General features: G+C 44.9%; 2 protein-coding genes and 1 long non-coding RNA gene across 8 annotated transcripts; 2 read left to right on the forward strand and 1 right to left on the reverse strand.

The window, feature by feature from the left end:
* Window positions 1–4,906: 4,906 nt before the first annotated feature.
* LOC116578105 (multidrug and toxin extrusion protein 1-like) lies at window positions 4,907–40,532 on the forward strand. 3 transcript variants are annotated; one of them, XM_032322057.1, is made up of 17 exons: window positions 4,907–5,318; window positions 10,835–10,936; window positions 11,606–11,674; window positions 12,550–12,698; window positions 13,561–13,603; window positions 15,132–15,176; window positions 18,236–18,333; window positions 18,652–18,749; window positions 18,858–18,971; window positions 19,056–19,123; window positions 23,402–23,510; window positions 23,634–23,709; window positions 27,324–27,393; window positions 27,877–28,030; window positions 36,500–36,594; window positions 37,305–37,374; window positions 39,933–40,532. In XM_032322057.1, exons 1-17 carry the CDS (start codon window positions 5,070–5,072, stop codon window positions 40,154–40,156), a joined length of 1,833 nt encoding a protein of 610 aa, XP_032177948.1. In that variant the 5' UTR covers window positions 4,907–5,069; the 3' UTR covers window positions 40,157–40,532. The 3 variants fall into 3 exon arrangements, with proteins under 3 accessions (XP_032177948.1, XP_032177949.1, XP_032177950.1); XM_032322058.1 differs by having other exon boundaries at window positions 27,877–28,009; XM_032322059.1 differs by lacking the exons at window positions 27,324–27,393; window positions 27,877–28,030; window positions 36,500–36,594; window positions 37,305–37,374; window positions 39,933–40,532 and adding an exon at window positions 25,417–26,610.
* On the reverse strand, window positions 30,435–42,123 carry LOC116578107. Its single transcript, XR_004280739.1, has 4 exons — window positions 41,863–42,123; window positions 38,556–38,758; window positions 35,583–35,715; window positions 30,435–30,668 (listed from the first exon to the last, which is right to left on the reverse strand). It is a non-coding gene; the product is annotated as an uncharacterized LOC116578107 (long non-coding RNA).
* Window positions 42,075–109,072, forward strand: LOC116578106 (multidrug and toxin extrusion protein 2-like). Of its 4 annotated transcripts, none has more exons than XM_032322060.1 (17): window positions 42,075–42,437; window positions 42,584–42,685; window positions 49,548–49,616; window positions 52,700–52,848; window positions 53,619–53,661; window positions 54,456–54,500; window positions 56,029–56,126; window positions 58,294–58,391; window positions 80,987–81,100; window positions 82,619–82,686; window positions 91,145–91,253; window positions 91,826–91,901; window positions 99,585–99,654; window positions 100,981–101,113; window positions 106,553–106,647; window positions 108,076–108,130; window positions 108,424–109,072. In XM_032322060.1, exons 1-17 carry the CDS (start codon window positions 42,237–42,239, stop codon window positions 108,660–108,662), a joined length of 1,764 nt encoding a protein of 587 aa, XP_032177951.1. In that variant the 5' UTR covers window positions 42,075–42,236; the 3' UTR covers window positions 108,663–109,072. The 4 variants fall into 4 exon arrangements, 3 of the variants coding, with proteins under 3 accessions (XP_032177951.1, XP_032177953.1, XP_032177952.1); XM_032322062.1 differs by having other exon boundaries at window positions 108,892–109,072; XM_032322061.1 differs by lacking the exon at window positions 49,548–49,616.
* The last annotated feature ends 28,460 nt before the right edge of the window (window positions 109,073–137,532 follow it).

Below are 137,532 nucleotides of genomic sequence, written 5' to 3' on the forward strand. Positions count from 1 at the left end.
CCCTGGGTGTTGCCTTTTGCCTGGCAAAGGGACTTTGTGGGCAGGCTTAATTTAAAGATCCTGCATGCAAAGATCACCCTGTATTATCAAATAGGGCCAATATAATATCAAAGCTCCTGACAAGAGGAGAGCAAAAGGGTCAAAATCAGAAAAAGGCAATGTGGTGCTGAAGCAGAGGTTGGAGCAATGAACTTCAAAGATGGAGGAAAGGAGGGGCGCCTGGGTGGCTCAGTGGGTTAAAATCTCTGCCTTCGGCTCAGGTCATGGTCCCCAGGTCCTGGGATTGAGCCCCACATCGAGCTCTCTGCTTGGCGGGGAGCCTGTTTCCCCCCACCTCTCTCTGCCTGCTTGTGATCTCTGTCTGTCGAGTAAATAAATAAAATCTTAAAAAAAAAATATGGAGGAAGGAGCCATGAGCCAAGAGGTATGGGCAGTCTAGAAATGCTGGAAAAAGCAAGAAGATGGATTTCCCCCTAGAGCCTCCCCCAGCATCGCAGCCCCGCTCACATCTTGCTCTTACCCCACGAAACCCATTTCAGACTTATGACCGCTGCAAAATAAAGTTTTTGAAAGGGGACTCCACCAATCTCCATGTTGACCTCAACATTCTAACTGATTAAGTTCTTCTTTCCAGCTTATCTCTTACCTCAGGCAAAAGACCCGGTGGGCAAGTCACCTGGGCTAGGAACCGAACTATCCACCCAGTCAAGCCATCAGGCAAAAGACCCGGTGGGCAAGTCACCGGGGCTGGGAACCGAACTATCCACCCAGTCAAGCCATCAACAACAGCCCTGAGCCAGCGGAACACCTTCCGCAGGTGACTGACTCCAAGACAATGATGGACCAGATCTTCACTGCCCATCTGTGGGGACCCACCGACCTTCTTCCCTTAGGTAAACCTGGAATTATTTCCGGCACTTTGGAGACAGTCTCTGAAACTGTTCACTGTCTTCCCCAGTGCTGGCCTCGCTGAAGTAAATTCGTCTGTTTCACCACCACTGTCTCTCTGCCTTTGGATTTTGTCAGCAGTAAGTGGCTGAACCTGGCCTAGGAACCCCCAGAGTCTGGTGCTCTCTAACCCTCGGACCCCACCTGCATTTTCTTGTTTCAAAGTCACTAAGTTTGCGGTCATCTGTTACAGCCGTAATCCATGAACATTTATCACTGGCCAAAACCGATTCAAGAAGAGGTAGAAAATCGGAATACACCAGCAACCTCGTAAGAAATAGCAACTTGCTCCCTTTTCCTTTTTTTCTTATGTTCAAACAAAATATAGCCCCTAAAAGGATCAGCCAGTTGTCTAGATGAATGCCTTCAAACCTTCGAAGAACGGATAATTATTTTAATTAATTAATCAATTTATTTGACAGAAAGAAAGCGTGGGTACAGGCAGGGGGAGCGGCAGGTAGAGGGAGAGGGAGAAGCAGGCTCCCTGCACACGGGGCTCTATCCTAGGATCCTGGGATCATGACCTGAGCTGAAAAGGCAGACACTTACAAAGACGGGAATACAGATACAAAAAAGTGGGGAGGTTGTGGGTTTCGGTGAGAAGACCAGAGGTTAAGTTCCGTTTTCATTCCATCACATCAAAGGTACTATGCTTGCTTAAATAGCATCATCTCCCCCAAAGGCCTGTCTACTTGGACTTTCAGAATGAGACCTTAGGGACACCTGGGTGACTCAGTTAAGCATCTGCCTTCAGCTCAGATCATGATCCCAGGGTCTTGGGATCAAGTTCTGCACCAAGATCCTTGCTCAGCGGGGAGCCTGCTTCTCCCTCTGCCTGCTGCTCCCTCTGCTTTTGCTCTCTGACAAATAAATAAATAAAATCTTAAAAAAAGAAAGAATATGATCTTATTTGAAAAGAGGGTCTTGCAGCTGTGATGAAGTTAAGATGAGGTCGTAATTAGAATGAGTCCTGATCCCATGACTGGTGTCCTTACAAGAAAACAGAGACATAGAGGTAGACACACAGAAAATGTCATGTGGTGACGGAGAGAGAGATTGGAATTATGTTGTCACAAAGCAAAGAATGCTAAAGATTGCAGGCAGCCCCCAGAAGCTAGGAGGGAAGCGTGGAAGAGATTCTCCCTCAAGCCCCCAAGAGGGAATCAACTTTGCCGAGTCGTTGATTTTATTTTATTTTAAAATTTATTTATTTATTTGAAAAAGAGAGGATGTGGGGAGAGGGGCAGAAGGAGAGAGAATCTCGCGGATTCTGTGCTGAGCATGGAACCTGACATGGGACTGGATCTTGGGATCCTGAAGTCAAGAGTAGAATGTTTAACGGATTGAGGCACCCAGGTACCCCTAAGTCCTTCTGCCACTAAGTTTGTGATAACCTATCACAGCAACCATAGGGACCTAGGACAGTTGCATCTATCAATATGATTTTGGCAATGACCTTAATCATCTGGCTGAGACAGCATTTGCCAGTTTTCTCCACTCTGAAGTTACGATTTTCCCCCCTTTGCATACTGCGCTCTTTGGAAGGAAGTCACTGTACATAGCCCCTCTGAAGAGGGGATTCTGTTCTACATCACAAGGTACTACTACTTTGAGATCACAAGGTACTACTACTTTGAGATTTCTTCTTCCAATATATATGGTGTTACCAATTTATTTTATTTATTTTAAGATTTTATTTATTTATTTGACAGAGAGAAAGGTCACAGGTAGGCAGAGAGGCAGACGGGGGCGGGGGGGGGGGGAAGCAGGCTCCCTGCTGAGCAGAGAGCCCGATGCCGGGTTCGATCCCAGGACCTTGAGATCATGACCTGAGCCGAAAGCAGAGGCTTAACCCACTGAGCCACCCAGGCGCCCCTGGTGTTACCAATTTAAAAGACTGATATCTGTTAAGAACGTGCATGTAGCAACTTGTTAAACCTTGTTACTTACTCTGTTAGCTTTCTTTCCCATTTGGATTTTTTTATTTATTTGGATTGTGTGTAATTGTAATTGCAAGATCTTACTTCTTTTTCCTAATATTTATATATTGCATTTGTTATATGTATAATTGCATTGGCCAGAACTCCAGAAGGCTGTTCAAGTCAAGAATAGCAATGATTGGAGATCTAGTGCCCAGCCTAGGGCTTTTGTCTGGTGGGGACTCACACCTCCTCCTCCACTCCCTACATGAAATTCTGGTGGGTCTATTAGCAGTTACAGTGGTGACATTTGGAAGCTTTTGGGTTTGTAAGTGGACAGCTAAGAGAGAATTCTTGAGATGTTTTTGGTGCAAAAAGGTGATTGCATTATAGCATGGGGACAGGACCCGTGGACAGAAAAGAGTGGCACTGGTTTTGTGAAGTGTTAAAAAATACTTTTTAATTAATGGGGCTGAGGAATAGCATAAGTTTCTAAGGAATTGGAAAGCAAGGCTTTCGGGACCTTGAAGGGCTAGCTGCTAGCTGCTAAGATAAAGTCACTTTTAGTCTTTAATAAAACAGAAACCTTAAGGCAGGAAGGCAGCCATGAATTCCTTGAGGAAGGTCACACTCTGTAAATTTCAGGTATTTATCAGTGGGATGCAAGCTGGAAGGAGATTTAATTTAAGCTACATTTGTCTTGCCTTTGTTTCCCTCATCAATAGCACCCAGGCCTTTTGGGACAGAGCTGAGTGCAGGGTGCCCTCCAGGAAACATTCCACCCTATTCCCCTGCCCAGGATGATTGTTTCAAAGTGAGCAAGAAACCTACATATGAAACCTACAAACATAAGTTTCCTCTCTGTTTTTTTTGTCTGTTTCCATCTAGAAAAGGGAGGGTCTTATTACCTGGTTTAGGAGGTGGGAAAGAAAGGGATGAGTGTTGCTGAAGGTCACCCTGCCCCCTCCAGGCAAAGAAAGGTTGCCTACAGAGAAAAATATGAAACTGGGGAGAGAATAAAAAAACGAGGGGAGGATGAGGAGAGTGGAAGGGGGCGCGAGGGAGAACACTTAAGATCTTACTTTAAAATCCCGGAGTCCAAACTTTCTAGTTATGTGAGCCCCCAAAGTTGAATCACTTATTACAACCAAAGGCATTTCGACTATTCGGGAAATCATCCTGTCATAGGGACTAACTTCTGCTAGGCAATTACTGTTTAGCAGGCTGAAAACCAAGGGGTCCACCTTCACAAGCTTACTGAGTCCTCACCCAAACCAGTGATGGACAGGCCATTTCAGTTTTACAAAGGAGGGAACTGAGGCTTTGGGAGGCAAGCAAGTTGCTCTGCTCTACGGGTGGCAGGTGTCTCCTGAGTCGGAGTTTGTTAACGCTCACAAACTTTTGTTCCCCCACTTCAGGCTGATGGGTAAATAAACAAAGAGGCCGGAGGTACCCGCATAGTTCTATTTGGAAAACGTGGGCTTGTTGCTTTATTTTAGTAGATACTAAGTTTTTCAATACAGTTGGTGGGCGAGGAGGAGTACGCATGTCCCAAACGCAGCCTCAAAAAGCGCGTGTTGAAGCGCACTGCGCTGAGCGAGTCCCACCAAAGCTCAGGTGTCCGAGATGCAGGCGAGCGCCCAGCCCGCGCCCCTGAGCGCCCAGCCCGCGCCCCTGGCCGACCGCCCGGGCGAAGTGAGAACTCCAGGCTCTTCTTTGCCACACGTGTCACAACCTGAAGCCCTCGGCGCAAGGCCCAAGACACGGGGAAACCGTGGCGTCCGAGGCTTGGAGGCTCCAGGCGCCCAGAACGCTTTCCGTCTGGTCCCAGACCTTGTGCAACCTCTTGGGTTCCCAGTCCGGGAGTACGTGGGCCTCTGCGAGACCCGCGGGCGTCCACGCTCGTGCGGAGATGCAAGGGATGCGCCCAAGGTCGCGGCCGGACAGGCGGCACGCCCGGCTGGGCCCTGGGCTGCTAGCGGACTCGCAATGCTAGGCAGGCGGCCCGGGGCGGGGACTGGGGCGGGGGCGGCCCTGAGTCCTCCCAGAGGCCGCCTCTGCGCTCCCCAAACACAGAGCGCAGAGGTGGCCCTGTGCTCTTTCAGAGGCCGCCTCTGCGCTCCTCAAACGCAGAGCGCAGAGGTGGTCCTGTGCCCTTTCACAGGCCCCTTCTGCGCTCCCCAAAGGCAGAGCGCCAGGCGCATGGAGGCTGTAGAGGAGCCCGGGCCGGGAGGCCAGGGGGCCGATCTGGGAGGTCAGGGGCCCGGGCCGGGAGGTCAGGGGGCCGGGCCGGGAGGCCAGGGACTCGGGCCCGGAGGTCAGGGGGCCGGCCCCGAGAGCCCCGGGCCGGGAGGCCAGGAGGCCGACCCCGAGAGCCCCGGGCCGCGCTGCCCGCTGCTGTCCGGCTTCCGAGAGGAGCTACGAGCGCTCCTGCTTCTGGCGGGCCCCGCGGTGAGTAAGGCGGCGTCGGTGGGAGGTCGGCGACGCGCGTGTGGTCCCGGGTGACCGGGGAGTGGGGGTAGGGAGTGAGTGAGCTGGCGGCCGGCGGGCGGGCGCTGGGGGACGCGGTGTCCAGAGAGAGCGCGGCGGGCCCGCGTTCGGGTGCCGCGTGCGTCCCGGGCGGCGCTCTGCACCCTCGCCGGGGTGGACCGCCGGGCGCTGCTGGCACACTTGGCACAGCGCGCGCCGCTGGCACCCGCCGGGACGTGGGGAGCCCCCAGGTAGCGGGCACCTGCTCGCCTCCAGGCTCTCCCGGGCGCATTCTCGGGGTGCGGATTCCATTAAGCAAACAAGTTCGTGGAACCGTTTGACATTGTTTGAGAACTAGCTGTCGAGTTGGGACTTCAGGTAGCTAAATTCACCCAAGACAGGGTAATTAAATTAGCCATTTAGTAATTAGTGATTAAACTACATTAGTAATTTAGTAATTAAGCTAAATTATCCTCCGTGAGGCAGGGAGGAAGGGGGTGAAATTGTCTGTCCTGGATCAAGATCTCAAAAACCTTCAGAGTTACTCAGACTCTGCAGAAGGAAACCAGAGGCATCCTTTTCTGCCCCATACTCTCCTCCCCTTAGTGAGTTTATTTTTTTAAAAATTCTTTATGTGGCTCTCTTTGAGGTTGAGGTTTCTTCCCATCATTAGGTTAGGGGTTTTTCTGCATTATCTAGTTGAAAGTTATGTGGGTTTTAAAAACCACAAGAAATAGAATCCTGTCCCTGTTTTCCTGACCGTTTGAGTGGTTTTCGAGTCAGCGGAGTGTGTCATTTCATTGGACAAGAAGAGTCCGTTGTGGTTTTAAGGGATAAGTTTTGGGCTGCTGCATAGATATTACGAACCCGTGAAGGTTAAGATGGGCTGGTGCGTGTTCCTGGCGCGTTGGCACCGCTATTGGTGGGATTGTGTGATACCTGCTGTGCTGTTCTGGGACCAAGAGAAATGCCAGGGAGAAAGCCAGAAAATGAAAATCCATCCACCAAAAAGGTGTTTGTGAAGCTCTCTTGCAAAATGGAAAGAATGCATGGTGTGGAATCTCCATTCTCCATACCTGGGGACCAGTTCCCTGCTTTGATCTCAGAAGGCAGGTTAAGAAACAGCTGTGTGACCTTGAGTAATTCCCTGTCCCTACACTGTTATAGCCTCTGCTTTTCCATCCATAAACTGAGGCTCATAATCCGTGCCCAGATTTCTCTCACAGAGCCGCTGTGAGAAAGTTCTTTCCATAAGACTGTTACTGATGTAGTAAAACAACAAACACCACAAGGCAGCTTCCTGAGACCCCGCCTCTCCCGGGACCAGTCCTTTGTCTCTGCAGGTCTCCGAAGTAACCTGGTCCCCCTTGATGCAGGAGACCTTCTAGGTCTCCAAGGATGGGCACCAGCCTGACATGCTTGGTCCTTTAATGTCGTGCGTATACAGCGTAAAGATGTATGGGACTGTGTTAGTTATGAATGTAATTAATATTTGTCCTTGTAGGAAAAAAAACTAGAAGACCCAGGCAACCGAAGGACAAACACCACTGAGATAATTTGGGAATGCATTTTCCTTCCAGTCCTTTGAGAGTGGGTTTGTATGTGATGGCTTTACGAGTGAGGTCCTAGAGTTCTGGCATCTGGTCAGTTTCTTGTGAATTATATATGGAGCTCCTCTTGGTCTTTCTACAGCTCAGTTTCCATCTGCTGTGAGTGTTCTATTTCCTGAGGGGCTTGAAGGGAGAGGAGATAGTTGCCTCCTTCTCCTGTGCTAAGTGTCCCATACTCTGCTTTCCAAGGATCTACCATCAATTAGGTGGGATTCCTGGTCTGAATTTCCTGTCTTTGATTTTGTCTCTGCCACTCACGATCTGCTTTCCAGGCCTCTAGTGTGAACATGGACCCTTGAGGATCTGAGATAGGCTTCAGGCTCAGGTGTTCGGACTTCCCTTACCCCTCTCCCATTGCGCTTTTGGTGAGGCCTGTAGAGAGAATATTCCTAACACAAGGGAGAGTGGTGCATATCAGAACACATGTCACTGTGTTTTAATTGTCGTGCAGAAAACGTATATTTGTGTGAGAGAGAGACGTAGCTGGTAGTACCTAGGCTTGGGCATTTCAGTCATGCTTCCTTCTGGTGGTTAGGATTGTATCTTTTTTTTTTTTTTTTAAAGATTCTATTTATTTGACAGACAGAGATCACAAGTAGGCAGAGAAAGCAGGCAGAGAAAGAGAGGGGGAAGCAGGCTCCCTGCGGAGCAGAGAACCCGATGCGGGGCTTGATCCCAGGACCCTGAGATCATGACCTGAGCAGAAGGCAGAGGCTTTAACCCACTGAACCACCCCCCCCCCTTTATAAAGTGTTTTACCTTTATCGCGAGACTAGGTCAGAGTCCTGAAAATAATCCCAGAGAGGGATGGCACTCTGTCCAGGAGCATGGGCTGTGCGCTGCATTGCCAAGGATGGAAATGGAGTGGAATAGCTTGGGTCCAAACCAAGAGAGTTCGTTTCCATCTGTGTGCAGAAAGGACTGCCTGAGAGGGAGCTGGAGAGCCTTCTAGGGCTGCAGGGCAGGAGGACCAGAGCCAGCCCCACAGGGTGAGGGGCGGCTGGGTGGACGGGCCAGACTAAACACAAGGCATGCAGGCTAATGGCTTGATTTCTATCCTAGAGGCAGTGGGGAAAGTCCTTGGTGACAGACGTAGGGCTCAGCAGAAGCAAGCTGCCTGCCACAGGCACAAGATGATCTAGGCTTAGGTGATAACAGTCTCCAAGAACGAGAGGCATTTCAAAGGCTGATGGGCGTGGGGGCAGGTGGGCGGGGGACGCCAGGGGATCCTCACCTCCCCTCTGCCATCCATGCTCCATGCCCGGACCACGGCAGCCTCCCTCTGCCCTCTGCCTTTAGCTAGGCGCCCTAAATGCTCCACGTGGAGCCAGCCACCAAAGTCCTCTTCAGAGGGGATGTGCATGTGAGCTTGTCACCCTCTTTTGTTGGTCTCGTGAGGTCCTGTGGGGTTTGGCTCCTGTCAGGAGTTTGTCTGGTTCCTGGTGGTCCTTCCCCTCAGCCTTGTCTCAGACCCCACACCTTCCTGCTGCTCTGTTTCCTCTGCCTGGAACATTCTGCCTGGATGGACAGCCCACCTTCTCCTGCCTGTTCACCATTCAGGTGTCTGTGGAACTTCATTTCTTCCAGAACCTTCTCTGACTCCCAGGTTGTGCTCTTGGAGCTCCTGTCATCTTTGCAGTGCCTATCTCCTGGGTAACTGGCCGTGTTATCTCATGTTGAGCCTCTTCCCCTGTGCTGGGGGGGTCCCACGAGGGTAGGAATGGAGTGACAGCATTCCTTGTGCTTCTGTCCATGTCCCCAGTGCTTGGCGTGTGGTTTGTGCTCCAAAGATGTTGACCCTTGTTGACCATCCGTAAGTCAAGTGACTTGGGTCCCAGTTGTCCCTCTGTGATGAACCTCTGTGTGCTTTGGGGCTGCCTGGGTTTTCTCCTGTGTCTGTGATGAGGCTGTACCCCATGACCTTGCAGCTCCTTCCAATGTTAACCTTTCAATACCAGGAGTGAGCTTTCAGGCATCCACGGGAGGGGGCAAAACCAGGGCTTCTGGCATGGTGCTCACATAGCGAGCACACTGGGCAGGCTTCTAGCCATTGCCTCTCTGGCATCCGGCCCTGGGGAGCTCCTTTCCAAAGCCTGCAGGTGGCAAGACTTTTGGTTATACTGCCAGGGTAAAAACACGAGCGGGGCCTCAGTGGTGGGAAGAAACAGAGGCACGATCTCAGTCTGATGATTTCATTTGTGCATTTGACTACAGCTAGCCCCTGACAGTGAGGCTGTTGCTGAGACATCCATCCGTGAGCCACACGGGGGGAACAGAATTGCCTAATTCCTCAGGCACAGCAGCAGGTCCCATGATGGGTCTCATCCTTGACTGGGTGTGTGGATGCGGTGGGCGTGGGGGTGTTGAAAGGTAGATCCCACAGCCCCAAAGATGTCTGGGATGTCTCTTGAGCTAGGGCGGGGCATCGATGGGCTGAGCAATGTCCCCAGGGGCCCCTCCTGTACGGGAACCACAGTGCGATGGCCAAGAGCCCACCCAAAGAGCTTGAAACCAGGATTTGAGAACAGGGACTCCCGGCTAGCGAGCAGAGGCGTCTGTTTCCCTTGAAGGAGTCAGGAATTAAAGGGATTCTCATCCCACAATTTCCAGAACCCGCTGATCTTCCGGTTGAAGAACCCCATTCTTTTAAAGGTTTTATTTATTTATTTGACAGGCAGAGATCACAAGTAGGCAGAGAGGCAGGCAGAGAGAGAGGGGGAAGCAGGCTCCCCGCTGAACAGAGAGCCTGATGCGGGTCTTGATCCCAGGACTCTGGGATCATGACCATAGCCGAAGACAGAGCCATTAACCCACTGAGCCACCTAGGCGCCCTTCTTGCTGTCTTTTTTTTTTTTTTTTTAAAGGAAAATGAGTGGTTTTTTTTTTTTTAAGATTTTATTTATGTATTTGACAGAGAGAGCTCACAAGCAGGCAGAGAGGCAGGCAGAGAGAGGAGGAGGCAGGCTCCCCGCTGAGCAGAGAGCCCGATGTGGGGCTCGATCCCAGGACCCTGGGATCATGACCTGAGCAGAAGGCAGAGGCTTTAACCCACTGAGCCACCCAGGCGCCCTTTCTTGCTGACTTTTGAAGGTTGTATTCCCTCTAGGCCTCCTTGGGAATTTGAGATAATGAGGGGGTTATCCCAGAAGGCAGCCTCTGAGAATTCTCTGAGAATTTCAGAGAAAATAGGTCTGTGATCTCCGGCCTGAGAATCGAAAGTGTGAAAAATCAACTCAGAAAACGGGGAAGTTCTCAAAGATGTGATACTGATCATAACTGCAAATAAACTCTTTAATATCCTTAAAGAAAGCTACCAGAAGTTACACATTTGCCTGTGAAAGTTGGCAGAGGCTCACTGATGGCAGAATTTCTTTACTTTTTTTTTTTTTTTTTAAGATTTTATTCATTTGACAGAGATCACAAGTAGGCAGAGAGGTAGGCAGAGGGAGAGAGGAGGAAGCAGGCTGCCTGCTGAGCACAGCCCCTGATGCGGGGCTCGATCCCAGGACCTTGAGATCATGACCTGAGCCAAAGGCAGAGGCTTTAACTCACTGAGCTACTCAGGAGCCCCTACTTTTTTTTTTTTAAGTTTTATTTATTTACTTGAGAGCAAGTGAGCGCTAGTGGGAGGGACAAAGGGAGAGAGAGAATCTCGAGCAGATTATACTAAGCACAGAGCCTGACTCAGGACTCCATCTCACGACCCTGAGATCACAACCTGAGCCGAAACCAAGAACAGGATGCTTAACCAGCTGCACCACCCAGCCACCCCGTTTCTTTACTTCTGACTAGAGTTGATTTTGGGGGGGCACCCCGCCAGCGCCTCATGCCCTTCTCCCACTGTGATGTTTGGGACTCACCTGCGGCTCCTTTTCTGTCTCTTCCAAGTTCTTGGCGCAGTTGATGGTGTTTCTGATCAGTTTCATAAGCTCCGTGTTCTGTGGCCACCTGGGGAAGCTGGAGCTGGACGCGGTCACCCTTGCGATCGCGGTATGTATGGGACTTCCTAACACGCCTTTCTGAAAGCTGTCCTTATGGGTTTCTTCTTGCTGCTTCCCATCCTTTAATGGCTTAAACCAGCACAGTTCATTATCTTATGGTCCTGGAGGTCAGATGTCTCAAATGGGCTTTGCTGGGCTACAAACAAGGTGTTGACTGGGCTGTCCCCTTTTTTCTGTTTGCAACTCTAATTCTCCTTTGCCATGTAACTTCACATTTTCCCAGGATCCGGGGGTTAAGACCGGACATCTCTGGAGGGCTGTTGTTCATTCTCCCAGATCAGTGAATTTGTAATTCATGGAGCTCTGGCTCCTGTCCTCGCTTCCTATCTCCATGATACAGAACTGGAAGGTGAAATCCTGGTGTCCAAACCTAAAATTGGGAGGAGCCCCAAATTGAGGATCAAAATGCCCCGGACTTACAGAAGGAAAGGGCTTGGTAATAACCTCTGGCTGAGACTTTTTCTTCTCTCTCCAAACTTGTGCCGGTCCTTTAGTGGGCCCAGGGTGTTTGTGCAAGGGCTCCAGGGGAGGGACAGGGCTGGGTCGGCTGACTTGGGAGGGTTGCCCGAGGCACACAGCAGCCTCTGATCTGGGCGGACAGAGAAATCACCTTCCTGCCTCCCTTTTACCCTGCATGGACATCTTCGTTTCTTTCCAGGTTATCAATGTCGCTGGTGTCTCCGTGGGCTTTGGCTTATCTTCTGCTTGTGACACTCTCATGTCCCAGGTAAACGGAAACCACAGGTGACCCTGCAAGTGACTCTTGACACGTGGTGGGAGGGCCCCACTGGCAGGAAGAAGGGTTTCGTGCACAGAGGGAGGGACTCCCAGACAGCAAGTCCTCCATTCTGCTTTCCACTGCCTGCTTTCTTGGAAATGTGGCCAGGTGTTTGCGGGCTTGGGAGCCGTATTTATCCTTTGACCGCATAGGGGACACTTTGTATAAGTCCCAGTACTTCCCATATCCCTGAGTTTGACACTGTCCCACGCTTCTCAAACTTGAGTGCCCACCTGAGCTATCTGGGAGTGGTGGGCGGGGGCTTCCCACCAGTGGCCTGCTGGTAAATGATGAATGTCCAGGTCTTGGGCGGGAGGAGGGAAATGTCCTGACCTGCATGGTTTGCTCGTTGCAGTGGCAGGAGGAGCTACTTTCTCTGGAGCCGGTCTCAGGCTGCCACATAGACGTCACTGAACGTGGGCCTGGGAGAGACATGCACAGTTTGGCTTCTGGAAACCCATGGAAGCTCAGAGTTTCTGCTCTGAGCTTGGGGATAGGCAGCAGGATACTGCATCTCTAAGAGGTTTCCAGCTGACCAGTAGGTCATTAGGATCTCATGGGGATCTTTCAAGAATGACTGCTCTCTGCGGCCCCACCTTGCAGGTGTTAAATCCTGACTTGTCTTTGGTGGGACCATGGCATCGGGGTTTTCAGAAGGCCCTCCAGGTCATTCCAAAGGGCAGCCAAGTCTGAGACCACGAAACTCTAAGTGTGGCAAAGTCTTAGGACCATCTTTATGGATCCCAATTGCAGGCCTTTGCGGGGCCAGGGGTGTGGGGGGTACCCTTCCTCTGCTAACGGGTTTGTTTTGACTGCGCCCCTAGACATACGGGAGCCAGAATCTGAAGCACGTCGGGGTCATCCTGCAAAGGGGGACCCTGGTGCTCCTTCTCTGCTGCTTCCCCTGCTGGGCCCTCTTCCTCAACACCCAGCAGATCCTGCTGCTCTTCCGGCAGGACCCGACTGTGTCCAGGTCAGGCGGGCCCGCTCTGTGGTGGGGTTGGGTCCCTCTGGGCAGAAAAATGGACCTGTCCTAGTTTAGCCTCTGGGAATTACAGAGACCACACACTGAGAAGGGGAGGTCTAAGGATTCCCCCAGCTGGCTTCCACCAGGCCGTGTTGCTGTCCACACCTGGCACCCAGGGTCTACACTGGTCCTTACTTGAGTTGACTTCAGGGTAAAAAGTTGGGAGCGAAACAAGACTTGCAAACATTCTCCACTTGACATAGTAGTTTGTGGCATTTGTTCATGGTTTTGTGGTTCTTGACCTTGGCTGATATTGCAAGTCACCTGGGTGTTTGAAAAACCCACCCATACCTGGTCCCCCTCCCCTTCTTAGCATTCTGTTTTAACCAGCCTTGGGGGGGGCAGTGTGAGCATCAGTGTCTTTAAAAGTTCCCCTAGAGTATTCTAATCTGCTGCCAAGTTTGAGGTCTGCTGGTTTAGTTCAAATAAGTTCTTGTCCTCGACCAGTGGCTGTGAACCTGGGGACGTTTGGCAATGTTGGGAGGTACTTCTGGTTGTCAGAACTGGTATGGGGAGAAGCCAGAGAGAATATAAAACCTCTTTCAAAGCACAGTAGAGAATTCTCTGGCCATTGTACTGAGTTTGAAAAACCCTTTCCTAGGCTTAAAGATTTGGAAGAACCAAGAGAGGTCATCTGGGATCTAAGCTGATAAGGTCTATGTGTCCATTTCCACATTCTTGCTAGCACGATAAACCCATTAATTCAGGAAGAGCCAAGAATGGGAAAGGCGGTGTTAGTTAGCTTAGCCTCCCTACCCTGGCCTTGGAATGGAGACCTCTGCCACCTTTTTCTCTTTTCGTCATATAGGCTTACCCAGGACTACGTCATGACCTTCATTCCAGCTCTTCCTGTAAGTCCAAGGGTTACAAGGCCCCCTTCTTGAGGTTCACTGGTAGAAGGCAGCTGGGACACCTGGGAGCTCAATGTGTTGGGTCAGTCTGGGTCAGTCTTAGGGGATTTGCACACATGACTTTGGCTCCTTCAAGAAGCATGGCTTTAATTATGCCCCTGAAAGACACAGACGTCTGTCCTTCAAGAAACACCTGGGTCGGGGGCGCCTGGGTGGCTCAGTGGGTTAAGCCGCTGCCTTCGGCTCAAGTCATGATCTCAGGGTCCTGGGATCGAGTCCCGCATCGGGCTCTCTGCTCAGCAGGGAGCCTGCTTCCCTCTCTCTCTCTCTGCCTGCCTCTCCATCTACTTGTGATTTCTCTCTGTCAAATAAATAAATAAAATCTTAAAAAAAAAAAAAAAAGAAACACCTGGTCAAAGCAAGTCCAAGGGGCCCTATCCTGAACTCTTAGAGCTGGAGGGATCTTTCGGAATCATCCACGGAAAGGAGTACAGTCTTTTTTTTTTTTTTTGGTGTGGTGGTAAATTCTTCCCTGTGTTGAGCCCTCAGGGCCTGCCTCCGAACTTCGAGGTTTGTTTCCCCTCACGGTATGTGATCACATAGACCCCTCAGTGTGCGACCTTGGACACAATAACGTGTGGTCTGTGACAGAGTTCCTTTTATTCAGCTGGGTGGTAAGCCTGTCTTTGGTTTGTGTGTGGTCATAAAACAGAACACAGACTGGCTGGCTCTAACAACAGACATTGATTTTTCTCACACTGGTGGAAGTGGGCAAGTCCAAAGTCAAGGTGTGGCCAGGTTGGTGTTCTCGGAGACCTCCCTCCGTGGCTTTCAGACAGCCTCCTTCTTGCTGCCTCTTCTCACAGGTGTTCCCCTGAGCAGGGGCAGCCCTGGGGCCCACCTAGTGGCCTCATTTTAACTTACATATTTATTTATTTTACTTCTTTTTTTTCACTTTTTAAAGATTTTCTGTTTACTCATGAGGGACAGAGAAATAGAGAGAAGGGGGGAGGCAGAAGCAGAGGGAGAAGCAGGCTTCCCACTGAGCAGGGAACCCGATGCGGGACTCAATCCCAGGACCCTGGGATCATGACCTGAGCCGAAGGCAGAGGCTTAACCCACTGAGCCACCCAGGCGCCCCTGTGGTCTTGAATTTATCCTGAAATCTTTAATGCTTAATATTCTTTAACTGTTCCCCAAATAGGGCTGTTGTCTCGTCTACATGAGAGGGGTACCTTTCCTAGAGTTTGCCCAGGGGTCTCCTTGACAGCCTACCACCCCCAGAAGAAGTGCCATGCACTCAAGGGAACCAGTCTCCCAGACCTAGGGTCTTTTGGATTGTTTCCATCCATGAGAGATGTTTGGAACACCCTGGGCCCAGACACCTTGGCTGCCACCCCCATCCCCTCCTGTCACGGCGTGTCTCTGTGGCTCCATGTGGGAGCCGGGGGCAGCCAAACTGTGGCTCCCACCTCACACCTGCGTGGCAAGGCCAAAATGTTAACCTTCATCTCTTTTTCTCTCGCAGGCAACCTTTCTTTATATGTTACAAGTGAAATATTTACTCAACCAGGTAATACAGACTCTTTGCTCTCCTTGGTGGGGGAGCTCATGGGAGTTCATGCAGTTGGGGAGGGGTTGCCCTAAAATACTCAGGAACCCTCGAAGTCCGTTTCCCTGTGTTGAAGGTGCAGGACTTTGGTGTGGAGAGGTTTATGAGGTGAAATCAAGGAAAGTATACGTTATTGTTGGCTCTGGAAAAAATCTTATCCGATTCCCCCTTGGAAATACTGTCATTGACAGGATAGGGTTAGCACTGGAGCTGTCTTTGGCTCCCTAGAAGTGACGGTGTGTGGCTGTGCGGCCTGTAGAGGGCGCCTGTTGGGCTCCAGTGTTTCAGCTCCAATCTGTCCAAAGGGCCCCACAACTCCTCGGTGGGGCATGAAGGCCCACCTTGTAATTATACCTCATGTTGGTCAGACCTCCACATGACTAGCAGCAACAGTCAAAGACCCGGGCCGGGACGTATGGATTTGCGACGCCTGGGTATGAGGGACCATGGACTTGATTCCAGATGGTCCAGGTAAATGAGGGTACCTGGCAGTGGGTCATGGCCATGGAAGCAGGCTCTCCAGGATGCATGGAGGGGCCAAAGCAGGGAAGAGAGAAGGGAGGTGGTTTTCCAGCTGTTAAGTGTTCTTAAACGTAAGATCTCCCCTGTGAAGGAAACATTTCAAATCTTCATTAGTGTCTGTAAAGAGGCAGAAGACTCCATGTCTGGTGTCAGCCTGTAACCTTGTCCGAACCCACGTAGAGGCCTCAGCCTGCTCAGGACCTCCTTTGTATCCGATGGTCTCCCAGCAAATGCGGGGGCTTCTGACGACAGGCTCAGTTTGGTCCAGTGAGAAGACTGGGAGTGACGACCCCTCTCTCCGATCCTTGGAGGGACAGGGAGAGACCTAGAAGGAGGAGCCCAGAGCCGAGAAAGGCCAGGAGGCATTTACTGGGCTTTGGAGAGCACGCAGGGCTCCCAAGGCATCCGAGTCACTGAGGGGTTGGAGTGCCGAGACCACGACCACGGTAGAGGGACACAGTGGAGGACAGAGCCAGGGAGGTGGGTTGGCCTGGGCTCAGCGCATGGGGCTCTGTGTTTGTTCCCTGCTGAGGATATTTCAGTTGGTGGAAACCAGTGGATTGGTGGAGGAGGAGAGGGGAGTTACAGACATGGTCCAGACAAAAGATGCCGTGGGTCTCTAACAAGAAGGCATGTCCTGTGGAACCAACGGAAGTCCTATGTTGGGATATTTCCTATAAGATGAAATGACTCTTGGCTAAAGGGACCGGCAGGAGAGCCAAGAGTTGGGTGTAACCCAGCTTCCATCCTGGGGCAAAGCAGCTGGGCTGGGGACAATGTTAACAGTGTTGGGGAGGCTGGGAAGAGCCCTAGATGAAACCAGGAGGCTGCTTAGACTTTCAGTGGGGAGGGTTAGAGAAGGTGACCCCGCCAGCTTCCGCTGACCACCTGCGGGAAGCTGTCTCTTGGACGTTTTCGGTTTCCATCTGTGTGTCCACTGCTCCCACATTTCCAGCTCGAGCCACCAGTCTTGCCCGCTGCACTTGGGAGGCCTTTGCACATAGTGCCCTTGACCTTCTCATCCCCCAGGCCTGCCTCTCCACTTGCCTGCCTTCCCTCCTAGTTAGCGGCCTCCAACATCTTTTCTTCGGGTAACCTGGCCTCATGTGGCACTCCATCCTTTCCTTCACTCTCACAGCCCATGAGGGACGGTCCTGTAGGTCCTGCCTCTCCCCTCCTTACCCCCCGCCCCCCACTTCAGTTCCTCTCTTCTCCTCCTTCTTCCTTTTGTGATAACTGCAGGGGCCTCTTACCAAACCTCCCTGCTGCCACTCCTTCCCTGGGCCAACCCCATCCTATACTGCTTCCTTTACTTTCTACCTGAAAGGTAGGTGAGGTTACCTGCCTCCTTTGCTAAAAACTAAGCAGGTCACCTGATAAAAGTTGGTGACCCATAGTAGTGGTTGGCCACGATCCTTGCCTTGGTCCCCGAGCCCGGGACTACTGAGACCACTAGAGACAAACACGCAGCAGGACAGAGTCGTGGCAGCCATAGCGGAGGTCAGAGAAGTGTGGTTCTCACTCAACAGAGGGAAAAGAGAGCTATGATTCTGAAGAGTAGAGTTCAGGAGCAATCCAAGGGAAGCCATGTTTTGGTGGGCTCCGAGCAAAGCAGGAAAGGGTCTGCCCTGCCAAGTGGACCTAACTAAGACCTCTCTTCCTTGGGGAGCTCAGCTGCAGATGGCCGTGTCCAGAAACCCATGAGAAGCCAGCCCCCACTGAGATGGAAATCGGGGCTTCTTTTTGTGTGTTTGAGAGTGACTTCAATCCCCCAGGCACCTGAGGGATCTTTGAGGTCTACTGAGATGACTTCAAACAGCCAAATGTCCTGTGCTCTGGGATTTTTAGAGAGCCAGGTTTCTCAGAGAAAAAGCATTCAGAGAAGGGGCCAAGGTGACCTGTTTGCAGCTGGAGAAACAGCACCTCCTGTCATGGTCACCGCTGGCTTCCTGGTGTCCGAGGTTCTGTCCCGATGCTTGGCGGCTGGGTCGGTACGTCCCCAGCCTGTGTGTGTCGTTTTCCCCTTCTGCTGGAAGTCTTCGATTGAGATGCCGGATAGCCTGGAATTTTCTGCCCTGTACTTGCAAGCAGAGCAGGTGTGATGGAGTGCTTCCCACATTCTAGGTTTGGGAGGTCATCCTAGGTTTTCTTACATCATCGAACTGCCATTTGGTCAAGAAAGCGCTGAGCTCTCACGCACCATCCAGTGCTGAACGTGACTTGTTTATACTCCGTCCCTGTCAGTCCTTGCACTCTGGAAGGCCAACCGATTTGTCTCCCGGCCTCGTTTTCACCTGCCTGCCTGCCAGTGGCCAGAGCTCCGTGTTTCCTGGCCCTGGAAGAAGGGTATAGGAGGCAGGCAGGTAGGAACAGTGAGGATGGGCATCCAGTTACGTCCTTGGGGCATGCCTGTAGCAGCCCTCCGTGCCTGTGTGTTTGGGGACGAAGTGGCAGTCCCGCTCCTTGGTCTCCAGCGTGGGGTGTGGTCTCTCTTTCAGGGAATCGTAGTACCCCAGGTCCTAACCGGAGTAGCAGCCAACCTTGTCAATGCCCTCCTCAACTATCTCTTTCTTCATCAGCTGCATTTTGGGGTGATGTGAGTGCAACTGATTCTTGGGACGGGGGAAGGAATGACCTTGGGATGGGGGGAAGGAGTGACCTGGGGACTGGGGGAAGGAATGACCTTGGGACGGGGAAGGAATGTCCGTGTGGCTTTTCCAGGGCAGGATGGTGGGAGGGGTGGAAACCTAGACCTGGTCAACGTGTCTTTGTGTGGTCCCCTCCCTGGGCCACTCTGGAATACATTCTCCGGACAGTGAGGCTGCCCCAGAAAGAAGACACATTCAGGGCATACATAGGGGTCTCAGCAGCATGGAGGACGGGCACCTCCCCTCACTGGGACTGTTCTTTCCAGGGGGTCGGCACTGGCAAATACCATTTCCCAGTTCACCCTGGCACTCCTCCTTTTCTTCTACATCCTTGGGAGGAACCTGCACCAAGCTACCTGGGGAGGTAAAGACCGCCGTTTGCGTTCCAGGTTGGACACGGGTTTTGTCTTGGGTTGAGGTCTGGCCCAGCCACCTGTGTGTCATTAATAGGTCTATGTCCCCACTGTTACAGGGTGGTCCCGTGAGTGTTTGGAGGACTGGGCCTCCTTTTTCAGCCTGGCCATCCCCGGGATGCTCATGCTGTGCATGGAGTGGTGGGCCTACGAGATCGGGAGCTTACTGAGCGGTCAGTGTGGGGGCAGGTGGTGATGGCCGGCGTGAACGTGGGGTCCTCTCTGGAAGTGTGGTGTCAGCTGCTTCTCTCCACCAGGTATCCTCGGCATGGTAGAGCTGGGAGCCCAGTCTGTCCTGTATGAACTGACCGTCATTTTGTACATGGTGAGTGTCTGGGAGCTGGGCGTGGGGAGAGGTGCTAGATGTTTCCCTTGAACAAAGAGTCTGAAGAACAAGTATTATTACTCCTCCCATGAGTAATTTTTGTTTTTTTACTTATTCATTCATTCATTCATTCATTTGACAGGGAAAGACCTAGTGAGAGAGGGAACACAAGCAGGGGGAGTGGGAGAGGGAGAAGCAGGCTTCTTGCCGACCACGGAGCCTGATGCAGCGCTTGATCCCAAGACCCCGGGATCATGACCTGAGCCAAAGGCAGACGCGTAACGACTGAGCCACTCAGGCGCCCCACAGTAATTTATAGACTGATTCAGGAAAATAAAATTTCATCCCAGAGCCTGGGAGGGTCCATTTGGAATGATGGGGTCTTCCTTGGGAGCTATGGAAAGTTGGGAAGAATGAGATGCTCAGGGCTGGTCAGGCACGTCCTTTATTACCACACTTGCCAAACATGATGTATGTTTTCCATTTGTCACTATTCAAATGCCCAGGGTGGGGTACAGGTGGGGGCCTGAAGGACGATGGCGCTAGGTGCGTGGCAAGAAGAGCCTAGCTCCTGTGGGTCCCCGAGCTCCCCTGCTGCCTGGGTCTGAGGTTTCAGACCCCTCATGGGTTAGACCCTAAAGACATGAAAGCAGGGTCTCCAACAGATAAACCACGCCAAAGCCCCCAGCAGCATTGTTCACAATAGCCAAAAGGTGGCACCAACCCAACTGTCCATCAAGAGATGGACAGAGAGGGGCGCCTGGGTGGCTCAGTGGGTTAAAGCCTCTGCCTTCGGCTGGGGCCGGGATCCCAGGGTCCTGGAATCGAGCCCCGCATCGGGCTTTCTGCTCTGCGGGGAGCCTGCTTCCCCCTCTCTCTCTGCCTGCCTCTCTGCCTACTTGTGATCTCTATCTGTCAAATAAGTAAATAAAATCTTAAAAAAAAAAAAAAGAGATGGACAGAGAAGCACACTGTGGTCTGTCCGTACAATGGACTATTACTCAGCCTTGGAAAGGAAATATCTTCATGTGCTAGAGACGAATCCCAGTTATTAGAGGCTTTCCTTTGACTTTGTTTTAAAAAAGATTTTGTTTTAAAATTGAAAACAGCAACTAGAAATTCTGGAGGGTTTTCTTCTCTAGCCCAGTCCCTTAGAAAGGGAGAATTATAATGTGGAAGGGACTGGAGACAGCACACTAATGCTTAGCACCCCCACCCCCCGCCCCACCTTGGGTCTGGTTATGTTTAAGAATTATGTAAAATATATATTTACTTTTTTAAAAAAAAGATGTATCTGTTTGAGAGAGAGAGAGCACGCGTGCGCACACGCACGCACGCACTTGAGGGGGAGGGGCAGAGGGAGAGGAAGAGACACTCTTTTTTTTTTTTTTAAAGATTTTATTTATTTATTTGACAGACAGATCACAAGTAGGCAGAGAGGCAGACAGAGAGAGAGGAGGAAGCAGGCTCCTTGCTGAGCAGAGAGTCCGATGTGGGGCTCGATCCCAGGACCCTGGGATCATGACCTGAGCTGAAGGCAGAGGCTTTAACCCACTGAGCCACCCAGGTGCCCCAGGAAGAGACACTCTTAAGCAGACTCCCCACTGAGCATGGAGCAGGACTCGGGGCTTGATCTCACGACCTTGAGATCAGACCTGAGCTGAAACCAAGAGTCGGATGCCTAACTGACTATGCCACCCAGATGCCCCCATATCTCCCATTTTTTTTTAAAGAATAAATCTCCCAAGGAACTCTGATTTTTGTTTTTCTTTTATTCTATGTTTGGCGGAATTTCTAAACCTGTATTCACCACTTCAACTCTTGATATTTTATTTATATTTTTAAATTTTAGTAAGTTCTGTAAGTATATCCAAATCAAAATGCATACCGATGTCTCCTTACATGTATAATTTTTAAACCCATTTCTTACTGCAGAATTAAATATTCCATGCTTTAGGACAAAGTATCTTTACATCTTACCTTAAAATAAATTCCTAAAAGTGAAACTTAATTACAGTTTTATGTCTTTTGCATATATTGCCATATGCTTTCCAAAGCTTACAAGAATTTACACTTGTATTTCTCTAATCGAAACAAGAGTTTGTATCCTTTACTCCTGTTCCCCAGCTGTTTACATTTTGGCCTGTTTCCTCACTTTATTGATCAATCTATGTATCTACCCATCACCTCCACAACCTGTATTCCAATACCACCCATTGTTCTGATAATGTCCTTTAAAACTACTTTTCTTCTGGAACTAAAGTGTTATGCTTTTCTAAAAAAATGAATGAACTTGAGAAAGAGCGTTTGATCGGGGAGGAGAGGGGGAGAGGGAGAAGCAGACTCCCTGCTGAGTAGTGAGCCTGGTGTGGGATTTGATCCCAGCTTCCTGGGATCATGACCTGAGCCGAAGGCAGATGCTTAACCCACTGAGTCACCCAATTGCTCCCTCTTTAAAAAAAAAAAAAAAAAGTACTTATTTGAGAGTGTGCAGATGTGGGTGCAAAGACAAGTGAAAGTGGGGAGGTAGATACAGAGGGAGAGAATGTTGCAGACTCCTCACTGAGCGTAGAGCCCAATGCTCTATCCCATGACCCAAGATGACGACCCTGAGACTGTGATCTCACCCAAAACCGAGAGTCGGAGCTCAACTGACTGAGCCCCCCGCTCAACTGACTGAGCCCCCCAGGTGCCCCTAAAAGGTTAGGCTTCCTTAATCTTTAATCTAGAGCAGATCCCCAGCCTTCCTTTGTCTTTCTCGACCTTGACCTTTTGAAGAACAGAGGCACTTTATACAGACTTCCCCTCAATGCGTGGAGGTGACACTTCCTTGTGAATGGTTTCCGATTCTGCATTTTTGGCAGGAATACAACAGAAGTATTGCTGTGTGCTTCTTGCGTGTTCTGTCCGGTGACCTGGATTTGTTCCACGATGGGTGATACTAACTCATTTCGTGGTTAAGGTATTGTCGGCTCTTTCCCTTGGTAGTTAATACATGATCAGTGGGAGAGCTGTGTGTCTGCTCCCACTAGTGAGTTTCCGGTGTGTACTCAGTCTCGCAGGTCTCCTGTGTTCCTCACTCTGAGATTTCTGCCATCCTACCCCTCGGTCAGTCTGCACAGGAGGCAAAATTCATGTTCTAATGGTTGATGACTTTTTTTTTTTTTTAACCTAATCCTGCTTTCACCAGGGGTAAAATTGTAGGTATTAGTAATGACTAATTTTTATTGAAGAGCTACTACACGTGAGGCCTTGTCCTAAGCAGCTAGCATATATGGACTCCTCCCATCCCCACAGTAACCCTACAAGCTAGGCTCTGTTACAGGATCCCATTCACAGCAAACAACTGAGGGCAAGAGAGGGTGAGTAACTCACTCGGGGTTGCCCAGCAGATAAATGTCTGCATCAGGACTTGAACCCAGGCAGCGTGGCTTCAGAAATACCCGTTCCTTGGGGCTCCTGGGTGGCTCAGTGGGTTAAAGCCTCTGACTTCGGCTCGGGTCATGATCCCAGGGTCCTGGGATCGAGCCCTACATCGGGCTCTCTGCTCAGCAGGGAGTCTGCTTCCTTCTCTCTCTCTGCCTGCCTCTCCGCCTACTTGTGATCTCTGTCAAATAAATAAATAAAATCTTAAAAAAAAAAAAAAAAAGGAAATACCCATTCCTAACCACTGTGGCATCCTGGCCTTCCTGGGTCTGCTTTAACACCACTCTTAATCCTGTCCTTCCCCCCCACAAAAGGGTAGCCTGCTCTCAGCTTGGTATGCGTCTTTCTGTTTTCTTAAGTTCCTTTTCACCTAAGATTTGGGGGAAGGTGGAAGGGCACCTGTTTAGGATTCTGTTTTCTAAACTTTTTTTTTTTTAAGACTTTATTTATTTATTAGAGAGAGTGAGCGAGATAGAGCACCAGTGGGGGTAGGAGCAGACTCCCTGCTGAGCAGCGAGCCCCATGTGGAACTCAATGACAGGACTCCGGGATCACGACCTGAGCAGAAGGCAGCCGCTTAGCCCACTGAGCCACTCAGTTGCCCCTGTCTTCTAAACTTGATCCGTTGTTGGTCTCTCAGACTTAGCTTGGGCTCCTGGCGGTCCCGCCTCCCACATGAGGAAGGAGGAACATAAGCCTCCATTGCATACTTTAAAAGCCCCGTAAGTGACACCTCTGTCCTGGAGAAGGTTCACAGTTGGGCTCAGAATGGACTCTGGAGGCAGGGCTGCCTCTCTGCTCCTTGCTTGCTCTTTTCCTTGTCATTACTGTATGTTTCCTTTTGTATTTCAGATACCTTCAGGCTTCAGTGTGGCTGCCAGCGTCCGGGTGGGGAACGCACTGGGCGCGGGAAACATCCAGCAAGCCAAGAAGTCATCGGCTGTCTCCCTGCTGGTCACAGGTGCTTAGAGTCTCCCATCAGTGACTCTCCTGAACACGGGTCTTTGCACGGGAAGCCCAGCTGCCCGGTTCCCGACAGCCTTCCCTTCTCACTGCGCTGTCTCTCTACCATTTTTACCTCCAGGACTCTTTGCTGTAACTTTCTGTGTCCTGATGTTAAGCTGTAAGGATCTCGTGGGGTATATTTTCACTACCGACCGGTGAGTGTGGAGGTTTTCTTGAAATGTGAAATCTGCAGTAAAAAAATGGTTGGGTAGATGCCTTCCTGGGAAAGCTGCCTCGCAGAGGGTCTCTGAGCCATTTGCAAGATCAGAAACCCGCTGCCGTTTACCTGGGAAGAATGGGTCCACTCTGGGAGCTAATTTATCATCCAGAATCTGCTGATAGAGGCTGCTGGTGTTTCGGATGTGCATGTATTTTGTTTTATTTATTTATTTTTAAAGATTTTATTTATTTATTTGACACAGAGAGATCACAAGTAGGCAGAGAGGCAGGCAGAGAGAGGGGGAAGCAGGCTCCCTGCTAAGCAGAGAGCCTGACATGGGGCTCTATCCCAGGACCCTGAGATCGTGACCTGGGCTGAAGGCAGAGGCTAAACCCACAGAGCCACTCAGGTGTCCCGATATGCGTGTATTTTTTTTTTTTAAAGATTTTATTTATTTATTTGACAGAGAGAAATCACAAGTAGATGGAGAGGCAGGCAGAGAGAGAGAGAGGGAAGCAGGCTCTCTGCCGAGCAGAGAGCCCGATGCGGGACCCGATCCCAGGGCCCTGAGATCATGACCTGAGCCGAAGGCAGCGGCTTAAACCACTGAGCCACCCAGGCACCCCGATATGCGTGTATTTTATAGATTTTATTTATTTATTTGAGAGAGAGAGAGATCACACAGGGAGAGGGAGAGGGAGAAGCAGACTCGTTGCTGAGCAGGGAGCCTGATGTGGGGCTTGATCTCAGGACCTGAGATTATGACCTGAGGTGAAGGCAGATGCTTAACAGACTGAGTCATTCAGGCGCCCCAGAATATGTATGTATTTTAAAGAAGGAAACTCCTTTTGGGTCCCATCGATTACATTTCCAGTTAAATATTCTGTTCCCAGGGACATGCATCATTTTGGTATCTCAGAATCTGCCCAAGTGCCTGGTCTGGACGAGTTGGGTCATATACTCGTCAGTTCAAATTGAAGTTAAAATCCCCCTAATGAATCATCTCAAAAAAAGTCACATTTTCAGACTGATCACTGAGAATTCTTGCAATGAATGGATTGGCTCTGTGGTTTTTGGGTTCTGTTGGGTTGGTTGTGGTGTGTTTTGACTACATGGATATATGGGAAGGATAATTCTGATTTAGGATTTTTTTTAACATTTTATTTATATATTTGAGAGAGAATTAGAGAGATCACGAGTGCAGGTGGATGGTAAGGGAGAAGCAGGCTCCCAGCTGAGCAGGGAGCCCAATTCGGGGTTTGATCCCAGGACCCTAGGATCATGTCCTGAGCCAAAGGCAGATGCTTAACTTACTGAGCCCCTCAGGAACCCCTGATTTGGGATTCTTTCATCAGCAATTACAAAATGCAAAATTGACTTTTCCTTCATGGATTTAAAAAGCAGCTGGTGGACAGGCCTGCTGTTCCCAGTTCATTCTTTGGGTATTTGTCTGTTGACTTTTTTTTAAAATTTTAAGATATATTTATTTATTTGAGAGAGAGAGAACGAGCGGGAAGGGCAGAGGGAGAGGGAGTGAGACTCTCAAAAAGACTTCACGCTCAGCACGGAGTCCCAACACAGAGCTCGACCTCACAACTCTGAGATCATGACCGGAGCCAAAACAAGAATCGGACTCTTAATTGACTGAGCCATCCAGGCGCCCCTGTCTTTTGCCTTCTGGTCTTGGGTTGTCCTCTTTCAGCCTCAGCCATTTCGCTGTGGGGAAATACAGTGTTTAAGTGTGCCTCACTTGAGAGTGAATGGAAAGGCAACCAGAAATCATTCTTGTGATCTTATAAGGGAATCAGAATTAACATCCTCAGATGTGTATCTGTGCTGATGGTTTCAGTAGGCACAGGGCAGACCTTGGATCCTGAGTCTGTCCACTTGTGGAAGCCGTGCAGGGCAGGCAAAAGCATGGAAAACAAAAGGCCCACAAACCATAGCCTTGATGATATTACGAGACAGAGAAAACTCAGAAAATCAAATTACTTACGAGCTGGCGGGGATCAGCGGGAACTGGCCGCATCGGTGACATAGACTTTTAACAACAATATGGACATTTAACCTAACCAAAGAGGAAAAAGGGAGAGAGCTCGATTCAAAGTAAGAAAGGAGGAAATTACTAAAAGAACTATAATTTTTTTAAACCATGAGAGACTAGTTTGCATGACTTTTGCAAGTAAACTAAAAAAAAAATCTGGAAGGAATAAATAACGTTCTAGGAAAATAAGTTACCAAAACATACCTTGGAAAACATAGAAGGGCTAACTGGACCGATTTCCTTAGAAGAATTAAGAAAAATTTATTTGAAAAATCTCAAAAAAGCGCTAATCCTTGGATGTTCCAAAGGAGAATTTTATAGAACCTTCAAAATGTAACTCCAATGCTGTCGAACTGTTTCAGAGACCAGAAAAAGGAAAATTTCCACACTCTGTTTAGGACTAAGCAAAAGTAGAATATCAGTACCAAAATCTGACAGAGTTTGTACAAGAGAAAAAGAAAGTTGTAGACAAAATCTCACTTATTAACTTCTGTCTTATAATCCAGAAAAATATATTGTGGACCACATTCAGCAGCACATAAAAGATAATACATTTGGTAGACTGTGGAAGTGAATATAATCTATCAGGTAGATAAATCAAGTTGGGGAACACCGTGTAGAGAATGCTAGAACACGAAATGATGGAGGCTAGAGGGGGAAGATAAGAGTGTGCATTTGTATCTGGACAGGGACAAACAAGGACAGTACCAAGGACTGTTGCCTCATCTTGGGGGAGGTGGTGGTAATGGGTGGGCTGGGAACAGAGCGGAAGTAAGATTTTTCTCGATATCCTTTTCATATTGTTTGATTCCTCTTAACTGTTGCATATTCAGAAAATAAAACTCAATTTGAAGAAAAGAACTGTGTTTCTGTCCTTTTTTTGGAGGGGGAGGGGAGCGATTGTCACGGTCTGTGCTGGATTTCTTGTTTGTTTGTTTAATTCATTCAACAAATATTTATTGCTAGACAATATTCTAGGCTTATCTGTTAATCACTTGAAAGTATTACAGATTTATTTTTGCCTCCCCGGGTCAGGGGCAACATTTTCTAGTTTCTCCTTAATTGTGGGCATTAAAATTAAAGTCTCTAGGTGTAGAGGTTAGGGACGATTTCTAGGAACTGTGGATAATTCCGTAAACTGTACCCATAGCCTTTATAATTTGCCTACCTTGGTTCCACATGGAGAAACTTAACCACTCCATGTGGTTTCTCCAGACACATGGAGAGATATTCCCTTTATTTTTTTTAATCATGTTAAAAGAAGGATGGCACTATAAACCAAATTTTATTTCTTTGTGGGGCCAGTGGAGTACCAAATCATTGAACTGTCTGCCTTGGCTGACTGGACTAGATATTTCTTCTACAAGTCATGCGATGCATCGACTTGGGTTGGTTTCCGCTGTGGGCCAAGAAACAGAAGGATTGTCCCAAATTGGGTGTTGGCTGGAATGCACAAGCCAGTTCAGTTGTATGTGGAAGCCAAGTGCTCTCACCTGAATCAAGTAGTCTGGTTTTTCCCACGTGTCTGTCTCCTTCGATCACCACGTGCTTTCTTTTCCTAACAGAGAAATCATTGCTCTAGTGGCTAAGGTGATTCCGATCTCTGCTGTTTCCCATCTATTTGAAGCTCTGGCTGTAAGTATTCTTCAATATTCCCTTTATTTTTTTTAAAAGATTTTACTTATTTATATTTGAGAGAGCAAGCTCACCAGTGGGGGGTGGGCAGTGGCAGAGAGAAAGAGAGCGAGAGAAGAAGACCCCCCGCTGAGCAGAGAGCCCAATGAAGGACTCAATCCCAGGACCCTGGGATCATGCCCTGAGCCAAAGGCAGACGCTTAACCGACTAAGCCATCCACGTCCTGCGATAGTCCTTTAAGCAACTTTATGATCTAAATGTTCCTTCTGTTGGTGGTAAATTTAAGCAGAAAAGAGCGGCTGGGGTTGGGGGGCAGGTAGGTGATACTGAATATTTTTAGCGTATTCACTTGACAAAGAAACTGGTCCATGATGATGGATTTTTAAGTCTGAGTCTTTTGGGGATGAGGCGTGCTCGGGGATGGCTAGTCTTTCCGAAGACTTTGGGGAACGTTCTCACCAACGGATGGTTTCTGCCTACAGTGCACAGGTGGAGGCATTCTTCGGGGGAGCGGTAACCAGAAGGCTGGGGCCATTGTCAACACCATTGGGTATTATTTGATTGGTCTCCCCATCGGGATTTCGCTGATGTTTGCAGCCAGAATGGGAGTGGTTGGTAAGCCTTCACCACGGGCAGGTGGGTCTCTCACTCACGGGCCCCGGAAATGACCTCTGGAACTGTAGCTTTTTTGGGAGACTTGGCTTTGGAAGTTCATGCCCCTCCTACCCCGCTGGGCCCTTTTCCACACTGACGTACTTGAGTGGAGCCGGGTGACCTTTCTGCCTCCTCTCCCTGTCCTGTGTCATCAAGTTCTCACTTCTTCCAAGCTGGTGACAGCAGGAGGGCTGAAAAAGCATTCAGAAGTGTACCTTTGGTGGCCCCAGTCCTGTCCTTTGGTGACAGTCCTTTTATGGTGGGACCCTGAGGGTGAGCTGAAGCCATTATAAATCGGCCCTATTGGAGTTGTGTGGTGTGAGGCAGGAGAAGCCAGGGATCAGCCCTGCTGTGATTCTTAATAGAACTCCTGACAACATACGTGGTATGGTGGGTGTATACGTTCTAGATCATGCCCGCTATGGCTTAGCCCATGCGGGACCTGGATCTGCGCTCTGGAGGTCACCTTCATGGCCATTCTGCACCTTCCATCTCCTGCCTTAAACCGTGTGTCTTCCAGGCATCCCCCACCCCCAAAGGGTATGGGTGGGATGTGTGTAAACATCACAGAAAGCAGGGGACTCTAATCACCTTACCACCTGGGGAGAAAAGAACTTAGTCCACAGGGTCTGGAATGACCAGAGCTGACCTTTAAAAGAGTAGGGAAACAGAAAACTGCTCAGCTTTGATTTCTAAAATAATAATTTGGAATACATTGGCAGTTTATAGAAGATTCTGTTAAAACCCGGACACATTATCTTTGGGTGAAATAGTGAGAGACTTATTTACCCATCAGTACTTGGCAGGCCCCGAGTGGTGAGAAGTCATCCTGATATCTTGAGTGACCTCCCCATCCCATTACACTGCCTGCTGTTCTCAAGGTCAATAATATTTTAATAAAAAATAGGGGAGATGTTCCAAGATTGGAGTTGCCAATGCAAAGTTCACTGGACTTTCATCGTGGTGCCAAAAATGGCTTAGCTGAGTTTCTGGCATTACTCGTATTTTGGATTTGCTGGTGGCAAAGCTAAGGGCAATATTGGAAAAACCTTCTTAAAAGTACGGATCTAACAAAACAAAAATAAGAAAATAAATTTAAGAGAAATAAAAACACAGATCTACCCGTGTTTCCAGTGCTGGACGAGGCTCACTTGCTCATTTGACAAAAGCCTACCTAGTATGTGCAGAGTCAAGGGAGAAGACTCACTTAAGGGAAGTGCTGTGGTAGAAAATTCCAGTTACAAAGTTTGTTGCTGGAATGTGTAGCATGGTGGCTATAGTTAGTAATACTGTATTGCACGTTTGAAGGTTACAGAGGGAGGTCTCAAAAGTTCTCATCCTCAGAAAAAGAACTTTCTAACTATGTGTGGAGAAAGGTACTGAGATTTATTGTGATCGTTCTGTGATATATACGAATATTGAATCATGATGTCACACTCTTGAAACTAATTGTTATATCTCAATTTAAGAAATGTTGGGAGCTCTGGGCAGGTGAGTGCTCTGTGAGGAGACTGTAGTTAGTCCCTGCCACTTGCCTCTTCCAGAAAATAAAAAAAGTATAAAACTAACTCAGATTTCAAATACCGTGTCACCATTGGTAGGATATGCAATGGCGAGCATCACACCAGTTACCCTTAATACCCTCACAGGCAGCTCCCGCAAATCAGGAAGTCCCCATCTTGATCCCCTGGGGAGGCTTTTCAAATACATACATTCCTGGGGGATTCTGACACACACCTTATTTTGGGCTTCCTACCTTGAATCCAATCAATCTTTTAAATGGTATATAATGAATTTCCTGGAAATGTAACCCATCACTTTCAAATTAGGTAGAGATATCTGGTTATTTTCTGTTTAGGGTGATTAGAGTAAGCTGGTAGTTTTTATGGATCGGGAACACTGGATTTGAACGAGAAAGCATATATGTATATGCATATATATATATATATATTTTTAAAGATTTTGTTTCTTTATTTGACAGAGATCACAAGTAGGCAGAGAGGTAGGCAGAGAGAGAGAGGAGGAAGCAGGCTCCCTGCCTAGCAGAGAGCCCAAATGCGGGGCTTGATCCCAGGATCCTGGGACCATGACCTGAGCCGAAGGCAGAGGCTTTAACCCACTGAGCCACCCAGGTGCCCCTGTATTTGCTTTTATTAGTCCATTATAGGAATGGCAGGTGGCTATCAACTTTACTCTTCTAAATATTGGGCTGATCACTCCTGAAACATGTGACATGGGTGTGACTGCTGGTATCAAGGAGCAGATCTGTAAACTATGCACCAAGTCTGGCCACCGGAACCTGTAAACCCTGTCTAGCCACCTCTCCCTTATTGAGATCTGGAAGGCTGTGGAGATAAACCTAGACGAGCCAAATGGGAAAAGCAAAGGTTGTTTATTCTGAGCTTGCCCCAGCAGGGGACTTGACCACCATCACTAGTTTTGGCAGAGACCCCAAGGCAGGCCGAGGAGTGAGAGAGCTTCATGGTGGAGAACAGGAAAGTGTCAGGTGGACCCTGATGGACGCCGGTGGCCTGGGAAAGATGTGGGCTAACCGAAGTGGGGGGTCCTGTGTGGCTGATCAGGCGGGATGCAGCTTTGGTTTTCTCTGCTTGGCCCTAAGCTGGAAGCAGAGACAGAAATGGAAGAAGCTGTCAGTTACTGATGGCATCCTGGCCATTTGGGGTCAACAGTTATGGAAGTTATTGTTGAGCTCGGTGCAGTAATCCTAGAGATAGAAGTCTAGCTTCCCGTGAGACTGATGGTAGCAGGCTCACTTTTGGGATGCTTATCGTAGATGGGGGGTTTCCTGGATATGTTGCTACAGGTTGGGGGGTCATAGTTCTCTGATACATGGTGTGGCCATTGTCTGTGTATTCAGTGCCTCAGTCTCTTTTCAAGGAAAACTAGAAACTCAGGGAATTCAGGGAAGGCTGGAGAGCCAGATCTTTACCACTTGGGATTATAAAGTCATCTCATGGTCCACTGTATTGCAAGATCTTCTCGAGCCCCTTGATGGTGTCCATCATGGTGGTCACCCCCTAGGAGAATGGCTGCACAGAAACATTCCAGACTTGGGAGAAAATGCAGCCAGCCAGACTCACAAGCCCTGATAGGGTCCCTTCCAACAAGGTTCAGGAGCAGTTTCCCTCTGCTGTCTCTTCCAGTAGATGAAATCTCCTAGCTAAAGATGATGAAGAAGTTATTTAGGAAGATGTGGGAAAGGCAGGGTTAAGCGTCGGCAGTAGGACCCTGGTGAGATTTGGCATGTAGCCAGTCAGTCTGGTCAGTCTGGTCAGTCTGGTCAGTCTGGTCAGTCTGGTGTTGGCTGAAATCCCTAGACATAGGCCTTCCAGTTCTGAATTCATAGGGGCAGCTGATGTGTCCCTGCGAGTGGTGACTGTCTGTTGTATATGGTGTGCAAAGACTATAGGGAGTACCTTTGGCCAAGGGAGCTCAAGTGTTGCTCAAAGTTTTGCTAATTTCAGTTCAAGGAGGATATTAGTCTTTTCTCCTTTTCCAGGACTTTTCCCACCCATGGTGGGTGAGGAGGACAGGATCGTTTTTGAATGGGGGCAATATCTTACAGAGTTTCTTTATATGGTTCCCGTAGTGGGTGTGTCTCAGTCACTTGATAAAAAACTTGGAATGTCTCAGGTTGGAAACAAAAAAATCAAGCATCTTTTTAGTGATGGTGAGGTTGGAGCTTTTCAGCAAGGACATGCTTCAGTCTATCCTAGAATGAGACACCGTTTTAGTAATTTAGTAATAAAATAAGTTTTATTACTAAATTTATTTAAGATTTTATTTATTTATTTGTGACAGAGATAGCAAGAAAGGGAGCACAAACACGGGGGGAAGTTGAAGAGAGAGAAGCAGGCTCTGTGCTGAGCAGGGAGCCCAATGTGGGACTCGATTCCAGGACCCCAGGATCATGACCTGATCCGATGGCAGACGTCTAACCGACTGATCTACCCAGGCATCTCTTAATGTTGATGTTTTATGATGGCCTCTTTGAACCCTCCAGAGACTGATCTTCTGGGGCCTCAGATAGGACCAGAACCTGGTTAAAGTCGCTTTTTGGCATCAATGATATGGGAACGTTTCCTACAGCGCCCACATATTCTTGTCTGACCGGGGCCACGGCTTTAGAACAGCCTCCTGTCTGGGTAATAGGAGTGTATTTAAAAGCTTGTCAGGGTGCCTCAGTGGTACAGTTGCTTAAGCTCCCAACTCTTGGTCTTGGTTCTTGTTCTCAGGGTTGTGAGATCGAGCCCCACGTCTGACTCTGCACTCAATGCGGAGCTCACTTGGGCTTCTCTCTCCCTCTCCCTCTGTCCCTCCTGCTCATGTTTCTCTCTCTCAAATAAATAAATCTAAAAAAAAAAAGTTCCTTAATTTGCTGTCCATCTGTGATGGGGGTTCCAGCACAAGAGAGCAATCCGTTCTGTTTCCCAAGCACCCCCAAACCAGCGGCTGCTTTTCCAAAGGTGTGAATGGGCTGCCCGCACAGATGTTCCCTCTCTGGTCTATGGCGGCTTTAGGAAGCACAACGGGGTCCGTTGTCTGGGCTGATTGCAGGGGGAGGACTGTGGTCCGAAGGAGAGCTCACACTAGGGCTAGCACATCCTGGCCAATAACCTCCAGCTCCCGAGCAAAGGTACGACTCACCAGCGAATAACATTAGGTCAGAGTCGTCAAGAGGGCTCTCGGATAAAGCTGAGTGAGGTACAGAGAGTTCCCTGGCACAGGGAAGACAGCCACCAGGCTCCCCTTCGGGGAGTTTCGGAGAGTGACAGGACTCTCAGGCCGTTGGGGTGAAGAGTAGTGGGAGAGGAGGGGACACGCAGCAACAGAATCTTGGAAGATTCTGTTAATCCACTGGCTGAAGAATGCTGTGTGTTCCCAGCAGTGGGATCTGGGGTGGGATTTGGGGGGTAGCCTAGAACTCGGTCATCAGAAGTTTTTGATGCATAGAGAACCTGTTGCCTGAACCTGAGAGGTTGAGTTAAAACCCCAGGGGCTTATCCAGATGGCTCAGGAGCAAACCGACAAAATGGGGTTTTGGGTAGTTAGGGATGCCTGGGCTTGAAGGAGGTGGTTGAGGAGTCTTCGTCAGATTCCAGAAACCTGGGGCCTCCTGAGCAGAGGGTCTATCCCTATCGACTTCGTCAGTTCATAAAGACGGATTGCGATCTCAAGGAAATTTGACACTCGTTGTCTACAATATCCAGCTAAGCCTAGAAATCCCAGACTGAGGTCAGACCCTAAATGAGCTGTGTTCTGGCAAAATCGTGACTTTGCTTTTGAAACGAGGTCCCTTTTGTGCCAAGGCTATGAACCAGAAAACAGGATTTGTAAGACGGGCTTCCTCATTTTCTGCACAAGGCAGGAGCTCTGGTGCTAAATGTAGGAGATCGGGATCACAAGGGAAATTTAGATGTTTACGGTTCTTGATGGAGATGCTAAGAAAAATAGGAGGGGGCCTGACTTTCAGACCCACTGTTGTCCTCTGCAGCGAAAGCAAAGAGTTGTTGGCTGTCCCCGTGTAGGGGCAGCTGCACAAGGCAGACCAAAGACCCGCCTTGTTGTAGCAAGTGGCTTCAGGCAGAATTGATGTCAGGACGGTATTGGGTTAAGTATTAGCCGCAAGTGAGGGATCACAATTTTGTTGATGACCCTGAGTCTTGCGTAAATCAACAGCCTCATTCATTTGATTTTTTTTTTTTTTTTTAGATTTTGTTTATCTATTTATTTGACAGAGAGGTCACAAGTTGGCAGAGCGGCAGGCAGAGAGGAGAGAGGGAAGCAGGCTCCCTGCTGAGCAGAGAGCCCGATGTGGGACTAGATCCCAGGACCCTGAAATCATGACCTGAGCCGAAGGCAGTCGCTTAACCAACAGAGCCACCCAGGTGCCCAATTTTTTTTTTTAGTGGCAGCTACAAGGGCCCATCTGGGGAATGAGAAGACTTCTGGCTAAGACTTTCAGCTCTGGGTTTGATTACCTTTGTTAGCCTTGAAGGGATGCTGAGGAAGGTTAGGGAGAATTTGGTAGGAGCGATCTGAACTTTTATGCATCTTGCTGCAATTACTTGGCTCTGTCAGTAGGATATCAAGGCCGTGGAGTGTCAGGTACAGGGTCAAGTTCCTTGTCTGGAACCCACCATCCAACACGATAGAGAAGGCGAGATCTATCCGGAGCAGCCCCGACTTGATTATGAATAAAAGAGTCATCTGATGGGGCGCCTGGGTGGTTCAGTAGGTTAAAGCCTCTGCTTTCGGCTCGGGTCATGATCCCAGGGTCCTGGGATAGAGCCCCACATTGGGCTCTGCTCAGCGGGGAGCCTGTCCCCCCACCCCCCGCCTGCCTCTCTGTCTACTTGTGAGCTCTCTTTGTCAAATAAATAAATAAAATCTTAAAAAAAAAAAAAGAGTTGTCTGGGACCTCTAGACCTGGTTCCCTCTGCTGTGCCTTTGATATCATAATTCTGTCTGCAAAGTCAGTCTCTGCCTGTGACATTCCACAGGGCTGGTAATCACAGTGCAGGAAGGAGTGTTTCTTAGTCGAGGGTTCAAGGGTCCCAGTTCAAGACTGGGAGACTGGGAAAACCTGTGGCGTATTTGGAATACCAGCCACCTGTGTGGTACATGGAGGCTGAGGCTGAAGGTGGGCAAGGGTAGCAGGTGTCCACCAGGCATTGAAGAGAATGACCGCCTATATTTACAGTTTATTCCCCTGGAGGGTCTAATGAGTGCTTTTGGCCTCCTTGAGGACTCTTACTGATCTGAAATGAGAGACTCTGCCTTGTCTTGCTTTATCTTTCTTAGCATCCTTCTCTTTGCGATGTCTACCAGTGTTCTTGTAGTAGGTGGCTGGCTGGGGGGTGGGGAGAGTAGGGGTTAGGCTCCCCAGCTGTCTCTCTGTGGGGCTCCTCGTTTACTTTGGGTCTCGTCTCATTTTTGTCCCAAAGTCCTTTCCAAATGTTCTGCCAGGTGTTGTCGTTTGGCGAAAGGGCTATTTTTCATATCAGGTTCTGTTTTCATATGAGGGCTCCAATTTCAGTTTTCACTTTCTCACGGATGTACGGAGCCGGAAGGGCAGCAGTGAGGACACATCAGCACTTTCTTAGACTCCAGAACGGCAGGTGGCACGGGTGGGCGGAAAATGCTCTTTGGATCAAAGCCAAGTTCTCAGGACCCGAAACTGCAACAGGAGAGCCTTGTCTGGTTCTTGGGGTAACCTGTAGCAAGAACTGGTCCAAATGGGTGCCCATTGGGTGAGAACCACAAACTCACAGGTCTAGGGGATAGACACATGTAACAGGCCATGCCCTGGCCTCTAATTCTCCTTCTGTGACAACACTTGACCAGCACCACAAAAAGAGCACAGAGCACAGCAAAAGGGATGAAAAGGAACCCCAATTCCATCAAGGATGTCAAACACATGGGAAGCAGCGGTACCCAGGCACCAAACCAATGAAGATACAGCCAAGGCAGTCACGATAGAGACTGGGTTGTGGACCTGGCCCCAACTTACCACGTTCCCTTGGACTGCACGCGCCACGTGCAGAAAGGCACAAGGGGCCTCTGCGGGTCCCACATCTGGTTGAATGCTGGCGTCCATGATATTTGGTAGCATAGGCCAGGTCTTGCGGGGCCTCCATAATGGGCTGTGAAAATAAAAACCAACCCGATGCGAAAAGCAAAGAGACCCAGAGGCAGGCAGAGCGATGGGTTGCTGTAGGCTATGGATCAGTGTTGCTGTAGGCTATGGATCAGTGTTCTGTTTTTGCCTATGGTCTGACAGTTGCCCGTTGGTATATTCACTTTTTCACTGTTGACCAAAGAAACCCTCCTTGCTTGGGGCTTCCCTCTGTGTCCGGTGTGGGTTTTCTAGGTGGAGTGTGATGGGATCTTGGGATCCATGTGGCCCTTCCCGTTTTACATTTCCACTCAGCCTCTCCTTTGGTGTGGTCCTCTCTGCGGACAACCCTGTCCTGGGAGCTCTGGAAGTCTGTGCCCAGAGCCAGTGAGGGCCTGTAGGAAGCGCCAAAGGAGGGAATATACTGTCTTTTGCATTTTGAACATGTTAGCTGAGGAAAATAGAACATAGCAGTTTGGAAGTACCGTGCTCTTAGAAGTAGGAAATAGTTTGTCCTGGGAACCTCTGCTCCTTATAATTAGTGCTTCTCTTAATAGTTAGGCTCCCAAAGACCAAAAAAGTCTCTGAATGTCAGTTCTGAGATCCAGAAGGCCTGGGCAGTGACTTGCCCTGGGCCTCCCAGAACCTTCTGGGAACCAAAGGAGGGAGCACGAGCAAGGTCTGTGTCTCACTGTGGGTTCCACCCCGGGGTCATGAAAGCGGATTCTCAGAAGTGACAGGGGACCAGCTTACTCCCCAGGGACGTCTGGTTTTCCACTGAATTAACCTCTATTACATATTTTCACTTCTAGGTCTGTGGTTGGGGATCATCATTTGTTCCATCACACAATCTCTGTGTTTTCTTGGCTTTATTGCTTGGCTAAATTGGAAAAAAGCTTGTGAAGAGGTAACTGTGCTCGTTGCTGGCCGGGTAAAAATTCCTGTCCTAGAAAACAAAATCAGCTCAGGCACTCTCTCTCTCTCATTTTGGAAGGGCCTTTCCCCCTTTATCACCAATGCTACTTTATTGTTTTAGCTGCATTTAATTCAGATGCAAAGGGCCAGATGACCCTGGATCTTATCCATTTATCCATTCCCCTTTGTTTTAGTCAGTGAATTAAAAAATAGGGGTTCCGTTCTTCCTTGTGTCCTATAGTAAGCTACCAGCCTTGTGCCCAGAAAACCAATTTCAGGACAAGATCTGGAACTGGCGGGACAGTGGGATGCCAGCAAATTCATCCTGATACTGTTTTTTATGATCCCAAAATATTTCATGAGGATACCTGCGTGTCTCTCTCTCTCCAACTTGCTAGGGTCAGTGTGGTTCTGAAAATAGATGGTAGGCTAAGAGATAAAGGGAAGGGAAAGGAACGGATTCTATGATCTCGGGCCCTGCTTTCCCCTTGATGTTATGCTTTTCCATCCATCCTTCTCCCACCCAGAGACCCCATGTCAATCATTCAGAAAGATGATTACGTACTTGTAAACTAGAGAAGCTCCAATCTCATGTCAGTTAAAGAAAATGGCTTGGTTTTTTCTAAGCGGAGTGGTCAAGTCAGTTTCCTAACAGTATGGTAAATAAAGCCTTGTGAATTTACTTGGAGTTTCATCTTCTAGGCTCAGATCCATGCCAATTTGAGACTGAACATGGTCCAGGATGTGCCTGCAGCTGCCTACCAGGACCCAGGTATGGAAAACTGCCTCGGCTCTGGGAACAGGTCCCTCTCCGGGTGGTCCTGGAAGGGGCTGTCAGTGGGACACAAACAGATCGGCTGCCGTGAGTGCCCCCTGAACTCGGGCAGTAAATGATAAATGATAAAGTCACACCAATGTGAGGTCAACAGACTTGGAAGTTTGTTTGCTTTGCATTCCGGATATTAATACACTGCTCTAGATGGTTCGAGGCTTCTGGTCATCCATGCCTTGGATGTAAGCATCTCAAAGGCATTTCTAATGCTTGATCCTGCGTTGGGACCCTTATCTTGGAGACTGACATGAGTAAGTTTATGTTCGTGGGGTTCCCCCATTCCCCAGGCCAACACATAGGTGGGCTTTAAACAGATGATTGTTTTTTTTTAAAAAGATTTATTTGACAGAGAGAACAAGTAGGCAGAGAGGCAGGCAGAGGGCGAGGGAGAAGCAGCCTCCCTGTTGAGCAGAGAGCCTGATGAGGGACTCGATCCCAGGACCCTGAGATCATGACCCAAGCTGAAGGCAGAGGTCCAACCTACTGAGCCTACCCAGGCACCCCCAGATTATTGTTTTTAACTTTTGTTTCTGGGGAGCAGGGTGCAACTGTAGGTATCGTTTTCCTTCTGTCCCATTAGTAAACCCCCCTCTATTCCCAGTTCCTCGGGCAGTGAGTCATGGACTCAGACTTGTTCCTTGCTGCTTTCTAACTGAACCCCTTTGAACTCAGTGGCTGGTGAATTACAGCTCCCACTAGTTTTCACATAGTGGTCCCCTATGTGCCTGGTTCCTGATCTTGTATTTGAACACTGTGGGTAGAAGTAATTGGAAGCCAACGACGATTTCGGTCTTCAGAGAGGATTTTCCTTTGGTTCTGTCAAACTCTTAGGGTTACCAGCAGCGCAGGGCGGTTGAAACAACCCAGACTCCTAGCCCATCCAGCTGACTTGGCGGCAACTGGGTGAGGGCTGGTTGGCTTCTGGTCCGTCCTTAAGTCTTGGATGCAGCCCTTGAGATCCAACCTGAAGTCAGAGGGGTTTACCTGGGTAGGGACTGAACTCCCGAAAGCATTGGTCCATCCCGATGGAGAACTCTCAGGTCCAAAGAGGCTCCAAAGGCTGGCTCCCAACTCTGGGTCTCCAGCTTCCCCTAGATCTTGCCCTGACGACTTTTCATTACCTTGGTAAGCACTCTTGACATCTTCAAGATGATACTTTTCACTTATCTTGTCCAGCTTTTGTAACTGTCTTCAGAGGATGGCTGGTCCAAGTTTTCTCCTGTCTGCCATTTATAAAAGCAGAGTACCAATACTTCCTAGTACCTCATGCTGCTGTCTTGAGAGGCAAGTGAGCTTCATACATGTGAAGGGCTGAGAACGATGCCTGATGTGGAGAAAACACATTTTTTTAAAAAAGATTATTTGAGAGAGAGCATGAGGAGGGGGGAGGGGCTAAGGGAGAGGGAGAAGCCCACCACCCCCACCAGGAGAAAGCATCTTGTGAGAGTGAGAGCTGGTGTTACTCTGAAATTCCTTTCTCTCACAACTTATACCCATTATGCTTACTAAGAGGTCTGATGCCCATCTTATTCTTTTTTATTTATTTATTTTTAAATTTATTTTTAATTTTTTTTAAAGATTTTATTTATTTATCCGACACAGAGAGAGATCACAAGTAGGCATAGAGACAGGCGCAGAGAGAGAGGAGGAAGCAGGCTCCCCACTGAGCAGAGAGCCTGACTCGGGGCTCGATCCCAGAACCCTGCGATCATGACCTGAGCTTAAGGCAGAGGCTTAACCCACGGAACCACCCAGGCGCCTGCCCATCTTATTCTTGTTCTGTTAGGTTAACTGCCTTTATTCTTCCCTCAAGGAGTGTGGGAAGATGACATACATCTGTCACTATCCCGAGGGATGCTCAGTAGGCCTTCTGACTCGATCCACATCTCTCTTCAGTTCTGGGGATGCCCTTGGATTCTTTCTTTGGTTATTTTCTCCTCTGTTGGCCTTGTTCTCCTTTGGGACTGCTCATTAGACGAGTGTTGGCCCCCTGAAAACTTCCCCTATGAACCTTCACTTCGAGAGGCCACGTATTTCTCTAGTTCTTGTGGGGTGGGGGGCGAGCTCCCTAGAAGACCCAGGCTGACAACAGTCGGATCCAGTCAGAGTTTGTGGGTGAGTGAGCGGAGAGGGACTCTGAAATGGAATTTCTTTTATGTATCCAAGGTAGCAACTTCTTCCTGAGTAAACTTGCCTCTGATGAGTAACATGTATATATGGTATCTTTTTTTTTTTTTTTTTTAAGATTTTATTTATTTATTTGATGGAGAGGGATCACAATTAGGCAGAGAGGCAGGCAGAGGGAGAGGGGGAAGCAGGCTCCCTGCTGAGCAAGGAGCCGGATGTGGCATGCGATCCCAGGACCCTGAGATCATGACCTGAGCCGAAAGCAGAGGCGTAACCCATTGAGCCACCCAGGCTCCTCTATATGGCATCTTGTATACCTAGGGGAAAAAAAATCCTTTTGGACTGCTAACTAAGTTTCTTTTTCCCTTCAGGGGGCCCCGGGAGCCATGGAGGAATTAGAGTGAGAGATGTGAGGAGGAAACACGAGACCTGGTTGGACCAGCACAGGCACCAAGAAGATGTTCAGGCCCAGCCAAGGGACACGACTGACTTGACTGGGAAACATTTGGTGCTGTGGCGGGGGCTTCTGCTCCTGGGGGCTATTTTGATCTTGATCGTAGGGATTTTAGTGAGAGTGTATGTCAGAGTTGAGTGATAGGCAAAAGAGAGAGTCAGGACAAGTGATAATTCTGAGCTGACAAAAAAATGCAGAGGCCCCACAGTGGGAATTTGTTTTTAGTTAAGTTAGTTTCAACTGGGCTCATGGGTTTGAAGAATTACAAGTTCCAAGTTATGTTTTCTCATGGGGAAAAGGAACTAAGGTACAAATTATGTTCCTGTCCAAGACAATGTTGGAAAGTTCAGAGTGACAATGATTCAATTCATGTGCCATTGTCTTAACCAAGGACCACTGTGTACTGACTACATTCATGTACAGCTTTGCTGGTTACTTGTTATGCTGAATGTTTCTTTAGTTATAAACCCTTGTACTGAGTGCTTCAGGTTTCCTACTGTCTTATTTAAAATATATTTTGCACTATATCTTTCCTCGTGCCTTCAGTGATTCTGCAACGGGCCAATGGCATTCGTTAATATCTAGATCACAGGAGCTGTGAGCAGTGGCGTCGCTTGAGAAACCAGAAGGGGAGAAGATGTAGATTAAGCAGAAAGGAGTCAGAGGGCATTGATGAGCAAGCTTCCTGTCTTAAAATGTTTTAATTTTGAATTTGTTTTAAATTTGTTAAACTTGTTAAAATTTGTTTAAAATTTTAATACAGGGTTTGAAGAGCTCATTCAGGCAAAGGAAGAAGTCAGATGGTTTCTCATGTTGATAGAAGGGGGTGGGGGGGGATTGTTAAATTGGAAGGTAGAAGAAATGAAGAGGGGGGTCTAGGAGATGTGAGGCTGGGTCTTGGGCGGGCCCCTTTCATCTTCTGTTTGTGTCTTTGTCTTTAAGAAGTTGCCCCAGCTGGGCACCAGGGTGGCTCAGTTGGTTAAGCACTGCCTTTGGCTCCCAGGGTCCTGAGAGCAAACCCTACATCCACATCCAGCTAATAAGCAGGGAGCCTGCTTCTCTCACTCCCTCTGTCAGCCACTCCCCCACTTGGGCTCTCTGTCAAATAAAATATTAAAAGAAAAAAAAAAAAAAGGCACCCCAGCTTTGGTGGCAAGCATGGTGTATCCAGGAAGTTTTGTGTAGTTCTGTCTCAAAAGGGTGAGGTTTCAGTGAATGTTCCCTTCTTCCCCTGGGGCCTTGGAGAATAGTTAGGGAAGTCTTTGGAGCTGTGACAATCCAAGCCATTGCTCTTTCCTCTCAGGGGGAGCAGGGCCCGAGACCTCAATAGTGGCCTTGGATTAAGCAGTGGACACGTAGAATTTAGGACTCAGCCTTCCGGGGGTGGGGCCCACCCCTTAGCGCAGCACACTGGGTGCTTGGATGGATACAAAGAGCTAGGCCTGGTCTTTGCCCTGGGAGAACAGATAGTGGACCAGATCTGAAGTTTGCTACCAAGAGTGAAAACTACCCAGCGCCACCTTAAGGCATTTCCACCTAAAATGCTTGCTTCTTTCTAGAGGATCATTTCTTTGTGGGGACCAAGATAAAGGCGGCCCTGAAGGTTGGGCCCGGCAACATCCCCTCTCCACGCTCTCCTTAGCAAGTTCATACACACCCTCTTCATTTGGTCCCGGGACTCCTACTCCCTAGCCTTCTAGGGACTTCTCACGGAGTCTGCCCTCCGGTAGGAGCCCCCGGGATGGGGGGTGGGGAGGCTTATCTCCCGGTTCCAACCTGCCTGTGAGGAGCGCACCCCCGAGGGATACTTGAACACACTCCTAACCCGAGGCAGAGGGAGGGGTCACCTGAAAGGGCAGCAGCGGGCTCCGGAGGAGCGCAGGGTGGAATTACGAATACGCCCTCTCCAACCCCCGCCTCCGCACATTTCACTGTAACGACCCACATCCTCCTTTGTCCTCGCGAGGCCCCCAGCCCCCCACTCCACGCGGCCTCCAGCTCCTCGCACTGTGTGCTGCTCCTCGGGGTCCTCGCTCCTAGCCCCCGGGGGTCTGCGGACCGCGACGGTTGGCGGGGGCGTCCCTAGTGTCGGGGCACGGCCTGCCCCCTTCCCCCTCCCCGACCGCGTGTGCAGGTGGGACGGTCCCAGGGCGCGCGGGGCGGGGCGGGGCCAGGGCCCCCAGCCCACCGCCGCCTTCCGCGCAACACTGCCCGCGCCAGCATGGAGCCCCCATCCGCCGCCACCGCAGCCGCTGCCGCTACTGTCGCCGCCACCACAGTCGCCGCCACCATCGCCCCCCGGGACAGCGCCCAGCCGCCCGACGTCCCAGGCTGGCGCGTCTGCCTGCGGGGCCTGCGGGGCGCTCTGCCGCCCGACGTGCGACGCGAGGCGGCCGCGTTGGTGGCGCTCGCGGGCCCCGTGGTGAGTGCACGGCCCCGCGGCCCCGCGCCCCCCACCCCCGGCGGCGGCCCAGCCCCGTCGCAGCGCAGCGCCTGCTGCTGGCGCTCCCGGAGCCTCCCCCGCGGCTTGGCGTCACTCTCGCGCTCCCCTTCCTTTTCCCTCGGCAGTTCCTGGCGCAGCTGATGATCTTCCTCATTAGCGTCGTCAGCTCCATCTTCTGCGGGCATCTGGGCAGAGTCGAGCTGGACGCCGTCACGCTCGCGGTGTCGGTAGGTGTCCGTCCCTCCCCTCTGTCCTTCGGGGTCGACCCTGTGGTGGAGCCTCGGAACTGGCGTTGTCTGACGGCGGAGGTCTTCCCTTGCCCCGTCGGACCTTGACCCTGGGGTTCCTGTCTTCGCTTTGTCCGTAGGTTTGAAAGAAGGTCGTGTCCAGGCGTGCGCGCGTATTGGTAACCCTCCCGCCAGGGATCGCAGGGAGTTGGTGGCAATGATAGAAATCGTGCTGGGGAGACGTACAGAACTGCTCCCCCACCCCCACCCCCGGTTACAAAATCTAATCAAATAACTTAGAGGTAATGTAGGTTGTCTGCCATTGGTTCGAATTACACAGCTCGCAATGGGCGCAGTATTTCACACTGTGGGCCGTGGGTTGAAATGGCACCTCCTTCGAGGTCTTTTGTCCCTGGGTTTTTGTTAGTGAGGTAATGGAAAGGGGCCTCGCTCTTGCCTTTGATCCAGGCTTTCAGGGAAAGTGAAGAACCCTTCCAAGGGGTGACGGCAAGGTGGACTCCCAGTCTTAGAAAATGTCTCCTTCGCTCCCACTGGAGGTGGGTCTCTGCGGGCGGGACCACCGAAGTTTCTCTGTGGCTTTATGGCTGGGATGACCTCACTGTGTGGAATGAGTCGTTTTATTTACAGGTCTGTCATTGAGGGAACCAATTCACGTGAAGGGATATTTCCTCTTCTTTTCAAAGTTTACGTGGGGCTTCTAGAAAGAGCCAAGAAAGCAGAGAAGCTTTATAGACCGGTTGTTAACTATGTCCCCTGGAGAGGATGAACTTGACCCCTCCCCCCATAGGTCACTGTGGTCCCTGAGACACCTTGAACTCCTGGTCATTCTGTTGGCTGTGAACAGATATTAATACTGGGTTGTTACTGGGAACTTGGAGGGACACTTTCTGTCTGTTTCTCCATGGGGCCCACAGTGGGGGGGGAGGGTTCTACCTTCCAGCTTCCAAACTTTTCTTTCCCAGTGTCTTTTCTTAAAAACTTATTTTAATTAATTTTTTTTTACTGAGCTGTCATAATCGACATACAGGTGTATAATGTATTAGTTCGTTATGTGTATATAGTACGAAATAATCACCATTCTAAGTTTAGTTACATCTGTCACTAAACATAAGACTTTTTTCCACGTGATGAAATCTTCCAAGATTTAGTAACTTTCAAACGTGCAATACATATTATTAACTATAGCCACTATGCTGTACACTGTATCCCCACATTTACATATTTTGTCACTGGAACCTTATGCCCTTTGACTGCCTTTACCCAGCTCCTCGGCCCCCAGCCCACCCCCCAGTCTCTCATAATCCCCAGTCTGCCCTTTGTATCTATGTGTTTAGTTTTCTTTTGTTAAGATTTCACATATAAGTGAGATTCTATAGCATTTGTCTTTGAGTGGCTTATTTCACTTGGCATAATGCCCTCAGGGTTCATCCATGTTATGACAAAAGGCAAGATTTTTTTCTTTTTATGGCTGAGTTATACTGTGCATCGGAGCTCGCACACGTGGGTGTGGACCACATTTTCTTTATTTGTGTATCCATCAGGGGACACTTGGGTCGTTTCCTTATCTTGGCTTAGGAATAAGCAGTGAACATGGCGGGGGCAGATATCTTTTTGAGTTAGTGTTTTTGTTTCCTTTGGTTAAATACCCAGAATTGGTGGGCGCCTGGGTGGCTCAGTGGGTTAAAGCCTCTGCTTTCGGCTCAGGTCATGATCCCAGGGTCCTGGGATCGAGCCCTGCATCGGGCTCCCTGCTTGGTGGGGAGCCTGCTTCCTCTCTCTCTGCCTATCTCTCTGCCTACTTGTGATCTCTGTCTGTCAAATAAGTAAATAAAATCTTAAAAAAAAAGAAAACAACCCAGAAGTGGGATTGTGGGATAGTATGGAAGTTCTGTTTTTCAGTTTTCGAGGATCCTTCCTACTGTCTTCCCAGGTGGCTGCACCAGTTGGCGTCCCCTACCATAGTTCACAAGGATTTCCCATCTTCTCCAACACTTGTTATTTTCTGTCCCAGACTCTCACAGGTGTGCTGTGGTAGTTCTTCGTGGTTTTAATTTGCATTTTCTTGAGGATGAGTGATGTTGAGCATCTTTTCTAGCATTCGTTGGCCCTTCGTATGTCTTTGGAGAAATTTGTATTCAGATCCTCTGCCCAGTTTCTAATCAGGTTGTTTGGGGTTCTTTTGCTGTTGAGCTGGATGAGTTCTTCGTCTCTTTCGAGATGAGCTCTTTACCAGATACACGATTTGCAGATATTTTCTCCCATTCGGTAGGTTGGCTTTGCATTTTGTTGGTGGTTTCCTTTACGGGGTAGAGGCTTTTGAGTGTGGTGTAGTCCCACTGGCTTGCTTTGGCTTTTATTGCCTTTGTTTTTGGTATCAAATCCAAAAAATCATTACCAGGACCAATGTCAAAGAGCTTACTGCCTATGTTTTCATCGAGCTCTCTGATGGCTTCAGGTCTTGCTTTCAGGCCCTTAATCCATTTGGAGTTATTTTTTTGTGTATAGTGTAAGTCCCATTCTTTGGCCTGTGGCTCTCCAGCTTTCCCAATACCCTTTATCGAATAGACTGTCTTTTTGCAATACCCGTGTCTGAACATTACGTCCAGGTACAACATCTTCTACTTTTCCCTGTCAGGATATCCACTGGCCAGTACCGGGTCTCTTCAGTGTTTAGCAAACACTCCAGCACCTGGGTGCTCATCTCCTTGGATGTGGGGTGGGCCCAGTGTCCCTCCATCTCACTGGCTTCCAGGGTCCCCCAGATCTACTCCAGGGCTCACACAGTACACATTTTGTCCCACAGCATAGACCCCCTGTAGATGTTTTAAACTTTACTTTCCTGCTGGCAACGTTTTATCCTTGTGCCGTCAGTTCCCCACACCACCTGCCTTTGACCTCGTGGGCTCTTCCCATGCTGTGGTCCCTCCATCTTCTCTCCCTCCCAGGTTTGTGGGCCGGTCAGTCCATGCCTGACACCCCCTCGTCTGCCCGTCAACACCAGATCACCATTACTCCCCTCTTCAAGACCACCTGTGTTCCAGAACCATCCTTCCTCTTCCATTTCTTCTCTTTACTTGGTCCCTCTGCACTAGGATAAATGTATCCAAGTCTCTCCCTTTCTGTAAAACCACCTCCAGCCCCCGTCCGCCTTCCAAGCCCCCGTCCAGCCTCTAGCCACTTCTGCTCTTTGCCAGAAAGTCTTAGGTCTTTATTTCCTTTTCTGCCCTTTGCAGGGTGGCCTGTATTTCTCCACTACTCTGTTTCATGTGCCCTAATGTTGCCCGTGACATCCCGCTCTGCCTTCTCCGGGGGCCTCGCCCTAACCGGGCCTCCCTGCCACCCCTGGCCTCCTCTCTGCTTCCTCTGCTGACTCTCCTCAGATCTCCTGCCACCCTCTGACAGGTGTACCTCTGTCTCTTCCCCTCCTTCCTCCTCTTTATTGATGCCTCTCAGATTTGTGTCTCCCTCCCTGACCAACGTGCCCCCTCCCGTGTCTAACCGGCTCGGGATCTGTCGGCTTGAATATGCCAGGACCCCCTCACACTCAGAAAATGTGTGAAGCTTGAGTGACCGTCTTCCCCCGGAGTACCTAGACCCTCCCCTCTGTTTTTTTTTTTTAAAGATTTTATTTACTTATTTGACAGAGAGAGAGAGATCCCAAGTAGGCAGAGAGGCAGGCAGAGGGAGAGGGAGAAGCAGGCTCCCTGCTTAGCAGAAAGCCCGACTCAGGGCTCGATCCCAGGACCCTGGGATCATGACCTGAGCCGAAGAAGGCAGAGGCTTAACCCACTGAGCCACCCAGGCGCCCCTGTCCTGAATTTCTTAAAATGACTCCTCATCTTCTGTTTCCTGCTATCACTGTCCTGGCCTGGTCTGCACACTACCTGCCAGCCCTGGGCTGCCCCTCCTCTGGATCTGACTCCCATCTCATCCTCCTCCAGTCCCAGCTGTTAAAAAAAAAAAAAAAAAAAAAATCAAAGCACCTCCTGGCTTAACCCCTTCATTGCTCCTGGCACCAGGCAGTGAAATCCAGGCATGGGGCATCCTGCCTGTGGGTGCCCACTGCATTCTGCGACTTGCGTGGGAGGCTGGGGCGTATGCTTCTAGATGTGACTTTGGGGCATCTGCAGAAAGCTTTCCTGGAAGCCCCAGGTAGAGCCTGTCCTTCTGGGGCTCTGCCACGTTCTATGTCCTAGCATGCCCTCCTGTCGACTGGGCGGCTCATGTTAAGCTTTGCTGAGCCTGGTGCCTGGCTCAGATCTGGCTCAAGTGGGTATTTCAGAGAAGGACATAGCTCCGGGGAACTGTGAGCTGGGCTTCACCTGGGCATGTCCTGGGCATGACCTTCCCAGCGCTATTCTTTCACGCTTTTCCATCCCGAAGCACCTGATGATAAGAGCGTAAGAAGAGTTCTTACGTTTAGAAGAAAAAATTCATAGGTACAGGGTGAATAGAAACCTGAAATTCGGGACCCCTAGATGGCTCAGTGGGTTAAAGTCTCTGCCTTCGGCTCAGGTCAAGATCCCAGGGTCCTAGGATCGAGCCCGCAATCGGGCTCTCTGCTCAGTGGGGAGCCTGCTTCCCTTCCTCTCTCTCTGCCTGCTTCTCTGCCTGCTTGTGATCTCTGCCTGTCAAATAAATAAATAAAATCTAAAAGAAAAGAAAAGAAAAGAAACCTGAAATTCAGGTAATAGGCCTGAAAAGGATATATGGGAAGGTTGGTGTATTCCAAAAAGAGGAATTTCTGTAGCTAAGGTTCAAGGTCAAGGGGTCTGTGCCTGTCCTTCCTTAAGCAATGGGTGGTTAGACTATGTTTTGACCAGCTGTTAAGCTATAACTAATTGCTAAGAAGACAGCAGGCCCAGTATCAAACTATTCATGAGAGGCGCCTGGTGGGTCTGTCACTAAGCGTCTGCCTTTGGCTCAGGTCTTGATCCCAGGGTCCTGGGATCGAGCCCCACATTGGGCTCCCTGCTTGGGGGGAAACCTGCTTCTCCTTCTCCCACTTTCTCTGCTTGTGCTCCTTCTCTCGCTATCTCTCTCTGTCAAATAAATAAAATCTTTAAAAAAACCCCACAACTATTCATGAAAGCTGGATACATTAAAAAATGTTCTGCCTTACGAAAAATTGTCGGTGGAATGAGAGGATTTATCAAAGTGTGTTTTTAAAAAATTTTATTTTTAAAATATTTTATTTATTTATTTGAGAGCGAGAGAGCGAGAGAGAGAGGGAGAGAGAGAGAAAGCACAACTAGGAGGAAGGGCAAGGAAGAAGCAGGCTCCCAGCTGAGCAGAGACCCTAATGTGGGGCTCGATCCCAGAATCCTGTGATGGTGACCTGGGCCAAAGGCAGAGGCTTAAATGACCAAGCCACCCAGGTGCCCCAAAGTGCTTGTTTTTTAAAATAAAAGAACATTAAAAAAAAATTTTTTTTTTTTAAAATAATCTCTCCCCCTTACATGAGGCTCAAACTCACGACTCCAAGACCAAGAGTCCCATACTCTACCAGCTGAGCCAGCCAGGCGCCCCCTGGGAACATTTATTTATACCTTATCTTGCTTCCTGAAAAGTTTGAGTTGGTTTATAAAAATACTTCCGAGACAGAAGGATAAATAAATAGCTGGTAGGATAGGGTCAAAGAAACATGCATAGAAAAAGACTCAGCTAGGATTGATCAGCACCCAAGAAGGTGCAAATCGTACTCTGGACTCCAGCCCTGGTAGTTTCCAGAAATTCCCAGCATGCCCAAGATGTTACAGAGCCCTGTACTCGGGGGAAGGATGGCCTTTCTGATATCGAGTCAGAGGAATGTCTCTCAGCTCCTTTGGTAAAGTGGAAGACGGTGTCCTGGATAGCTTGTCACGGAGATACAGAGCAAGTCTGGAACCGGCTGAGCATACAGGTGGTCACTGTATGGGGAGGGGGTGACATCAGAACTTAGGGTTAGCAGCCCTTGATGGGAGTCAGGGCAGACTCTGACAAGGACCCTGACCTGGGGAGAGACTCGGAGCCCTCCAGGAAGAGGGATAGGGAGGCTTCCCTGTCTTTTCCTGGAAGGCCGAGGAGTGTTTGGCGTTTTAAACCTTGACGCTGCCCTGGACTGGCAGGCAGAGCACAGGGTGTCTTGGTGTGGGCGTCTCCTGCTGTGCCCTGGACCGGGGCCCGGGGACTTGCTCTGTGTGTGTCCTGTCACCGACTCCCTGGGGGGCTGGAGTCTGTGACCTTGGTCAGTCAAGAAATTAACTCACGGGGGGTCGACCTCCCTGCTAAAGGTGAGACGGGAGATGAAAACGAGGGCCTCCAGCTCCCCTCTACCCCCCACCGGCCACTGCAAAACAACATGTTGGGCTGTGCCCTCCATTGTCAGGGGCCCAGGCTGAGGCCGAAGCCAGTGGGTGACCCAGAACGAGTCCCCGTGCCTCACTAAGGGATTAAAGCCCGGGACCAGCCTTCCCGGCCTCAGGCCACCACCTGGATGGCTGCAGCTTTCTGGAACTTGTGGCAAGCTCGTGGTACCTGCTCAGGACAGGTTTGCCTCGCACATGGAGGACCAGAGTCCTTGCTGTCAGCTGCCGGTCACAACCTCACTTCTTCACAGAGATGTTGCAACGGGCACTGTGTGGAGAAAACTTAGTTGGTAAGACACCCTGGTCGACATGAAGGGATTGTGGTCCTCTCGTCAGAGGGTGCATTTCTGTTTACAGTTGACAGTCAGCCGTTCGACCTGAAGGAGAAAGCCTTCTGCTTGCTCCTCGAAGATATTCATTCCTTGGTGTGGGGGGAGCCACTGTCCCCGTTGGTCCCTGGGGTGCTGGCCCAAGCTCCATGTTGTTCCTTGCAGGTGGTGAATGTCATTGGGATTTCCGTGGGAACTGGCTTGGCCTCCGCTTGCGACACTCTGATGTCTCAGGTGAGGACCCGTTTTGGTCGATTACCTTTCCTGTGGGAGACCATGTAGGGGACTGTCCCCTCTGTGGCTTTTACTTGTCAAATACGATGCTGCTGGTGACTGGATATAAGGAGAGTCGGCTTTCTTGTGTGCTCAGGTGGGGCTTTCCTTTTTCTTTCCTGTTATGATCTCTCCTACCCTAAAACTGCCCTCCCTCGCCCGGTGTTGAAGACTCACCTGTCCATCTCCTGCTCCCATCTGTCTCCTGAGGTCCAGGCTTGAAAGCTGGTCACGTTCCAGACATCTCAAACTCAGCTCGACCAGAACTAAACTCATCAGACTTTCCCACCTGAACTGTTTCTCTCACAAGAATACACTGTCCTCCACTCAAGTCAGAATCTTTTATCTCCCATCTCCGTATGTTAGCAGAGAATCTGTTCATTTCTCTCCATCCTCACTGGCTGTCATGGGATTGGGAATTCTGGTTGGGTGTGCTAGCATAATCAAAGGAGAGTCATATTCTGGTCCAGGCCTTTCAATGCTGGGTCTGTCTTCCATCTCATCCACTACATCCACCTACTTTTTTGTTTTTTAAGATTTTATTTATTTATTTGACAGAGTGAGATCACAAGTAGGCAGAAAGGCAGGGACAGAGAGAGAGGAGGAAGCAGGCTCCTTGCCGAACAGAGAGCCTGATTCAGGACTTGATCCCAGGACCCTGAGATCATGACCTGAGCCGAAGGCAGAGGCTTAACCCACTGAGCCACCCAGGCGCCCTCACCTGCCTACTTTAGAAGCATAGTGGTTTCCTCTATAGGATCCCAGATGCTTGGGGAGAGAGCCTTTATCCCATTCAGTCTTGGAATCCCTAAGTTCAGCCTTGTGCTTTCTATACCCTGGAAGTTTGTTGAATGAGTGACAGGAAGGCAGGGAAGCAGGCAGAGATGGGTAGATGCTGTGGACAGATGGTTGGGTAGATGGATGGACAGTTGGATAGATGTTTGGGTGGTTGGTAGATGAATGAGTGAATAGATGGGTGGTGGATAGATGGGTGGGTGGATGTATGACGAATGGGTCCTGCCTTCAAACCCAATGCCTGGGAGAGTGAGGACAGGGTTGTGTCCCAAGGAGGGAGCAGCACTGGGCATATGTGGTGTCTCCTGAGCTGTTGTGCAGCTCTGCGGCCATTTGTGCATGAAGGTGTCCTGAGATGGTTTCTATGAGCTAAGCCAGACATGGCTCTAAAGGAATTAATGCAATTTAAGTTCAAGTTAGCTCTGGATTGGCATGGTGTAGGATGTGAATTTTTATTTTAAGCTAGTTTTTTGTCCTTTTTTTGCACCATTTATTTTTATTCATATTTAAAAAAACAAAGACATCTATGACTTATTTCACCATCTATCAATATATAATGGGCATTCTTCTGTATTAGTAAATGTATTCCATAATAGCACGTTGTTTCCTGGATTTTTATTTTTTAAAAAGATTTTATTTATTTCACACACACACAGAGAGAGAGATCACAAGTAGGCAGAGAGGCAGGAGAGAGAGGCGGAAGCAAGCTCCCTGCTGAGCAAAGAGCCTGATGTGGGGCTCAATCCCAGAACCCTGAGATCATGACCTGAGCTGAAAGCAGAGGCTTAACCCACTGAGCCACCCAGGTGCCCCTTTCCTGGATTTTAAATAGCCTCTTTATTTTATTTTATTTTTTTAAAATATTTATTTATTTGAGAGAGAGAATGCACAAAAGCAGGGGGGAGGGCAGAGGGAGAAGCAGGCTCCCCACTGAGCAGAGAGCCTGTTTCAGGGCTCTATCCCTGGAGCCTGGGATCATGACCCGAGCCTAAGGCAGACACTTATGGCTGAGCCACCCAGGCATCCCTTTATTCTTAGTTTTTAAAGATCTTATTTATTTGACACAGAGAGAGAGCACAAGCTTGGGGGGTGGGCAGCAGAGGGAGAAGCAGGCTCTCCAAGCCTGATGTGGGATTCAATCCCAGGAACCCTGGATCATGATCTGAGCCCAAGGCAGCCGCTCAACCGACTAACCACCCAGATGCCCCTTAAATAGCCTTTTAAAAAGATTGTAAAAAAAAATTAATAAAAAATAAAATAAAAAGATAGTTAAAGGTCAAGTACATATAGAAACTTCAGATTACCTAGAAAAGTATTTGAACAAGATGGGGGAAAAATCACTAAAATTTAATCTTCTGAGTTCTCTCTATTAACTTTTTGGTGACTGTCCTACAAACACTTCCATCTGTGTACACTCACACATCCACACCATTCTAAAATCTGCATGGTTTTAAACCATGTGTTTTGGAGAACGTGGTATGAAGCAGGTGCACACATTGCCTTTATAATATTCTTTGTCACGTATACTGCTTTTTTAAAAAATTTGTTTCTATTGCTTCTTGTACCGTATTTTTAGGTAGACCACTTTTTGGGTGTGGAAGGAGACAATCATTCTGGTTACTTGAAGGAAAGGGAACATGGGAAAAGCTCCACGAGACCCAGACTCAGCAAGGCCACTGTGAGGTTGCAGCCCCTCGGCCTGGGTCGGGTCTGCTTCTGTCTGGGGCCTGCCCTGTCCTCCCCTGGACGGCTCTCTGCTTCGTGGTCTGGCCACCCAGCAGCTGCTCAGCTCTGGCTTCTCTACCCTTGTCCCTCCTAGACTTCAGCAGGTTATGTCATTTTTCCATCGACCCCGTCTCACTGTGGAGGCCACTGGGGCAGCTGCCGTGCCCCTCCCTGGTCCCAGACACGCAGCTTGCCCTGTGCCTCTCCCAGATTGCTCTCAGCACACCATGGCATTCTTTTTTTTTTTTTTTTTTTTTAGTCAATTTTAAGTTTTTTTTTGTTTGTTTGTTTGTTTTTTTAAGATTTTATTTATTTACTTGCCAGAGCGAGAGAGTGCACAAGCAGGCGGAGTGGCAGGCAGAGAGAGGGGGAAGCAGGCTTCCCGCTGAGCAGAGAGCCCGATGCGGGACTCGATCCCAGGACTCTGATCATGACTTGAGCTGAAGGCAGAGGCTTAACTCACTGAGCCACCCATGCGCCCCACACCGTGGCGTTCTTTACCGTTATGTGTTTCTTCTCTCAAGTCCTTTGGCGGCAAGAACCTAAAACGCGTGGGGATCATCCTTCAGAGAGGAATCCTCATCTTGTTGCTGTGCTGCTTTCCATGCTGGGCCGTCTTCATCAACACGGAGCGCATCCTCCTGCTTTTAAAGCAAGACCCCGAAGTCTCCAGGTCAGCAGCATCACTCATGTCAGAACCCCAGGTTCAGAGTAAGGGGCTGTCCGGTCCTCTTCCTCACGTCCACGTTCCTGGACTCCAACCCTATGGCAAACAGAAGCTGTGACGTGCAGACCATAGGAGAGAGGGCTGGTGGGGGACCATCTGACACGGCGTGACGCGGGGTGACACAGGGTAACACAGTGACCTGATGCCATGTCCCGAGTGAAAAGATGCAGGACAAGAATGTGTGTTTTGTATACGCGCAGAGTACTTCTCTCCTCCCAGAAGCAGAATGGCAACACAGTCTCCTTCCTGTTTTTTTTTTTTCCCTTTTCTTCTTCCCATTTGTTTTACGAGTTGGGGTGTTATTTTTTTTTAAGCTATAATTCCAGCAAGCTCTGTGGGATCGCCTACAGGGTACATGGGATGCGGGGAGGCACCTCTGCTCTTCTAGAAGACCGTTTGGCCGGCTTCAGTGTGAGATACACCTACGGTCCTGACTCAGTTTCTAAGTATTGCCAAGTTTCCAGTTCATGTTGCTGTGTGTTCCTTCTACCTTTTTGGCGAAGAATGAGCTGGGAGGTGTGAAGTCCAGCTTTCCTGCAGCCCGCCTACTGTAGGGTTAATTTGGGTTGTTGGAAAAGTCTCGTAAGAGCGTTAAATTTCCCCATGTAAATTATGTTCAGTTTTAATTTTTATAAAGTACTGCATGGATTCAGTTTGAGGAAGTATGATCAGCAATTGTTTGAATGTTAACCAACACTGCTTGTTGTATATTTCAGGATAGCCCAGATTTATGTGATGATTTTTATTCCTGCTCTTCCTGTAAGTGTCAAGGGTATTTTTTTTAATCTTTTATTTTTTAAACGTTGACTGATTGATTGATTGGAGTGAGAAAGAGAGAGAGCGAGAGGATGAGTGTGGTGGGGGAGGGACAGACAGAGAAGCCGACTCCCCGCTGAGCAGGGAGCCCAACTCTGGGCTCCATCTCAGGACGCTGGGATCAGGACAGGAGCTGAAGGCGGACGCCCAACCGACTGAGCCACCCAGGTGCCCTGCGTTGCACTGTGTGAAGCAGTTAATGAATGTGGTCATGTGTGTGCCTCCGTCCTTTCATTTATATAATGCTATTCCTGTGTCCGTTCCGCGAGTATCTCTTGGACCTGCCATCCCTCCCTTTCTGATTCTCAAAGCTGGTACCATTTTGAGGTCCAGCAGCTTATAGGAAATACACACATTGATCATGGGAAGAACTTCCCTTCCTTATGCCATGATTACTCTCGATTGCAAGCTAATCAGGATGTTTCCGGGGCTTCCCTGGGATTTGGGGATATACCCCCCCCACCACCACCGTTGGTACCCTCAGAGCCGTTCAGGTGTCAAGGCAGTGAGCTATTTTCTGCTTCAGCCAGTTAGAGGTTGACTTGTCTGTTCTGTCAGACAGTCCTTTCTGGAAGATTCCAAACAGTTAGCATGCTAGCATTGACTGGTGTGGCTCTGGTTCTCCGATTTTGTGGTCTTTCATCAAGAGGAAGTATCTTCTTGAAAAACGGAACTCACAGGGACTGTTGGATTGACACTTTGATGTTAACCAGGGCGTTTCTGGTTTCGTCTTACAGGCAGCCTTCCTCTTCCAGCTGCAGACGAGATATTTGCAAAGCCAGGTACAAGTTCTTTGTCTTTTCTTACTCCACGGTACTGGAAATGTAGAGTGAGTATTCTTAGGGCATTTTCTATGAAAGTAATTCATTTTTTATTTTTTTCCTGGAATTCTACCCAGAGCTCCTTGTTGGGGAGACCTGACATCTCGTGGATGGATTTTGTCCAGCTCAGGGGAGACGCCCGTCTCCATCTGACTGACTCCTGCGCCCACCCCTGGTGTTACTGTGCATTCCGCACCCTCCACCCCTTACCTCTCCCGTGGGCTACCTACCGGCTCTGTGTCTGGGCCCAGGCCTGGCCCTGGTGCCTCTGTTTTTGGGGAAGAGATTGCAGAGTTCCAAGGGCCACAACCCCAGAAGTGCCCAGGGTTCACGGTACCCCCAATACACCCGAGGGAGAAGGGACACAGGCAAGATGGGCAAGGGCAGAGGTGAGGGGTGACCTCTGGCTCACCACGTCACCCTCCCCGATCCCTCTTTCCTGAGCTGCTTGCTTGCATCCGTGTGACTTCTGTGCACTGAAGCCACTCTTTTTTTTTTTTTAAGATTTTATTTGTCAGAGGGTGAGAACTCACTGAGCATGAGCTGTGGGAGAGGCAGGCCGGTGATGGTCCTGTGCTGTCATTTAAAATGACATAAAAAATCCGTAACTCGGATTGCCCCCCTGTTCAGGAAGACCCCCTCTTCCTCCTGCCCATCTCATCACTCTCACAGGACTCCTTCCCCGGGAGGCGTGGCAGCTGTTTCTGCACCACACCGTTCGCCAGAGCAGCGCCTGGCCTACCTCTTAACTCGATTAGATTGCTCTCTGCCTGCATGGACGGGGACCGCCCACAGGTGGAGGGCTCGTCCCACTTTCTAGCCTCCCCACCTCCACATGCAGATGGCAAGTCCAGGCTGCACCCGGGCGACGGATGGGCTGCAAATCGGAAGCTTCCACGACCCCCTGCTCAGGTTCCACTAATTTAATTAGAGCGACTCATGGAACCGAGGACAAGTTTGCTTACGATCTACCAGTTCATTATCAGAGGGAATGACAAAGAATGCCGACAGCACCCACCCCGCTGGCAAGGTCTGTGGGAAAGGGGTGCCATCTTCCCAGCACGTCCTTACATTCACCAGCGTGGAAGTTTCCTGAATCGTGTGCTTTTCGGGGAGGCAGGATTGATCATTATGAGAGAGGGGCTGAAACAGTCGAGCTTCTAACCCTGGCTTGGTGTTTCGGGTGACCAGTTCCCATCCGGGAGCCCACTCACAGTCCCCTCATTGTGACAGAGGGCACCCTTGTCACCCAAGACATTCCAAAGGATTTAGGAACTCCGTGTCAAGAACCTGGGTTGAAGACCATATATTAGAACAAAGGACTCCCCTTGGTGCTCTTATTGCTGGGGGAATCACAAGGGATTTAGGAGCTCTGTGCTTGGAACTGGGGGGATGAGAGGGGCCAAGACCAGTATACGTGTCTTCCCTTATTTCACGCCACCTGATTAGCTCTTGAAAATGCTATTTGTTTTCTTCTTGGGGATTTTAGGGCATCATCATGCCGCAAGTGATCACTGGGATTGCAGCGAATGTGATCAATGTGGGCATGAACGGCCTCCTACTCTACGCCCTGGACCTCGGGGTTGTGTAAGTAGCGACCCTCTCATTCCCCAAATCCCTAGTGCATGCCGGGTGCCGGCTCTAGCCAGGGGCTGGGATATGGGGGAGTGAGGCAGCCTGGGAGGGAGCCCTGACAGGTTTCCCTTAATACGGGGCAGGGGCTGGTGCTCAGGAGGGGCAGCCAGCCCAGGCTTTGGGGAGGGAGTGAGGGGCTTAGTTGGGGGAGATGAGGGAGAATGTTCTGGAAAAAGTGCTGTGTGAACCAGCACCTGCATGTCAGACTGGAGTTAGCCCGAGGAGCCTGTGCAGATGGAGATGGGCACCTAAGCAAAGGCAGGAGTGGGGGCAGAGCACGGTGCGGAATTCTCCTGCTCTCTCTGAGTTGTAAGAAATTGAGCCAATTCCATCTTTATGAAGCTCGAGAACATGAGGGTCCCGTGGAGGCGCCATGCTGTTGGTCCATCCCTCAGCTAAACCTCCCGGTGTGTGCTGGCCCAGAGCCAGCCTCCCCCGCAGGTGGCAGGTGTGTTCCCACCAGAGCCTGGAGATGCAGCCCTGAGCCCTGACAGTGTCTGGATGCCTTAGGGCACCGTGTTTCTTCCTAAATGAAAATTGGTTTAGTGGGTCTTGATCGACACTTTAAAAAATGAGGTATATTATGAATGACAAAGAATAAAATGTGGGGCGCCTGGGTGGCTCAGTGGGTTAAGCCACTGCCTTCGGCTCAGGTCATGATCTCAGGGTCCTGGGATCGAGTCCCGCATCGGGCTCTCTGCTCGGCAGGGAGCCTGCTTCCCTCTCTCTCTCTCTCTGCCTGCCTCTCCATCTACTTGTGATTTCTCTCTGTCAAATAAATAAATAAAATCTTAAAAAAAAAAAAAAGAATAAAATGTGATAGAATAGGAAACACGAGAAGGTACAAGCGTATTTTCAGGGGACGTTTGTTCCTGCGTGTGTGTGCATGTGTGTACACATATTGTTGTGGGTACCAGGTAGTGATAGAAAATTTCTTTCCTACTATTACTTGCAGTATGAAATATATATAAAAGCCATTAAATAAAGGAGAGTGGAGAGGTGGGGTATAAGAATAATCAATGAAAAAAGTTTTGTAACATCTTCTTTATGCCAAGAGCTGAAAGAGGCTTTGGCTGGGGGTGGGGACGGGGGGTGGTGGTGAGTTAGAGTCGACAGGTTTGTGAGCTGGTGACGTCAACCCACGTAAACAGCTAAGTGGGGGGTCCGGGTTTCCCCTGCAGGTGCACCTTACAGACCCTCTCTTAGAAGTTTCTTGAACAAAATAAATAAAGAAAAATCTTTAAAAAAAAAAAAGTTTCTTGAACAAATCTACAAAGGACAGTTGGGTGGGGGATAGTTGGGTAAGAGGAGAAGAAGAACCCACGGGAATGGATTAATCGGTGATAAAATTTAAGGATCGGTCAGAAGAGTGAAGTGAAAAAATAGAAAGCAAGCAGCCCCGGGCTCCTTGTGCCAGGATGTGGCATCGTTTTATTCGTGGGATAAAATATCTGTCGAGGATGTTCTAAGGTTATCTTGTAATAGCAAACAAGTTTATTACAATCTTGAGAAATAATACCGCCATGAACCTTAGACCAGTATTTTGAACATAGTAGCTGTGTTTTGATACTCTATGTATCTATGTGTAAGAAGTTATCTGATGGGTTATTTGAAGCTGTGAGGACAAAGAATGGTGACACATGTTTATATGTTCTTTTGTTTTTTGGATGACGATTAGTCACCTTTGGGTCTTCCAAAATTTAGCATTGCTGTAAAGAAAACAAGTCTGTCTTAAGTGGGTACTGTATTTAGACCATTAAAAGGTAGCCTATGGGTTCTAGGCTTTTCTTTTTTTTTTTTTTTAAGATTTTTTAAAAAATTTATTTGATAGACAGAGATCACAAGTAGGCAGAGAGGCAGGCAGAGAGAGAGAGAGAGGAGGAAGCAGGCTCCCTGCTGAACAGAGAGTCCTATGCGGGGCTCCATCCCAGGACCCTGGGATCATGACCTTAGCCGAAGGCAGAGGCTTAAACCCACTGAGCCACCCAGGCGCCCCCAGGTTCTAGGCTTTTCTAAAGACTGTGATTCTCTAACTGAGCCAAAGCTCATGAGGGGTAGCCTGTTTCTTTGTACTTGCACGGAAGGCACTCACAGGGAATGATCACGTTCTCTCCCTCAGAGGATCTGCCTGGGCAAACACCACTTCCCAGTTTCTCCTGTCTGCTCTTCTTTTCCTGTATGTGTGGTGGAAAAAAATTCACGTCGACACCTGGGGAGGTACGAGGACTTTGATTTCTTACATTTTGTTATTTGTTATTCAGAAGGATGTAATTCTGGTTTGGGGAATTGTCCCCCAACTCCGAGAGTTTTTTTTGTGTGTGTGGTTTTTTTTTTTTTTTTTTAGTCTTTTGGAAAATTTAAAAATTATAGAAAATATTTAAATTGGTCAAAATATAAAAGTTATAGGTCAATATGAGATTTTTTAAAATTTTATTTTATGTCTGCGAAGGCAGCTTTTGGTCATAAAAAACCACTGACAGCTGTTTGGTTGTAAGAATCAATACTTAATGAATTAAAATTGCGGATATAAAAGTCCTGACTGTTCTTTGCAACTAATCCTGGTGTCGTAAAGCAGTGCTTGGTTAATGTCTTATCAATGCAAATGAACAGACTGAACTCAAAAAACCGGTTTAACTTACAGGGTAGCTCAATTCCCTTAAGTAGTGTAACATGCGTTTGTAAATTTAGTAAAATTGTGGTAAAGCATCTATCACAGAAAACTTGCCGTCTTAACCATTTTAAGTGCTCTTCAGTACGTTCACGACGTTGGGTAAACATCACCACCACGTCTTTCAAAAACATTCCTGTCACCCCAAATAGAAACCTGTACCAGTTAAGCAATAACGCTCCATTCCCCTCCCTCCAGCCCCCGGTAACGCCCAGTCTGCTTCCCGTTGATCTTGTGCCTTGAAACCTTGCTGGACTCGTTCATTACCTCTAGCAGCTTTCTTGTAGATTCTTCTGGTGTTTCTACATGCAGGATCATGCCATGTGTGAACAGAGAGCATTTTACTTCTTCTCCCCCCCCCCCCCCCCCCAGTTTTGATGCCTTTTATTTCTTTTCTTCATTTATCGATCTGATAGAACTTCCAGGGCAATGCTGAATAGCAAAAGTGAGAATCTTCGTCTTGTTTCTGATTTTAGGGGTAAAGCTTTGGCCATTGATAGGATACATGTGTGATATTCACAGAAGCCCTTCTCAGGTTGAGGAAGATTCCTTTGTTCCTAGTTTGTTGAGTGTTTTTGTGGATAAAAGGGTGTTGGATTTTTTTTTTTTTCTTGTGTTAACTGAGATGAGCAGTATTTGTTTTTTCCCCCTTTGTTTTATTAATGTGATGTGTTGCACTGATTGGTGTTAATCATCACTTGTGTTTCTTGGATAAATCCCATTGGGTCACAGCGTATGATCCTTCAATATGCTGTGGGTGCAGTTTACTAGCATTTTGTCAAGGATTTTACATCCGTATTTATCAGGGATGTTGCTCTGTGATTTTCTTTCCCTGTGTTGTCTTTTTTTTTTTTTTTTAAGGATTTTATTTATTTATCTGATAGAGATCACAAGTAGGCAGAGAGGCAGGCAGAGAGAGAGAAGGGGAAGCAGGCTCTCCTCGCTGAGCAGAGAGCCCAATTCGGAGCTCGATCCCAGGACCCTGAGATCATGACCTGAGCTGAAGGCAGAGGCTTAACCCACTGTGCCACCCAGGAGCCCCAACCTGTGTTGTCTTAATCTGGCCTTTGTATCAAGGTGATGCTGGCCTCACAGAACGAGGCCATGAGTTCGGTAGTGTTACTTACTCTTTTATTTTTTGGAAGAGTTTGAGAAACTCAAATTTGGTGTCAGTTCTACTTCAGATGTTTGCTTTAATTCACCAGTGAAGCCCTAAGAGTTGGACTTTTCTCTGTTTGGAAATTTTGATCACCTATTCAATCTTTTATTAAAGGTTTGTTGAAGTTTTCTTTATTTTTTTTTTTTAAAGATTTTATTTATTTGACAGAGAGACAGAAAGCAAGAGAGGGAACACAAGCAGGGGAAGTGGGAGAGGGAAAAGCAGGCTTCCCGCCGAGCAGGGGGCCTGATGCGGGGCTTGATCCCAAGACCCTGGAATCATGACCTGAGCTGAAAGCAGACGCCCAAAACACTGAGCCACCCAGGCACCCTACTGAGGATTTCTATTTCTTTTGGTTCAGTTTAGGTGATTCTCGCGTTTCTAGGAATTTTTGTCATGTCATCTAGTTATCTCATTTGTTTCCATATAGTTGTTCCTAGTACTCTCTTATAAACCTTTTTATTAGAGTGAGGTTGGTAGTAATGTCCCCACTATTATATGTGATTTTAGTTATTTAAGTCTTCACCCTTTTTCTCTTGGTCAGTTTACCTAAAGTGTTGTCAGTTTCATGGATCTGGTTTTTTCTTCCCCCGTGAAGAATCAACTTTTTGTTTCTTCTGTTATTTTTCTGTTCTGTATTTCTTTTTAGATTTCGGTTCATTTGCTCTTTTTCTGTTTTGAAACTCAATGTATATAATTAGTTTTATCAATTTGAGAGCTTCTCCCTTTCTTAATGTAGGCATTTACAGCTATAAATTTCCCCTGTAGTGCTCCTTCCCTGCATTTCATCTGACATGTTACATATTTGTTTTCTTTCGTTTCAGAGTATTTGCTGATTTCCTCTTTTTTTTTTTTTTAATAATTATTTAGTTGACAGAGAGATAGCAAGAGAGAGAGACCACAAGCAGAAGGAGCAGCAGGCAGAGGGAGGGAGAGAAGCAGGCTCCCTGCTGAGCAGGGAGCCCAATGTAGGACCCTGGGATCATGACTTGAGCCAAAGGCAGAAGCTTAACTGACTGAGCCACCAGGGACCCCTACCCTGTGCTTTGTTTAAGAAGGTGTTTAATTTTTACATATATGTGAGTTTTTCAGATTTCCTTCTAGTATTAGTTTCTGTCCTTATTCTGTTGTGATTGGGGAAGATACATTTTATCATTTCAGTATTTTTATTTATTTTTTTAAATTAATTTTTTTATTTTTAAAAAAATTTCTAACTTATTTTTTATTTTTTAAATATATGTTTTTAATATATATGTATATATATACATATGTTTCAGTCTTTTAAAATGAATTTAAACTTGTTTTGTGGCCTAACATATGGTTTGTCCTGCAGAATGTCCCGTGTGCACTTGAGAAGAATGTTGCTGGTACAGGGTGGAGTGTTCTGGAGATGTCTGTTAGGGCCAACTGGTGTATAGTATTGTGTTAAGTCCTCTGTTTACTTAATGATCTTCTGTATAGATGTTCCATTCATTACTGAAAATAATGTGCTGCTGTCTCCAACTGTTTTGTGAAATGGATTCTCCAGTTCTGTGGTTTGCTTTATCTTCTGGAGGACTGTGTTGTGTGGTGCGTACATGTATATAATTGTTATATCTTCTTGATGAACCGACTGTTTCATCAATATATAATGTTCTTCTTATGTCCTTTCTAACAGGTTTGACTTAGAGTTATTTTGTTTCCTGTTAGTATAGCCATCCCGGCTCTCTACTATTTGGATGGGAAATATTTTTCGGTCCTCTTTCTTTCAGCTTATTTGTTGGTTGGTAAGTCACTCTGTCGCTGAAAGTGAGTCTCCCCTTGATAGCATATGGTTAGATCATGTTTTTTAGTGCATTCTGTCCATCTCTGCCTTTTGATTGGAACATTTAATCCCCTTACATTCCAAGTGATTACTGATAAGGGTGCACTTTCTTTGCCATTTTACTATTTGATTTCTATAGGTCTTATACATGTTTTTCTGTTTCATTTCCTCCCCTACTGCCTTCTTTTGTGTTTAGTTGAGTTGTTGTTGTTGGTTTTGTTTTTTTTTTTTTTGTTTTTTGGTAGTGAACTGTTTCGATTCCATTCTCATTTCCTTTGTGTAGATTAGATTTTTTTTTCTTCATAGTTACCGTGGGATTTTACTTACATACTTAATATAAATTTCCAACAATCCTGTTTGAATTGATACCAGTATAACTTAAGGAGCATCTGAAAATGCTGCTAATGTACACGTCTCTCCTCCACACCTTTCGTTATTGTCATCACTGATTACATCTTCATTCTTGTGTGCCTGGTAACAAACACTCATAATTCTTTTCTGTGCATTTGTCTTTTGAATTATGGAGGCAGTAAAACATGGAGTTACAAACCAAAGATACAATAACCCTGGTTTTTCTCCTTGCCCTTATAGTTACCTTTACTGGAGGGCTTTATTTGTTCACACAACTTTGAGTTACTCTCTGGCATCTTTTCATTTCAACCTGAAGGACTCCCTTTAGCATTTCTTTTAGGGCAGGTCCAGTGGAAACAAAATTCCTCAGCTTTTGTTTACATGGGTGTATTTTAATTTCTCCCTCATTAAAAAAAAAAGGATTTTATTTATTCATTGGAGAGAGTGAGCATGAGAGAGCATTGCATGGGGGAGGAGGAAGAGGGAAAGGGAGAAAGCCTAATATGGGGCTTGATCCCAGGAGCCCAGGATCACAACCTGAGCTGAAGGCAGATGCTTAACTGACTGAGCCACCCAGGTGCTCTGAATTTCTCTCTCATTTTTTAAGGACATTTTCATCGATACACAAGTCTTGGTTGACAGTTTTTTTCCCCAGCAATTTAAGTATGTCCTTCCACTGCCTTATGGCCTCTGTGGTTTCTGATGAGAAGTTGGCTGTTAATTTTACTGCAGATTCCATGTATGTGATGAGTCATTTCTCTCCCGCTGCCTAAAAAATCCTTTGTCTTTTGGCAGTTTGGTTATAATATGTCTTGCTGTGGATCTCACTGAGTTTGCTCCTCAGATGTATATATTCCTATCTTTCTGGCAGCCGTTAACCTACCTCCTATCTGTGGATTTGTCTATTCTGAACTTCTCACATTAATGAAACCATACAATATGTGGCCCTTTGTGACTGGTTTATCTCACTGAGCACAAAATTTTCAAGGTTCAGCCATGCTGTAGTGTCTATAGGCACTTCATTTTTTTTTTTTAAAGATTTTATTTATTTATTTATTTGACAGCAAGACCACAAGTAGGCAGAAAGGCAGCCAGAGAGAGAGGGGGAAGCAGGCTCCCTGCTGAGCAGAGAGCCCAATGCGGGGCTCAATCCCAGGACCCTGAGATCATGACCCGAGCCGAAGGCAGAGTCCTTAACCCACTGAGCCACCCAGGCGCCCCACTTCATTTCTTTTTTTACAGCTGAGTAATATTCCATCGTATGGGAATACCGTCCTTTACTTATCACTCCCAACAGCTAATGGATACTTGCTTTCCACTTCTTGGCTATTATGAATAATACTGTCAACATTCATGTACAAGGTTTTGGGTGGATCTATCTCTGAGTTCTTTTGGGTAAATAGCTAGGATTAGGATTTCTAGGTCATATGATAATTCTGTGACTAACCATCTACAGAACTGGCAGATACTTCCAAACTGGGTACATGATTTTACATTCCCATCACAACCTCACCAGCATGGATTTTCCTTTCTTTCTTTCTTTTTTTTAAATTCCAGGTATCCTATTAGGTAGGAAGAGGGATCTTATGATTTTGACTTTCATTTCCTTGATGGTGGATGATGTTGAGTATCTTGTGTTTCTTGACTTGCTTTGCTCTTGTATTTCCTTTTCTCTTTACATTTCTCCAGCTCCCTGTCTGGCCATGAGGACACTTTCTATCACACCATTCCATCAGACACTTTACACATTTATGTAATTCTGTTACCCTGGCTTCCACCTTTCTCACTTGAGTAGACTTTTGCTGAGTAGGTCTTTTGCTGTCTGTTCTGCTAACTGGAACACACACTTAGTGGCATCTGATTGGATTCTCTATCTTGTGTTTTTTGCCCCGTGGATATAGCATTAAAGTCCCAAATTACCGACTATTTAAAAGTCACAGGAAAGTATAGAGAATAACATAACCCCCATAACTTACAGTACCAGATTTAATAGATGGTAGCAATTTCTTTCTGCTACTTAAAAAATAGAGATTACAGATAGTCTTTGCGTTAGTTAGGATTTCATTCTGCTATGCATAACAATTACTTTAAAAAGATTGGAGTTTTATTTTTCTCTCCCCTTTAGGATATTCAGAGGTAGGTGTCTGGGACTGTAACGTCTGTCTATAGTGTCACGGTCATGTGCAGGGCTGTAACTGTTGGTTGAACTCACACAGGTGGCCAGTTGGAGGGAGGGCTGGAATCCTACCTGGGCCTCATTCACCATGCACCCTAGCACAGGACCTCAGCATGGATCTTCTGCCTGAGCTGTATGTCATGGTGTAGTATCCACCCTCAAGGGGCATTAAATAGGTTAATAGAGGTCACTTCATGGACCACGGTGGCTCCAACATTGCTCTTGGATTCCAGTTAGTAGGAAGGAGGAGGGAGAAGAACAGGACATTCACACTCTCCCTTTAAGTGTGGCAAAACTTCTGGAAAGTTCCCCATACCAATTCTGATTTGCCCTGCAGGCCGGTACCTCTCTGTATGGTCCTAGTAAGTTGCAAGAAATGTACATGTGACCTCTAAGCTTTTTGTAAGTTTCTTTCTGTGAAGGGTAAGGACACAGATTTAGGTGGGCAAACAGTGGAGACCACCTGGGAACATAACTCAGCTGTGGCTTTTCTGCCTTCACCCTGGATTTTCATTTGTCTTGCGGGATTTCTTGCATGCTCATGCTGGAGAAAGAAGTCCCCTGAAGAAGTTATTTACCATTCTCCTGATGGGTCTAAATCCTTCTAAGATAAGTAACCTGACATTGTGGCATGCTCGCTTTCCATCAGCTGGGTCCCAGTATATTCATACAAATGCTGCAGACTCGAGATCGGAGTTTGCCCACAGTAAGAAAAATACTATATGCACATTTGAAAATGAAACTAAGCTGTTAGAAGTGATAAAAGAAGAGCGAGCTTGGGCCCTTACACCTTAACTCTTTCTTATAATCAGCCTCCTTTCATTTTTCTTTTAACATACATTTATTTATTTATTTATTAAAGTTTTTATTTATTTGAGAGGGAGAAAATGAGAGAGAGAGAGCACAAGAGGGGAAAAGTCAGAGGGAGATGCAGACTCCCTGCGAGCAGGGAGCCCGATGCAGAACTTGGTCTCAGGACTCCAGGATCATGACCTGAGCCGGAGGAAGTCGCTTACCCAACTGAGCCACTCAGGAGCAGCTTTCTTTTCACTTTCCAAAGCAGAAATGAATGGCATCTTAGAGAAGGTCTTAGCATCGTTCTGGCTAGCCTCCACATCCAAATGCTGACGACGTTCAGTCATTTTCTCTTGTCAGATCACAGTTCTTAATCATTTCAGATTCTTTCTGTTTCAAAGTCAAATTATTTCACTGGTTCTATAATAGCTTTGTTGAGTTATATGATACAGATACCTGTATGATATATAATAAATATATAATATATAATATATATAACACATATATAATATATTACAATAACTAATATGTATAATCTATAATATACCACATATTATATATATTTAACATATAAAATGGTGTATAGGGGCGCCTGGGTAGCTCAGTGGGTTAAAGCCTCTGCTTTCGGCTCAGGTCATGGTCCCAGGGTCTTGGGATCGAGCCCCGCATTGGGCTCTCTGCTCAGCAGGGAGTCAGCTTCCCTTCCTCTCTCTGCCTGCCTCTCTGCCTACCTCTGATCTCTGTGTGTCAGGGTCCTGGGATCGAGCCCCGCATCTTTAAAAAAAAAAAAAAAAGAAAGAAAGAAAAGTCTCTGTCCTCATCGTGAGTCCCTGGCAACCACTAATCTGCTTTCAGTCTCTGTAGATTTACCTTTTCTGGACCATCATGAATATTTTATGTGGTATGTAAACCATCCGATTATGAGGCAAACTAAGGGCCTCTGCAGAGGTGGCTAATTACCAATGATAAATAAACAAGGTAAGGAAGGTGATCTCACATATCCCGTGTAAAGTGATTCTTAGCTCCTTGCTCAATTTTTGTCTGTTTTTATCCCCCACCACCGCTTAGTTGTTTTTTTTTTTTTTAAAGATTTTATTTATTTATTTGACAGAAATCACAAGTAGGCAGAGAGGCAGGCAGAGGGGTGGGGAAGGCAGTCTTTCCACTGAGCAGAGAGCCCGATGCGGGGCTCCATCCCAGGACCCTGAGATCACTATCTGCAGAAGGCAAAGGCTTAAGCCTGTGAGCTACCCAGGTGCCGCTTGGTTTTAATGATGGAGGGAAAGGGCCATATCTAAATGGGTTTTTATAAACATAAATGCATATTTGGGACCCTCTGCAGATTCAGCTCATTGTACAAGGTTAATAATGTCCTTTAATAATGTTGGGAGGAGGGGTAGGATTTTGGTATGGACTGATTTACCTGTTGTGAAATTATTAACTATTTAACATCCTTTAATTAATCAACATTTGTCTAAATATTCCTTCAGTGCTTACATAAGACCCCAAAACTTAGAATTGACAATTTAGACTTCCCAGACATTTAAACATTGGTTGTAAATTTATCACTTTCACACTTTTAATTAAAACCTTAGGTTTAATCTGTCAATCCCATAAATGCTTCAAACCACCTTAAAAACAGTTTTGAGATTATAACAAAATGTTTGGGGGCACCTGGTGGCTCAGTCCGTTAAGCAGCTGCCTTTGGCTCAGGTCATGATCCCAGGGACCTGGGGCTTCCTGCTCAGCAGGGAGTCTGCTTCTCCCGTCCCCCAAACTCACTTGTGTTCTCTCTCTCTGTCAAATAAATAAAATCTTTTTTTTTTTTTAAGATTTTATTTATTTATTTGACAGAAATCACAAGTAGGCAGAGAGGCAGGCAGAGGGGTGGGGAAGGCAGTCTTTCCACTGAGCAGAGAGCCCGATGTGGGGCTCGATCCCAGGACCCTGGGATCATGACCTGAGCCGAAGGCAGAGGCTTTAACCCACTGAGCCACCCAGGCGCCCCTCAAATAAATAAAATCTTAAAAAAAAAAGATTATATACAAAATGTTTAATGATTATAAAACTAATAGGTTTCTCACACTAGACTCATTTACAGAAGTCTTAATATGAAAAATATGAATTTGTTTTTTTCATTTTCTTTTTTCTCATTCTTACTTCTGCTCTTATTTCTCCTCCAGGAATGATTTTAGTCCACCGGCCTATAGGGCAAAGTGACCTTCTCCGATGGGCTGGCTTTAAGGATGCTGGTGGCAGGCAGTGGTTCGGGGGGTTGGCTTGGACTTGTCTTTCTGGATAGTGCCCTGTGTCTGTGACCTGGCATAAGAGCCCTTCCCCTCCCTGTGGGTAGACTTTTCCATTACATCAAGTATTTCCAAAGTACTGTTTATGACCACTCAGATGCAGTTTTTTCCACCCCCCCAAGATACTTGTACTAAGTTTTTTTTTTCCTCCGCTTTGTCATCCAGCCTGATATTTATGTAGCTTCAAAGCCTTGTTCTGACTGTGTTGTCCCCATAGCACAGCCTGAGGCCTCTTTTGCAACTGCTTGCTCTGTATGGGGCCTGTGTAGATCTGGTGGCCCGAAGTCCAAGGCCTTTGGTCAGTCCAGCTCACTGAAACTGAAATTGTTTTCCTTTCTGATCAATTGCCATGGACCAGCACCCCAACAATTTGTGTCCAGAATGTATGAGAGCGACTTGTCCTGTCTCTTGAGCCAGCTTTCTCTATTCTACCATTAAGTCGATCTGTTTCAGGCATTTCTTTCATAAATAGCACATTACCCTCTTCTCTCCAAGGATCTCTAATTTCAAATCCGTGGCTTTATCCTTTTGCATTTATCGTAACTAAAACATGGTAGGACTCACTTACTAGGAGTTACTTACTTTATGTTTTCTCTTTTTGCGTGGTTTGTTTACTCCCTACCCCCCTCTTCCTGTATTTGTCAGTTGTCTGTCTGTCTGTCTTTGCTGTATTCTTACTGTAACCCCTCTTCATTTGGGATGCAGTGGGCACGCCGCTCGCTGCATCGTTCAACACGTTGACTCTGGATCCAGACCACCTCTGTTCAGGTCCCGCCTCTTCAGTGGAAACTGGGACTATTACCCAACTTCCATGTCTCTGTTTCCCCACATGTGAAATAGCAGGCCTAAAAACAGGACCTACGTCCTCTCATTGTTGCAAGGATTGATGGAGTTACCCACATGAAGGGTTTAGGACAAAGACTGTGACATAAGGCATTCAAGGAAGGGTACTGGATACCTGTGTCTTGCCCTTACCTGGTTTCAGTGGTTTTCCAGTTCCAAACCTTTCTCATTGTGCTCTCCAACTTTTTATTTGCAAAATGCTCACGCCCACTGAAAAGTACAAAGAATGGTTTAGCGGTCATTCAGCCGCACGTTCTCTGAATTTCCCGACGGTTAACATTTTGCTGTATTTGTTGTTCTTATTTTCAGTCCTTAGCTCCTTTTTAGCTACCCAACCTCCCCACCTTCTTCTGTTTTCCTGACACTCATCTTCCCAAGAGCCTCTGCTCGTTGTCTTGGAGAATGTCTTGGATCCATTTGTTTCCTCATGAGCAGAGGCAGAAGAAAGCATTTGGGTAGGAATGCTCATACAAGACTCAGCCCCTTTGGAGATCTGTGGTGTCAGGTGGTGTGGGTTTGGTCATTTGGCTGAAGCAGCGACTGCCAGATTTCCCCACTGGAAATACACATTCTCTCCTTCGTGACTAGAAAGCAGCCTGTAATGTGATGGAGAGCGTTTGACTCTCTAGTGTGGCAATAAATTTTCATCCAATGGCTCTAATGTCCACTGCCGATTCTCACTTGAATAATTACTACGTTGGTGATTTCATATATTCTTAGATTATTAGGATGCATAGTTGCGTCAGTTTGGATGCTTTCAGCTGTAAGTTACAAAAACCAAACGACCAACTCAATCTAGCGTAACCGTTACAACTTCACATAACTGACCCGTGTGACTGGAAGTCTGAGGGTAGGTGTTTCGGTGTTCCATGCAAGGGGCTCTGGAAACTTGCGTGAAAATTACGTTTCCAGGAAAGGCAGGGATGATGGTGGTCCAGGCAACTTTCCTGCTCACTGTAATATTTGAAAATGCGTGTTTTTTCTTCTCTTTGTTCTCTTCCCAGAGAAGTTTGCAACCCTTCCCTCCCCTGCCTTCTCTTTTGCATTATCGTTCATTATAAGTTGAGTTGCAAATTTTAAAAAATTCTAATAAAACATTATTTTGTCGTATTTCGATTTATCAACATGTTTGAGATACAGATATTTTCACTGTTGCTGCTTGAATTTTGTCCCTCCCTTCCAGATTCTTTTTATTTTTGATTACCTATATCTTTCAGTGGTCCTTTCAGGAAGGGCAGGTAAGGAGTAAACCCTTAGTGTGCGGATGTCTTAAAAAAAAATTCTTTAAAAAAAAAATGCCTTTATCGGGCACCTGGGTGACTCCGTTGGTTAACTCTCTGCCTTTGGCTCAGGTCATGAGCCCAGGGAGCTGAGATCGAGGCCCACATCAGGCTCCCTGCTCAACAGGGAGTCTGCTTCTCCCTCTGCGCCTCCCCCTACTTGTGCCTCACCCTCAAGAAATAAATTTCTTGAATACTGAATATTCAATATTCTTGAATATTGCTGGGTTTAAAAATCTAAGTTGATAGTAGCTCTGCATGACTGATATGACACTATGTCCTTCTTGTTCTTGGTGACAAGTCTATCATCAACTGGGTTGTCTTTGCTTTGTAGATAATTGGGTATTTTCTCCTGTAGTTTTAAAGATTTTCTCTTCCTTTTTGTACTATAACATAGGCACATGAGGATTTTTTAAAAAAAGTATCTTGTAGTCATTCAGTAAGCTTTCTTGATCTGAGGGCCTCCATTAAACCATGGGAAAGTTTAGCCCTTCCTTCTGTTTATTCTCCCATTTCTGACTGTCCTGTCCTCTCACTCAGGTAACCTTCCAGACTGCTTAATTTCTCTTCATATATTCTCTCTCCACAACTCTTTCCTGTGCTCTGAGAGAGCTCATTCCTATCTTTTGCGAAGTATCTTTTAAGCAGTGACTTGCCTAGTTTCTGATTCATTTATTTATTTTTTATTATTTATTTATTATTTTAAATTTGCAACAGTTACATTCCTTATTTCTAAGATTACTTGGTCCTTTTTCTGCCTATCCTTATTTCAAAACTATTTATTTCTCAGAACTCTTACTTAAGAATTTTTCAGGCTGCCCTATCATTTCTACTCTGTCAGGTGTAAAATCTTTCCTATGTTGTTTTGTGGAGTTTATTTACTGGTATTAGATTTTTTAAAAATCTGTTTATATCCTGGGTCATGAAACATATGTCTACCCACATTTTGTTAATTCCAGGGCTCATATTTTTTTGCATTTTTGTATCTCTAAAATTTAGAATTTCTCTTTCAGTTGATGTGCTAAAATGCCACATCGTCATTTAATTGGCAGATACTTTGTGGCTCATAATGATATCTTAGATGTGTTGAAAACCATACTTGATTTCATGAAGTGTCATCTGACATGCTAGCTACCTCAGAGTGTGGTTTCAACTGGCTTCTTTATGATTTTGTCTGTGACCTTATTTCCCAAGGGGATTGTCCTCCTTCTGAGTCCCATACATGCCCTGTCCATTTTTTTTAAAGCTTCTGTGTCTGCTCAGGTCAAATGAAACATACCTGCTCCAGTCCCAGTGTCTTAACTTGGGTTTCCTCACCATGACTGTACATCAGGTTCAAGCCCTCTCCTATACGCAGTGACCCTTTCTGCTCATGGCTCATTTGTGCCCATGGCTCTAGACTGACAGGCAGGTTTTCTAGGCTTTCAATGGGGGACAGCAAAGGGACAGTGCTTCCCTGGCTCTGAATGCTCCCTGCTCACCGGGGCTTATACCTTGACTCCTGACACTTGTCACCAGCCATAGCTGTAATGTAATTCATGTGGAACATTCTCCGTTGGTTCTTTTGTTGCTGTTGTTTTAATTAACATATAATGTGTCACTGGTTTCAGGAGGAGAGGTCAGGGATTCATCAGTTTCATGTAACACCCGGTGGTCATTACATCACCTGCCCTCCTTAATGCCCATCACCCAGTTACCCCATCCCCCCACCTCCCTTCCCTCCAGCAACCCTCTGTTCCCTGTAGTTAAGGGTCTTTTGTGGTTTGTCTCCCTCTGTTATGTATTTTTTTTCCTTTAAGATTCTATTTATTTATTTATTTGACAGAGAGAGAGATTACAAGTAGGCAGAGAGGGAGGCAGAGAGAGAGGGAAAGCAGGCTCCCTGCTGAGCAGAGAGCCTGATGTGGGGCTCGATCCCAGGACCCTGAGACCACGGCCTGAGCCAAAGGCAGAAGTATAACCAACCCACTTAGCCACCCAGGCGCCCCATGTCTCCCTCTGTTTTCATCTTGTTTTATTTTTTCTTCTCTTCCCCTATTATCCTGCTTTGTTTCTTAAATTTTACACATGAGTGAAATCATATGATAATTGTCTTTCTCTGAATGACTTAATTCGCTTAGCGTAATACCCTCTAGTTCCATCCATGTTATTACCAATGGCAAGATTTCATTTCTTTTGATGGCTGTGTAGTATTCCACTGTGTGTGTGTGTGTGTTTGTATACAGATACATATATATATATTCACATATATATATACACACATATATACACACACACACACATATATATACACATATGTATGTACACACACACACACACACACACACACACACACACTACATCTTTATCCACTCATCTGTCGCTGGACATCTAGGCTCTTTCCATAGTTTGGCTCTTGTGGACATTGCTGATATAAATATTGGAGTACAGGTGCCCCTTCAGATCACTACATTTGTGTCTATGGGTTAGATATCCAGTAGTGGAACTGTTGGGTTGTAGGTAGCTCTATTTCAACCTTAGGAGGAACCTCCATACTGTTTTCCAGAGTGGCTGCACCAGCTTGCATTTCCACCAACATTGTAGAAGGGTGCCCCTTTCTCTGCATCCTCGCCAACATCTGTTGTTTCCGCACTTGTTAATTTTAATTATTCTGACTGGTATGAGGTGGTATCTCACTGTGGTTTTGATTTGTAGTTCCCTGATACCGAGTGATGTCAAGCACTTTTTCTTATGTCTGTTGGCCAATTATTATGTCTTTGGAGAAATGTCTATTCATGTCTTTTGCCCATTTCTTGATTAGATTATGTGCTCTTTGGGTGTTGAGTTTGAGAAGTCCTTTATAGGTTTTGAACACTAGCCCTTTATCTGATCGTCATTTGCAAATATCTTCTCCCATTCTGTCAGTTGTCTTTTGGTTTTGTCGACTGTTTCCTTTGCTGTACAAAAGGTTTTTATCTGGATAAAGTCTCAACAGTTCATTTTTGCTTTTGCTTCCCTTGCCTTTGGAGACTGTCTGGCAAGAAGTTGTTGTGGCCAAGGTCACAGAGGTTGCTGCCTATGTTCTCCTATAGGATTTTGATGGATTCCTGTCTCCCATTTAGGTCTTTCTTTCATTTTGAGTCTATTTTTATGTATGATGTAAGGAAATGGTCTAGTTCCATTCTTCTGCATGTGGCTGTCCAATTTTCCCAACAACATTTGTTGAAGAGACTGTCCTTTCCATTGGATATTTTTTCCTGCTTTGTTGAATATTAGTTGACCATAGAGTTGGGGGTCCATTTCTGGACTTTCTGTTCTGTTCCACTGATCTATGTGTCTGTTTTGTGCAAGTACCATACTGTCTTTATGATTACAGCTTTCTAATAGACGCTTGAAGTCCAGAATTGTGATGCCAACAGCTTTGGTTTTCTTTTTCAACATTCTTTTGGCTATTTGGGGTCTTTTCTCATTCCATACAAATTTTAGGATTTTTTTGTCCCAGCTCTGTGAAAAAAGTTGATGATATTTTGTTAGGGATTGCACTGAATGTGTAGATTGCTCTAGGAGCATAGACATTTTAACAATATTTGTTCTTCCAATCCATAAGGATGGAACGTTTTTCTATTTCTTTGTGTCTTCCTCAATTTATTTCATGAGCATTCTGTAGTTTTCTGTGTGCATATCCCTTGCCTCTTTGGTTAGGTTTATTCCTACCTATCTTATGGTTTTGGGTACAATTGTAAATGAGATGGACTGCTTAATTTCTCTTTCTTCTGTCTCATTGTTAGTGTATAGAAATGTGATTAATTTCTGTGTATTGATTTGATATATCCTGCCACTTTGCTGAATTCCTGTATGAGTGCCAGCAATTTTGAGGTGGAGTCTTCTGGGTTTTCTACACAGAGTATCATGTCATCTGCAACAAATGAGAGTTTGGCTTCCTCTTTGCCAATTCGGATACCTTTTATTTCTTTTTATTGTCTGATTGCTGAGGCTAGGGCTTCTAGTACTATGTTGAATGGCAGTGGTGATAGTGGACAGCACTGCCATATTCCTGACCTTAGGGAAAAAGCTCTCAGTTTTCCCACATTAAGAATGATATTTGCTGTGGGGTTTTTGTATATGGATTTTATGATATTGAGGTATGTACCCTCCATCCCTACACTTTGAAGAGTTTTGATCAAGAAATGATGCTTTGTCAAAAGCTTTTTAAGCATCTACTGAGAGTATCATATGGTTCTTCTTCTTTCTTTTATTAATGTATTATATCACATTGATTGATCTGTGGATGTTAAGCCAGCATTGCAGCCCAGGAATAAATCCCACTTGGTTGTGGAGAACAATCCTTTTAATGTACTGTTAGATCCTATTGACTACTATTGTGGTGAAAATTTTTGCATCCGTGTTCATCAGGGATATTGGTCAGTAATTCTTTTTGATGGGGTCTTTGGTTTTGGGATCAAGGTAATGCTGGCCTCATAAAAAGAGTTTGGAAGTTTTCCTTCCATTTTGGTTTTTTGAAACAGCTTCAGAAGAATAGGTATTAATTCTTTAAACATTTGGTAAAATTCCCCTGGGAAGCCAACTGGCCCTGGGCTCTTGTTTATTGGGAGATTTTTGATGACTGCTTCAATTTCCTTGCTGATTATGGGTCTGTTCAGGTTTTCTATTTCTTCCTGGTTCAGTTTTGGTAGTTTATATCATGGATCCATTTCTTCCAGATTATCTAATTTGTTGGTATTTCTTCAGTGTTGGTTGTGATCTCCCCTCTTAAATTCATGATTTTATCTATTTGGCTCCTTTCTCTTTTATTTTTGATAAGTCTGGCCAGGGGTTTATCAATCTTATTAATTCTTTCAAAGAACCAGCTCTTAGTTTTATTGATCTGTTCTACTCTTCTTTTGGTTTCTATTTCATTGGTTTCTGCTCTAATATTAATTATTTCTCTTCTGCTAGGCCTAGGCTTTATTTGTTTTTCTTTCCCCCATTCCTTTAGGTGTAAGGTTAGGTTGTGTATGTGAGACCTTTCTTGTTTTTTTGGGAAAGGCTTGTAGTGCTATATATGTCCCTCTTAAAAGATCACCTTTGTTGCATACCAAAGGTTTTGAACAGCTGTGTTTTCATTTTCATCTTTTTCCATGAATTTTTAAAGTTCTTCTTTAATTTCCTGGTTGACCCATTCATTCTTTAGTAGGATGGTCTTTAGCCTCCATGTATTTGGGTTCTTTCCAACTTTCCTCATGTGATTGAGTTTCAGTTTCAAAGCATTATGGTCCAAAAATATACAGGGAATGAACCCAGTCTTTTGGTACCAGTTGAGACATGATTTGTCCCAGGATGTGATCTATTCTGGAGAATGTTCCTTGTGTACTAGAGATTAATATGTATTTTGTTGCTTTGGGATGGCATGTTCTTAATATATCTGTGATGTCCATCTGGTCCAGTGTGTCATTCAAAGCTTTTATTTCCTTGTTGATCTTCTGCTTAGATGATCTGTCCATTGCAGAGAGGGGGGTGTTAAAAATCCCCTACTATTATTGTATTATTATTGATTTGTTTCTTTAATTTTGTTATTAATCAGCTTATATAATTGGCTGCTCCCATGTTTGGGGCATAAATATTTACAATGTTAGATCTTCTTGTTGGATAGACCTCATAATTATGACATAGTGTCCTTCCTCACCTCTTATTACGGTCTTTGGTTTAAAATATATTTTGTTTGATATAAGGCTTGCCATCCCAGCTGTCTTTTGATGTACATTAGCATGATAAAGGGTTTTCTACCTCTTCACCTTCAATCTGGAGGTATCTTTGGGTCTAAAATGAGTCTCTTGCAGACAGCATATAAATGAGTCTTGCCTTTTTTATTCAGTCTGATATCCTGTGTCTTCTGATTGGGGGCATTTAGCCCATTTACATTCAGGATAGATATTGAAAGATATGAATTTAGTGCCATTGTATTGCCTGTAAGGTGTCTGTCACCGTGTATTGTCTCTGTTCCTTTCTGGTCTATGTTACTTTTGTGCTCTCTTTTTGCTTAAAGGATCCCTTTTAATATTTCTTGTAGGGCTGGTTTGGTGACACGAATTCTTTTAGTTTGTCCTGAAATTTTTTAAAAAATCACTCCTATTTTGAATGACATTCTAGCTGGGTAAAGTATTCTTGGCTGCATATTTTTCTCATCACCCTGAATATATCATATCCATTGTTTCTGGCCTACCAGGTTTCTGTGGACAGGTCTGCTGCCAATTTAGTATTTCTACCATTGTAGGATACAGATCTTTAGTCCTGAGCTGCTTTCAGGATTTTCTCCTTTTCTCTTGAGATTTGTAAGTTTCATTATCATATTTTGGGTTGTTGACCTATTTTTATCGACTTTGAGGGAGGTTCTCTCTGCCTCCTGGATTTTGATGTCCGTTTTCTTCCCCACATTAGGGAAGTCTCCACTATACCTTGTGCCAAGTATATCTTGTGCCCCTCTCTTTCTCTTTCCTCTTCTGGTATCCCAATTATTCTAATATTGTTTCACTTTATGGTATCACTTAGCTCTCAAATTCTCCCCTTGTTGTTTATCACTCTTTTTCTCAACTTCTTTATTCTCCATTGTTTGGTGTTCTATATCACTAATTCTCTCTTCTGCCTCATTTATCCTAGCAAGAGCCTCCATTTTTTTATTGCATCTCATTGACAACCTTTTTCAGTTTTAAAAAATTATTTATTTTTAAAATTTCTTTTCAGTGTTCCAGAATTCATTGCTTATGTACCACACCCAGTGTTCCATGCAATACATGCCCTCCATAATACCCACCACCAGTTAGATTTTAGTTCTTTTACTTCTCCAGAAAGGGTTTCTCTAGTGTCTTCTATGCTTTTTTCAAGCCCAGCTAATATCCTTATAATCATTATTCCTAACTCTAGTTCCAACATCTTATGTCCATATTGATTAGGTCCCTTGCAGTCAGTACTGCTTCTTGTTCTCTTTTTTGATAGTCACCTTTTGATACTTCTCTGTCTTGTTGTTCTATCCAGAGAAGAATAGATGAATGATAGAACAAAATGCAAAATGGCAACAATGACCCCAGAAAAATTTTTGCTAAACAAATCAGAAGATACCTGAAACTGGGGGCCAGGGGAGAAAGAAAAAAAAAAGAGTATAATTAGACAGATGAGAAGAATAGAGCAATACATTGGATTTCGTGTGTATTTTGTTTTTTTTTTATTTTAGAAAACTAGACCCCAAAATTGTGAAGAAATAATTGTAAAAGATAAAATTAAATACACTGAAAAGATAGAACTGCAAAGATGAAAATTTTAAAAGCCTTTAACAAAACAAAACAAAAGAAGAAACAACAACATAAAAGAGAATATGATCCGACATTAGATTTTGACTATATTTTAGTCTGTTAGAAGAAGTTGCATCCCAAAATTATAAAGAAAGAAAAACTTACACAATGAAGGGATAGAATGTAACTGTAAAAATGAAAATCAAAAAAGATTTTTAAAAGTTGATAAAATAAGAAATTGGTTGAGAATGAAAGAAAAAAATTAAAGTTGAAAGACTAAGGAATCATGGGGGAAAAAACCACAAGTTCTATGTGCTGTATTCCCCTAGCGCTGGAGTTTTGCAATTCTCATTGATCTGTAAACTTGATGGCCGGATGATCTTGCTGATTTTCTGGCGGAGGGACCTGTTGTGTGGCATTTCCAGTGTATTTGCTTGAGGTGGACTTGCACCACCCTTGCCAGGGACTGAGCTAAGCAATCTGCTCAGGTTCGCTTTTGGAGCTTTTGTTCCCTGAGCGCTTTCCATACTGCTTTGGAGGATAGGAATGAAAATGGTGGCCTCCTAATCTCCATCCCGGAGGAGCTGAGTGCTCAGGGTCCCACTCTCAGTGCACCCTTGGAGAAAAGCACTCAATCCCTCCCATCTCCCTGGTTTCCGGCTGCTGCTCTGTGCTCACCCAGCCTGCGACCGAGCGTTTCTGTCTCTTGACACTCAGCCCTGTTTGGCGTCTCCAAACCTAGCCGATTCCTGCTGTGCGCTCTCACGCTGGGGGTCTCCCCGGATCTGCCACTTGTGGGGTCCTTGCTGGAAGAGCAGTGGCCCAACTGTACTGTGGATCATGGTTTAAGGTAACCCTGAGCTGAGAGCCCCCACCTTGGCTCTGTCTCTGCAGCCGGCTTCCCCACTCCGATAGCTGGGGCTCTGCCACACTTAGACACCCTCAATCCTTCTGTGACCCAGCAGGTCCTGAGACCACACTGTCCCCACGAGGGCTCCACCCCCTACTTAGCCTCTGGAGTGATGTCACTCAGTGAAGCAGACTTCTACAAGTTCCAATTTTGTGCTTTCCTGCTCTACTGCTTGCTGGGACCTGGCCCCTCCCCCCATGGTCTATCTTCCTATATGTCACCTCAGATTCACTTCTCCCCACATCATTCCTTCCAGATGGTGGTCGATTTTCTGTTCCTAGAATTGCTGCTCTTCTTGTCTTCGGTCTCCGGTTGAGTTTGCAGGGGTTAAGAATGATTTGATAGCAATCTAGTGGAATTCCTGGGACCAGACGAAATTAAGGTCTATTCCTCTCCCATCTTCCTCCATTCGTTCTTTTTCTTCTTTTTTTCAAAAGATTTTATTTATTTATTTATTTGAGAGAGAGAAAATGAGAGCGAGAGAGAGCATGAGAAGAGGGCAGGTCAGACAGAGAAGCGGACTCCCCATCAAACAGGGAGCCCGATGCAGGACTCAATCCTGGGACTTCAGGATCATGACCTGAGCTGAAGGCAGTCGCCCAACCAACTGAGCCACCCAGGCACCCCTCCATTCGTTCTTGATGTTGTTTTCCCCTCAAGCCTTCTCCTCCAAATTTGGGGGTGGGGTGGGGTCCTAGGCCCTCTCTTCCCTTGGAACCCAATAAGTTGAGTGGCAAGATGGCTCTTGGTACCTTTCTTTGTTCTTATGATACAAGAATTCCTCAGTGTTTTTCAGTGCCTTCTTCCCCTCCCCCTTCTTCCCCTCTCCTACCCTGGACCTTAGATCTGAAGCACTGAGTTTCTCACACTCAATTCATGGTGCACGGATGTCGTGTCTTATAGGGCTCCTCTCTGTTTTAGACTGTTTCTTCCTCCATTTCGTAATTCGTATCCTCCTCCCTCAGGGCTCCCTCTCTGTGCTTTGTATATGTCTTCATTTGCATCTTTGAAAACTGCAAATTGGTTTTATTGTTTTTGGCCCACATATATGTTTATACTTGCCTAATAGTATTATAGTTCAGATTTCTCCCCCATCCCCATAATTTTTTTTCACTTGCTGCAGAGATTGGCAAACAGCCTCATGGACCCGATCCAGCTGCAGCTTGTTTCTGTAACCAAAGTTTGACTGGAACACAGCCATGCCTAATCACTTGCACGTTGCCAGTGGCTGTTTCCTTGCTGCTACAGTGGCACAGATTGTCTGGCCGGCAATGTTGAAAATATTTACTATTTGGCCCTTTACAGAAGAAGTTTATTGACCTTTCTGATTTAGCACGATATTTTGTTGTTTTGTTTTAAGTCGTACTGAAACATACATAACCTAAAATATACCATCTTCTTTGAAGGGTGTAGTTAAGTAGTGTGAAAGCACATTCACTCTGTACGACCACCACCACCAGCATCCATCTCCAGAACTTTTTAATCCCACAAAACTGGAACTCTGTCCCCATTAAAGAGAAACTCCTGTTCCCCCTCCTTCCATCCCGGAGCAACCACCGTTCCATCATTCTGCTATCTGTCTCCGGTTTGACTTCTTTAGATATCTCACAGAAGTGGAATCGTATACAGTATTTGTCTTATTGTGTCTTAGCATAGTGTTCTCAGGGTTCATCCCTGTTGCAGCACCTGTCAGACCCTCCTTCCCTTTTTCTTATTTTTAAGATTTTATTTATTTATTTGACAGACAGAGATCACAAGTAGGCAGAGAGGCAGGCAGAGAGAGAGGGGGGATGTATGCTTCCCGCTGAGCAGAGAGCCCGATGTGGGGCTTGATCCCAAGACCCCGGGATCATGACCTGAGCCGGAGGCAGAGGCTTTAACCCACTGAGCCACCCAGGCACCCGGGCCCTCCTTCCTTTTTAAGGCGGAATCATACTCAGTTGTATGTCTGTGTTGCATTCTGCGTATCCACTCATCTGTCGGTGGACATTTGGGTCACATCCACCTCTTGGCTCTTGGGAATAATGCTGCTGTGACCACAGGTGTGCAGACAGTTCCTGGAGGTCATGCTTTCAGTTATTTCTATGTATATTCAGAGGTGATATTCTAGATCATAGGATACTTTTATTTTTAATATTTTGAGGAACCGCCACACTACTTTACCACAGTAGCTGCCCCATTTTAGATTCCTCCCAATAGCGCACAAGGGTTACAATTGATCCTCACCAAAAGGTGTTATTTTCTGTTTCTTTTTTTTTTTTTAAGATTTTATTTATTTATTTGATCACAAGGAGGCAGAGAGACAGGTGGCGGGGCGGGGAGCAGGCTTCCTGCTGAGCAGAGAGCCCAGTGCGGGGCTTGATCCCAGGACCCTGAGATCATGACCTGAGCTGAAGGCAGAGGCTTAACCCACTGAGCCACTCAGGTGCCCCTTCTGTTTCTTTTTTAAAGAAGCCATTCTAATGGGTGAGGTACCATCTTATTACTGTAATTTTGATCTTCATTTCCCGAATGGTTAGTGATGTTGAACATTCTTCCATGTGCTTGTTGGCTGTTTGCATATCTTCTTTGGAGAAATGTCTGTGCAAGTCCTTTGCTCATTTTTTAGTTAGATTGTTTTGTCGTTTTTTGTATATTCTGCTTATCTTGATATCTCCATATCCTTACCAGATACATGATTTGCAAATATTTTTTCCTGTTCCACAGGCTGTCAGATTCTGTTCTGGTGACTGTGTCCTTGGATATACAGAAGTTTTAAATTTTGATGTAGTTGGGAGGTTCTGTTTTTACATTATTTGCCCGTGAGCAGTCTATTTTCAGATCTAACCATATTGCCATATACAGATCTGGTGTTCTGCTTTTAACCGTAATATGCATTGATCAGAGTCTGCTTCTCTAGCTTCCTAGTGAGGATCTCCTCGATGCCCCCAGTAGCCCACACCCACACCCTGCCTCAGTGAACAGCCTACATCTGTTCTCACAGAGCTCTATCAAAGGGTCTCTACCATTTATACCCAGGCATGAAATGTGCGGATGGGAGGGCATATACATAATTTAGTTTCACTAAGTATTGTCAGCCTTGTCCCCACCATCTCAAACTCTGGTCTTGTTTGACATCTTTAAAATGTATTATTTTTCTGGATGATTGTGGTTGCAGTCTCTGGCCATTTGGAGGAGGAGGAGGTGTGTGAAACAGAATTGTTGGCATCAGAGACTGCTGCAAAGTAAAAGCCGTTTCCTTTCTTCCCTGTTCTCCAGGTTGGACTTGGGACTGTTTCCAAGAATGGGGCTCCTACATCCAGCTGGCTATTCCCAGTATGTTCATGGTGTGCATTGAGTGGTGGACCTTTGAGATTGGAACCTTCCTCGCAGGTTTGTCAATGGTCCAGCAGAAATCCGAGAACAGCCTGGCCGCCCTTGTCTCCAGGGCTTCTCAAGAGCCATGGACCTTACTCCCCCTTCCTTCCTATTGTGTCAGATGTTCTTGGAAGTTTCAACATAGGTTTAAATCCTTGTCCAGCTGTAACCATATTCAAGTTGAGTGGGGCTTTTAGCTCTGCCCCCTGCCCTTTACTTTAAGGATTCGGAAAGGGAGGCCCCAATTAAAAGGTTTGGCAAGGTCATGGAGAGGAGGAGCAGAAACCCCAGTCTGGGTCTCCTGACTCAGACCCTCCGCTTCCACTGACTTTTGCTAGAGATCATGCAAGTTTTTAAGCCATTTACAAACACAGAGTTCCTCATTTGGCTGTTTTTTTTTAAAAAGATTTTATTTATTTATTTGACAGACAGAGATCACAGGTAGACAGAGAGGCAGGCAGAGAGAGAGAGGAGGAAGCAGGCTCTCCGCTGAGCAGAGATCCCGATGCAGGGCTCGATCCCAGAACCCTGGGATCATGACCTGAGCCGAAGGCAGAGGCTTTAACCCACTGAGCCACCCAGGCGCCCCTTTTTTTAAAAAATATTTTATTTATTTATTTGACAGACTGAGATCACATGTAGGCAGAGAGGCAGTCAGAGAGAGGGGGGGAAGCAGGCTCCCCCCTGAGCAGAGAGCCCGATGCGGGGCTCGATCCTAGGACCTTGAGATCATTACCTAAGTTGAAGGCAGAGGCTTTAACCCACTGAGCCACCCAGGCGCCCCTTGGCTGTGTTTTCAATGTGATCTTTGTTTCTATCAGAGATCTGATAATTTGGTCATAAGTTTTCACCTTAGCCATCTTACTGCTAGTAAGGCAATAGAGGAAATAATAGAGACAGAGGATCTGGGGACAGTTGAATACTCCTGTCATCCCGCCATGCTCTATACAGAGTTCCGCTGCATTCTGTCTTTCCCCTCCCATACTGTGACCCTATGGCTCCCAGGAATGACCTGCAACCCCAGGAGTCTTGTTGTTTTCTACTCTAAACCTGACATTTTGTTCCTTGGTGGAGCAGGGGCCTGTAGATTGAACCTGTATTAGGTCTTAGCCGCCCCAATGCTTGGAATCGTCCTGAGAGCAGACATCTGGGGCTCTCCTCAGCATGCATAGTGAATTGTGCCACTGGGTTATGCTTCTGGGCCCAATCCTGGCTTCTTTTTAAATTCTTTTTTTTTTTTTTTTTTTTAAAGATTCATGTATTTATTTGAGGGAGAAAAAGAGAGCATGCACATGAGTTGGGGGAAAGGGCCAATGGAGAGAACCTTCAAGCAGACTCCCGTGACGCTCAGTGTCACAACCCATGAGATCATGACCTGAGCTGAAACCAAGAGGTGGACCCTTAACCGACTGAGCCACCCAGGCACCCTCTCGATTCTTCTAAATTAAGATCTATTCTAGTTTCCTAAGGAAAATGTTTGTTTTAACCCACCTTCTAAGTTGTGTTTTGTATGTGTCTGTGCCTATATTTCAGGTCTGATTAGTGTGACGGAGCTTGGGGCCCAGGCCATCATTTACGAACTGGCTTCTGCAGCCTACATGGTAAGACCTTCAGGGTGAGACCTGGCACTTTCTCTGCATAAAGTCTGCTGGGCCATTGTCACTGCCTTCATTCAGCCCTCCATGCCATGCTCCAGGGAGAGAGGAGACAGACAGACAGCAGGAGAGGGAGCACAGCATACTGGGGGGAACATGGAGTTTGGAGCCAGACATTGGGTTTGAGTCCTGCTGTGCTGTTCCCTAACTGTGCAACTGTGGATTCATTACTTAACCTTTCCAAGCTTCACTTTTCTCATCTACAAAATGGGAAAAACAGTATGTATGTAGCAGGTGAAGACTGAATAGGATAGAAAATGTGTTAAAGTACTTAGCACAGTGCCTGGCATGTCTATTCAACAATTAGGGAGTTGGTGCTAGGACCTGATGGAGAGGGGGACAAAGACAGTCCCTGCCCTCTCGTGGCCTGTGGTTTGGCAGGGAGACGGAGATAAAGAAGTAAACAGGTACACAAGAACATTACAAACATAGATGACACATCCCTTAGAGGAAGCAAAAAAAAAAAAAAAAAAAAAGTGTGAGATGCGTAAAAATAGAGATGGATACCTTTTTAGGGAGGACAGTCAGAAACCGTTCTTCTGAGTTACTTGGTAAGCTGAGACTGGAATGGGGAGTGGGAGGCAGCCCGGGAAGCCAGAGGCTAAGAGCTGACTACACGGCTCCCCAGTGGAAGAGAGCACGTGGCATGTTCCGGGACTCAAAACAGGAACCTGGGCTAATGAGGAAGGAAGGGTGTGACACATAGAAGCTGGCTTAAGGGAGCACAGGTGGTTGGGCAGGTCTGGAGCAGGCTACTGGAATCATCTAGGTGAGCACATAGGATGCTGCTGGTGGACAGGGAGAAAAGTGAGTTAGTTGTGTTGTAGGGCAGAGGACATGACCAGGGTTTGGATGTGGAAGTCAAGGCAATAAGTAAGAATAATCACAAACCACCCCCGAGTTTTTGGCTTGGATAACTGTGTCTTGTACTTCTTGATTCTTTTGGAATATTCCAAACCTGTACAGATACTCCTCTTTGTTTGTTCGTTTGTTTGATTCTTTTATTTATTTTTTTTAAAGTTCAACAAACACCATCTGGGATTATGGGCCATTTTTGTTTCCATGTATTTTTTTTTTTAAAAGATTTTATTTATTTATTTGACAGACAGAGATCACAAGTAGGCGGAGAGGCAGGCAGAGAGAGACAGGGGGAAGCAGGCTCCCTGCCGAGCAGAGAGCCCGATGCGGGACTCGATCCCAGGACCCTGGGATCATGACCTGAGCCGAAGACAGAGGTTTTAACCCACTGAGCCACCCAGGTGCCCCACCATGTATTTTTTCTTTTTATTCTTAAAAATGAAAACTTTTTTTTTTTTTTTTAGTGGGGATTGATGACATTGTTTACGAATACAAATGGAGAGTGTCTAGGAGAAAACTGCAAGATGTAGAAGTCAGGAATAGGACAACCCAGCCAAAAGGGAGGGCAGGCCAGTTGGAATGAAGGAAATCAGGAGAATGTGTCATACAGGAAGCAGGTGATAAAGAACCATTCACAGACGGAATGACAATTGGGTGGGGGCTCCTGGGAGGGGCTCCGCATTAGGTGAGGATGGAAAGTGTCTGTTAGATTTCGCGTCATCAGAGACCTTTGGGGGAAGCGAGAGCCATGGCGAAGGAGCAGAGGCTGCTGAGGTACAGTTCTGTCTGGAGGTTTGGTAGTTGATGGTGGAAAATGATCCCATCAAGGGAGGGTTTTGGTGTTGCTTCTTTATTTTCATGGGGCTGCTAGAGCTTGTGATAGCTAAGTGGTCAACAGTACTACCTTCTACATCTGTCCTCTTCAGATCTTCTGTTTTTCTACCTGCTCTGTCATAGCCTTCCTTTGTTTTTTTTTTTATTTTTAATTGTGCTAAAACCCACATAATATAAAATATACCGTCTTTTAAAAATTAATTTATTTGAGGGAGGGTGCACAAGAGAGAGCACAAGCAGGGGTGTGGAGGGGGGCAGGGTAGAAGCAAAGGGGGAAGCAGATACCCCGCTGAGCATGGAGCCTGATGCCCGAGCTCAATCCCAGGACCTGGATCATGAGCTGAGGTGAAGGCAGATGCTTAGTGACTGAGTCACCCAGGTGCCCCCAAATTTAGAATCTTAACCAATTTTAACTGTGCAGTTTATTTCTGTTAACATTGTTGAGCTGCCAAGCTCCAGAGCCTTTTTGTTCCATAAAACTCTAAATTCTACCCATTCCACAGTTACCTGCTCCCCCTGCCCTCAGCCTCTAGCAACCACTGTTCTGCTTTCTGTTTCTTGTCACAGGCTTTCCTTTGTTAGAGGCAGTAAGCCAATAATTCTTCATTATTTCCTATGGGAAAAAAACAAGTCCCCACAGGGGTGAACATCCAGTCAAAATCACAAAATACAAAGAAATAATCCACCATGAGCAAAAGTTTGGACAGATACAACAAACAGAAAAATTAGAGTTCAGAGCTTGAGATGATGAAGTAATAATTGGGGAATAGAAAAGTATGTTTAAAATCGTTCAACATAAAAAAAAAAGATTTGGAATAGTTAACATTTTGGAATAAAATAAAACATGGTTAACTAAAATCGTTCAACATAAAAGGAGGAGCTGAAATGAAAAAAGCAATATTTGGGAAAGAACCAGATAGGATTTTTAAAATTACAGATTATAGCCATACGAATGTAATACTCGATGGGATGAACAGAGAAGTTAAAGCTGGAAAATCAAATAATGAACTTGACCAGTTGGTGGAAATTCCAGAATAAAACAAAGACATGTAAGCAGATGGAAATTAGATACAAAGACCAACCCTTGCATATGTGATCAGATGATTTTTGACAAAGATGCCACAACCATTCAATGGGGAAAGGACAGTCTTTTCAGTAATGGGTACTGGGAAACTGGGTATCCATCTACATGAGAAAGAATGAAGTTGCAGTCTCATTACCTCACACCATATACACGGATTAACTCAAAGCGGATCACAGACCTAAATGTAAGCCCTAAACAGTAAAACTTTTAGAAGAAGATACAAGGCAGAAGCTTCATGACATTGGATTTGGCAATGATTTCTTACACATGACACCAAAGGCACAGGCAACAAAAGAAAAAAACAGGCAAGCTGGACTTCATGAAAATTGAAAAACGATGTGCATCCAAAGATAACATCCACAGAGGAGAGAGGCAGCCCACAGAATGGGAGAAAATATTCACAAATCCGATGGATAAGAGATTATTATCCAGAATATAGACAGAACTCCTAAACCTCAGTAGCAAAAAAAACAAACAACCGATTAAAAAGTGGGCCAAGGACTTGAATAGATATTTCTGGAAGGAAGATGTACAATAAACACATGAAAAAATGCCCAACATCAATAATCATTAAGAAATACTTACAAAAAACTACATTCGGATACCGTCTCATACCCATGAGGGCTACTATTTAAAAAAAAAAACAAAAAACAAAGAAACTAACAGGGCTTGCTGAGGGTACGGAAGAATTGGGACCCTTGTGTGCCATTGGTAGGAACGTAAAATGGTGTATACCACTATGGGAAGAAAACGTGGCAGTGCTTCAAAAAATTAAATGTATCCTATGATCCTGCAATGTCACTTTGGGGTACACAGAAAAAGAAAGCAAGATCTCCAGAAGCTAGCTGCACACCCATGGACACAGCAGCATTATTCCCATGAGCCAAGGGTCGAAGTGACCCAGAAGTCCACGACAGATGAATGGATACGCAGAACACGATATAGACATACATCGCCCCACTCAGGAGGGGCGCCTGGGTGGCTCAGTGGGTTTAGCCGCTGCCTTCCACTCAGGTCATGATCTCAGGGTCCTGAGATTGAGTCCCGCATTGGGCTCTCTGCTCGGCAGGGAGCCTGCTTCCCTCTCACTCTCTCTGCCTGCCTCTCTGCCTACTTGTGATCTCTCTCTGTCAAAATAAATAAATAAAATCTTAAAAAAATTTAAAATGGAAGGAGGGTCTGACATCTGCTACAACATGGATGAATCCTGAGCACACTATGCCAGTCCCCAAAAGACAAAATTCAGACAAATTTATTTAATACTACAGTATTCTCTCTGTCAAATAAATAAAATCTTTTAAAAAATGTTTTATTATAAAACCAATTCATACTTAAGCAGCATATAATGTGCTCACATAGTTTTGGGTGTCACAAACTAAAAATACATTTGCTTCCTCCTTTTGAGGCCAGTTCCCCAGGGGTGGCCACTTGAGAACCCTTGCTGGTTTTATTTCAGATGATTGAGCCCAGAGCTTTATTCCTATATTTCCCATCACCGCTGACTCCCTGTTAGGACGAGGATTGCCACTCACTTTCCACAACATCTCCCTCTACCTTGAGGTGCTGGTTATTTCTGCTTCTCTTAGTGGTTACTGTTGTGACCCACAATGGTAAAGATAGACCTCTATTCCCTGATCCCACACCTTCGTAGACACCTGGAACTTAACCTCCGAGATGAGCAACGTTGTGTCCTTGTTTCTTTACATCTTTCTTCCCGGTTTCCTCCCAAATCCGATAAGATATTAACAACAGCCACATGATGTGGGCCAGGCACTATTCCAGACACTTTGCAGAGTAGCCCATGGGGTCCTGTGTGAGGGATTTCCTGCTATTTCCCACCGACCTCCCAGCAGAGGAACTGGGATCCAGAGACGGGGTTTGGCCCAAGTTCAGGGAAGCAACTGGCTGAGATCGGATCCCAGAGGCCTCCCTTCAGAGTTCAAGTTCTTCTTCTTTTTTTTTTCTTTTTAGGATTTTATTTATTTGTCAGAGATCTCAAGTAGGCAGAGAGGCAGGCAGAGAGAGAGGGGAAAGCAGGCTCCCTGCTGAGCAGAGAGTCCGATGCGGGACTCGATCTCAAGACCCTGAGATCATGACCTGAGCCGAAGGCAGTGGCTTAACCCACTGAGCCACTCAGCTGCCCGGAAAGTTCAAGTTCTTAATCATGGTGTCATACTGCCTCTCAGCTGTCCTTGTCTTTATTTTGTAAAGGCTATAACCTTTGAATTGTGTTCTCTAATCACTGTCGTCTCGTTCATGTTTTAGAGCATGTCTGAAAATCTGGAAACCACGTAACACTAGTGACCAGATGGTATCAGGAGTTTTTGGTGTAGAATTATGTGCAGACCCAAGTGATAGTGTGCTCTGGATGGGAAGGAAATATCCCAGTACATACCAGATTCCCATTGGAAAGAGACTGGTGCAAGTGAAAGGTGATGTGTGTTATTTTTTTCTTGCTTTCATCAGTTTATCAAAATCATGTATTCTAGCTTGCTTCCTATTTACAGTATGACTTTTCTCTATGGCCCTTTGTTAAGTTTTGGAGGACTTTTCATAGGGTTTCTTTATTTCTTGTTGTCAGCAGAGTATAGCCTCACTAAGGTCACACAGTGTTTGACTGGACTGTTGGGTGTGATTCCCTTTTCTTCTTGAAGATTTTAGGGCTCTTTGATTCCCTGGTTTAATTTGTATCCCTGAGTTCTAGACTTCTTCCTGGGGTGCCCCACGGCTGTCATGCCATAATTATTTCTCACTGGCCTCATGAATTAAATCGACAGTTTCTGGGATCTTGCTTCTTCTATTTTATTATATTCCTTTAGAAAAATATTTGGGTTATCAGGGCACCTGAGTGCCTCAGTTTAAACGTCTGACTCTTGATTTCAGCTGAGGTCATAATCTCAGGGTGGTGACATCAGACCCCACATGGGGCTCTACCCTGAGCACGGGTCCTACTCAGGATTCTCTCTTTCCCTCTCCCACTGCCTCACCCCACCCTCTTAAAAAATTTGGATTATTAGTCAAAAACTTTTCCCTAAGATTATATGGAAGGTAAGCTGTGAGCCATGCATGTTTGAAAGAACCTTTATTTTCCCTGTATATGTGTTCAATAACTTGGCTGAGTATAGATTTGTAGGTTCAAAGCAAGCTTTCCTCAGAATTTTTAAGATATTACTGTGTGTTTATCTGGCATTGAGTTCCTAGTGTGAAGTCCGATATTAATCTGGTTCTTATTCCTTTGTGATGACATGGTTTTTCTCTTTGAAAGTTATCACATTTATTTTCTTTGTCCATGCACTTTGTGAACTTTCTCAAGTATGCTTTTCTGTGAAGGTACTACTTTGCTTATCCTGCTTCTGGGGCTTGGTATATCCTTTCTGACTGAAGACTTCTGTTTTCCCCTTACTCTGAGAAGTTTTTAAAAATATTATTCCTTTCCCCTTTTCTGTACCTTTTTTCTATTCTTGTTAATTTCCACTTAGGTGGAGGTTGACCTCTAGTATCAAACTTGGGTATTTTTTTTTTCATCCATTAAAAAAGAACTTTGTGTTTTTGCTATTAAATGTTTTCACTTTTGTTTTTAATTTCCAATATCCCTTTCTTTTTCTCTTATGGTCCCTTCTTTCTGGGAACCTGTTCTTGTTTTATGCTGCATTATCTGTTAGAAATCTTAGGGTACTAAGTTGAACGATCAAACATTCTCTTCCATGCTTTCAATCACCTCATTGTTACCTCTTAGCTCAGTTGGCCTTTTATTTATCTTGGTTTTTGGGGGGATATGTTCTTCGGTTTTCCCCAAAGATCCCTTGATCTTTATTGGTCCCTCTGTATTGACGAAAGAATGAACACATTGATTTATAAAATAAATGGCTGGCATGGCTTTTCTGACCTTGTCGTTTGGGAATTTTTCTCCAACAGACCTTTCCCCTGAGTGGGAAGCACCCGGAGGAAGCCTAGCACAAAGCTGGTATCTGTCAAGTGACACCTTCATTTTAGGGTTTGTGGGTGAGGAACAGGGAGCGGGCAGTCTGCCCTCCTCATCCACAGCTCCTCTGTACCGTCCTCAAGACAGAATCCAAGAAGGGCTTGGTTCTGAGGTGCTCACACCACACAGGGAGCTAACCACCACCCCCAACTTGGCTTTTCTATGTTAGCCTAGTCTGTCTGTCTGCAGTGAGTCTAAGGGAGGATGAGGCAGGCAGTGGGGTCTGACTCTGCTGTTTGCAGCGAGTCCCCCTGAGCAGTGCTCACTGCTGCCTTGCGGATGGACTTGAAGTTTCAAGCTTCCTTAGGCTGTGTGGGGAAGAGCGGGCAGGCCTCTTCCTGTTCATCTTCTGGACTGTGGCTTCCTGTGGTTCTACCCCAGGGTTATGACATGTGCCTTCTGTCTTCCAGAAGCCGGTCTGCTCTCTTATTCTCGGTGATGTGAATGAACGTCTTTTCTGTTCAGCGTCTTTACTGGTATTTTATTTTATTTTTTAAAGATTTTACTTATTTATTTGACAGACAGAGATCACAAGTAGGCAGAGAGGCAGGCAGAGAGAGGTGGGGGGAAGCAGGTTCCCTGCTGAACAGAGAGCACAATGCGGGGCTCGATCCCAGGACCCTGAGATCATGACCTGAGTGGAAGGCAGAGGCTTTAACCCACTGAGCCACTCAGGCGCCCCTTTATTGGTATTTTAACAGTACTGGGGAGCCAAGACAGTTAAGGATGAAAGACAGTCACTCATCTTGAACCGGAGGATATTAGGCATATTCTGACATGCAAGTCTTATAATGTTTGTGGGTTTTTTGTTTTGTTTTGTTTTTACCAATTCAAGCTGGCTTCTCCAAACAGTGACAATAACTTACAGGTTATTGCTGTGAGGATGCTTGCTGGGAGGATGCTGTTTCTAGTGGGAATGAGAGGTTAAATATGATGCCTAAATTTTCAGCAGACATGACAGCTAAAACCCATTTTCTATACAACCAACACTACCTGAACAGCTCCTGAGGGCAACACTGTGTTACAGAGTAATAATACGAAGTCAAAAGGATGACCCTGAAGGTTGAATAATGGTCTGTTCAAGAAGCAAGGAAGCTTATAGCTTCAGATTGCCATTATGAATGATGGAAAGTAAAATTTTGGTATTTTGAAGGGACATTGGTCAGTGTCCCAGATAATTAGCCGTTTGGGCTGTTGGAGGTGATGGACTCACCGAGTCCGAGTCTGTCAGCATTGATCAGTTCCTATAGTGTGCCAGGCCTTGTTCTAAGTGCTTTTTCACAGGGTTCATTCGATTTTTACAGATTATTTATTTGTACTACATTAAGTCTTCTCTTGTTGAATGTAGCTAGATTGAATTGAGTCTTGATGGTATGTGTCCAGCCCTCAAGTCCCGCTTCATTAAGGGATTCTGCCCTGGTGGACTTGATCCAGGGGGCAGTTGGGGGAGTGACTAGATTGTTCCAGCAACGAAGAGGTTGGGTGTGAGGGGGACTGGGCAGTTTGGTTATGCTCCCATGGCTTGGATGTAATAGAGCCACAGATTACTCTCTCTCTTGGGTTCCAGTGTGGTTGGATTCCGGGGCCCTAATATTCTAAGTCTCAGGCCCCCTGACCTCTTATGATTTGTGATTGTTTCTCCTCAGCTGCCCCTTGGCTTTGGTGTGGCGGCCAGTGTCCGCGTGGGCAATGCCCTGGGCGCGGGGAATGCTGAGCAGGCCCGGCACTCCAGCGTCACCGTTGTCCTCTGCGCCGGTGAGTCCAAGCACTGCCTCCCTCCGGCGCCCTCCTGGGTGTTGTCAGTTAACGCTCACACATCGGAACTTCTCTTGGGGATCGATTTACCCGTATAAACTCAACTGAAGTATTCCTCAAGCTCTTTCAAGTTTACCCAGTTAAATGAAAGTTCTCCTTATGATTTCCTGTCCTTTGGTACCAACGACATAATGTTACGCTTGGTACTGCTGAAGAATTTTCCAGTTGTTATCACCGGCAGGCTTGTTTTCTGACCAAAGTCTGGGTGACCGCTTCTCCGTGTTCCTGGATCCCGGCCTCCTCTAGTGGCTTTAATGTTGTGGCATCTGACCAGTTAGAGAAGATTCTGGTTGGCCTGGCCTCTTACTGACGTCTTTCCTGTGAATCTGCCTTTGAAAAAGCAGTCAGAGTTGTTTGACCACCTTGGATCTTTTCACAGACAGGAAGAAGAAACTCTTCAAACTATCACATTTCCTAAATCCTTGACACAACCATCTCCTGAGGGTCCAGATCTAGGATTTATTACCCTTGGGGGAATTTTCACTTCTGGTTGCTTCTTCTGTATCTTCCAGGCGTTTGCGCACTCGTGGTGGGCGTTTTACTCGCAGCTTTGAAGGATGTGGTTGCCTACATATTTACCAGTGACAGGTGTGTACTCGTCTTCTTGACAAATGTTTTCTGTTTTATGCTTGCTTGATTTTTTTTTTCCCCAGTGTACTTTCCTGGTTCTAAGAGGTGAGTACTGTTCTCCCTCAACAGGAAAATCCGCAGTATAGCCCGGAGTGAGAGCCACGGTTACTAAATTTGGATGAATCTGGGTGAAGAAAGCCCATGGTAACCACTCCCCATTCCTCCAAGACCCTGTTTCTTCAGTTATTGAGCCTGAGTGGGGTTTCTCTTGTGTTCAGTGCTGGTTTGGCTCAGAGACACCCAGAAAAAGCACATGGGGCGTCTTCATCCCCGGAAGCGCACCCCCTGCCCAAGGCAGAGCACACAGATACCATGCACGCCTGAATCCAAAAGGCAGAATTTGCATAGATCACTAACTCAAACTTAAGTTGAATTTTACAGTATTTTCTGTAATGACATGTTTGCACAATTATTTTGATATAATGAAGGGTTGTTTGAATCAACCAGATCCTCTGTATGATAGGGCTTCAGTAATTTGCACTGGTTGCCTCAGATTAGTTCTCTGAAGAAATTCAGTTTTACTGCTTCCAAGTGTGCTCTCTTATTTTCATTTTCTTGGTTTGTTTTATTTAATTTTTAAATATTTTATTTATTTATTTTGAGAGAGAGCGTGAGAGAGAGCACAGGCAGAGGGTAGGGCAGGGACAGAGGGAGAAAATGAGCAGAGAGCCTGATGCAGGACTCGATCCCGGGACCCTGGGATCATGACCTGAGCAGAAAGCGGACATTTAACCAACCTAGCCACCCAGGCGTCCTGAAGTATTCTTATAAAATTTTAGGACTGGGGTACCTGGGTGGCTCAGTGGGTTAAACTTCTGCCTTCGGCTCGGGATCGAGCCCTGCACTGGGCTCTCTGCTCGGCGGGTAGCCTGCTTCCCTATCTCTCTCTCTCTCTGCCTCTCTGCCTGCTTGTGATCTCTCTTTCTTTCTGTCAAATAAATAAATAAAATCTTAAAAAAAATCTTAGGACTGAGGAGATGGTCAGGTGAAATAGTAGGGACTGGGGTCACTCTCCTGCTTTAAATAACTAAAAAACTGGGCAAAGTGTATATATTTTCAAATGGTTCTCAGACGTTGGACAACAGGCAGCGCAGAATAGTAATTCCTGAGAGAAGAAACAAAGAGAACCCTATGACTGCTCCAGCTTACCCCAAGGGAATTTCCAGGCCACAGCCCGGATGGGGAGGGAACCTGGCAAAGCCCCTCCCTCTCCCGGACTGAAGGAATGGAGTACGAGTTTGGGGAGGCCACATGACTAGAGCAGAGTGCCAGAGGGGAGAGAGCTTCCAGAGAGAGCTGTGGAGAACTACAGCGGGTCACCTTTGTGTCTTCAGCTAATCGCCGAGCTGCGCACTCACGTGAGGTTGTGACTGAGGCTAAGAGAAAATCTTCTGAACATCGAAGGCAAAACAACCCCTGTGACTCATGAAGGGCCGAGAAGACTTTGTGCTCCCACCAGCCAGAGCAAGCAAACCTCATCACACGGGACAACTGGTGGAGTTCTCATACAGATCTTGCCTTGACAGTGGAGGAGAATTAGCCCTAGGAGGAAGGCTGGCCTGGTGCCACCCAACTAAACTTAAAGGCAAACCTTACAGGATCAAACTATCTTCAAGAAATTTAACCGCGTCCCAGAACTTAACTGCATCACGCCTCAGGAGTATTTAAACTAGTACAAGACTAGGTTGTACCCAAGAAACTCAAACTTACAAAGCATCTGTATCCAGTCAAAAGTGATGAGGCGTACAAAAAAGCAAGAAACCGAAATCCTTAATGAGAAGACACACCAATCAAGGAAACCAACCCAGGGATGAAATGGGTGATACATACAGTTAGTGCCCAGGGATACTAAAAGTTTTTGTAACCCTGTTTTGTATTTTCAAGAAGTTGGAGGAAAACATGAGCATGTTAACGTAATTCATCAAGGATTTTTAAAACAAGCTGAATTTACAGAGCTGGGAAAAAAAAGACGAAAATAGATTGGATGAGATAATAGCAGAGTGGACACTGTAGAAGAGAAGTGAACTTGAAGATAGAGAGATAGCACATATCCTCCATGAAATGGGGAGAGAAGTAAGTCTAGAAAAACACGAATGGAGCATCAGTGAGCCATAAATGACCTAAATATAACTAGAGTTCTCAAAGCAGAGGAGAGACAACTGGGGACTGATAAAAACACTGGAAGAAAAAATGACAAAAAACTTTCCAAATTTAGTAAATTTTAGGATTAAAGGCATCTAAAAGGCTATTTGATTCAATCACTTACCTGACATTGGGATTCCAACAAAAGATCCTCACCAAGTGGTCCAGCTTACATTTTTATAACCTCAGCAACAAGGAACTTGCTGTATCCTAAGGCAGCTTTGGTTCTCAGGACACCCTTCTTATTTTGAGCTGAAACTTACCCTTCCCCACTGTTAACTGTCACCAGTTACTCCAGTTCTTTGCTTGTGAGAATCTAAATCTATCTCCGAGTTAACGGCCCTACAGCTGTTTGAAGGAGGCTTTCATGATCTGCAGTCTTCTCCATGGTAGACATGTATAATTCCTCCAGCCATTTCTTATGGAATGTTATTTTGAGTCCCGCCATCTTGAATTCACACACACCTGAAGACAGTGCTCTTGGTCACCACCAATTTAGAGCAGAACTTTTCCCATTCTATCTCATTCTACCTCATTCTAACTGACGGACTGCTAGAGAAGTATTGAGTTTTTGGTGGCTACATTATACTGTGTTGAGCTGATTGCCAGTGTGCCCCTAATCAGCCCCAACATTCCCACCCACCCTTCATGTGGTTGTCGTCTTGGGCCCAGGTGCAACGTCCTACATTTGTCCCTATTGATCGTTATTATTTTTTGACTCATCATGGCATTTTTGGTTCCCAGTTCTGTCAGTGACAGTATTTCCTATCTTTTTCAGCTTCTGGCATCTGAACATGTAATATATACTTTTATATTTCCATTTTCTCCTCTTTTACGTACAACTCTGGCATCTTCATTATAGTCTTCCTCTTTAGCCCAAAGTCCTGCCAGCATTGTGGGTGAACTTAGCATCCATGTGGATGAGCCATCATTGTCCGACCCTCACTCTAATGCCCTAGTCCTCACCTCAGTAACCTTCTCTACCCTACTCTAGTCATACTCTCCCATGGGCATACTTTGGACTTTGTCATTACATAGAACTGTCCCATCTCTAGTCCTGCAATTGGTTACAACCCCAATCCTTCCAACCTACTTTTAAGAGGGTTCATCAAACGTGTGGCCCTCCAGTGTGTTGACACCTTTGACCTTGCATTTATTTTCAGTCCATCATGACCTTCCTACCTTTACTTCTCTACTTAGATAACTTAGATGCCATTACTTTAGTAACTCTCTTGCTAGTAATTTAAATTCCTTTGACCCACCCTGGAAGAATCCAGTTGCAAATTTTCTATAGCAGTAACTGATCATTTTGGAAAAGTCATACAAGAGGACGCATCAGTTCCACTAGAAACTTAAGACCACCAACCACAAGTAGACCCTCAGCACAGTCTATCTTGCATTTCTTTGATCATTTCACTGTCCGTCCCTACAGTCTGTAGTAGACCTTGTCTACATTCCTCAAACAATTGATCCCTCCTTACCACCCTTGGCTGTCACTCTCAGCAAATGAGCTTGCCTTTACTTTGAGTTTATCCTGTTTGGTTTTTTTTGTTGAGTTTTTGATGTGTAGATTCATATCTTATATAAAAGTTTTTAGCTATTCTGTTTTCAAAAAAATTTTTTTTTTCTCCTCACCTTCTGGAACTACCATCGTGTGTGTGTTTGTACACTTGGTGTTCCAATGGGTCTCTGCATCTCTGTTCATTTTTCTTCATTTATTTGTCTTTCTATTCTTCAGACAGAATAATCTCAATGATCCTATCTTCAGTTCACTGATTCTTCCTTCTGCCAGCTCAGATCTACTGTTGAGGCTATCTACTGAATTTTTCATTTAAGTTTTTATACTTTTCTTTTTTAAAAAAAATTATTTATTTATTTATTTATTTATTTGAGAGAGAGAATGAGAGAGAGAGAGAGAGCATGAGAGGAGAGAGGTCAGCGGGAGAAGCAGACTCCCCACAGAGCTGGGATCCCGATGCAGGACTCGATCCCGGGACTCCAGATTCATGACCCGAACCGAAGGCAGTCACCCAACCAACTGAGCCACCCAGGTGCCCCATAAGTTTTTGTACTTTTCAACTCCATGGTTTTTAATGTCTGTCTCTTCATTGATGGTATCTACTAGATGAGATATTATTCTCATGCTTTCCTTTAGTTCTTTAAATACAGTTGTTTAAAACTCCATGAAAATATTTAAAATTTGCTGATTTAAGGGGTTTTTTTCTAAGTGAATTCAAAGCCTGGGCTTCCTCAGAGACAAGTTTTATTAATTGCTTTCCCCCCTCTGTATATTGGCCCTACTTTCTTATTTCTTTACATTACTCATGTTTTCATTGAAAACTTGACACTTTTTATATTATAATGTGGCAGTTCTGGAAACCAGACCTCCCCTTCCCCAAGGTTTTTTGTTTTTGCTATTTGCTGTTGTTTGCTTAGTGACTTATGAACTAGTTTGGTAAAGTTTGTATTTTTGGTCAAGCAAGTATGGCCGTTAAAGTCTCTGGCGTACGATCAGCTACTTATTGGACAAAGATTTCCTTAGATACTTACAGCCCAGATATGGCCTACTCTTTGTTGAGGGGCCCTCTATGCATGGGTCAGGACATATCTTCAACACTCAGACAGGCCAATACAACTTGGGCTTAACCCCTTATTTCCTGCTTGTGCAAGCCTCAAGCTCAGCCAGAGGCGAGAGCCTTGGTCTTATCTGAGCATGTGCACAATCATAAGCATGCTTCTGACCTTCTAGATTCCCAGGAATATATCAGAGCTTTCAAAGCCACTGCTGCTATCTCATTGCCCAGACTTTCCTACCAAGCTTCTTGGTTAGTCTGTTGTTTGTGCCAGCTTTTAACTGTTGCTTCAGGCAGCAGGAGCTAAAACATTTACTTGGAGAGACTTTTGGCAAACATCTCTCAGAGATCAGCATTAGCAGTGGGTGAGTTTGAGTCAACTGAAAGAAAGAGCCTTTCAAGTAGGATCTTCTAAAGAACAACTAGACAGGTTGGTCTATCTGCAAAACAGCTGTTCTTTGAGAATGAAGCTTTGAAAAAGTTCAACTCATTCTTCCTTCTCCAGTCTTGTAAATATGGGCTGTTATTTTTCAAGCTTACAGCTGAGCTGGCAGCAGGGGATGGTACTAAAGTTAGTTAAAACATCACAAAGCTCACGTTCTTGCCAAGATTCATCAGCTATTTTTGAAGAAGCACTTCCCAGGTCACTGAAAGCCTTTGGTTAATTTCCAGCGTTCTGAAAAAATTGATTCTGACAATATTTGCTAGTGTTTGACAATTTATCTTTAACCTGTGAATGGGCCCCTCTTTTGTATGTTTGTTATACTTCTGTTGAAATTATATTTTGAATATTGTAATGAGATAATTCTGGAAATCGGGTTCTCCTCTTTCCTTAGGCATTGCTGTTCTTGCTTGTTCTTATTGCTGTTCCGCAGTTGTCCATTTGTATAGTGATTTTCCAAACCACTTTTTACAAAGACTGTTTTCCCGGTCATGTGTGGTATCTTATCGCCTCGGTCATCCATTGGCCTGACCGATTTCCTTAAATGTCTTATTCCAATGAGAAAAGAAATATGTTTTAAAAATTCTGTCTCTCTAAATGATTTGACAGGCGCTGCGTGGGAAGCCACTTCAGCCCAGAGGCGATGAGACAGTGACCAGCTTCTCTGCCAGTTCTGTAGTGGACTGCCAAGGAGTGCAAAACACGCAACTCTGATTTTTGGAGGAAAAGATCCTTATTGTCCAACATGCCACCAGTTGTCCCCATCAGGAATGCAGGGAGCCATCCCTATAGCTGTCTGTTATGGGACCAGGGACTGGGAAATGGTAGCTACTCGTAAAAAACCAAAATTCATGGATATTTACTAGGCTCTTTGTTCATCAGGCATTCTTGCTGCAAATTTTCAGCTAGACTCCACAGTTCTGAAAATGGTTGGTTTTGGTATTTCTTGCCAGTTCAAGAATTGTTCTGGTAACGGGAATGATTCTTGGAGCTTCCTATTCCACCATCTACCATGATATCATCTGGATATAGACTTTTTGTACTAATCTGACTCTTACTCTTTTGAAGGAGGATTTTTTTTTCTGGAAATCTCTCAGTCTTTTTCTCCTTGGATGTACTTAAGTATAGGTGAATCTTTTTTCTTTTATTCAGCATGGACTTTATAAACATTCAGTCTGAAGTACTGGATTTTTCTTTAGTTCTGGAAAATTTCTATAAATGGCAGAACTTATGGATTAATCTGAATCTCCTCTTTTCTCTTGTTTTCTATCTCTGTGTTTTGGCATGTTTCCTCAGCTTTATCTTTGAAATTGAAATTTAGAGTTTATCCATGTCTATTCCATTATCTGGTCCTTAAATAGAATGTTTTCTTTTAGTGTTCATCTTTCTCATTACATTTTTTTCCCCATTTGCTCCTTTTTTTCCATGCGTTCTGTGTTTGCTAAAGAAATGTCAGCTCTTGGGACGCCTGGGTGGCTCAGTGGGTTAAGTCTCTGCCTTCAGCTCAGGTCATGATCTCAGGGTTCTGGGATCGGGCCCCGCATCAGGCTGTCTGCTCAGTGGGGAGCCTGCTTCCCCCTTTCTTTCTTCCTGCCTCTCTGCCTACTTGTGATTTCTCTATCAAATAAATAAATAAAATTAAAAAAAAAAAGAAATGTCAGCTCTTCGTATCAGCTATTCTGAACCCTCATTTTGGTCTTTCCTTTTTTGTTGTGAATTTTCTTCATTGTCTGGTGAACATTGGGTTAATGTCTGTGTTTGAATAAAAGACCACATTGTCATTTTGATTAGTAAAGATCGTGTACACAGGAGGTCACTTTGTAGTCCTATGAGGTCCTATTCCAAAGAGGTCGCTCCTGGTGAGAGGTCAGACCTCAGGCCATAGTGATGGTACCTGTTGACCTCCAGTCTTCCCATTTGGGGTGAATGGTAGGGAAGCAGGAGAGCATGATAGCCTGTCTCATGTATTGCAACCTCACTGGTCCCGTTGTGCACGATCTTAGTCGCCTCCAACTCTGCTATATGTCTCTCCAAAATCTCAGCACCACCCTCCCTGTAGTCCCTCCCCAAGCCAATCTCCCACCATAATCAGACTTCAGAGGACCCATGAGGAGGAACATGTTTCCTATATGAACACTGACTTTCCACTCTACAGTTTTGAGGAAGACTCTCATTCACAGAGGAAGATTACTATACACAGGCTGAAACCTTTTTTTCCAACCTGCACGTCTTTACACTCATAAACAAAACTTTAACAATTATCCTCTGTAGCGGCAGCCTAGACCTTGTCCCTTTTACCCTAAATTCTAACTTATAAAACTTATGTTAGTGAGGCTTTATTGTGTACTTGTTTTGTCCAATAGAAAAGTAGTGTTTTCACTGAATTACCTGATTAATTTGTTAGGTTCTTCAGCTCCGTGGTTAATTAGTACTCGGCTTATGTGTGATCTTTGGGTCACTGACTACTTTCTTTTTTTCCAACAGAGATATTATTTACCTTGTGAGCCAAGTGATGCCGATTTTCGCTCCCTTTCATCTATTTGATGCACTCGCAGTGAGTACTTGGAGTGATTTAACTCTAATACACAAGGCAAAATGTGTTTTGTGTTTCTAACTTTTGAAATTAAACATCTCTGATATCATCTTTGAGAAGAGAGACCTCTTGCTTCAGGCATTCTTAGCCATTTGCGGGAAAGACAGGGTACCCTAGCGTAGCATCTCAAGGTAGAAGAAACCAGAGTTACCCAACCTCTTCTTTGTCTGGGGGCTAAATGCCCATGTGACATCTGAGTCATCTGATTCTGCTGTATTGGCCAAGGTGATTCTGCTGTATTGGCCAAGGCAGGCCAGGCCACCTTTGGGTTCATTCTGACCACTAAAAAGTCCTTCCCTAGGCTGATTTGCTAGATATGTAGGTATTTAAAGACCCTGCTTCTGTACCCCAGAATGATGCCTTGAGGCTTACTCCCAGTTTCAGCAATTAGCCCTCATGAGATGATTTCTAGGTACATTGGCCATCTTGCTTTTCCCCCCAGGGAATTTCCTCTGTTTGTTCACATCCCTCTGAAGATGTGGTACTCATATTGAGCACTGGCTGTGTTAAGAATAATGTGGAAGAGAGCAGGACGATCGTCACCACTCTGGTTCTGGGCATTTTTGAAGTGCATGGTCACATTAATATTTTTCAGCCATGATATCAGACTAGTTTCTGCTGAGATACCCATCAACAAACCTCTACATTTTTTAACATATGCTTTAAAAAAAAAAAGATTTATTCATGGGGTGCCTAGGTGTCTCAGCTGGTTAAGCTTCTGCTTTTGGCTCAGGTCATGATCCCATGGTCCTGGGATGGAGCCCCACCTCAGGCTCCCTGCTCCCTGCTTCTCCCTCTCCCTCGGCCTGTCTCCCCTGCTTGTGCCCTCTCTCTCTCTCTGAAATAAGTTAAGATCTTTTAAAAAAGATTATTTGTTTATTTGGTGGGGAAGGGCAGAGGGAGAGAGAAACTTAAGCGGACTCCATGCCGAGGGTGGAGCATGATGCAGGGCTCTATCCCGCAACCCTGCGATCATGACCTGAGCCTAAATAAGAGTCCGGCGTTTAACCGAATGAGCCACCCAGGTGCGCCACAGAATATTTTAAAATAGAGATTTAAATAATGTTACCTGGTGGGTTTCTAATGAAAGTTGCTGTAGTACATTGTTGTTAACGTAACCTCAAAAGCGTAACCTTTTTCTCTATCTCTTACATAATGTTCAGTTCTTGTTTTCAGATGGAGCTGTTTGACTATATCCAAACTTGTGATATATTAACGTAGTATTCCAAACTTGATGTGATGACAGGTAAATGATTGCAGTGTTGGTTTTGGTATTCCTCTCTTTAGGGCACCTGCGGGGGAGTCCTTCGAGGTACAGGGAAACAAAAGATCGGTGCTATCTTGAATGCCGTTGGTTATTATGTTTTCGGTTTTCCCATTGGAGTATCTTTGATGTTTGCTGCTAAACTTGGGATAATAGGTATGTTTTTGATTCTTCAGTGATCAACCTCAAGTCTTATCTGTCTTATTAAGAAAAACTGCTTGAAATACAAAGCAGCCTTATTTTCCTGTGTACAACACTGGAAATGTAGTCTTGAACAAAGTAGACATGATCTGTGCCCTCAGGATGAGGCCAGGATTAATTAATTACCCAGTTCAGTACAGCATTTGGGTTCAGTACAGCAGGAGAGAAGACCTTGGCCCTGTGAGCACCTATCATAAGTTGGAGTACAGAGTTACCAGAAGGAAATTACCTAAGGTAGTCCTACATTAGCCTCAGACCTGAAACATGATGAATTACCTAGGTGAAGCGAACACCATTTATTGAAAAACATTCTTTCCCCACTGAATGATCTTGGCACACTTGTTGAAAATTAGTTGGCCATAGATGTATGAGCTTATTTCTGGACTCTCTCGATTCTACTCCACTAGTGTCTATGTCTGGCTTGTACCAGCACCACTCTGTTTTGATTACTGTAGCTACAAAATAATTTTTGAGATCAAGGAGTGTAAGCCTTCCAGCTGTATTCTTTTTAAATTTTGTTTTGGCTATTTGAGGATTCTTGGAATTCCATATGAACTTGAGGGTCAGGTTTTCCATTTTTGCACCAAAAAAATTAGAATTTTTATCTAGATTGAATCTGTACATTGCTTAGGAGAAAATAATGGAATCTTAACAATAATAAGTCCTCCAATCCATGAACACAGAATGTCTTTCCATTTATTTAGGTCTTTAACTTCTTCCAGTCAATGTTTTGTAATTTTCCATGTTATCCATTTCCTTGGTTAGATTTATTCCTAGATATTTTATTCTTTTGGATACAATTGTGAATAGAATTATTTTCTTAATTTCCTTTTCAGACTGTTATGGCATATTAAAATACAACTGATTTTTGTGTGTTGATCTAAGTTTATGGAATTTATTAGCTGTAGTATTTTTTAATGTGTGGATTTTTAAAAAGATTTTCTATATATAGGATCATGTCATATGTAATTAGAAATAATTTTTCTCCATTTCTAATTTTTTACATTTTATTTTATCAAGATAAGTGTCCTCTTTAATCCCCATCACCTAGTTCCCTCTTTCCCCCAATATCCCCCATCTTAGTTCTTTTAGTTAAGGGTTACTTTCTTAGTTTGTCTCTCTTTTTTTTCCTTTGCTTCTTTGTTTTGTTTCTTAAGTTCCGCATTTGAGTGAAACCATATGGTATTTGTCTTTGACTGACTTATCTTGCTTTGCATTAATTACTCTAGCTCTATCCATGCTGTTGCAAATGGAAAGATTTCATTCTTTTTAATGCCTGAATAATTTTCCATTGCATATATGGACCACATTTTCCTTATCCATCCATCTATTGATGGACACTGGGTTGCTTCCATATCTTGGTTATTATCGACAATGCTGTAATAAATATAGGGATGAATGTATATGTATATGTATTTATCCATCTATCTATATATCTCTTTTTGAAATAGTATTTTCATTTCCTTTGGGTAAATACCCAGAAGCAGGATTGTTGGATCATGTCGTAGTTCTACTTTTATTTCTTTTTTTTTAAAAAGATTTTATTGGGACGCCTGGGTGGCTCAGTTGGTTAAGCCACTGCCTTCGGCTCAGGTCATGATCCCAGGGTCCTGGGATCGAGTCCCACATCGGGCTCCTTGCTCAGTGGGGAGCCTGCTTCTCTCTCTGCCTCTGCCTGCCTCTCTGCCTGCTTGTGTTCTCCCACTCTCTCTCTCTCTAACAAATAAATAAATAAAATCTTTAAAAAAAAAGAAAGATTTTATTTATTTATTCAACAGAGAGAGACAGAGGGATCATGAGTAGGCAGAGCAGCAGGCAGAGAAAGAGGTGAGGGGGAGCAGGCTCCCCGCTGAGCAGAGAGCCTGACGCGGGGCTCCATCCCAGGACCCTGAGATCACGACCTGGGCCCAAGGCAGAGGCTCAACCCACTGAGACACCCATGCGCCCCTCCTTTAATTTCTTTGAGGAACCTTCATACTATTTCCCTAAGTGGCTACACACATCCACATTCCCATCCACAGAGTATGAGTTTCCCCCTTTTTTAATTTAAGATTCTTATTTATTTATTTGAGACTGAGAGAGAGAGTGCGTGCATGAGTAGGGGAAGGGGCAGAGGGAAAGGGAGAAGCAGGCACCTCGCTGAGCAGGAAGCCTGATGTGGGGCTTGATTCTGGACCCTGGGATCACAACCTGAGCCAAAAGCAGGTGCTTAACCTACTGAGCCACCCAGGTTCCTCAAGGTTCTCTTTTCTTCATATCTTTGAAAACCCTTTTTATTTCTTGTCTTTCTTGTACTAGCCACTCTCACTGGTGTGAGGTGATATCTGATAACTTTGATTTGCATTTCCCTGTTGATTAGTGATATTTTCACATGTCTGTTAGCCATCTGTAAGTCTTTGGAAAAAATGTTGATTTAGGTTCTCTGACCATTTCTTAATCAGATTGTTTTTTGGAGTTGAGTTATATGACTTCTTTTTATATATATTTTGGGTATTAACCCCTCATCAGATACATCATTTGCAAATATCTTCTCCCAGTCTCCCAAAGGTAGATTGCCTATTTGGCTTTTTGATGGTTTCTTTTGCTGTGTGAAAGCTTTTTATTTTGGTGTAGTCCCCATAGTTTTTTGTTTTTGTTTTCCTTGCCTGAGGAGATACATCCATAAATATGTCTAAGAGATTACTGCTTATGTTTTCTTTTGGGAGTTTTATGGTTTGGGGGTTTCACATTTAGGTCTGTACTCCATTTTAAGTTAATTTTTGTGTATGGTATAAAAAAGTGGTTTAGTTTCATTCTTTTTCATGTGGCTATACAGTTTCCCCAACACCATTTTTTAAAAGATTTTATTTATTTATTTATTTGACGGACAGAGATCACAAGTAGGCAGAGAGGCAGGTAGAGAGAGAGAGAGAGAGAGAGGAGGAAGCAAGCTTCCTGCTGAGCAGAAAGCCTGATGTGGGACTCGATCCCAGGACCCTGGGATTATGACCCAAGCCGAAGGCAGAGGCTTAACCCACTGAGCCACCCAAGTGCCCTGAATTTTATTTTTTTAGTGAAAAAATAGTCTAATTAGAGGACTTACTAAATGCCGTAGAATGTAGTCAAGTAGGTTTAGTTCTGTATCCAATCAGTACGTTTTTCCATGTAAAAATTTTGAATCTACCAGTTCTCTGTGAAATTTTAATCTTGCAGTTGTCGTAAGAGCCTTCCTGTGTCCACATAGACAGGTGCTTAGTTTCTTACCTTGACTTTTTAGGAAACATTACTTGGTGGCCTAAAGAATAACTATCTTCAATGTCATCTCTCTTCTCATGCCTGGGGGCCTTTGTGTGGCTGATTAATGTCAAGCTGGGCTTTGTCATTCTCTGTTTGGGACACACACCTGCCACATGTTTATTACTGTCTCGTAGTGCTACCAAACACTGCCCTAAACCCCTGGGATGTACTAAATTGGGAGGGCCCCTGTCCTCCTCAATAAGCTGCTAGGGTTTTATAATTCTCCTTCACTTAAAAAAACCCAAAACGCTAAAACCTCTCTCTTAGTAGAATCTAACGCTTCTTTAGAATAAGCAGATTTCCCTCTCTTTGTTCACTAAGAGGCTTTTTACCATTGTACTTAGTAGGTGCTCATATTTGTTCAAAAGTCCTTTTAAATTATTAAAATTTTACTTTAATGGTATGGAAATTTGGGGAAATGCTTAAACACACAGAAAATTAAATTATCTTTAGTTACCCTACTGAGCTAGAACAGCAGAGGCATTCAATGTATTTTATGCTAGTCTTTTTTCTATTATTCACAGATGTAGGGTTATACTGACTATATAATTTCCTCCCATTCGATGTTAAAGACATGGTTTTTAGTACCTCTACATTACTCCCTTGTATCATTTCTTCAATGCTTCCCTGACAGTGGACATTTAAATTGCTTCTTGTTATTTATGTATTTTTTAAGATTTTATTTATTTGACAGAGAGGGACAGAGAGAACAGCAGAGGGAGCTACAGAGAGAGAGGGAGAAGCAGGCTCCCCGCTGAGCGGGGAGCCTGCTTCTCCCTCCTCTGCAGCCCCCTGCTTGTGCTCTCTCTCTGCCAAATAAATAAAATATTAAATAAGTAAGTAAGTAAGTAAATAAATTGCTTCTCTTTATAAATAAGATTGTGCTGAGCCTCCTAGGTGTGTGAATCACTAAGTTCCCTGACTCTTCCCTCAGGATGGATTCCTAGAAATAGAATCACTCCCTCAAAGGGATGTCAGTCCACCTGCTTCTGAACGGAAGAGAAGTTTTGTTTAATTCTGAGGAGTTTGCTTAAATTCCAGTTTTGTTTCATTATGAGGAATCCACATCGGACTGGCGTCCATGTGCCTTTGCCAGTGTGGCGCCCCGGCCGTGGAATGAATGAATGAATGAATGAATGGACTAATTGACAATCTCTGCCAGATTCCATCTCTCACCAAAGCAGCCAGCTTTGTAGCGGAACTATTGACATACAAGTGGATATTTTACATCCACTTTGGTATGTAATGGACATTTAACTAGCTTAAATAGTTTCATAGGTGAATAGGCATTGTTTTAATCTTTTTTTTTTTTTTGAAAGGATCCATTTATATTCTCAGTAACCTTGTCCACACGACAGTTGGTTTCCCCCTGGGCCTGGGCCTTCTCATGCCTCTACCGGCCGGGCCTGTCCTGAAGCTGTCACAGCCACTTCCCCTCCCCCCCATTGTGAGAGCTGCTGCCCTTCTCGTGGACTCTGGGCTGTGGGTCACTGTTGCGGCGCTCTGTTCAGTGGTTTCCGTGGCCCTTCTCACCCTTCCAGCCGGCACGTTTGCAGCCTTGCCTGTTTTCTGTCTCCCCTAGTAGTATGTAAGCTCTAGGAGGGCCCAGATCTCGCCAGCCTGTCCCACTCTGTGTGGCCAGCCCTCAAAACCCGACCTGCCACAAAGAAGCTAGTACATATTTGTTAAATCAGCGTATAAGCAGCCAACAGTTCTGTGTTGTTTTGACTGTTCATTGCCAGAGTGACTGCCGTGATCGATCAGTGTAAACTTGAGTGCCAGTCTATACTTCTGTAAATTTTTAAGGTAGTTATTTTATTTTATTTTTTAAAGATTTCATTTATTTATTTATTTGACAGAGAGAGATCACAAGTAGGCAGAGAGGCAGGCAGAGAGAGAGGGGAGAAGCAGGCTTCCCACCAAGCAGAGGGCCCGATGCAGGGCTCGATCCCAGGACCCTGAGATCCTGACCTGAGGCAAAGGCAGAGGCTTTAACCCACTGAGCCATCCAAGCACCACAGGAAGTTATTTTAGCTGAAGTTGTCTTGGAAGAATGTGAACGATGACAGAACATAATGGAAGAACACCTAAGCCATGATTCTCATCCTGTATCCGTAGGTCTCTGGTCTGGATTGATCATCTGTGTTTTCTTTCAAGCCCTTTTCTATCTGGTGCTCATCTGCAGGACGAATTGGAAGAGAGCTGCCGAGCAGGTAATAGCATCTTCTAGAAGGGTGGCTCTTTCTCGGTCCCGTGGCTCTGTGAGGAACCTGAAGGTCAAATGCTAAGGTGGCCATTGGCAGCATGACTGCTTCATTTCATGGCAATTGTCTAATGTGAGTTCGGGGTAGAAAGACAGCACGTTTCAGCATGTTTTCTTCTTTGTTCCATGAGTTCAGTATCTACTTACTAGGGTTCAACAACAAATGAGGAATTAGCTTAGAAAATATTTTTCCGTTTTAGTATAAAAATAGTAGTTTTTTAATCCTGATTATACAGACTTATCTGTGTTTAGACCTCTGTTTTTTTATTTTTATTTTTTTAATTTGACAGATTGAGAGAGATCACAAGGAGTCAGAGGCAGGCAGAGAGAGGAAGAAGCAGGCTCTCTGCCAACCAGAGAGCCCCATGCGGGACTCAATCCCAGGACCCTGGGATCAAGACCCGAGCCGAAGGCAGAGGCTTTAACCCACTGAGCCACCCAGGCGCCCCTAAGCCTCTTTTTAGAAACATTTTTGGTCCACGTTTTCCTAAAAGGCAGCGTGCTGAGGATCTGTGATCAGTGAGGAATGCTTGGGGGAAGAGCCATAACCTCCGGGTAGAGGAACGGGATCTCAACTGTATGGGCCTCTCTGGGTGTGACTTGTAAGCTGTGTTTATTGTCAAGATGAGATGGATGACAGGTTGGGGTAGGGGATGTGTTACTGATAGGGAGACAGGGGCTGAATTTAGTACACAAAGCACCCCTGCTTCAATTTTGTGTCCTGCCCCCCGGGTTCACATGCCTTTGGTTTTCCTACTTGTGATGTATGGCGTCTTTCCTACCTTAGTGTGACGAATGGAAGGAGGAAGTAGTACCAGACATTCATCTAGGCCATAAACCGTCCTTTATATGATAACACCATTCGTCTTTAGACTTTATTTCTTATAGCAGGGCTTAGGAACACTGAAATGTGCAGTGCAAGAAAAATATGAAATTTGCAACTACAAGGCACAAGTTGCCTTTTACATTATGATTGTGAGCTGAGCACTGGGGAGAATAGTGGTTGTCCAGGGTCACATTCTATGGTCATTGGTGTTTTCAGGACCAGAAAGGACGGTGCTAGATGTTAGAGCTCTTTTTTTTTTTTAAAGATTATTTATCTGAGAGAGAGAGCAGGAGAGGAGCACGAGCAGGGGGAGGGGCAGAGGGAGAAGCAGACTCCCCACTGGGTAGCGAGCCCAATGCGGGACTCCATCCCAGGACCCCAGGATCATGCCCTGAGTCGTGGGCAGATGCTTAACCAACTGAGCCACCCGGGCGCCCCGATGTTAGAGCTCATTAGGAGTGGTTCCATCGGTAGCTCGGGTGAAATTTTAACAAGAGAATACTCGCCCAACTTGATGTACACTTCATTGGCTTCTGTGACACTTGTTTTCAGGCACAGGTCCGAGCTGGGCTGAAGGGGATCAAAGAGACCACGCCGTCACCAGCAGGTAACAGAGCACAGTCTAGTGGCCTTGATCTGCCTCATGAGGCCGAAACTTAGTGTAGCCACAATTAATTAGTTATGAGATCCTGCTCTCTTGCGTAATAATCTTGTCCCTGCCCTACTAATTGGGAGATCAACGCTGGGTTCTCCTGTGAAATGTTCTCAATGTAGTTTCACATAATACCAGCCAATAATTGATGGTCATTGCTGAGCGTGTCCTTAGGGAACTTCCCATAATAGCTCTTTACTGAACCCTGTACATAAGGGTATATATACGCCACTGTCCTCTGCCATCAGATCTACCTGTCTTGGAGAAAGAAGTAACTGATGGAGTGGTTCTGCCTGATGTCCTCACACCCGAGAGCCAGACCTTCCAACTAATGGTCCTAGACGAAAGCAGCCAGTACACCGTTTCGACCATCGGGGATGTCCTGACAGGAAGACAGTTGATTTTCTATCGTGGAATAGCTCTAGCTGTCGCTGTCGCCGTTCTTTTAGCGGGCATTTTAGTAAGGGTCTTCAATGACCGTGGCTAAAATAGAAGCATTAGCACCAGCCCACAGACTAGACATGATCGTTCCATGCCGTCTTAGTTGTCCCAAGAATCTGCACTGTCTTCATGGAGATCAAGGCCAGATGTGGAATTCTAAGTTTCTCCCAGATGTTAACTATATCATGTAAACTATATCATTGTAAATCTGTAAATTTGATTGTCCCTGCTGGAAGTGTTCTGTGCTCTTATGTTGAATGTCTTCCCTCTTTCAGGAAAGTTCATTGCCCTGTAAAACTGATTGCTGAACCAGCTTTGTTTGTATTTCTCTGTTAGTGTATTTACTCTTACCAGTGGGTATGTATTAAGTGCCTGTTCAAGTCCTATCTCAGGTATGGCCATACAAGCTTTTATAAAATTAAACACCTTAAAACTGAAAATGCGTGCTAATGATATTTGAGGCTATAAAAGCTATCGAAATGCTAACTTTTAGTTTTGGACCTTCAAACACATTTTTGTGGCAACTGTTGTATTAAAGAATCAATCTGTGTTGTCTTCTGCTGCTTAGCTCCCCAAATGTGGCCCTCTCCCAGCAGGGTTTTAAAGCCTTTATGGGGAGTTTGAGCAATCCAAATAGAGAATACTAAAAACAAACAAACAAACCCTAATATTGGGGATCCCCTCCACAAAGCCCACCAAGTGACTTGTGTCCCCATTGGCTTTTCATCTCTTTCTCAGAAATGAGAACAAGCCTAGGATGACCAGACAGCTGTGAAAAAACAGTAATACAAGAAGGCAACTGAAAAGAAACCGAGACTTTATAGGATAAAGAGGACTTACATCCTCAAAGGGATAACCCCAAATACTGCAACCATGATCTATAACAGGAAGCTCTAGAATGAAACATTCAGGAAAACTTTGGAGCTAAAATTCACATAACATAAAATTAACCAGTTGAAGTGTATAATTCAGTAGCATTTTGTACATTTAGTACATTTGTGATTTTGTTGTTTTTAAACTATCGTTTTTTTTAAGTTTTATTTTTTTAAGATTTTTTATTTATTTGTCAGAGAGAGAGAGAGAGAGGGAGAGAGAGCGACCACAGGCAGAGGCAGAGGGAGAAGCAGACTTCCTGCCAAGCAAGGAGCCCGATGTGGGACTCGATCCCAGGACGCTGGGATCATGACCTGACCGAAGGCAGCTGCTTAACCAACTGAGCCACCCAGGTGGCCCTAAACTATCGTTTTTTAAAAAGATTTTATTTATTTATTTGACAGACAGAGATCACAAGTAGGCAGAGAGGCAGGCAGAGAGAGAGGAAGGGAAGCAGGCCCCCTGCTGAGCAGAGAGCCCGATGTGGGACTTGATTCCAGGACCGCGAGATCATGACCTGAGCGGAAGGCAGCAGCTTAACCCACTGAGCCACCCAGGCGCCCTAAACTATTGGTTTTTTTTAAAGGTTTTACTTGGGGCACATGGGTGGCTCAGTGGGTTAAGTATCTGCTTTCAGCTTAGGTCGTGATCTCAGGGTTTTGGGATCGAGCCCCACATCAGGCTCCTCCTCAGCGAGGAGCCTGCTTCTCCCTCTCTCAGCTTGCCCCTCCCCCTGCTTGTGTGCTGTCTCTCTTTGTCAAATAATTAAGTAAAATCTTTTTTTTAAATGTTTTATTTAATTATTTATTAGCGAGAGAGAGCGAAAGAGAGTGCACAAGCAGGGGAGGGGCAGAAGGAGAGGGAAAAGCAGACTCCCTACCGAGCAGGGGGCCTGATGTGGGGCTTGATCCCAGGACTCTGAGATTATGATCTGAACCAAAGGTATATGCTTACCTGACTGAGCCACCCAGGTGCCCAGAAAATTTCTAATTTTGATGAAGCCCAGTTCATCTGTTTTTTCTTTTTTTGCTTCTGCTTTTGTTATCATATCTTAAAAATCCATTGCCAGGTGATAAGAAAAAAAAACGTTAAGTACTCTGGGAATCTAAAAACATTATGGAAGAATTTAAAAACAAAATGGAAGACTTTGTTTCCAGCGTGACATGTCAGGAGGTTGGAGGTCATCAAGAATTCTCAGGCAAGAGTTCTAGAACTCATTTCTTCTCTGTCACATGTGACACCAAATATGTGTGGATCTTCTAGGCAAACAACTGGTTCTCCAAATCTTCCAACACCAGCTGGAGGTCTGATGATTCCATTGAATTCTGACGTTACATACCCAGAGTTTGTGTCACACCCCAGGTTGAGGCTTAGGGGCTCAGATCCACAAGACTGACCCCAACTTGAGAAGCCCAATTGCAAGTCCATGCCCACCCAACTTTTTCTGACTGACCAGCTGTCAGCTGGGGGGTTTTCAGGGCCCCATTCTTGGATTCGACAGTTTGCTGGAATAGCTCACAGGACTTGGGAAGATGCTTGACATATGGCTACTGTTTTATTATGATGGATACAACTCAGGAAGAGCTCAATGGAAGGGATGCACAGGGGAAGTGACAAGGGGTGATGATGCGCAGAGGTCCCACGCTCCTTCTGGGCAGGTCACCCTCCCGGCTTCCCCATGTGCTCACCAGTCCAGAAGCGCTACAAATCCTGTTGCTTAGAGGCTTTTTTGAAGGTTCCATTAGAGAGTGTGATTGATTTGAGCCACTGGCCATTGGTGATTGGACTCCTCTCCAGTCACTCTCCCCTTGCTGGAGGTTGGGGGGGCGGGGCAGCAAGTCCCAACCCTCTAATCTCCTGTTGGTCTTTCAGCGGACCTGCCCATTCCCCATCCCGAAGTTATCTAGGGGCCGATCAAGAATGACTTTCTTAGCATAAGCTTGGGCAAGGTTAAAAGGCCTCATCATGCATAACAAAAGATGCTCCTCTCACCTCAGGAAATCTCAAGGGCTTTAGAAGCTCTTGATCAAAAACCTTGGGCACTTGGATGTCACAGTAACAAAAGGAGAACAGCTGACCGAACCATTAACTCCTCTTGCTAGATCCCTCAGAAAACTGAGGTCACAAAGATAACTTCTTCACCAGAAGCTGAAGAGATGGACAGATACAGCTTACCAGAGCAGAGGTGACTGGAGCCAGGAACAGGAAAACTGGAACTGAAACTGACTAGTTGCTGGAGGCTTAATGCAGACAAGCTGAAGAGTTAAAAATTTCAAGGGGGTTTCGTTTTAGGTGAGCCCCATAAAATCCCATGAATTTCATCTTCAGGGCCCCATCAGGTTCTCAGAGTGTAGATCAGAGAAAAATCCTCCCATGCTTCTGTAGAAGGTGAGGGAAATGGAACCATTGAAAAATATGCCCAGGGCATTCTGTGTTATTCAACCAAAGCCTACCTTCAAGGGAAACTTACTAGAGGCCAACTACCTTGGGTTTTATCAGAACCTAAGCTGGTGGGAGGGAAAGAAGTAAACTCCAGCCCCCGCCAGCCTTCCACAAGGAGAAATGAAATACCCATGTAGACCCCTGTATCCTTCTGTCATCCTAGGGGATAGAGGGAAGCAGAATCATTCAGGAAGAGTAGGCACAGTCCAGAGACACACAGGCCCTTTAAAAGATTTGAGTGAGACCTTATCACTGAACTACGGAACACTTCCCTCCGCCACACCTTACCATCACATCAGTTTAGCTCCTGTATAATACCAAGAAATTACAATGGAAAGAATGATACATCTCAAACCTTACTTAACTCTAGCAAAGCCAAAAGACAAGGAGAGACAAAAATCAGCAGACATCAGGGGAAATTTTAGCCCCTGGCAGCTATAGTCACAAAAACTATAGAAATAGCTTATGCCTCAGGTAAATAAACATAAATCCTCACATCAGAAACCTGTTGACCTCGGTTCCTTTTATCCAGTTCATCCAGGCTAGCTTCCCACAGGTAGTTCATTACAAGGCCTGCTTAAAGGCAAAACAGTTTGGAGAGACAAAGCAAGCATCAGACCAGACTCAGATATGGGAGAGATTTGGGGATGATCAGACGGAAATTTTAAATAACTAGGATTGATATGTTAAGGGTTTAATGGGAAAAGTGGACAATGAGCAAAAACAGATGGGTCATGTAAATCAGAGAGAGAGAGAGAGAGAGTCAAAGTATCCAAATGAAAAGTTAGAAATAAGAAATGCTGTAACAGAAAAAAAAAGTGCCTTTTGTGGGGCATGATTAGACTTAACAGACTAGACATGACCAGTGAAATAGACTGGACATGACCAGTGAAAGAATCAGTGAGTTTTTAGAAACTTCAATAGAAACTTCCTGTCTTAGTCTGTGCAGGGGGTGATAGTGAAATACTACAGATGAGTAGCTTATAAGCAACAGAGATTTACTGCTCACAGTCCTGGTGGCTGGGAAGTCCAAGGTCAAGATTCAGTGTGGTCTCATCCTGTTGAGGGCCTTCTTCCTGGTTCCTAGCCAGTGCCTTCTCATTGAGTCCTCAAAAAGTAGAGGGACAAAGGATCTCTCTGGGGCCCCTTTTAGAACACTGATCCCATCCATTCACTTCCCAAAGGCCCTACTTCCTAATCCTATCACCCTTGGGAATTAGGACTTAAACGTGAATTTGGGATCAAATGTGACTTTGGGGGGACTTAAACATTCAGATATAGCCATTCCCAAATGAAATGCAAAGAGAAAAAGAGTGGGAGGAAAAAAAGAACATCCAAGAACTGTGGGACAATTAGAAAAGGTGTACCATGCAAAAGAAAGAAAGAGAAATTAAAGAAGGAAGAAAGGAAGAAACAGAAAGTAAGAAAGAAAGAAAAAGAAGAGCGCCTGGGTGGCTCAGTGGTTTGAGCCTCTGCCTTCAGCTTGGGTCATGGTCTCAGGGTCCTGGGATCGAGTCCCGAGTCAGGCTCTCTGCTCAGCAGGGAGCCTGCTTCCTCCTCCTCTCTCTCTCTGCCTGCTTCTCTGCTTGTTTGTGATCTCTGTCAAATGGATAAATAAATTCTTTAAAAAAAAATAAGAAAAGGTGTAACATGCAGTGAATGGGAGTATCAGAAGGAGGGAAAAAAAATAGAAGAAGACATATTTAAAGTTAATAACTGAGACTTTTCCAAAATAATGACAAACACCAAACCACAGATTCAACTTAAAGAACACCAAGTAAGATAAATACCCAAAACTCTACACCTACATATATTATATTTAAGCTGCAGAAAATTGAAGAGAGTCTTGAAGCCAGAGGGGGAAAAACAGTACCCCTAATGGAGCAAGCAGAAGAATTATGTCAGACTTCTCTTGAGAAACTGTGCACGCAAGAAGAGAGTGGAGTGGAATATTTAAAGTATTGAAAGTAAAAAATCAGATGAGAAATCTGTACCTAGGGAAATTATTCTTCAAAAGTGAAAAGGAAATAAAGACTTTCTCAGATGAATAAGACTTGAGGAAATTTGTCAACCATATACCCAACTTGCAAGAAATGTTAGAGGTTCTTTAGAAGGATGAAACACGGTCTACATCAGAAACTTGGATATACATGAGAAAAGGAAGAGCCTTAGAAAACAAATGAAGGTAAAATTAGATCTTTTTAAAAAATATTCTTAATTTATCTAATGGTGAAAAGGTTTGTTGAAAATAATAACAATGTATTTGGCTATTGTAACTTATGGATAACTAAAATGAATGATGGTAGTATTACAAGGGTTGGGAGGGAAATATTGGGAATACTCTGTTATAAGGCATCTGCACTACCCATGAAGTATTATTTTAAAGAGGAATTAGAGGGGTGACTGTGTGGCTCAGTCAGTTAAGGGTTTGACTCTTGATTTTGGCTCAGATCGTGATCTTGGGGTCATAAGATCAAGCCCTGTGCCAGGAGTGGAGCCTGCTTGAGATATTTTTCTCTCTCCCTCTGCCCTCCTCTCTACCTAAAAAAGAAAAAAAGGGGGGGGGAGATTCATTGTAAACGTATATTGCAAACCCTAGGGTTACCACTAAAAACTTAAGGAAAAGTATAATAGCTATGCCAGCAGAGGAGAGAAAATAGAATCATATAAAATGCACAGTTAAAACCAGGGAAGGCAGAAAGAAAGTGAAAGAGAAAAAAATGAGAGCATAGGGGAAGCACATAGAAAGAGTAACAAAGAGAATAATTAATCCCACTCTATCTATATTCACACCCTGACTTCAGAAACAAACAGTAAACTAGGAACAGAAGGGCATGCCCTCAACATAATGAAAGCCTTCTATGAAAAATTCACAATCAACGTCAAGAGTGAAAGACCCAAAGTTTTTCCCAGCAGATCAGGGATAGGACAAGTATTCGCACTTTCGTCAGTTCTATTCACTACAGTGAATAGTTCTATTCACTACAGCAAGGTCTAGCCCCAAAGCATTAGGCAAGAAAAAGAAATTAAAAGCACCCAAACCTCAAAGGAAGAAGTAAAATTATCTATGTTCATTAATGACACAATCTTATGTGTAGAAAACCTGAGATTCGATGAAACTGTTAGACCCAATAAATTCGGCGAAGTTGCAGGATACAAAGAAACACATACTCAGTTGTATCTCTGTCTGTACACTAGCAATGAACAGTCCAAAAAGGAAAGTAGGAAGACAATCCCATTATACAATTGCATCAAAAGGATAAAATAAGGGCACCTGGGTGGCTCAGATGGTTTAGCACCTGCCTTTGGCTCAGGTCATGATTTCCAGGTCCTGGGATCGAGCCCCAAGTTTGGCTCCCAGCTCAGCAGGGAGCCTGATTCTCCCTCTCCTTCTGCCTCTCCCCCTGCTTGTGTGCTCTCTGTCTAATGAATAAATAAGATCTTTAAAAAAAACCCAAAAGATAAAGTATTTATGAGTAAATTAACCAGGGAGGTAGAAAATCTACACTGAAGACTATAAAACATTGCTGAAAGATATTAAAGACAAATAAATCGAAAAGACATCCTTTGTTCACAGAATGGAAACTTAATACTGTTAAGATGATGATAGTACTAAAAGTGATCTACAGATACAATGTAGTAAAATCCCAAAGACATTTTGCAGAAATAGAAAAACCCATAATAAAATTCACATGAAATCTCAAGGGACCCAAACAGCCAAAGCATCTTGAAAAAGAACAAAGTTGGAAGTCTCACACTTCCTGATTTCAAAACTTACTACAAAAATGTAGGAGGCAAAACAGTGCGACACTGGCATAAAGGCAGACATAAAGACCAAAGGAGAGAACTGAGACCCCAAATAAACTTTTGCATGTATACATACATGGCCAAATGATTTTCAGCAAGACAGCCAAGACCATTCAATGGGGGAAAGGACAGTCTTTTGAATAAATGATGCTGGAAAGATCAGAAATCTGCATGAAAAAGAATGAAGTTGGGTTTTCACCTAACGCCATAGACAAAATTAATTCAAATTGGGCAAAAATAAAAGCCTAGTTATAAGAGCTAAAACTGTAAACAAACAAACATGGAAAATCTTTATGATAGTGGATTAGGCAATGATTTCTTGGATGTGATACCAAAAGAATAAGCAACAAAAGAAAAGATAGATGGACTGGGTCTCATCAAAATTAAATACTCTTACACATCAAAGTATACTTTCAAGAGAGTGAAAAGGCAACCCACTGAGTGGAAGAAAATACTTGTAAATCCTATATACAAAGGAGATTAATGTCCAGAATATATGAAGAATTTCTACACGTCAACAGCAGCAGAAAACAAATAGCCCAGTTCGTAAATGGTCAAAGGACTTGAATAGACATGTTTCGGTGAAAGATAAATGGCCAATCAACACAAGAGAATATTCTTTACATCATTTTTTGTCATTAGGAAAAGGCAAATTAAAACCACAAGACTTAACGCCAATTACAATGGCCATTATAAAAATAACAGAAAAAACAAGTGTTGACAAGGACGTACAAAGAATGGAAATCTTGTGCATTGCTGAAAGGAATATAAACGTAGCCACTGCAGCAGATAGAATGTGTGGTCTTTAGAATGAAATGTAAATTACCATATGATACAGCAATTCCACTTCTGGTTATAGACCCCAAAATAATTGAAAGCAGGGAATCAAACAGGTAACGTTTATGCCAATGTTCATGGAAGCATAATTTCCAATAGGCAAGGTGGAAGCAACTCAAAGTTCTGTCAACAGGTAGACAGATAAACAAAATGTTGTATATACACACAATGGAATATTATTCAGTCTAATAAGGAATGAAATTCTGATATATGCTCTAAGTTGGATGAAACTTGATAACATGATTCTAAACCATATGTAAAAAGGACCACTTTCTTAGACCACAGGCAAAAAATAAACTCAAAATGGATTTTGGTTTCAGTAAAAACTGAAACCATAAAAATCCCAGAAGAAAAGATAGGCAGTAATCTTTTGGACATCAACCTTAACATATTTCTGGATATGTCTCCTTGCGTGAGGGAAAGAAAAGCAAAAATAAACTAATGGAACTACACCAAAATAAAAAGCTTCTACACAGCAAAGGAAATGATCAACAAAACAAAAAGGCAGCCTACTGGATGGGAGAAGATATTTGCAAATGATATGTCCAATAAGGGGTTAACATATATAAAGAATTTATACAAAAACATCAAAAAACCAAAAATGGACTAAGGACTTGAATACACATTTTTCCAAGGAAGATATACAGATGGCCAACAAACATGTGAAAAGATGCCCAACATTGGGCACATGGGTGGCTCAGTTGGTTAAGTGACTGCCTTTGGCTCGGATCATGATCCTGGAGTCCTGGGATTGAGTCCCACCTTGGGCTCCCTGCTCAGCAGGGAGTCTGTTTCTCCCTCTGACTCTCCCCCTTCTCATGCTTTCTCTCTCATTCTCTCTCTCTCAAATAAATAGATAAAATCTTTAAAAAAAAAAAGATGCCCAACATCACTGATTATCAGGGAAATGTAAATCAAAACCACAATGAGGATCTCACATGACACTGGTCATAATGATTAGAATAAAAAAGACTAGAGATAACAAGTGTTGGTGAGGATGTGAAGAAAAAGGAACACTCAGGCATGTGGTGGGATTGCAAACTGGTGCATCCACTGTGGAAAATAGTATGGAGGTTTCCCAGAAGAATAAAAATAGAAATACCATATGATCGAGTGATACCACTGCTAGATATTTACTCAGAGCAAAACACTAATTGAAAAGATACATATATATCTTAAATAGGGTTAAAATTTATGGTATAAATAAGCCTCCAACTTTTCTTTAAATAATTTTTTAAGAGATTTTATTTATATATTTGACAGAGAGACAGCAAGAGCAGGAACCACAAACAGTGGGGAGGAGAGGGAGAAGCAGGCTTCCCACTGAGCAGGAAGCCCAATGTGGGGCTCAATCCCAGGACCCTGGGATCATGACCTGATCCGAAGGCAGATACCCCATGACTGAGCCACCCAGGCACCCCTCTTAAATAAATTTTTAAAAAACATTTTATCTTAAAGGATATTTCAATTCAATAATGTCTTTCGTGATGAAAATCCACTTGAAAGTCACCAATTCAGTTTCACTTTGATTTTTTTTTTCACTGAATTTTGGTAAAATTTGCTTTTAAAAAATAGTGCTATATAAGATGGTGGAGGAGTAGGAGACCTTAATTTCGTCTGGTTCCACGGATTCTGCTAGATTGCTATCAAACCATTCTGAACACCTGAGAACTCAACCGATCGAAGAGAGGAAGAGCTGCAACTCTACAAATAGAAAACTGATCACTTTCTGGAAGGTAGGATGTGTGGAGAAGTGAATCTGAGGTGATACATGGAAAGAAAGACCGCGGGGGGAGGGCCAGCTCCTGGCAAGTGATAGAGCAGCGGAGCACAAAATTGGAACTTTTAGAAGTCTGCTCCATGGAGGGACATTGCTCCACAGGCTAAGTGTGTGGGGGGGGGAGCCCTTGTGGGGACAGTGTGGTCTCAGGACCCGCGGGGTCACAGATATACCAGGGTGTCTGTGTGTGGCAGAGCTGCCAGGTATTGCAGAGACGGAGCTGAAGTGTAAGGCTCTCAGCTCAGGGTTACCTTAAACCATGATCTGAGGCACAGTCAGGCCACTGCTCTTCGAGCAGGGACCCTACAAGTGGCAGATCTGGGGAGACCCCTTCCTTCCTCCCTGGGGAGGAGCGGCGTGGGGACATGCTGCAGGAATCTGCTGGGTTTGGAGACTCCAAAAGGGGCCAAGCACCAGAGGTAGAAATACTCGGTCACAGGCCGGGTGAGCTTGGGAGTGCAGTAAGGAGACCAGGGAGACAGGAGGGAACTAACTGCTTTTCTCTGAGGGTGCACTGAGGAGTGGGGTACTGAGCTCTTGGACCCTTTGGGCTGGAGACTGGGAGGCCTGCATTTCATTCTGTCCTCCAGAGCTCTACAGAAAGCGTTCAGGGAACAAAAGTGCCTGAGAGAAAACCAGAGATGACTTACCCTGGCCACTGGTAAGGGCAGAGCAGTTCCCCCTTGGGCTAAGACATTTGAGAATCACGGCAACAGGTCCCTCCCATAGAAGATCAGCAAAGAACATCCATCCAAGACTAAGTTTACCCATCTATGAGAACACTGAAAGAGATATCACCTCAAAAAAGAGAATAAGAAGCAGTACTGACTGCCAGGGACCTAATCAATGTGGACACAAGTAAGGAGGTGGAACTAGAATCAGGAATAATGATTATAAAGGTACTGGCTGGGGGATGCCTGGGTGTTTCAGTCCATTGAGCATCTGCCTTCAGCAAGGGTTGTGATCCCAGGGTCCCAGGATTGAGTCCAGCATTGGGCTCTCTGCTTGGCAGGGAGCCTGCTTCTCCCTCTGCCTGCTGTGCCTCCTGCTTGTGCTCTCTCTCTCCCCCAAATTAAAAAAAAAAAAAAATAAAGATAGTACCTGGGTTTGAAAAAAGCATAGAAGACATTAGAGAATCCCCTTCTGGAGAAATGAAAGAACAAAAATCTAACAAGTTCAAATTAAACAAAAGCTGTTAATGAGATGCAGTAAAAAAAAAAAAAAAAAAAGGAAGCTTTAACTACAAGGATAAATGAATCGGAAGAGAGAATTAGTGATATGGAAGACCAAATGATGGGGAATAAAGAAACTGAGAAAAAGATAGATAAATAACTACTAAATCACATGGGGAGAATTGGAGAGATAAGAGATAACATAACATGAAACAATATTAGAATAATTGGGATCTCAGAAGAAGAAGAAAGAGAGAGTGGGACAGAAGGTATGTTGGAGCAATTATAGCAGAGAACTTTCCTAATCTGGGGAAGGAGACTGGTATCAAAATTCAAGAGGCAGAGAGAACCCCCCCTCAAAATAAAAAAAAAAATTGGTCAATACCCCATTATCTAATAGTGAAACTTACAAATCTCAGAGACAGGGGCACCTGGGTGGTTCAGTGGGTTAAGCCACTGCCTTCGGCTCAGTTCATGGTCTCAGGGTCCTGGGATCAAGCCCCTTGTCAGGCTCTCTGCTCAGCAGGGAACCTTTGTCCCCCTCTGTCTCTGCCTGCCTCTCTGCCTACTTGTGATTTCTCTCTCTCTGTCAAATAAATAAAATCTTAAAAAAAAAATCTCAGAGACAAAGAAAATCCTGTAAGCAGCTCAGGACAGGAGATTTGTAACCTACAAGGGTAGAAAGATTAGATGGCAGCAGACCTATCCAGGGAGACCTGGCAGGACAGAAAGGATGGACATGATATATTCAGGGTGCTAAATGAGAAAAATAGGTAGCCAAGAATATGTGATCCAGCTAGGATGTCATTCAAAATAGAAGAAGTGAAGAAATCTTCCAGGACAAACAGAAACTAAAATAATTTGTGATCACCAAACAAGCCCTACAAGAAATATTGAAAGGGGTCCTCTAAGCAAAGATAGAGTCCAAAAGTAACAACAGACCAGAAAGGAACAGAGACAATATACAGTAACATGCAACTTACAGGCAATACAATGGCACTCAGTTCATATCTTTCAATAGTTACCCTGAATGTAAATGGGCTAAATGCCCCGACCAAAAGGCACAGGATATCAGATTGCATTAAAAAGCAAGACCCATTGATATGCCATCTGCAAGACACTCATTTTAGACCCAAAGCCACCTCCAGATTTAAGGTGAGGGGGAGGAAAACACTTTATCATACTAGTGGACACCAAAAGACATCTGGGGTGGCAATCCTTATATCAGACAAAATAGATTTTAAGCCAAAGACTGTAATAAGAGATGAGGAAGGTCACTGTATCATAATTAAAAGGTCTATCCAACCAGATCTAACAATTGTAAATATTTGTGCCCCTAACATGGGTGCAGCCAATTATATAAGTCGATTAATAACAAAATCAAAGAAACACATCGACAATAATGCAATAATAGTAGGGGGCTTTAACATCCTGCTCACTGCAATGGAAGAACATCTAAGCAGAAGATCAACAAGGAAATGAAGGTTTTAAATGACACACTGGACCAGAGGGACATCGCAGATATATCCAGAACATTCCATCCCAAGCAACAGAATACACATTCTTCTCAAGTGCACATGGAACATTCTACAGAATAGATCACACACTGGGTCACATATCAGGTCTCAACTGGTACCAAAAGATTGCGATCATTCCCTGCATATTTTCAACCCCAATGCTTTGAAACTGGAACTCAATCACAAGAAGAAATTTGAACTCAAATACATGGAGGCTAAAGAGCATCCTACTAAAAAATGAATGGGTCAACCAGGAAATTAAAGAAGAATTTTAAAAACTCATGGAAACAAATGAAAATGAAAACACAACTGTTCGAAATCTTTGGGATGCAGCGAAGGCGTTCCTAAGAGGGAAGTATGTAGCACTACAGGCCTTTCTTAAGAAACAAGAAAGCTCTCAAACACACAACCTAGCCCTAAACCCAAGGGAGCTGGAGAAAGAACAGCAGATAAAGCCTAAGCCCAGCAGGAGAAGAGAAATAATAAAGATTTGAGCCGAAATCATGAAATAACAACCAAAAGAACAGTAGAACAGATAAACGAAATTAGGAGCTGTTTCTTTGAAAGAATAAGATTGATAAGCCTTGGGCCAGCCTTATCAAATGGAAAAGAGAAAGGACCCAAGTAAATAAAATCATGAATGAAAGAGGGGAGATCACAACCAACACTGAAGAAATACAAGCAGTTATAAGAACATATTATGAGCAACTATATGTCACAAATTAAACAATCTGGAAGAAATGGATGCATTCCTAGAGACATATAAACTACCAAAACTGAACCAGGAAGAAATAGAAAACCTGACTAGACCCATAACCAGCAAGGAGACTGAAGCAGTCATCAAAAATCTCCCCCCAAAAAACAGAGGCCCAGGGCCAGAAGTCTTCCCAGGGGAATTCTACCAAACATTTAAAGAAGAATTAATACCTATTCTTCTGAAGCTGTTTCAAAAAATCAAAATGGAAAGAAAACTTTCAAATGCTTTTTATGAGACCAGCACTACCTTGATCTGCAAACCGAAGACCCCACCAAAAAGGAGAATTATAGAGCGATACCCCTAATGAACACAATTCAAAAATCCTCACCGTGATGGAACTAGAAGGTATCATGCTTAGCAAAATAAGTCAATCAGAGAAAGACAACTCTCATATGATCTCCCTGATATGAAAAAGTGGAGATGCAACATGGGGGGTTAAGGGGTTGGAGAAGAATGAATGAAACAAGATGGGATTGGGAGGGAGACAAACCAAAAGTGACTCTTAATCTCACAAAACAAACTGAGGGTTGCTGGGGGGAGGGGGTCTGGGAGACGGGGTGGGGTTATGGACTTTGAGAAGGGTATGTGCTATGGTGAGTGCTGGGAAGTGTGTAAACCTGGCGATTCACAGACCTGTACCCCTGGGGATAAAAATACATTATATGTTTATAAAAAAAAATAAAAATTAAAAAAAAAATCCTCACCATGATATTGTTAAAATACCTATGCAACCTAGAGAAATCTACACAGTCAGTGCAATCCCTCTCAAAATACCATCAACTTTTTTCACAGAGCTGGAACAAATAATCCTAAAATTTGTATGGAACCAGAAAAGACCCCAATGAGCCAGAAGAATGTGGAAAAAGGAAAGCAAAGCTGGTGGCATCACAATTCCAAACTTCAAGCTCTATTAGAAAACTGTAATCAGGGGCGCCTGGGTGGCTCAGTGGGTTAAAGCCTCTGCCTTCGGCTCAGGTCATGATCCCAGGGTCCTGGGATCGAGCCCTGCGTTGGGCTCTTGGCTCAGCAGGGAACCTGCTTCCCTTCCTGTCTCTCTCTCAGCCTGCCTCTCTGCCTACTTGTGATCTCTGTCTCTCTGTCAAATAAATAAAATCTTAAAAAAAAAAAAGAAATCTGTAATCATCAAGACGTATGGTACTGGCACAAAAGCAGATACATAGATCAGTGGAGCAGAATAGAGAGCCCAGAAATGGACTCTATGGTCAACTAATCTTTGACAAAACAGGAAAGAATATCCAATGGAAAAAAGACAGTCTCCTCAACAAATGGTTTGGGAAAATTGGACAGCCACATACAAAAGAATGGAACCGGACCATTTCCATACAGCGTACATAAAATACATTCAATATAGATAAAAGACCTAAATGGTAGACAGGAATCCCTAAAAATCCTGGAGCAGAACACAGAAACTTCTATGGCCTCAGCCACTGCAGCTTCTTGCCAGACAGTCTCCAAAGGCAAGGGAAACAAAAGCAAAAATGAACTATTGGGACTTCATCCAGACAAAAACCTTTTGCACCACAAAAGAAAGAGTCAACAAAACCAAAAGATAACCTACAGAATGAGAGAAGGTATTTGCAAATGACATATCAGATAAAGGGATAGTGTTCAAAATCTATAAAGAACTTCTCAAACTCAACACCCAAAGAACAAATAATCCAATCAAGAAATGGGCAGAGGACATGAACAGACATTTCTGCAAAGAAGACATCCAAATGGCCAACAGACACATGAAAAAGTACTGAACATCACTCAGCATCAGGGAAATACAAATCAAAACCACAGTGAGATACCACCTCATACCAGTCAGAAGAGCTAAAATTAACCAGTCAGGAAATGACAGGTGTTGGCGAGGATTCGGAGAAAGGGGACCCCTCCTACATTGTTGGTGGGAATGTAAGCTGGTGCAGCCACTCTGGAAAACAGTATGGAGGGTCCTCCTCACATTGAAAATAGAGCTACCTACGACCTAGCAATTGCATTACTGGGTATTTACCCAATAGATACAAATATAATGATCCAAAGGGACACCTGCACCCCAATGTTTATAGCAGCAAATGTACACAATAGCCGAACTATGGAAAGAGCCTAAATGTCCATCGACAGATGAATAGATAAAGAAGATATGGTGTATATATACAATGGAATATTACACAGCTATCAAAAATGGAATCTTGCCATTTGCAATGATGTGGCTGGAACTAGAGGGTGTTATGCTAAGGGAAATAAGTTAATCAGAGAAAAACAATTTTCATATGATTTCGCTCATAGGTGGAATTTTAGAAACAAAATAGGATCATAGGGGAGGAAAGGGAAAAATAAAACAAGATGAAATCAGAGAGGGAGACAAACTATAAGAGACTCTTAACCATAGGAACCAAACTGAGGGTTGCTGGAGTAGAGGCGGATGGGGGATGTAACTGGGCGATGGACATTAAGGAGGGCATGGGAGGTAATTAGCACTGGGTGTTACATAAGTCTGATGAGTGACTGAAGCTAATAATAACACTGTGTGTTTTTGTTTTTGTTTTTTTTAAGATTTTATTTATTTGACAGATGGAGATCACAAGTAGGCAGAGAAGCAGGCAGAGAGAGAGGGGGAAGCAGTCTCCCCACTGGGCAGAGAGCCCAATGCGGGGCTCGATCCCAGGACCCTGAGATCATGACTTGAGCTGAAGGCAGAGGCTTAACCCACTGAGCCACCCAGGCGCTCCAGTAACACTGTATGTTAAATGAATAATTAAAAAAAAAAAACCAAATGGGATAATAAACTTCACAGTCATAAATTCCATATTCATAATAAAGTTCATAGTGGAGTTACAGAAGAGAAAATGAAATAAGTAAAATAATAAATAAGCAGCCATACATGAACAGTTGAACACCGCTGAAGCAGGCCTCCTCACCTCCCCTGAGGAAGCACCCTTGTCCGCGACCGCACTTGGCCAGAGGAAACAGTCACTAGTTTCTTCTGAAGCTTTACAATTGTTTGTTTGTTTGTTTTTAAGATTTTTATTTATTTATTTGATAGAGATCACAAGTAGGGAGAGAGGCAGGCAGAGAGAGAGAAAAGGAAGCAGGCTCCCTGCTGAGCAGAGAGCCCGATGTGGGGCTCCATCCCAGGACCCTGGGATCATGACCTGAGCCGAAAGCAGACACTTAACTGACTGAGCCACCCAGGTACCCTATTCCTGCAATTTCTTAAACAAATGGCAGCATACACCGTGCATCATCTTGCTTTTCTCAAAACAATGTATTCTAGAGATATTTCCATATCTGTGCAAAGAAAGCTTTCCTCTTTTTCATTTTTTGTCTCTTTCCTTTCCCCCGCACCTTAATTTTTAGAAGCTCTTACTCCACTAATAAATACGGCTCAGGGCCCCGGGACCTGACCCACTTATGATTAACGACGATTCTTCTTGGTGAGGAACTAGAAGAAACATGGAAGGGGAATGGGAGCTTTGGCTTCTCCTCTCTTAGACATGCTTCAAAAAACAATTACATGCTGTTTTTAAGAAATAATGGAAATGAAGAAAAAAACATTAAAAATTTATCGGTAGGGGAGATTAGGTGTCATTGCAGACTGAACATTTAACATCACTCTTCCTCGGGCTCCAAGTCCCCTTGACATGGTAAAAAAAATACCATTACTGAGCTTGGGGGCAATTCCGAAGTGATAAAAAGCTGATGGGATCAGATTGACAGAAAATTAGGAGGAAACGCAGTCCAGATTCTAAGCAGAAGGCTGCTATAATAGCAGTTTCCGACAAAATGCCAGAAAATTACGGGGCTTAGAGTTACATGCAGAGAACAGCGGGGGGGCTCTGGGGCATCACCAGGATAATTCAAGCAGGCTCTCAGGAAGATTTGGGACAAACAGACCTATCCCTCCTCAGTAGCCTGAGGTGACAGCCGTATTAGTGTGAGCACAAAGTCCTGAATCCTCGTTTCTAAATAAACACTCTACCAGAGCAGAGCTCACAGAATTAAGTGCCAGGAGTGGACATAGCAGCAGAGCAAACCTCACAGTTAACTCCTGCAATGATGAGCAAGCCTGCTGGCTCCCCTCCTCTTCAAGCCAACCAGGGTTACCACCGAGGTGCAAACGCAGGAAGGAAATTGACAAGAATGCAATTATTTGCATGTAATCAGCTCACCCGCCCAGAAACTACAGAAAAGCTGAAAAATGATTTGAATGAAGGGGATTTAGGAAACTTGTAAGATGCAAAGTCAGCCTTCAAAACCCCAAGAGTTTTCTGCATCATGAATTGCCAATTAGAAATTTTAATTAAAAAAAAAAAAAAAGATCGTATTCACAACAGTGAAAACAAATACACCAAGAGAAAATCCCAAGGAAAGACAGGCACGTTGATGCCGGTCTGCAGTGGTACCTGCCCTCTCTTACCTTGGTGGTTCCTCCGTTTGTCTGACTCAAGGGCCAGATGGGTGCGCTTAGCTCCCTGACGGCGGCCAGCTTTGGCGGTATGCCTCTGTCCCTGAGCTTAAAGGCCACAGGAACTGATGGGAGTTTCAGTCTCTCCTCATGGGGTCCCAACCTCTTGGGGCTCCCAGTCTGCCTTAGATCTCCTCTGCTTTATATTCATCTTTTCTGATGGCCTCCCCCACTGACTCCCAACTTCCAGCCCCAGAGGCCCTGACAACCACAATGCTTAAGCAGCATTGTGCAAACCAGTTTGCTGTAACAAATGGATATAAACCCATATGTGCATATCTACTGCTGTTTCTGCTTCTCTGGTGAACCCTGGCTTGGTGAAGGACCTTTCAAAGATCAAGCACCAAGTAAAACACCATCGATCCTACGGCATGGGCAGAAGCGGGCTCTCAGGAAATAGGTCAGTGTTGGTTAGAGATGGAATCTGGCATAGACTGAGAATTAGTCCATTCATTCATTCATTCCACATCCAGGGCCCCAAGCTGGCAAAGGCACAGGGAGGCTGGTCTGTTGTCAACTCCTAGGAATGAAACAAACCTGGAATTCAACAAAACACCTGAGGATTCAACAGAAGTTCTCTTCTGTTGAGAAGGTCGATTGACAGTTTACACCCTCCAATGAAGGGATTCTATCCCTAGGAATTGTCCAGAGGAACGATTCAGGTATGTTAGTAATTCATACACCTAGGATGCTCATCACGATCTTATTTATAAGAGGCGCCTGGGTGGCTCGGTCATTAAGCTTCTGCCTTCAGCTCAGGTCATGATCCCTGGGTCCCGAGATCAAGCTCCGCTCAGTGGGAAGCCTGCTTCTCCCTCTCCCACTCCCCCTGCTCATGTTCCCTCTCTCGCTGTGTCTCTTTCTGTCAAAATCTTTAAAAAAATCTTATTTATAAAGAGAAGAAATTTAAGTGTCCACTGTTAGGGAAGCATTAGAGAAATGATACAAGGAAACATTATAGAGGTACTAAAAACCATGTCTTTCACATGGGATAGGAGGAGATCACATATTCACTGTAGCCCTACATCTGTGAATAATAGAAAAAATACTGGCATAAAAACAATTTTACAGTACTGGAATAAAGGCACCTCCTCCTACTTCCCCGCCATCTTGTCCCTCCCCTACAATACTGGAATAAAATACATTGAAATACTCCATTTTTTATATTAGAGGGGTGAAATCATAGGCAACTTAAAATTTTCTACTTTATATTTTTATGCATTTTCACAAGTACTCCATATTGTTAAAGTATAACTTTAATAACTTAAAAAGGTTATTTTAGAAATCTGAGTGCCTACTAAGTACCATAGCAAGAAGCACTTTTGTGCTTCTAAAGAAGCTTAGAGGTTAATAGGGAAGAGATTTTATGTTTTTGCTTTTTGGAAGTAAAGTTGAATCATAAAGCCTCAGCAGCCTCCTTAGGGCAGACGCTTTTGCAGTTTGGTTAAATAGTACCTCCCGGGGTTTAGGCCCCCGTGGTAGAGATGAGATGGTAATAAGCATTTGGCAATTGTGAGTCCCAGATACAGAATGACAAAGTCCTGCCGGATATTAACCAAATGCCCCAGAGGCTCCCAGGCTGTACCTGTCATGAAAAAGAGAGATGACACTGAAGATGGTTATTCATTAAGCCACCAAATAACATTTCCAAAAAGTTAAAATAAGAAATGAAACACCTGTTTGTGTGGACACAGGGAGGCTCTCAGAGCAGCCGCAAGATTAAAAATTTCACAGAGAAATGGGGGCAGATTCCAAATTTTTACATGGTAAAGTGCACTGGTTGGATACAGAAAAAAATGAGCTATGTGAATACATACTACAGCATTCAGTCAGTCCTCTAGACTATATTTTTTTTCTAAAGAAAAAAAAATACAATCATTGTTATTGAAGGAAATCTATAGAGAAAGCATATGTGGATAGAATGGCAGAACACAGGGGCGCCCGGGTGGCTCAGTGGGGTAAGCCTCTGCCTTCGGCTCAGGTCATGATCCCAGGGTCCTGGGATTGAGCCCCGCATTGGGCTCTCTGTTCTGCAGGGAGCCTGCTTCCCTCTTTCTCTGTCTCTGCCTGCCTCTCTGCCTACTTGTGGTCTTTGTCTGTCAAATAGATAAATAAAATCTTAAAAAAAAAAATCCAGTACACGTATACAACAATTTACCCCAAAAGCCCATGACAAATTATTTTGCACAATTCCATACATTTGAAATCTTGATTAAGTGGATAACTTTATTTAAAAAACATATAATTTTCCAGTGTTGGCCCAATGAAAGATAGAAAGTCTAAACAAACTGATTTTCAGAGACAAAATCACGAAAATTGCAAGAATAAATTCCTTCAAAACACCAGGTCATGATAGTTTAATTAAAAAAAAAAAAACTTCACCAAACCTTTAAATAACAGATCACTCCTATTCTAAATTTTTCCAAGGCATACAAAAAGGAAAAAAATTCTCTTTATGAAGTTAAGAATAATATTAATATCATCAATATAAAAACTTGAGAGACACACAGAGAGAGAGAATGATAAACTAATCTTACTTAAAAATATCGTTGAAAAAAATTTTTTTTCTTAAATAATCTCCACACCCTGGGTGGACCCCAATTTGGGACTTGAACCCACAACCCTTAGACCAGACCTGAGCTGAGATCTACAGTCAGATGCTTAGGGGCATCTTGGTGGCTCAGTCAATTAAATGTCTGGCTCAGACCTGATTTCCAACTCAGGTCATGATCTCAGGGTTGTGGGACTGAGCCTTGGGTCGGGCTCCACACTCAGTGGGCAGTCTGCTTGAGATTCTCTCTGTCTCCCTCTGTCCTGCCCCTGTGCTCTCTCTCCCTCTATAAAAAGGGGGGGAGGGGGGACCTAGGTGGTGCAGTCATTAAGAATCTGCCTTCTGCTCAGGTCATGATCACAGAGTCCTGGGATCAAGTCCCGCATTGGGTTCCCTGCTCAGTGGGAAGCCTGCTTCTCCCTCTCCCACTCCCCCTGCTTGTGCCCCCTCTCTTGCTGTCTCTCTCTGTCAAATAAATAAAATCTTTAATAAAATAAAATTAAAAATTGGGACACCTGCGTGGCTTAGGTCACGATCCCAGGGTCCTGGGGTCGAGTCCTGCATCAGGCTCCTGGCTCGGCAGGGAGCCTGCTTCTCCCTCTGCCTCTACCTATCACTCTGCCTGCTTGTCCACACTCTACTTCTCTCTGAAAAATAAACAAATAAAATAAAATAAAATAAAATTAGAAATAAATCTTTTTATTTTATTTATTTATTTTTAAAAAGATTTTATTTATTTATTTATTTATTTATTTATTTATTTATTTATTTGACAGGCAGAGATCATAAGGAGGCAGAGAGGCAGGCAGAGAGAGAGAGAGGGAAGCAGGCTCCCTGTTGAGCAGAGAACCCAACACGGGACTCAATCCCAGGACCCTGAGATCACTACCCGAGCCGAAGGCAGCGGCCCAACCCACTGAGCCACCCAGGCACCCCAGAAATAAATCTTTTTAAAGAGCCCAACACTTAATTGAGCAACCCAGGCACACCTGAAAAATTCTAAAATAAAATATTAATCAAATCTAGCAACTTAATAACAATAACCAGAATTTTTCAACATGAGGAAACCAATTAATATCTTTACTCGTCAAAGTAGATCTAAGGAGAAAAACTATAGGATCATCTCTATAAGCACTGTGAAGTTGTTGGACAAAATGCTCAATCATTCTCGTTGTACACATTCAAAAAAGCATCCCTGGATACTTCCTGAACATGACTTTACAGAACGTGGACACATAAACCTACTCGTGTGTGTGTGTGTGTGTGTGTGTGTGTGCGCGCGCCTGCAGGCATGTGCATGTTTCTTGCCTAAAGCCAGCATACTATTAGTAGAGAAACTTTGGAAACGTTATTCTGAAGTCCTAAACACAACCAGCATTTCCACTATCCCATCGGGTTATTACACTAGTAAAGCCATTGAGCAGGGAAAGAAACCAGTGGTCTAAATCTGGAATGGAGAATATAAAATTCACCTTGTTTAGTAGATGATATAATTGTATCCTTGGAAAACCCAGGAGAATCAGCTGAAAACTACTACAAAGGATAAGAGAATTTGAAAATTTTAACAAGACACAAAATTTACATACAGGAATTAACAGTCCTCCCACATACCCAGCAACTGCCACCTGGATTATATAATGAGAAGAAAGGCCTTACCTACAATGGCAAGAAAAAGATTAAATATTCAGCAATACATTTAACAAGAAAAGGATAAAATCTTCTTAAGGAAAACGATAAAAGCATGCCTGAGCAGAAGCTAGCATTTCCAAAATGTTCCTCAGCTAAGTGAACCTAAAAGCTGAGAGTGTCAGAGAAGTATGCATTTTATGAAAACATGGAGGGCCCCAAGTCTGGGATTGAGATAACAAAGAATTGCTAATTATTCTGCCTCTAACCTCAATACCATGTTAAACAGAAGTAGCAAAACTAGCTATTCTTTTTTTTTTTTTTTTAAGATTTTATTTATTTGACAGACAGAGGTCACAAGTAGGCAGAGAGGCAGGCAGAGAGAGAGGGAGAAGAAGGCTCCCCACCGAGCAGAGAGCCTGATGTGGGGCTTGAACCCAGGACCCTGGGATCATGACCAAGCCGAAGGCAGAGGCTTAACCCACTGAGCCACCCAGGCGCCCTGCAAAACTAGATATTCTGTCTTGTTCCTGATCTTGGGGGAGAGCTTTGTCTTTTACCATTGAGTATGATGTTAGCTGTCAGCTTTCCCTTCCTTCCTTCCTCCCTTCCTTCCTTTCTTATTTCTTTATTTTAAAGAGATGGGGAGAGCAAGCAGGGAGAGGGGAAGAGGGGTAGGGAGAGGGGGAGAGAATCCTAAGCAGACTCCCTGCCAGGCGTGGAGCCCTACACAGGGCTGGATCCCAGGACCCCAAGGTCACAACCTGAGCCAAAAGCAAGAGTCAGACGCTCAGCCAAGTGAGCCACCCAGGCACCCCTGATCGGCTTTTCATAAATGACCTCCATTGTGTTGAAGAACCTTTCATCTTGTTGCAATAAGCTTTACAAGTTTTTCTCATTTCATTTGTTAAACTGTATATAACATAGGGTGCCTGAGTGGCTCAGTCAGTTAAGTGTCTGTCTTTGGCTCAGGTCATGATCCCAGAGGTCCTGAGATCCAGTCCCAAATCAGGCTCCCTGCTCAGCAGGAAGCCTGCTTCTCCCCCTGCTTCTGCCCCTTCCCCTGTCTTGTGTGTGCACGTGCACATGCTCTGTCTTCCATAAATAAATAAAATATTTAAAAATAAATTGTATATAACATAGATTTGCCATTTTAACCATTTTGAAGTGTGTAATTCTGTGGCATCAAGTGTGTTCACTGGCATCCATCTCTAGAACTTTTTTCATCATTCCAAGTGGAAACTGTGTATTAAACAGTAACTCCCCATCACCATCAGCAGCCTCCAGCCCTCGGTGACACCATGCTATTTCTGCCTCTAGGATTCTGATTACCTTCCACAACTGGTGTATGTGGAACCATGCACTATTTATCTTCATTTCATTTTCTGGCATTTGGCCAAACTTTCCTTTTTATTTCTTGCTTATTTTATCTTCTGATCTTTGGAGCTGGCTTCTACCTCTGTTAAGGGATTCTTTTTCTCTTCCATGTCATTCCTGAGTTTTAATTACTTGTCTGTCCTCTTCTATTTTCTTGTCTATTTCTCCATTCTATTTAATCTATTTATTAAACTATTACTTCCAGCTTTTTTTTTCAAATATTGTTTCTATTTCTCAAGAGAACATAAGAACTATACATCTGGATAAACTTTTGTATAAGGTTTTTGTCTCCCCTTCCTTAGAGGTATGTGTGTTGTGCATGCATGTGTGTAATGTCTGTGCATGGGTTCTATGTTCATTCTTTCCTGTGACTGATAATATTAATACATCAATAACAAAACCTAAGAAAGATTGCACACACACACACACAGAACTATACACTAATCTTACTTAAAAATATCATTGAAAAAAATTCTTTTTCAGATTTTTTTTGATCATTATCAGGCAAACATTCACTGAAGAAGCGTATATTGTTAGGACAGGTAGGACAGTGAGGCTTCAGTTCAAATTTGTTGTCTTAAACACCTCTCATAAAATCTGTTATCCCTGCCATGTAAAGACAGGTGAATATTCAATAAACATAGGAGAAGGTGTCCACCATCATTAGCCAGCAGGAAAATGCAAGGTAATATCACCAAGAGATACCACTACAGAACCACCAGAAGAGTTCATTTCTCAAAACTGACATGAGTCACTCTCATGTGTTATCAGAGGGGAATAAAATGGGTGTAAGCATGTTGGAGAATGATTTGAAAGTTAAACATGTTAGCACCTGTTTGCTAGAAAATTCTAGCAAAGAAATTCTGTAGCAGATTAGGTAGGGGCATAACAGGGATGTTGGTAATGTTCTAGTGGTAGACACATAGGTGGGATGACTCTGTAATAATTCATTCATTGTATACATTTCTTTTTTTTTTTTAAGATTTTATTTATTTGAGAGTGAGAGTGAGCACGAAAGCAGGCAGAGGGAGAAGCAGATTCTCCGATGAGCAGGGAGCCTGATGTGGGGCTCAGTCCCGGGACCCTGGGATCATGACCTGAGCAGAAGGCAGATGCTCAACTGACTGAGCCACCCAGGTGCCTCTCCGTTGTATACAGTTCTAATTCACACGTTATTTTATATTTATGTCACAGCAAATAAAAATGCAGTGTTTATTATTTGAAACAACTGTAGTTTATATGCAAAGTTTATATATTTGATCTCCTCAGTTGTCAGCAGGGAGAGTTTTCTCAAAGGCAAAGCTGAAATAGTCACCCTCCATTCTCTGGATCTCAGAGAGACTAACGTTGTGAGTGCATGTCCAGGACTCCTCTCTTCCTTCTGGCCCTAATTTGGATTCCTACGAAGCTGGAAGGTTTGCTCATACCTTGTGCTCCCTGCAACGAATACGTTGACTGCTTATGTATATTTTCACACATTTAAGATCTTTTAACTCCTTTTACCCCATAGTGGAATTAATCAAAGGACACGAACAACAGAATTAATTGAATGTAGCAAGTCTCTCTATAATAAAGTTTCTTTTGGTAGCAAGTGGCAAAGATGCAGTTCAAATTTCAGGTCCCTAATATTTGGAAATTTATTGGCTTAAGAAACTGGAGATGTACTTCACAGATGTGCCTTTAGCTTTAAGCCTTACTAGATACAACTAGTCTTATGAAGACACTGTCTCCGAGCTCTGCCTTCCTCTGTATTAGCTTTCTTCTTAGCAAGTCATTTCTCTTAGAGTATCAACAAATTAGCTCGTGATCCCATAGGGAAACCATGTCCCCGGGTTGGTTGGTGGTGATGGGACTGGGGGTGGCTGGCTGGCTCAGTCAGTAATGCACATGACTCTTGATCTCAAGGTTGTGAGTTCAAACCTCACACTGGGTGCAGAAAGTACTTAAATAAATAAAATTTAAAAAGAAAAGCATCTTTGGTGATAGTTCTAACAAAAGTTCCTGGGCCACCTGGAAATTCCTAAATCAATCACTGTGGGCTAGGAAGATTTGATACTCTGACTAGATAGGCATGGGTCACATGGAAACCCTGAGGTGATGAAGAGGGGACACAGAGTGGGTTACCCACGATAAAGAAATTGTCTTTTACAACAAAAAAGAAGGGAGGGAGGAAAAGTATGGTGGGAAGGCAGACTCAAATCACCAGTCTATCACATTTCCTGGAAGAAATAGCTTGTACGCCCTCACTCCCTAGTCCTGGATCTTGGAGGGGTGATTTCATTGGCTCACAGCTACTTGAATCAATGAGTTTATCATATTCAAAGGCTGAAAGGGAGAATATTTCAACTTGGGAGTGTGGTCAAAGAATGAGTCTCTCATTGGGTCCGTACACATATCACCTTGTTCTGTTGAATGTACTTTGATGCGATTTTTTAAAATGGTGCCCAACAGAATGCCATCGACTTCTCCGACTAATAAAGAAAATGTTTAAGAATCTCTAAGAATCCAAACTCTAGGTGACTGTGCCATTAGAGACATAATAGTTTTTTTTTAAAGAAATCCTCACAAGTCATCCTTAGCAAAAACCGCCTTTGCCCCTTAGAGATTACCTTAGTTAGAGGATACTGATTCCCCTTCTATTTTCACTTTGGAATTATGTTCATCACTTACATTTTTTAAAAAATTGTGGCAGAATTTGCATTTTGATTTACCTGGTCCATTACACAATGACTGTTAGCTAAGAGTTTTAAAAAACTGGCCACTCAGATCAGGTTAAAAAGATAATTGGGTATACTGAGCTAATTCAAACATTGTTCTACAATCCTCAATATTGACATTCGGTGGCTGGGCTGCTAGTCACAGGCCGCTTTGCTAGTCAGAGTTGGTTTAAAGACTTGGTATGTGTTAGAGACTAGAGCTCTTCCTGAATGTAAGAAGCCCACACTCTCCCTTTAATATGGTATGTCCATGTGAACTGGCTCCCCGCCCCCCCATTTCTTTTGGCCATAAGAAGGCAAGGGAGAAGTAGAGGAGAAGAGTTTGATGGTCATGACAACTTCTTCCTTTCCTAAGATTCTCTTTAAATAACCCTCAATTTTTTAAATTAACATATAATGTATTATTAGCCCCAGGGGTACAGGTCTGTGAATCACCAGGTTTACACACTTCACAGCACTCACCATAGCACATAACGTAGCGCATAACTTCCCCAATGTCCATAACCCAACCACCCTCTCCCTACCCCCACCCCCTCAGTTTGTTTTGTGAGATTAAGAGTCTCTTATGGTTTGTCTCCCTCCCGATCCCATCTTGTTTCATTTATTCTTTTCCTACCCCCCAAGCCACCCACATTGCTTCTCCACTTCCTCATATCAGGGAGATCATATGATAGTTGTCTTTCTCTGATTGACTTATTTTGCTAAGCATAATACCCTCTAGTTCCATCCACATCATTGCAAATGGCAAGATTTCATTTCTTTTGATGACTGCATTATATATATATATATAGATATATAGATATATATATATATCTATATATCTATATATCTATATAGATATATATATATCTCACATCTTCTTTATCCATTCATCTGTTGATGGACATCTAGGTTCTTTCCATAGTTTGGCTATTGTGGACATTGCTGCTATAAACATCAGGGTGCACATGGCCCTTCAGATCACTACATTTGTATCTTTAGGGTAAATACCCAGAAGTGCAATTGCTGGGTCGTAGGGTAGCTCTATTTTCACTTTTTGAGGAACCTCCATGCTGTTTTCCAGAGTGGCTGCACCAGCTTGCATTCCCACCAACAGTGTAGGAGGGTTCCCCTTTCTCCGCATCCTCGCCAGCATCTGTCATTTCCTGACTTGTTAATTTTAGCCATCCTCACTCGTGTGTGGTGGTATCTCTGTGGTTTTGATTTGTACTTCCCTGATGCCAAGTGATGTGGAGCTCTTTTTCATGTGTCCATTGGAATAACCCTCAGTTTTTACATCCTATTGAGAAAGCCACAAATGTGGACAGTGCCAAGACGTTGAGACTAATCATCAGTGTATCTATCATTCATTCATTCAATAAATCTTTACTGAATACCAACCAATGGCCACATTCTACACTAGATGCTAATATTACAGAGAACATGAAAGATAAAGTCCTTGACTTTATAAGACATTCCAGTGGAAAAGACAGATATAAACAAAGACCCATGACAGCCAGCTGGAGAAAAGGATGTAGAAAGGTGTGTTAATCAGGGTCCAGCCATGGAAAGAGAAACCACTCTAGTCATTTCAGGCAGAGGGAATTTTAGGAGTCACACATATCAAATGGAAGAATGGAGCGATAGCAAAGATTAGAGGCTGCTAAAAATACTCTTGGTGAAACCCATGGGAGCTACACCAGTTCTGGTGCCTGTCACTGTCATCCTCTGTTTACTACGAAAGTGTCGCTTGGACTGAGGAAGTAACTGCTAAGAGTCAGGAATGGGCCCCTTTTACTGTACAAGCAACGATTACACTATTGAATCCAGAAGCAAGCAGGTTACTCTCCTCCTCCTCCTTTATTTCCTGCTTATGCCTTCCCATGGTAGAAGTTTCTTGGAAGCTCCAGCATGAGAACCTGGGGAAAGCAGTTTATACACTCTGGGCCCCTGCCACTCAGTAGTATACAGGGCAAGTGTAGAAATCAGAAACGGCATATATATAATACACACACACACACACACACACACATATATATAAAACCTCCCGAATCAATAGTAGAAGCCAGGAAACCAGTAGGATCCTAGCACAACAGACTGTGCAAGTGAAATGATTTGGCTGGGACTAGGGTACAAGTGGTTGGAATTCAACGTATTTTTGAAGATAAGGTCAAAGAGAAGAGTCAAGGATGATTTCAAGAACTTTGACCTGAGTAAACGGGATAAAGGACATAGCATTTATTGAATTGGGGAATGCTGGAGGAGGTGTGCCTTGTATTTGGTGGATGACCTCAAGTGAACTTAAGACACCCATTAATACATTCAAACAGATGAACAGGAGGCAGTTAAACATGGCCACGGGAGTCAGGAGAAAATGGGAATAGAGATGGAGTGTAAAGCCACGTCAGACCACCACCCACAGGGTTAGGTGAGTAGCTTGTGAGCTGTGAAAAGAGAAGAGGTCCAAGGGCTGGCTCAGCAGAGGAAAACCCTGAGGGCTCACCCAGGGAGATAAAAACTAGAAGCGGGCATGGGGTTGGATGGATAACAAGCCAAGACAGGGTCTCTAGAAGTCGGCCTCTGGTCGGTGGGGTCAGCTGCCGCGGGATCTGACAAGGACCTGGTCGGATTTGGCAGGCAGCAAGCGGGGAGGCAAATCTGGGCAGGGTGGGTTCCCTCTCGGGAGGAGTCGTGCTGCAAAGGGGAAGAGAAAAACGGGAAGGCAGCTAGCGGGTGATAGGCAGCCCAGGGAGAGTGGTTTTTTGTTTTGTTTTAAGATTTTATTTATTTAGGGGAGAAAGAGAGTGAGCAGCAGACTCTCTGCCGAGCATGGAGCCTGATGTTGGACTCGATCCCAGAACTCCAGGATCACGACCTTAGGCGAAAGCAGTCACTTAACCAGCTGAGCCACGTAGGTGCTCCTAGGGAGGGCGTTTTTTAACGCCCTTCGCACTTGGCCATCACAGCTGTCCATAGGGTCCTGGCTCCCTGCCCTGAGGAGACGAACCTC

This window comes from Mustela erminea, chromosome 18 (assembly GCF_009829155.1).
Source record: "Mustela erminea isolate mMusErm1 chromosome 18, mMusErm1.Pri, whole genome shotgun sequence".
Taxonomy (NCBI): domain Eukaryota; kingdom Metazoa; phylum Chordata; class Mammalia; order Carnivora; family Mustelidae; genus Mustela; species Mustela erminea.

Excerpts from the sequence above, each read along its gene's own strand:
- LOC116578105 (XM_032322057.1), top strand. The coding sequence starts at position 5,070 with ATGGAGGCTGTAGAGGAGCCCGGGCCGGGAGGCCAGGGGGCCGATCTG. Across the intron at positions 11,675-12,549 it reads GTGACACTCTCATGTCCCAG|ACATACGGGAGCCAGAATCT; the intron begins GTAAACGGAAAC and ends CTGCGCCCCTAG. Across the intron at positions 13,604-15,131 it reads CCTTCATTCCAGCTCTTCCT|GCAACCTTTCTTTATATGTT; the intron begins GTAAGTCCAAGG and ends TTTCTCTCGCAG.
- LOC116578106 (XM_032322060.1), top strand. The coding sequence starts at position 42,237 with ATGGAGCCCCCATCCGCCGCCACCGCAGCCGCTGCCGCTACTGTCGCC. Across the intron at positions 56,127-58,293 it reads GCCCTGGACCTCGGGGTTGT|AGGATCTGCCTGGGCAAACA; the intron begins GTAAGTAGCGAC and ends TCTCTCCCTCAG. Across the intron at positions 82,687-91,144 it reads TGGCTTCTGCAGCCTACATG|CTGCCCCTTGGCTTTGGTGT; the intron begins GTAAGACCTTCA and ends GTTTCTCCTCAG.